The 144,179-nt window shown below is 33.3% G+C and overlaps 1 pseudogene; it reads right to left on the reverse strand.

The window, feature by feature from the left end:
* Nucleotides 1-133,422: 133,422 nt before the first annotated feature.
* LOC111721170 lies at nt 133,423-133,523 on the reverse strand (annotated as a pseudogene).
* Between the last annotated feature and the right edge of the window lie 10,656 nt (nt 133,524-144,179).

A 144,179-nucleotide genomic window follows, 5' to 3' on the forward strand; every position in this document is an offset into this window, starting at 1 on the left:
AAATGAGATTGATTCCATTGGTCTTAGAGAACTGCCTGGATCTTTGAAAAATTAAGTGGCTGTCCCAATATCACACAGCTAGTAGGTATCAGATCTGAACCTTGAAACCATGACATCCCAGCTCTAAGACTGGCTCTCTTTTTTTTTGTAGACCATATTAACTTTCTGGGATTGATATTATAATAATGGAACTTACCATATGCATATCATTTCCATTTTTCATTTTATAATCAGTCTTGGAAATTTAGTATATTGAGAGAAATGATTATTAGTAACCAATAATTTTGAAAGATCCAGAGTTCCCCCTTTTTCTAAAGTTCTCATTTCAAAGCTCAATCTCTGAAGGTTGAATTGACATTCACCTCAATCATCGTACAGACCCCATCCAATTTAAGGAAGGGAATCCCATTTTGCTCAGTTTTAGATGAGGATAAATTATTTGACAAAATTGACCATAGTGGGGACAATCAGAAGTAAAGGGCATAATCAGAGTTACATTTCTCAGCCCCTTCTAGATTGGGTCCACTTCTCATTGTAATTTTCATTCTCTTTCATTACTTGTTAATTAATCAGAGTTGATTGTTAGCTGCAGGAACACTTACTCCTCCAAGGCCATATAAACTGTGAACCCACTGTGAACTGTGAACTGTGAACTTGGGGGTCTTTGCCATGTAAGAGTGTCACTGACCCTTTTGTTAATAAAATGCTAACATTATTAAAAATAATTAATTACCAAGAGCTTGTGCTCTCACACTTTTAAAACATATGCATACATATAATGTGTGTATGTGCAAATGTGTATATGTTTATATAAATGTTTTAATATAACCACCACATTTTTATACAACTCCAGAAGTTATTTTAATCATGAATACTGGGGAGTGGGAGGCAGAGAAAGAGAGAGAGAGAAGCAGAGAGAGAGAGATGAATAAGATACTCTTTAAGAGTCCTTCAGGTAAATAACTATGAAAATACTCATTAAAATTCTAAACTTTTTTCTTCTGATACTTTTTATCCCACAAACTTTTTTATGACACCAAAAAATTGAATTAAGACTTCCTCAGGAAGCTATCCAAACAGTCACTTATTTTGTATGGTCCACAGAAGGTCTGTGGTTTTCCTCTGGATGCTATATATCAGTGCCATTTCCAATTCCTCACCTAAAGATATTGACAGCTTGAATTCTTTCCAACAAAGCTGGTTGAGACTATCTATATATATTTCCATTTTCAAAACTATAGACTTCCATAACTAAAGAAAATAACAAGATGTTGGTCATAAGAAACACATAAGTAGATAATAACTTGATCTTCAGATATCTCCTAGCTCAATATTTCAAGAGTACTTGATTTTTTCCAAGAGAATACTTCGCCCAACTAATTTTTACAAAGTATTGGGCTATCCTCCAGAGTAGTGGTTCTCAAAGTGTGGTGCATGATTCCTGGAGGGTCTCTGAAATCCTTTCAGGAATTCTACAAATTCAAAATTCTATTTATGATAAATATCTATTATGTAACCCATATAAACAAAAACTCTTTGGACATATTCTCAATAATTGTTAATACCGTAAAGATACTGAGAAAAAGAATTTGAGAACCACTGCTCCAGAGTTTCAAAGGCAACAAAATGCATCACCCTGTGTACAACATGATGATAAGCCTCTCAAGTTCAGTTAGACTGGTTTTTGATTACCAGGTAAACTGGTCCATCACAAGGATGGTACTCAATACCTTTCTAACTTGCTAAAACCTGTCAAACTGTGTGTCTTCTCATCACAGCCTTCAAAACTTAAGGGCATGGAGGAATGAAATACTACTTGAAAACATTAGTGATAAAGTGATTTTTTTCTTCTGAAGTTGGTTGAGAAACATACCTGCAATTGAAGACATAATTTAAACTAATTGTGTGGAAGATCATTTTGAATAGATTTTAAAAATATGTAGCTAAGTTTTCTTAGCAAAAGTCTGCTTTATTAAAAAAATTAATATTGAATTATATCATTTTAAAAATTAGTTAGCCTAAAGGAATTAGAGTAGATAATGAAGAAACCAAATTATCACTCTTTGCAGATGATATGAAGGTATACTTAGAGAACCCCAGAGATTCTACTAAAAAGCTATTAGAAATAATCCACACCTTTAGCAAACTTGCAGGATACAAAGTTATCACTTTTCTTATATATCACTAACAAAATCCAACAGTTAGAGATACAAAGAGAAATTCTATTTAAAGTAACTGCTGATAGCTTAAAGGTTTTACAAGGGTCAATGCTGAAAAATTACCCATGGATATATTTTGTAAATAAAAAGCTATAATAAAAAATAAAAATAAAAATTAGTAGCCTCTATTTAAATATATTGCCATCATTTTATTTATTTTTTAAAATATAATTTCTAACATTTTAAAAAAGGTATTCCTCTAAGTAAATAATCTTCTTACATTCTCATAGCTTTTTTTTTTAATTTTTTCATTTTTTTATGAAATCCCTTTCCCACTCATACTGATAATGCAAAAAGAAATCTATGAATTTTGATCTATGGGATTCTGTGAATTTCGATTTGAAAATCTATGAATTCTAACTCATTGAAGGCATGATTGAGCATTGTTCCATATGTTTTACCCTTCATTAAAGTCTCTATTTGTTGTGTAAAAGTGACCTTACCTTTAGAGGGGATATGGAACCTCTGACAGACCATATCATACTACAACAGGCCTGGGGCCAAACTGTGATCTGAAGGTCCAGTCTAGTTAAGTTTCCAAGACTAACAATTAGAATCTTGAATATCAATTAATGTCTTCTTAATGATAACAATCATTAAATATAAATATGGGAATTTGTGGGAAGGTCTGCAGTCTTCACTTAGAAGATTATGAAGTGATGGATCACAATGAAGTATGTTATTGTACACTATCAACCTCTTACTTTTCAATTGTTTCAATACCATTTCATTCATATATTATTTGTATGAAGTCTTTTTATGGCAATGGAAAATAGTTTAGAACACTGCTAGTATTCAATGTTATTTGACTCCATATGATAGAAATGGTGCTATTTGAACTTGTATTCAAATTGTGGAACTACCATTTATTCAATCTGTGACCTTAAGCATGCAAATAATCCTCTACTGGGCTAGATGGCCTCTGAGTTCCTTTTTAGTTCTTAGTCTTATGACTATCCAACTAGTGGGATCAATAAATTGCCACCATTTTTCAACTATATCCATATTCTAATAAAATGTATAAGGGAATGTCATCCAAAGCAAAGAGAATCCCACTAATTTTTATAACCTTATGAATGCATATTTACTTGACTTCTTTAAGAAAAGATTTGAACCATTACATTGAACTCCCAATCCCTATATTTATGCCACCTGCATTTTTGATTTCCTTCACAAGCTAATTGTACAATATTTCAGAGTCTGATTCTTTTTGTACAGCAAAATAACGGTTTGGTCATGTATACTTATTGTGTATCTAATTTATATTTTAATATATTTAACATCTACTGGTCATCCTGCCATCTGGGGAAGGGGGTAGGGGGTAAGAGGTGAAAAATTGGAACAAAAGGTTTGGCAGTTGTTAATGCTGTAAAGTTATCCATGCATATAACCTGTAAATAAAAGGCTATTAAATAAAAAAATAAAATAAAATAAAAAAAGAAAAGATTTGAGACAGTTAAGCACTTCCTCCCTACTGACAATCAAGGAAAAATTTGTGATTAATCTAGAAGTCATCACAAATTTCCAAGATACTAAGTAACTAACATGGACATGGTCATCATAGTTTTATCACACAAAGACATGGCAAACATGAAGGGTCTCAAAATCAATTTCTGTACAGAATGATATTCATTGATTTTCATTTTTTTATAAATAAACAGAATTGTTCCAAAATCATTATAGTGACATCAGCAAATGGAAATGCATTTGAATACTTTGAAGTTGTCAAAAGTCTGATTGCTAAAACCATAAATTCTATTTCTAAAATCACCAAGTTGGAAATTTAAAAATCAAGAAGATTTTGAAAGGCATACATAGATTTAAAAACTATTCTTATCATTTATTTCTGAAAGAGAACATCAATGATCTTAATGATTTCCCAGGAGAACACATGTTTTTGTGGATACAAAAACATTCAGTGTATTTTCCATCTGTGATGTATAATATAATTGTTTGCTAATTTAAACTCATTATTGTCCAAATATAATCACAGAGTGAGACATCATCAGTCTAGATTTTATGAATTATTTAGTCTAGGTTAGTTAGTAAATTTATGGTGTGTACATTCATTAAGAATTATTTTTGTATAGCTAAGAAAATATAGCACCAGGGTATCTATTTAAAAATGAATCCTGGAATTTGATGACAACATAGTCATAAACCACTAAATAAGAATTAGGCTTTATGCCCCTGTATTTTCAAGGCACTGTGAAATCTGTGCCATGATATAAACTCACTCAATACCTGACTGAAGGAAATACACTCAATTACTCCATTACTGTGACATGGAGCCTATTAAAATATATGATCTATATGGGCAAAAAATAATAAGATGTTTGAAGTTCATTATTTCTGATTTAGAATCCAATTCATCAAATAATACTAATTTTTTTAGTGATAATTGTAATGACTATTGAGTATTTCCATTTTATATTTCATGTTTTGGTTCTAGAAAAGTATGAATTGACCTGCATTCAGTGCATTCAAATTTGTTTCCATCAGGAATCATACATATTAGTAGCATTTTGCAAGTCTGATGAACAAATACAAATACTCCATTTCTTGAACAAAGATACTTTCATCTCATAATTTTAAATGAGAAATCTTGAACAAATCAGATTTGTATATAAATGGCAAAGTGTAGTAGAACTACCATGAAATGATGCTACTCTGACCATACTAGATATATGCTTATCTGTATTCAAAATTCAGGGAGAAAGGTGAGGAAGAAAATTGATGAAAATACCAATTAAAGAAATACTCTGAGGACAATGGGCCCCAAACACCAAATGTCCCAAAACAGGACAATGGGGCACCCAAACATTCAGTCTCAATATAAGCAATTGGGAAATTCTACAAATAAATACAATTAAAAATTGTTCAAAAATTCCATATATGAAATTATAAACCAGTTTTGATAGTGTTCTTTGTCTTCCATCTCTCTCTGTTTGGCAAAGATAACTACTATTTCCTGATTAAGATTATTTCTAAGTAGTTTTGATCTCAGTATGGGAATTTACTAATATATGAGTTAAATTTTCTTAGGAAACAAATCTCCTTAGGAGATATCAATCTATTTATATCTATCTCTATATCTCTATCTTGAGAATTGGCACATTAATACTCTCAGAATTATATTACTTTTATTTTCTTTCCTGTCTTTTCTATTTCTCCCTATAGCACATTAGAAAATATTGTATTAGAGAGCAAACACGCTGATTGTACTATCACTGATAGGGGATATAGTTTCTTATATTAATCTTGACAATCCTTTCCACTTCAGTCTTTTTGTTGCCTTCTCCCAAGATTCAACATTGATTTTTTTCTGCGATAATCTGGCTCAATTTGTTTTTTCAGGAATTCTGTATAGCTTATTTTCTTACCACCTTTCTACTGTTTTATGATTTAATATTATATAATTTTCCATGAGGTTCTTTTGGGAAAATTCTACAAATACGAAAAAAAAAAGAATATTTTACATATAAAAAATATAGTCCCCTTTATCTTTTATATTTCTCTACTTAGCAGAAGTATTTAATATTTTCAGAAGGAGATCATTTCTGGGTACTTTTGCTCTCAATATGACAACTAATTAATTTATGAGTTAAATTTGCTTAGGACACATTGACAGCTTGTATCGATGTTTATTCTTTTATTTATTTCCCATTTTCCAGAATCAATTTAAAAGATCAACTTAGAGAATGTTTTTATTTTAAAACTTTAAAGAAGTTTTCCTTCTTTGATTTGGTGTTGATTTTGAATTTTGCTCTAACCAGTCCAATTATACACAGATCTTTGGTTTAGAAATTATTCTTAAGGAGAATTCTGAAGTGTCAGAATAGATTAGAAAAATTTAAGCTCTTCAGATTAACCCAACAAACAAGACAAAATAGTACCAGTGGGAGAACATAGCATGATAAAAATAAGCAAATATTGGGGTAGAACAGCAGTTCTCATGGGACAACTTAAGAAGATCTAAAGAAAAATCTCAGGAAGCAGGTTTGGTCCCTGTGAGAGGCAAACATTCTCTACCTAGATCCCCTGAAACAGCAAGCAAGTAGCTCTGGGGCTAGCTGGGATAGGAAGCAGTCTTGATTGAGCCACAGGACTTTTTACCTCAAGGTATTGTGAGGAGTCAGGCATCTGAGCCTTGGAATATTGAGGGAGCTTCTGATGTTAAGGGACAGTTGGCAAAGCTGTGCTGCTAAGAAGTGGCCCTCAGTGAGAAGAAACCAACATATGCCCTGTTGGGGCAGTGGGGCAGGGACTCCTCTGACTATGGGCTTTTGTTGGAGGATTGAATTCTAGGCCAGATAGGAGAACTAAAAGAATACCCGAGGCAAAAGACGCCATCCCTCACACCCTAGGACTATTGATGATTACATTAACAAGTTGTTAAAAATAAACTATTAAAATAAGCAAGAAAAGAAGAAAGAACCCAAACATAGAAGGTTACTATGGGAATAAAGGAGACTGGGATTTATCTTCAGAGGAAAATATTGAAGCAAAAACAGCCTTACCAACTTCAAAGAGTAATGTCAAATGTTCACCTACCCAAAAAAATTCATAAAAGAAGTTCAAAAGGATTTTAAAAAGTAAATGAAAGAGATAAACCAAGTTTTCAAAAATAATAACCATCCAAGAAAAACAAAATTATGAAAAAAAAATTGTACATTTGAGTCCTTTTCTCTCTTTTATTATTTCTTTGGGATACAGACTCAATAGTGAGACTGGGTCAAAGGGAATATACTGTTTTATAGCTTTTGGGTATAATTAAACCCTATTTTCATTGGGAATGGGTTAAAGAGGGAACAGCATGTGTGTATGTGCATGTGTGTGTGTGTGTGTGTGTGTGTGTGTAAAATCTCAATTCAGAACAAAATAAGAGTATCTGGGGATAGGGTAGGAGAAGAGGATAAGGAAAGGATTTTTATTTTTTTATTATAGCTTTTTATTTACAAGATACATGCATAGGTAATTTTTCATCATTGACCCTTGCAAAATCTTTTGTTCCAACTTTTCCCCTCCTTTCCCACTCCTACCCCAGATGGCAGGTAGATTAATACATATTAAATATGTTAAAATATATGTTAAATACAATATATGTATACATATCCATACAGTTATTTTGCTGTATAAGAAGAATCAGACTTTGAAATAATGTACAATTAACCTGAGAAGGAAATCAAAAATGCAGGTGGACAAAAACAAAAGGATTGGAAATGCTATGTAGTGGTTCACAGTCATTTCCCCGAGTTCTTTCACTGGGTGTAGCTGGTTCTATTCATTATTGAACAAATGGAACTGATTTGGTTCATCTCGTTGCTGAAGATGGTCGTGTCCATCAGAATTGATCATCATATAGTATTGTTGTTGAAGTATATAATGATCTCCTGGTCCTGCTCATTTCACTCAGCATCAGTTCATGTCAGTCTCTTCAGGCCTTTCTGAAATCATCCTGCTGGTCATTTCTTACAGAACAATAATATTCCAGAACATTCATATTCCACAATTTATTCAGCAATTCTCCAATTGATGGGCATCCATTCAATGTCCAGTTTCTTGCCATGACAAAGAGGACTGCCACAAACTTTTGCACACAGAGGTCCTTTTCCCTTAAGGAAAGGATTTTTAGAGGGAACCATACAGAGTAGTGGGAATAGGATGAAGGAAGGCAATATTAAAAAATGTGTAGATTAATCAGAAAGGGATAAAGAGAACATCATATATATTTTGGGGGCTATAAAAGTTTTCAAATTCAGATAGAAACAAGAGGGCAAGAAGAAAGGAAGAGGATAAACAAGGGTTCGTTGAGTGTGAGAGAGTAGGTTAAGTACTTGAAAACAAGGTATCGGGTAGAAGTCAAGAAGAGAAGTCAGTAGGGATAGGAAATAAAAATATACACAAACAAAATAAAGATCTGGAGTAGAATTTATTAGGTTAAAAAAACAGGGATAGTAATAGTGATTTCAGACAATGTTAAAGCTAAAATATATTTCATCAAAAGAGAAAAATGGAAAAACCACACTATATGTCTGCCATATTTTTTATTAAAGCATTTTATTTTTCAAAACACATTCATGGATAATTCTTCAACATTAGCTCTTCCAAAGCCCTGTGTTCAAATTTCCCCTCACCCCCCCCTCACCTAGATGGTAAGTAATCCAATATATGTTAAATATAGGAGAAATATATGCTAAATCCAATATATGCATACATATTTATACAATTATTGTGCCACACAAGGAAAAAAAGAGAAGCAAAATAATATGCAAGCAAACAATAAAAAGAGTAAAAATTCTATGTTATGAACCATACTCAGTTCTCACAATTGTCTCTCTGGGTATAGATAGCTTTCTTCATCACTGAAAAATTGGAACTGGTCTGAATCATCTCATTGTTAAAAAGAGCCACGTCCACCAGAATTGATCGTCGTACAGTCTTCTTGTTGCTGTGTACCAGGATCTCGTGGTTCTGGTCATTTCACTCAGCATCAGTTCACGTAAGTCTCCCCAGGCCTTTCTGAAATCATTCTGCTGGTCATTCCTTATAGAACAATAATATTCTATAACATTTATATACCAAAATTTATTCAGCCATTCTCCAATTGATGGGCATCCATTCATTTTCCAGTTTCTAGCCACTACAAAGAGGGCTGCCACAAACATTCTTGCACATACAGTCCCTTTCCTTTCTTTAGTATCTCTTTGGGATATAAGCCCGGTAGTAAACTGTTGGATCAAAGGGTATGCACAATTTGATAACTTTTTTAGCATAGTTCCAAACTACTCTCCAGAATGTTTGGATCTGTTCACAATTCCACCAACAATGTTATCAGTGTCCCCGTTTTCCCACATCCCCTCCAACATTCGTCATTATCTTTTCCTGTCATCTTAGCCAATCTGATAGGTGTGTAGTGGTAATCTCAGAGTTGTCTTAATTTGCATTTCTCTGATCAACAGTGATTTAAAGCACCTTTTCACACAACTAGAAATAGTTTCGAAAATTATCTGTTATATCTTTTGTATGCCTGCCATATTAGTAAATGTTATACAACTTAAAATAACTAAGAAATACAAGACTGGAATATTGCTGTGGTGTAAGAAATGATGAGTTGGTAGAGTTAGAAAAATATAGAAAGACTTGGACTTAATAAGGTGTTATTGATCTTCAGAGAAACAGAGGATAAACAAGCATTGTACAGTCTTACATAGATGCATATGAATGTACATATGTATATGATTATGGATATCTATGTATCTGTACATGGGTGTATCATGTGTGTATGTATGTATATGTATCTATAAATTTGTACTTAATGGAAGCTTTTTTGGTGGAGGAGGAGAATAAAGAGGGTAGGGGAATAAAGTTAAAAGTGCACAGTAGGGAACAAATAAACTTTAAAAGAGCAAAAAAAAACCCAGCTATGAATACAATGTACAGTATTTATTATATAGATGTTCCTGAAATATAAATTTATGACCATATGTTGAATCCTCTCATGTTACACTGTACTCATGGCAATGTGGTTTTTTTTTTCATTTTGTATTTAAATTTTAAATAAAGTAATTAATGTTTAAAAAGAAATTATAACTACATTTTTCATTTTTTATTGGTTATCATGGCTAAAAATCCATTACCTAATGACTAGAAGGAAAATAATAAGACATTAACTGCCTTTGATGAATTCAATTAATTAGACTCCAACAAATTGAAAACTGCTTTAAAAAAAACTGGAGGATTTGAATGTTGTACAATTGCACTGACATCTTAATGACCATGGAGAATAGAAGAAGTACTGCAGGATGTGAGGGGGATAAAACAAAAATTTTGATTTTGAGGGATAAATACAGTGTAAAACAATAATAAACCATTGAATTTGCCTCTAATTTTAGAAATTTGACATTTGAAAAATCTGGAAAATGAACTTTTGATCATAAAAATACATCCTCTATGATCAAGAATAATGGGTCATGATAGACTCATTCTATTTTCTTTTTTTGCCAGTCTATTAGATCTGAGGAATGATAGAGATGTAGTTTGTATATTAGTGATGAATTTCATAATTTCTCATACTTTTCTTCTAAGATGAACAAATGTTCTCTAAATCAGGGCTTCTTAAACTTTTTTCCCACTTCTCCCTTTTCACCTGAGAAATTTTTATACCACCCAAGGTTTATGGGAATAAATCATAATTTCACTACCCTTACATTCAGTACTACACATGGAATCATGACCCACAGTTTAAGAAGCTTTGATCTAAATTATTATATATTTAGGTTTATTCAAAATTGATTGAACAGTCAGCTCTAAAGTATACTTATTAATGATTTGATAACAACTTGGAAAAAGTTATCTAACAAATTTCTGAATAGTCAGATCTAAAGTGTACTTATTAATGATTTGATAACAACTTTGAAAGAGGTATTTAACAAGTTTCCTGAAGAGATATATGTTTGTCTCTTCAGAGTTTAACATTTTTAGCAATGATTTGGAGAGAGAAATGAATATCTAATTTTAACATTTTATACACATGTGATAGTTAACAAACTGCATGACTGAGTCAGGATCTAAAATATTTTTAACAGGTTAGAATGTTAGTCACATTCAATAAGATGATATTTAATAGGGATAAAAAAATAATACAGAAGAGGCCATGATTGAGAGCACTTTCTAAGCAAAAGATACAGGGATTTATGGGATGGTAATCTCAGTGTGTTATAAATATGATAGAGCTATCAAAAAGAAAAAAAATTAGACTGCATTAAGAAAGGTATAAATTCTTAGATTGACCAGTGATATATTCTTCCCTAGTCATCCCATATCTAGAGGATGGTATTCAGTTCTGCACAATAAATTTTTTTTAATTTTTTTTGCACAATAAATTTTAAAAAGAATATATTAATTAACTGGAACATCAATAGAAGGGTAATTAGGATAATGAGTGGCCTCAAATTCATATTATAATTAATAATAATAAAAAATTTCTACATAATGTTTTAAGGTTTGCAAAGCACCTTACAATTATCTTATTTGATCTAACATTCCTGGGAAAGAAATATTGTTATTGTGGCCTTTTGACAGATGATGAAACTGAAGAAAGGCTAAGTGACTTGCCTAGATTCACATAACTAGTAGGTGGTATGAAGTTCAATTTGACTATAAGTCCTATAAAGACCAGTTGAGAGAACTAGGGATGGCTATTTAACTTGGAGAAGAAAAGATATAGAGGTAAGAGGAATGGATACTTTCTTCTATTATTTGGAGGCTCCTTATGTGAAAGAAAGATAAAACTTTTTCTGCTTGGCCTCAGAGGACAGATTTAAGAACAACATATCACAGTTATGTAGTGAAATTTATTCTTGAAAAAAGGAAAAAAAGATATTCTAATAATTAGACAGCCCAAAGTATAATATGTTATTTTGGAAATTAGGCATTTTCACCCACTGGAGAACTTTGAGCAAAAGTTTGATGATACCTTTTTATGCGTAGTATAGTGGGAATTATTGTCTATGAGGCGAATAAAAAAATCTGAGAGCGAGATTATAATCAATTCATTAATTAAGCAGCAATAATCAATAAACTGATAATCAGTGGTTTCTCTTGGTAATTGAAGAATTATGGATATCATCAAATACTTAAATACCTTTAGAAAACTAGGCAGAAAAGACAGGTGAAAATCGACATTAATTGATGTACAATGAATGAAGAGGCTAAAGGAGTTAAGGTAAGTTAGAAGCTTTCATTCAGCTCCTCCTGCTGAGTATTTAGCTTGAGACTCATCATGTAGATAAAAGCAACCATCTCCATCCAGACTACCTAGATAAAACAATGGGGGTAAGTTTAGGGTTGGAGTTCATCTGGATGAGATTCTTTATAATTTAATCAGAAGTAAGCTCTCTAGGTTGAGTGAGGTCCCACCCAAGAATATTCCTGAAGGTTAGGTCAATCTCATCATCATCTCTGTCCTTCAGAAACTTCAAGGTCTCTGAATGAGAAAATAGAAAGTAGGGAAAAAAAACCCTACTAATAACAAACCTGCTAATATTATTAATAATAAAAAATAATAAATTCTCTCATCCAGATATCTGTTGGACTAAATGAGGTTCTTTCCAACTCTGCTGGTCTATGATGAGTGTGATCTTTGAAAAACTCAGTAGATCAGATCATATTTAATACCACAGCACTTGTTATTGCATTCCAGAGACATTTAGCCCCTTATATGATGCAGCAGGTTATTGGCATTATTGCAGTTTTGGAAGGCCCAAGGTCTGTTATTCTCCTACAGTAATTCTATATCTATTGCATATTAAGAAATTAAACCTACTGTTCTGAACCTGGAAAAACATTCCTGTTTGCTATCAGATTTTATGCTCTATACAAAATTAAATAGTGTTGCTTATTTGGAGATTGAACCTATAGGCATTCATTTAAGAGTTTACTTGACACAAAAAGCTTCATCTAACTTGGCAGGATACTTAGACCTAAATTTCTGAATCTCTTCAATACAGTGGACTTACACATGAATTCATCATCAGTGAAACTGTGGAATGGAAGAGTTATCGGAATCAAGGTTTCTGATGATATTAAATTCATTGGTAAATTTTCTGGAAAAGAGCTAATAAACTCATGTTAATTCAACAGATTTTTAGTTTATTTTACTCCATTAAAATTCAATTAATTATGTTGATAATCAAGAGTCCAATGATAATTTTAGTATTCACAGAAAAAGAAATAAATCTTTGGTTTGCATACTTGTTTCTATCTCTTAGCATATAAATTATTTGTAACCTTTTAGTGAATGAATAATTTGGTATAAATTTTGAACGGGTTACCCTTTGAATGAGTCAAGAAATTAAGGAATTTGATTAAATTCATAAAGATATATCTGTACTTTGATGGTTGTAGATCTGCAATTTTATCAATAAAGGCAACTCTCAGTGAGGAACTCCTATTAATATTTAGTGACATTCCCTTTGTAAGTTTTAGTCTTTAAAGAATTTGCTGGGATACAGAGTTTTAATGATTTGCCAAGGGTAACACAACCTCTATTCCAAGAGGCAGCACTTCAATCCAGGTCTTCCTGTCTCTAAAGATTAATCTCTTTAACCACTATGCCATACTATCTCTCTTCTGTAGTAATTTGAATAATTAGAGAATAAATGTCAAAATAAAATGCCAGCATAACTGAAAGGGATACCTCAAAGTCATTCTGCTTTTAAAATATGACTTAAAAGCTAAAATAACTGGATTTCTCTAACTACAGGTTAAAAAGAATAATGAGAAGCCATCAATTCCTCCCTATTCTATCCAATCCCCCCCACCTCTGAAATTAGTTGAGAATATATCTAAAGTGATCCCAAAAATTCAAAAAAGTTTTCTTCTGACAATTTCACAATCTCACATGGAAATACATTCTATCTTTTAATTTAGCGTATGGAATGAAACTTTTCAATGAGGGTCATGTAAAGGAAAATGAAATTTAGCTTTGTACCTTGATAATTGTGATATTTTGGAGGAAAAAATCTTCAAACAATTATGAAAAAATTACAAAAAAGCAATGCCAAATCAATTTGCTAGAATCTGTAAAATATTTAATAATAAATCTAATATAATACCACAATGTTTATATGTCTCAGGGGATTAAATGTTTTTGAAATGCCTCAACAACGGTAGTGAGTAAGCTACAATATACTTACAATATACAATATACAATACTCTCATCTAATCATACTGCCAAATCTAATCAAATCATTGCCATATTGTAGTTTTAGTTTGGCAAGTTTGGCATCTAATCTAATCAAAACTGCCAAAATTACAAAAACTGAAGCAGTGGCTGTGGTGCTGATGATGGAGGTAGCAATGGTAGTGGTGGAAGTTGGGGTGAAGGGTATGTTATGTTATACATTTTACTTATGTATGCGAAATTTAAGTAACATCACAAAGTTTCTGTGGAATCTTCCCTATTGTTCAATGTCATTGAAAAGATGACATTCTTTGGATAGGTTCAAAAGAACAGTTGCACTTAGAAAAATTACTATGATTATATGTACATTTAATCCAAGATAATACAGATTTATCTATCATGGTTAATTCAGAATGTTATAACCTATGATTCTAAGGGGACCAAAAGAACAATTTTTATCCCCATAAAAGTGAATTAGTGGGGTTAAAAACAACTCTATTCTTTGGCCATAAAATCCATTCCTAACTTAGTAGGCTTTCTCAAAAATGTGTTCATTTTAGGAGTCAAATTGAGTGTATGGCTTGGTACCAACTTTAAATAACTATATTAAAAAAAAAAACCAAAGCATATGACATATTTGACACTGGGTTCAAAGGATCACATAACCCAAATTGGATAACCATATTTCAACTATTTTTCCTGTAAAAATCTTGTAACAAATATTGTGACAATCCTCATTCCACTTTCATGTAGACATCCTGATGAATCCATTCTTTTTTAGTTCATAATTTATTTTACTCCAACCTGTCTTCCATACAGCCTATACTTTACTTATACTAAAATAAATAAAATCAACTTTCCTAACCTCTAATCCTCTATAGGCTGAATTGGCTTTAGGCATGTCACTTTCTCAATAAGTCAATTAACATGTGTATTTATATAACATTTTATTCCAGGAAACAGTATGGAACTATTTGCCATACAAAATCTGCATCTAAAAAATATTCAATTTTAATACCCAAATTTAAGTTTTAGTCAAAGATTTCTTCCATCAGAAACTTTAACATATTTAAACATCAAAAGGTTAGGTATCTTACTGAACATAGCTCCCATACAAATGTACATTTTTCTATTGCTTTGCTTCTGTCTTTTGGGGATCTCCCACCATAAATGCTATAATTTAAACTTTTAAAACTGTGTTTCAGTTGAATGACACTGACATCCTTGTTGTTCCTCAAATAAATCATTCTGTCTTTTGCTCCCTACATTCTCTCTGGCTGTCCCCCTACACTCTTCACATCCCCCAAACCACCTCCACCTAGAAAGCCCTCACTCATCTCCTCCTGCTAGCTTCTCTGAGTTCTTTCAGATCCCAGATGAAATCCCATCTTTTACCAGAAGCTTTTTCCTTCTTTTCTTAACTCTATTACCTTTCCTCTATGCAATTTCATCATAAAATATTTTTTTTTGGCAATCATACATTTGGCATTTGAACAATGTGGCCAGCCCAAGGGAGTTGTGCTCTCTGCAGTAGAGTTGGAATGAAGCTTCCTAAGACAATTCAAATGGAAGCAATTGGGTTTCCTGGCATAGCAGTGGTGTGCTGTTGATTTCACAAGCATGCAATGATGAGGTCAGCTCAATAACTCTGTAGACCTTCAGTTTGATGCTCAGTCTAATACTTCTCCTCTCCTACACTTTCCTTCAGAGCCTCCCAAACCCTGAGCCAGTTCTGGCAATGTATGTGTCAATCTTAAGCACTTAATGGATGTTTGCTGACAGATTGGTTGATTTTTAAAGGTCACGAATAGTTTCCCTAGCTTGCTTCAAGAGTGAACTTCAATCCTCTTGCTGCAGAAAGCCTTTCTCCCTCTCTATGGTTAGTAGATTCCCTATGCTATTAACTTTGCGTTTATCTGTCTGATCTTGTATACACATGGGTTTTTGAAGGTTGTGAAAGTTCCTCCTAAGCAGGAATGACTTGCACATACGAGTGTGCTAAATAAATGCCTATTGATGACTCCCTTATTACCTAATTCATGGATTTTTCTTTGTTTTCATCTTAAATTTGTTTTTTTTTAATATTTGGTATTGGAAACTATCTACTGCCTCTTAAAACTCAATTTTTGTCTTATGGATCATGGATAGTTTTGAATGTCACCTTTATTGGTATACTGCATATTGGGATGATTGTCATCCAACTTCTTTTCCCTTTTGAGTAATAGGAAAATAAGTAGACACCCCAAACTCTATGTACAGAGATAGAGGGCTAAGATTTGAGGAGAAAGGAAGAAGACGGGGGGATAGAGAAAATGGCTGTGAAATATGACAGCAGGGACAACCAAAAGAAAGAAAAAAAGCAGGTGGTTTTGTTTATAATTTGTTTTCTTCCCCTTCCTTCAATCTATTCCCTAGGCCCCAGATTCCTCTTCTTTAAAGGGAGAGGAATAGAACAATTGACCTTCCAGAACCCTTCAAAACATAAATCTATGATTTTAAAATTTTAATTATGAAAATAATTCCCAATTTCAGTTCTGGAGTTCAGAAACAGTCCTTTTTGTGGTCTCTAATCAAACAAAATATCCATGGGTTTAAATTCCCTTGGGTTTTGAAGTTATAAGATTAACTCCAAAGTGGTTGAATTAATTTAGAAAATATTAAACCTTTGAGGCCTTTTCTGATTCTCTTAGTTGTCAGTGCAGTTTTGCTCCTCAAAAATACTCTGTATATACTTATTTAATTACATATTGCTTCTACTATAGAATGGAAATTCCTTGAGGGCAGTAACAGTTTTACTTTGGGTTCTGCATCCTCTACTGCCTATCACATGAGTAGGCACTTAAAGAAATGCTCATTGGGTTTGATTAGATTATTGGACCTTTAATTTCTTTTCTACAAACAGAATGTGTGGTAGCAAACAGTTTCACAATGTTTCCTGGACACAAATGTTGTATAACTATGTATGCTAATTAAAACATTCAGAAAACCATTAACTATTCAAAATGAGTTTCAACGGCTAGTGCCCTCTGAATCTCCCATAGACTTTAGTATCTTTCAATTAATGTCTTCTAAATGTTGTCCTGTTCTAAACTAAAATACAAGCTTCCTGAGGATGCCGTTGTGGAAATCCAAACTTGACATGTAACAAAATGAGCTCATATACTCCCTCCTTTGTCTGCCCATAGTGTCTAGTTGATACCTTTATTATTCAACAGCTGCAATAAATTAAACACTAATATAGAAAAACTTTATATAGCTTTACTATGTTAGAAAAATATATGCCTTTCATTTTACTTATAGCATTTTCAGCTATACTATGACTTGAAACCATCCCCTAAGCTTCCCTTTATAATAAAGAAAAGGCAAAACCCAACTATGATTGAAAGTGTATATAACATTTCATATTCAGTCTCCTAGGGATGAAAGATGAATATTTCTTCATTTCTTCCCCAGGCATAATTTCATCATTACAATTACAAAGCACTTTGTTTATATTATATTTATCCTTATAATTATATTTTTGCACTAGTCTTCTCACTGTTCTCTGCCCTCCAGATCCTTCTTCTTCAAATCCAACCTGCATGTTGTTGCCTGTGTTATTTTTAGTACAAAGCTTCTATGCCTTTGTTCCTGCTGGTCCTTCCATCTGGAATCTGCTCATATTTATTTGTTAATAGCTTATCTATCCTAAAGGACCAGCTTAAATGTCACTAACTTGGTGATGCTTTCCCAGTCCCAGCAGATAGAAGAAATTCTCCTCTCTGCTTTCCTGCTACTGTGTTTGTGCCTATTTACCTCCCTACATACTTGTTCTATTACCTCATCTTGGATTATCGGCATGTGTCCTGTCCAGTCTATTAGAATATAAGCTTTCAGAGCCAAGATCATGGATCTCCTTCAGCAACTAGCATATTGTTTTGCATATAAAGAATGTCAACAGCACCTGTGATTTTATTGCTTTAGAGAATCACCAAATGAAGAAATGCTCTCTGCTAATATCCAAACTGGCATTTTCTCTGCAAGTGCTAGTCCTAGAGAGTTGCCCAGAGGATATAGACTACACAAGTTCAATTAAATGCAACCAACTGTGATTTGATTGTTTTCCAGGATATCACACAGTATAGCATTAGTCCTTTTTGATACACTGCTTGTCTTGACAAATGGGAGACATGGAACTTTTCAGACTGTATTATTTGGATGGTACAGTTTGTTATTCAATCGTCCAAATCTTTATAACCCCATTTTGGGTTTTCTTGGCAAAATTCTAGAGTGTTTTGCCATTTCCTTCTCTAGTGGATTAAGGCAAACCAGAAATAAAATGGCTTATCCAGGCTCACATAGCTATCGTGTCTGAGATAAGATTTAAATTCATCTTTCTGCCTCTAGGCCTAGGACTCTATCCCCTGAACTGTCTAGCTGCCTCTTACATGGTATGATGGAATATCTGACAAATGACCAGAACCTAACAGACACAAATTACCAAGCTCAAGCCTATTTCTTTTTAATATATATATTTATATACTACATTCCTCATCATCCCCTTAAAATGAAGGGATGATATAAGATGGCTCCTAAGGTCCTTTCTCATTCTAGATTTGTTATTTTCTCTGATCAATTATAAGATCTTTGAAAATAGGAATGGCTTCATTTAAGTCTCTAATATCTGAGGCATATTTAATGCTTGACAACTGTTTACTGAGTGATTAATAATAATAACAGTAAAGATATTCTCTCATACCCAACTATCTTACTGTGTGTTTTTATTACTTGAATAATTGTTAATATCAAGCAAAGCCTATTTTACTGAAAAACTGTTATTCTTTATTTGTATTCCATAATAAGATTTAGTTGTTTGTTAATACGTCGCACAGAGTAGCATTAGTTCTTTTTAACACATTGCTGTTTTAACAAATGACAAAAATGTTATTTATCAGACCGTACCCTGGATGGTACAATGGGTTCTGATATGCATTGTTTTCCCAGACATTCTGTCATGGATACTAACTATAAGCTGAGTATAATATCAACTGAACTACCTTTTAACTATAATGTGAGTACTGTATTTTAATGGGCCTTCAATGTTTCTGTCATAGTATTTGCATAAATAAAAGAGAAACATTTCCATTGTAATCTTTGAATGGAGTAACTGGGCTAGCTGACTTCATATTTCCAGGGTTTTTTTGAACCTTAAAAACACAATAAAAATTCTAACTTGTGGCAACCCCAAATAGAAGGTTTTTAATTTACATACCTAACCACTTTCAAAGTTTATAGTAGGATGCCCTGACAAGAAGCCAACAATAGTTTAGACAAATTAAAACCGAACTTTCTGATTTTTCCTCATTCTCTTTTATAGTACTATTAATATCCTAAACTTATTTGCATTTTCCTCATGTTCTTGCCATTATGTTGATATTTAGTATTTCTCAGGAGGCCCTTACACCCCTTAGCAAAACACAGAGGGAAAGGGAACCTTAATGTGCTATGTATTAATATAGTTCTTCATCATCCTGGGAAAAGCAGAGAATACTAAGCAGCTTAACAATGAAAGAGTACTTTACAGAGACCAAAGCTCTGATCCTCTACCTTGCCATTTTTCAGTTTATTTTGACTAACATGAACCTCTGCTAAGAAAACAGAAAAAGCAGGGGAGATATAAGAAAAAGCCAGAAAAACAGCACATGAATAAAGATGGTGATCAAAGATGAAACTAAAATTATGACTAAAGAACTAGTCAATTCAACAATCAGAAATAATTAGTAAGTCAATTCAGTTATTATAAATCAGGAAAACTGCAATTAAGTCAGAATACTCATGAATTCATAAACCAAAACTTTCATTTTGCAACAGCTATGACTTTAAAGTTGCACCCTGAGATTCTGTAAGTTAACTGAGTCAACTTTTGTCTTTTCTTTTAAGGAATGTATATCTTATAGTTGACTAAGGAATATAAAATGATCAGAAACAATGTCACATTTCTACAGAACGGAAAGACTTGCAAAGGCATTTGTCACCATATCCCTGTGAGGTACAAAGTGTATTATCCTTGTTTTAGAAACAAGGAAGTTGAGGTTGAGATGTTAAGTGAGCTTTCTTAAGGCCACAAGCCTGAAAATAAAGCCTGGATTCTAAACCAGGCCTCCTAACACTAAAATCCAGCACTCATTCCATGACAACATATGGATACTCCACATTGAAATAAAGTTTTATGAGTGGAAACATCCTAGAATATTAGATATTTATTTCCTACCAATTTTGTTTTGAACTTTTTAATGTTTATTTGCTACTCTGGAAAGTGAACCAAACCTTTGATTCATTCTTTGAACCTTTTTAGTTCTCCAACATGTCCAAGAGGAGAAAATCTTTTGGCTAGCTTTAATTTCCTCCCCATTCTCAGGGTGACATTTAATTTCAGAACTCCTGACGCAAAAGTAGACTCTACTTTTTTAGGGATCCTTCATTATCTTCTCTTCTTTCCATCTTCTGTCTATATTTTCTTGCAAAATTTAAGTGGATAAGCAAAGACCCTGAACATTAATATTAAATGTTTTAGATAACTCTCTATATTAATCATCAATGGAATTATTTTTCTTTTTGTCTTTGAATTTTAACTCCTGAAAGTTTCTCATCCTTTTTAAGGTGCCTTTTTCTCAAAAATTTTAGTCCTCAGAATCTTTTAAAATCTGCTCTAACCACACAGAGTACAATCAGTTTATACACACACACATATATGCATATATATATATATATATAATATATATATATATATATATATATATATATATATATATATATATATATCTTTCTGTGAAGACCGCATATTTTAAATTCAGGTTAGGGGAAAATCGTCAGTCTTTATTCTCAGTGAAGAAAGATCAGAGGTGGAAGAGAATCGGCGATAGCAATGTGTGCAGCTGAGTCAAGAAGCTAGCTAGACCAGCAGCCACACGACCAGCATCTACAAGCATGGAACCCAGGCCAATCTCTCCCAACTTCTCTTCCTGTCTCTCTCTCTGCCTCCACCCCCCAAAATCGTCATTTCCTATACAACACATCAGGACTTGCCCAGAGAGTGGGCGGGGGCCATTCTTTATCCAATCATGTATATTAATAGAGTATAGTCCAATTGCTATTTAGCCTCACGTGCTTGGGACCTCAGTGCATCAACTCAAACCTCAGCCCATTACATCTTTCATTTTTTATTATAATTTCTAAGGTAGAGCCATCACTTCGCCCCTTGCAAAATTCCCTATCATCAAATTTTCCAGTAATCAGTCCTTTCCTGGTAATAATTCAAATGTAGAATAGAATTGTTTACTCTTGAAATATAAAATTATCACTAATGCAAGATAAGAACTCATCAGCTACTCTTGACAGGCTTGAATGTTGATATTAATGCTCTGATAATAATAAATAATAAAATAATAAACTTTAAGGTTTCCAAAGTAATTAATAAATATTGTCCCATTTGATCTAACAATAACCCTAAGAGCTATTTTTATCTCTATTTCAAAGATGAAGAAACTGAAGTAGATGGAGATTAGATAATTTGTCCAGAATCATGCAAAGATAATAAGTAACTGTGGCTAGATTTGAATTTAGGCTTTTCTAATTCTATTTTTAGAGTCCTGCCCATTTTGCTACCATACTGCCTCTAACATCAAATTCCAGGAGACTCCTAAAACTCTCTTTGCCTGGAAATTATGGCTCTACGGAAGCTTGAAATCTTTCCTAATTCCTCATGTTTCCTCTAAGTACTCATGATCCATTGTATCCACAAATGAGAAAAAAAAAAAAAAACCATAACACCCAATGCTAAGGAGCTGCTCAATGAAGAGTATCTTATCCCTCAATACTTCATGTTTCACATTCTCTGAGAACAAATTTAATTGTTTACTTGAAAGACTTTTCTCTTTATTTTCTTTTCAGGTTAGATTTAAACCCAGAGCTACTTTTTGTCAAGGAAACAATTAAGTAAAGTAGATGAAAAGTTCAAAAAGAAGTTGAATCATAATTGAAGGGCAAGTAGAAATTTAATTGGAAACCAGAGCAGATTAGAGAAGAAATCTGGGCCAGCAGAGAAAGACATTTTAGGGCAAAGTCTATAATGTCAAACTTGAGGTGAATGAAAAAACAGCAGCAAAGTAAAAGACCCATAGGAAGCCAGTTGATGATCAAAAGAAGTGGGGGGAGAGGAGATATAAGAGCTTTATATAGTATGCAATAATATGCTTCAGTTTATAAATCAGGCAAAATTCAGTTCAAATCCCTAGCTAGGGAAGATAGGGGAGAATACACAGTAAAACAATGACAAATGTATTCACTGCTTAGATAAGGAAGAACATTTCTGTTCTTGAGTACATAGGAATAACATGTTTACACTTCCATACTTTTGTTTACACTAATGAGCCATGAACAAAATAGAATTGAAAAATAAATACTTTCCCCCAAAAAAAGATTTTGTTTTCATTTGAACCTCATGGGACATTTTCATCAATTCCTCCATAAAACCTATGGTTTCCACAGGCTTTGCAATTTCAAAACAAAGTTTCTTTTGTTATGAAGCCAACATAAAAACCACATGGAAGAAAGTTCCATGCTTTCTTCCAAAATTCTAACCAGAAGCCTGAGGCTAGAGCAAGTCTGCAACTGATTTTTCACATCTCTGCCCCTGCCTCTGGCTGTTCTCTTACCTCCATGTTTAAAATACCAGTGGGGGAAAGGAACCAATAAGAGAATTATCAACAACAATAACGGCAAAACATGGAAGAGAAGAAATCTCTATCTTCTCTTTTCCTTCTATAAATTTCCCATCACAACTCCTTTTTATTCTCAAGCCTAGAGATCAAGTCATGATCTCTTTGGATTACTGCTAACATTTTGTCAACTTAAAAGAAATCAGGAGTCTTTCTTTTGCTTCTGAAATTGGAACCATGATGATGGCTAGCATTAGTGCCAGGGTGGGAAGGTGAGAAGGGAATGGCAGTCAAAGCCATTTGCACTTGTACTTCTTTCTTTCCCCGGCTGTGACTAAGAGAAACATTAGATAGAAGCCACAAACAAAAATGCTATTCTCGTCTTTTCTCTTCAACTGCTTACCAAACATGCATTTGCTATAAACAATCAACAAAAAATATTTCTGTAATGTGTCTTGTTGCCTACATGGATGAGCAAGGACATAGATAGAACAAGCAACCTGTAGCTATCATTGTCAACAGTGAGTAAATCCAAGAATCCTATCAATGAACTATCATACTTCAGATGTGGAAGGAAAAACTGAGATTAATATTAGACAAAATTTACCTTAACAAGAATCCATTCTACAATATGTAAATAATTAACTCTCCCTACAGATTATTTATTATCTGGTCTTCTTTAAAGAGTTCAGATGAGGGGAAATAATCCCTTAGAACCAAATATTTTTGCTTTTAGATAGCTCAGTTACAAAATTATTTTTTCTTTGCATCAAGATGAAATGTATCCTTCATAACTTCCATTCCTTTATTTAGTTCTTTCAGTTTTACAAAGGGTTCCACACAGATTATCTCATTTGATCCTCAAAAGAACTTTGTGAGATGTGTTATTATTTCCCCCTTTTATATATAAAAATAATTGGAGCTTTAAATAAGTTATATAATTTGTCCATGCTCCCATTGATGCAAGGTTCAAAAGTCCATCTTAAGTTGACCCTGAGTCTAGGTATTATACTTTCTTCATGACCACCATGTGCCAGTCACCCCAAATTCTCAGAGTGCTAAGATCTAAGAAAATGATTTCAGAAGAAGCAGTCTTTCCACTTTTAAACTTTCTTTTCTTTTCAACAGAAACATTCATAGTCCTTTTCATTACAATGAGCACCCTGAGACTTTATTTTTTTAAGATGAATGTTTATTGAATATTCAATCATAAAACACATTATTCACATTCAACAAACTAAATACATCAAAATAAATAAATTTACTATTTTAATTCACAACTAAACTCTACTTGAAAATATAACATTTTAAAAATGGGTCGCAAAATGCCAATTTTTTGAGACATTAGAATAAGTCTGGCCATATCTGGTAGACCTTAAAGTTACCAAGACAATATTTAAAGAATACAAGTAACTACAATTGCTAATGCCTGATTGTCTTGGTGAGAAGACTGAAAAATCAGATGGTTTAATATGGATACTTAAATAAATGAAATCAGGAAGTTAAAAATCAAAAAGAATTCTATAACAACTTTTTAATATTTCACAATAATTTGGTCTGTCTTCAAACTAGGAAGCCCATGTTTTATCTGTTATTCCATTTTTAGATATCATTTAAGATGAGAGAAGTATTTTTTGGGGGGAGGAAAACATCCTAAATTTTTTCATACTGAAAATGAAAAAAAAATGCTATACTATAATGTTCTCCTCTAAAATATAATGTTCTCTGGGAGCAGGTTTCTTGGGGGGCTTTTGGAAGCAGCCAGTAATCACCACAAGTGCAGCCAGGGATTAAAGTCCAAATCCTTTATTGTCTCCTTCACTTGGGGCTCCGCTAGTTTTTCAGGAGGCTTTCTGTAGTCTTGGTTCTGAGAGCTTAAGCTGCCTTCTCTGGCTTGTGAATATAGCAGACTGAATCCTGGCTGAGGCTCTGAGAGCTTCTAGTGGACTTCTGTGTCTGGCCCTGAGAGCTCCTCCTTATTTGTCTCACACTGAGTATACACCAATCATTATATCATTAGGAAACCATTATTTGTTGTAGGATTAATTCAATGCTAAACTAGATTTAATTACTGTCCCCTCAATTCCACTTACTTAGCACCTTGTAAGAATACTAATACTATACAGATTTTCTTTATAAAAAAAAAAATCTAAAATATTCTAAGCATTTCTTTTGCCCGAGAAAATCTACCTATTTGTTGTTTGGTCATGTCTGACTCTTTGTGATCCCCATGGAACATACTGTCTATGGGATTTTCTTGGCAAAGTTACTTTATTGATTAGCCACTGATTGGCCATTTCCTTAATGTATGCACAAATACACATACATTGTTTATGCATATATATGTTTATATAATCTATATACACACATAAAAATGACTACATATAATTATGCATATATGAATTTGTATGTATTTGCATGGGTATACATATACATACACACAAACACATACAGACATATGATATGAAACAAAGGCTTCTAGTTTTATATTTCCTCCTCCTCCTCCTCCATGAAATGTCTTCTGCTTCTTCAAGTTAAAATTCTCTCCTATGAAATTACTTTCTATTATTTAATATAAACCTTATATTAACTTATTTGATTTTAATCTCCCAAAAGAAAGTAAGATACTTGAAGAGAGGTACTGTTTCATATTTGTCCTTATAGCTCCAAAGGCTAGTACACTTCTTTTATATCTGGTAGATTAATAACTGTTCACTGTTCTCATGGTCATACTCAACCATAACAGTTGTGAAAACATGAGCAAAGTAAAACCTGGTCCTCGGACAATAACAAAAATAATTATAATGCATATTTGTAGCATTTTTTGATCTTACAGAATGTATTTAAAAGAAACTATCTCGTTTAATCTTAACCAACAAGCTTGCAAAGTTCCAAGTCAGGATGCAAATATTAGTTTTTCTGCTTGATGAGCAAGAATGGTAAACTCAGAGAGGCTATGATTTGTCCATAGTAAAATTCTGAGCCTAGCTCTTTTGGATAATGTCAATCAACATTACTATAGGGTAGAAAACTTGGGAAAGAAATAGATTTTGCACGAAAAATGCAAAGGAATGAAAATATTCTGTTTTGGTATTTCTGTCACTGTTCCAACAGAATGCCTCTCTCTCCACTTCTCCCAAAAAGAAAACAAAAATAAAATACATAGGCTTTGTAATGCTAATAAAATGACATAGTAAATCTTTTCTCTTACTAGAGTAGAGGGCACAGTCCATAAATGACAAGTCATCAATTGCAATGTCATCCGTGATGACATCCTCAACTGCAGCCTCCACTAAGATCTGAGAAAGCAATCAGAACAAATGGTTGGAGTATGGAAGACATGAACGTTCTATTAAATGTTAAGCCTGAATTGCTACTAAAAGGTTTGCTAGGTTACACATTTCTAAATCAGCCTTAAGACTTTTTTCCTACATATACGGCATACAGTATAAAAATATAAAATGGCCAATCATTATTATATCTCTTTCTCATTCACATTAATCACAGTCAACTCCTATGACATTTGTGGGGCTTGGAAGAGCTACAATTCCACTGAAATTTCAGTAAGATATAAAACGTCTATCAGAAATGGCAGGTTGGGATTAGTTTTGAGATTTACTATAATAATGTTAATCAAGATGAATCATTTTAATACTTATGCAAATATGGTGCATATTTAAAAGGCATTCATTTGAAATCTGATCATATAGCACGTAAGGACCACTAAAGTCAATTTAAGAAATAAAACCCTTTTGCCCTATTACATCTCACCAGTTTTGTCTAACAAAACTAAAGACTTTTTTTCTTCTCAGCTTGATTCTATTTAGTCTATACATTTACTATGTGCCCATCACTAATTTAAGATCTGGGCATATAGGCAAAAATGTATCCTGTCCCTCAAGGAACTTACATTCTTTATTTAATATGAATTTTTCTTGACAATTTCTTTGTTTTGCATAATCTCTGTATGCCATCCCTACCCTTTGCAGAGACATCACAAAGCATTACAAAGCATTTTTAAGAGCTTTAAAAAAAGAAAGAAAGAAAAATATAATATCAGTATAATTGGTGAGCACTCAAAAATATGAAAATATATGTAATGTTTTACAGGCATTGGCCTCTCACCTCTATAAAGGAGTGAGATGGAGATGCTTTTTCATATTTCTTCTTTGGGGCCAAACTTATTCATTGTAATTCTTAAACATTCAATTTCAATTGTTTATAGTGGCTGCTATAATTGTGTAGTGACTGTTTTTTTCTTTTCCTTTTCTGGTACTATTTTACTTACTTTACTTTGTAGCCATTCAGATGAGTCTTTCCATATTTTTCTGTGTTCATCATAATTGATTATATCTTGTAACACAGTAATATATCACATTATTCTATTATCATCTTATCACACTATATTCATTATATTCATGTGCCATAATTGGTTTAACTATTCTTCAAGTGATAGGCACCTATTTCCCCTTCTCCACTTTTTTGCTGCCATGAAAAGAGCTGCTATAAATATTTGAGTGGATAAAGGGATTTTCCTTTTATGAATGACAAAAAATAAATAAATAGCAGAATCTGAGTGAAAGGGTAGAGATATTTTAGTTATCTTATTTTCATAATCCCAACTGGCTTTCCAAAATAGTTATACTTATTCACAGAGAACATACATTCTAATGGAGAAAATAACAGGCAAATAACTAGGCATATACAAGATACACACAGAATAGATAAAAGTAAATCTGAAAGGGGAAAACATTATACCTGGAGAGATCAAGAAAAACCTCAAGGAGATGAGATTTTTATCTAAAATCCAGAGGAACCCAGAAAATTAGGAAGGAGAGGTAAGTTAATAGCATACTAGAGATGGGAGACAATTGGTAAAGATACAGAAAGGGAAGACTGAGCAATGTTTGAAGAACTGCAAGCAATTCAGTATATCTCTAGAATGTATCAAGGGTAAAAGGGTGAAAACTAGGAAAGTAAGAAAGGAACAACACATTCTGAAGTAGATGCCCAACAGGATTTTACATTTGACCTTAAAGGTAACAGGGAGCTAACTACTGCAGCTAGGAGAGCAGAGGATGATATGTTGACATCTGTACTTTCAAAAGGGCAGTTAGGTAGCACAGTGGATGGAGCATAGAATCAGGACCTGAGTTAAAATTTGGCATCAGACACTTATGAACTATGTGATCCTGGGAAAATCAACTAATTCTGCTTCAGTTTCCTCACAAGTAAAATGATTTGGAGAAGAAAATCATTAATTACTCTAGAATCTTTGCCAAGAAAACCTTAAACAGGGTCATGAAAAGTTCTATACAGCATACTTCAAAAACTCATTTGGGCAGTTGAACAGTAGATAAGTAGACTAGAATAAAAAATGGGTAAAGATTTGAAGTAGGGAAATTAGAGAAGAAGTAATAAGGACCTGAATTCGGTTTGTAGTTCTGGATAGAGACAAGAGATATTAGGCTTTTGCTAAATTTGTTAACAATAGTCTTTCATTTCTTTAATATCATACTGGAAAAGAAAGAGACTCCAAGGAATTTGCTTTCTAGAAATCCCTTGAGTGCTACCATTCCCATCAAAATGCCATATTTTCACTTCTTCATCCCATCTTAATAAATAAATATCAACTCAACCTAACCAAGAAGTTAATTAACTAATTGGCCCTAAATCTTCAGCAATGAGGTTATGCCAATAAGTCAATTCAATATGACACATTTTCTAAGCATCTACGCTATGCAATGTACTTTACTGGCTTCTGAGATTTCATTGACAAGCATTTAACCAAATAACCTATAGGAAACTGCATCCTGTTGAGAGGAAAGACCTATAATTTCAATGATTATACGTGTCCATTTTGAAACTGAGGTGAATAACAACTGCACAGTACCTCAGCAGACAACTGCTGAAGTGAGATGAATTTATGGCCCAGTGACTAACCTTTTGGTGATAAATAAATAGACTAATTCTAAAAGAATCTATTTGTCTTCCCTTCCTTATTACTTAATACCCAAAAAAATAATATTTTGGTAACAAAAATATCAGCTGGAACCAATGAAAAATCATGATTTTCTGTGTTTTTAAAAATAATGAGTCATACCTTCACAACATCCTATTTTATGCCTATACATGGCTTGCAGGCAAATCTAGATTCTCAGTGACTATACCAATTGGAAAACAAGACTTTGTAGATTTGACCATTCAAAAAAAAAATCTCTCAATACAGTCCTAGCCACAGACTACTAGTGAGGATAAACTAAAGTATAGGATTAAAAATGGCTATTAGACTAGTCACTTAGTCATGAATTATTTGGTCCTAATAATCTAAGAAAATAATGTTAAATGCAAAATGTCCCTTGGTCTTATGGGACTCTTTTTTGTTTCTTTAGTAATGGTGACAAAGCTGCATAAAAGAAAGAAAGAGTACAAAAAATTATATATTTTGTAGACTAGTGAGTTCCTTATCCAATAGTAAACAAATGAATATATTAGTAAAAAACTGAATTAAATCAACCTTGAATTCTCCTTGAAAATAATAGCAGTAGACAGCAGGGAGTTTCATTAAAAAGGAGAATGCTCCCAGGTCCTCCTAGAAGAAAAAATACATAAGAAGATTGACCCCCTTTCCTTCCTATCACTATTCCATTTGTCAAATATCTAAAGACAGCAAGAAAGATAATTTAACAGCTTATGTGGTAATCTCATATTCAATGTTCATAATTATTATTGCAAAGGGGCAATTAAGAGAACAACTACAATTAATGGGTCAACATTTATTTCAGAGGATGAAGAGAAAGAGAAATTCCACAAAGAATTTCATGAAATCCTCCAAAATAAATCAATACATACCTTGATGTTCAATGACTTTAAAGCAAAAGTGACAAAAGACAAAGACAAGAAAAAATTTAAACCAAGAATCATGATTAAAAGAGGTCAGTCATGTAGGCTGCACATATCATGTAGAAACCACATATCTAAATATTAGGCGCAATTTCTCTCAGGAATGAAAGGTATTGGACTTAGTAAACAATGTTTAAATATATATATATATATATATATATATATATATATATTTTAGTAAATAACAAGATCCAAGTTATTAGGGTAGGAGTCATTCCTGAATCATTTTGTATACAGAAAGAAGACCAACTTCTTAAAGCAAAGATAAAAGTTAACACCAAGTTAAAAGAATAAAAATAATAAGGGACAGTTAGGTGGCACAGTGGATTGAGAACCAGTTCTATACTCCGGACGACCCGAGTTCAGATCTGGCCACAGATACTAACTGTGTGACCCAGGCATGTCATTTAACTCCAATTGCTTCAACAACAGCAATAAAAACAATAAAGATGTGGTATAAAATTAAAAGATGTGCAATCTGTACTTCTGAACAAGGTTATTGATGCTCCAAATTAGAAAATGAAGGAGAAAGGGAGATTAAAACTAAACAAAATAATTTCACATAGAAATTTTGTTATGGGAACAACCTGCTAGTAGCTGCTGGGGATCTAATTCTGACCAACAGAACAGATTGCTTCTTTTAAGGAGATGATAATAACACAAGAAAACTGAGAGGCACTTACATTCTCTGACCTCTCTCCTCTTCCCTCTTATCTCTGATTTATTTCATTCCTAATTTACAAGCAACATCTGTATCAATAAAGGCTGATTTGCAATTCCTTCAAGTGTGTGATGATTCACAGCTGTGGGGCTTTCAGAGAACTGATCTGCCCCATCACATGTAGGCTTGGTCCTTAACAAAATTTAACTAACCTCTATAAATCAAGTACTATCATAAGAAGACCCAAAAGGTTGAAAAATTCCTTCATGAATTAAACTTGACCAGCTTACAACATTGGTTTAGAATATGTTTGTATATAAAAACTTATATAGAATCATATTAGATTTTTATTAATTTAATTTCATAAAGAGAGAGAAAAAATAGCTTTTAGAAATCTTGCAATTTACCCAATGAAACAAAAGCCCTACTCTAATGCAGCCCTCATCACTTCATGCCTGCATGATTGCAATAGCTTATGTGAATTTTCCTATCTCAAAAGGCTCTTTTCTCCAATCCATCTCCCATTTAGCCATTAGTAATTCCTAAAGCTCAAGTCCACTCATGGCACCATCTCAACATGTACTCAGTAAACTTCAGTGGCTCCCTGTAGCCTGTAAATCAAATGCAAAATATTCTTTTTGGCACAAACAGCCCTTCATGAATTTAAATCCCTCCTACTTCTCCAGTTTTCCTACATCTTACTCTCAGATACATACTCTCTAATCAATGACACTGACCTCTTGGATGTTCCACAAACAAGATACTCAATCTTTCAGTTCTGGGCATTTTCTCTGGCTGTCCACCATGCCTTTCTCTCTCAAGCTTCCTTTCAGTTCCAATTAAAATCAAACCTTCAGGAAGCCTCCCAAATCCCCTAAATTCTAGTGTTATCCCTCTGCTAATTATGTCCTCTTTATTCTGTGTATAACTTCCTATATATTGGTTTGCATGCTGTCTCCCCCATTAGGTTGTGTTTAGCTCCTTAAAAGCAGGGCCCATCTTTTGACTGATTTTGTATCCCAAACACTTAACATGGTACCTAGTATATCTAGTATATAGCAAGTGCCTAATAAATATTGATTAAGCAAGAATAAAACTTAATCAGGAAAATCAACAAACAGGGGATAGAAATTGTATACAAAGATTTGGATAACTTCACCATCAAGGGCTGAGAAACTGCCATATTTTAATTCTTTAGGTAAGTACATGAACAAGTGTTTACTTGGGGAAAGTGTTTACTTGGGAAAAGCAGTCATTTAGAATAAGCTTACTCAAAGGAGGTCCCTATTCAAAGGGATGCAAATTTGAGGACACTGGGGGATTAATTTTCAAGGCATCAGAAGATATCAAAGACAAGAAATGTGCAAATAAATGGACCTTATTACCAATCAAAAGTTTATTAGTGGAAAGAAAAGAATATCAATAACTGTCAAGCCATATGGCAACTTTCCATTCTATATAAATATTGTATGAGAACATTCTATGTGTCATAAAGGTCATTCTTTATATGAGCATTAGAAAAGAATAAAGAGGTTTTCATAAGTAATATCCTACTAGAAGCTATATCTTTTTTATCATTCAAATGACTGAAAGGTACAAGATTGAGATGTCCAGTACAACTTAACTATTTTTAAAAGTATCTGATTCAGTTGAGCAAAATAATTCCTCAAAGACTTTTCTTCTTCTCTCTTATGCATGCTAAACTACTCAATATTTTTATAAATAGTACTAAAATGTATTTATTCAACAGTGCTGAGTGAAACAGTATCAAGTAAAACATAAAATAGGGATACATGTCCTTACCAAAGGTGTTTACTACTATCACATGGGAGGTCTAGCATATAGTTCAAATGAAAGAGAACCTCCTCCGAGTTGTGGTCCTTCAAATTCTCCTATGTGCCCATCACAACATACTGATTATAGAAAATAGAACTGTGGCTTTAGAGTTGGCAGGAACCACAGATAGTGTCTACTGCAACTTGAGCATGAGGAAAAGTCCCAGCGAGATTAAGAAACATTCCTGAGGTCACATAGGGAAGTGGAGTCAGAGACAGCATTTGAAACCACATCCTTTGATTGCAGATTCAGTTCTCTTTTCTTGATACCATACATTAAAATGGTCTCCCAAATAAAATCCATTATTATTCAGAAAGATTTACCTAATTATCTGGACAGAAAACAATAAATAGGTGGATAATTCCAGTCATCCAATCTAACATTCAGTAAGACAGATTGCAAACATTTCCTTGAAACAAATAGCTTTTAAATATGAATGTGCTTCTTTTGTTGTGTTTGGCTATCAGCCAGGGAACACTGAAGTCTCTGAAGAACTGAAAACACAAATAATAGATAAGGTCATGAAAAGGCCAAGCATGAGAATTCCTAATAACACATTCTATATTAAGAGGAGAACTGGAATTAAGAACACCAGTTTTTAAAAAATGGATGAGCCGGAAAAATAATTTGATTACACAGCAAGATCCAGCAATAATCAATAAACAACCCATACGCCCCATAATAGTATTCATATAACAAAAAGAAATAAGAAAACTATTTAGCTCATTGGATTGCTCAACTACGTTGAACTTGTGGGAGGTTGTGGACAGTAGTAGCACAAGATAAATAATAATGAATGGTCTGTATGCATTATTATTGGAGGAAATGCCCACATCTATGAGACCACAGAGTCATCGGATTAATGAGCCATAGCCTCAGTGTAAGATCCTAACTGTACCATTTTTATTTGTTGCCAGAATCTCTTAAAAATCTGATTATGTCACTGAAATTGGGGGAAGGATGTTTTCTGATAATCTCATATTTCAAAAATATCACACACACACACACACACACACAAATATTGAGGTTGGGTTCAGGTTTCCTTTTTTTCTGTATTTAATTAGATCTTTTTTAAGAAGTTTGCAGATTCAATAATCAGAACAGTATATCACATACATGGTAATTTTTGGTAATATAGTCAGAGGAAAAGTAAACCAGGAAAAATTATTTGCTTTGAGGGATTCATTCATTCTTCCTGGAATATATTTTCCTAAATATAACTCAGGAAAAATACAAGTGCATATACACAATAAGCACTTCATCCTAGCAACACATCCCCTTAAACTCTTCAACACTTGTCACTAATTATAAAGTCTTCTATAGTCTGGGCCTTTGATTTAATATTCCTTAAGACTCTTTTCTCATAAGGAGATTACTGGATAGGAGAAAAAAGAGAATAAAATGAAATATGCTAATTATACATCTACATCTGCCATCACTGCTCTCCATGCTAATGTCCCCCATTGGGAATTGATTGGCATTAGAAAATGCCCTAGAATCTACTCAACACAAACAAACCTGAAGACTCACTCCCTTATTCTGAACATAAAATCAGCTTTTTAAGGTTCAGCCATAATGATGTGCTCTTTCTCCTCCAACTTATTTCCCTTATAGTATTCTCTATCTGATCTCTACTTGTGATATTCCACTCTCAACACATTCCAGCAAAAACTTCCAAGGGATAGTTCCCAACCAAACCTATATACCAATGATCATTATAAGAAAAGCTTTTGATGGTCTTTTGAGATCTCTAAGTGTTTACTTACCTTATGGCACTATTTGCCATGCTCTAAGATTATCTTAGGTATCATTTAGGTAGTCAGGGGACAGAGCCAAGATGGCAGAGTAGTCAGCTGCTTGAGCTCTCCCAGTTTCTCGTGAAAAACACACGAAACCAAGCCTCTGAACAGAGTCTGACAGAATGAAACCACTCTCCAACTCAAGATAGACTGTAAAAAATTCAAGAAAGATCAATCTCACTGGGATGAAAAGGGTCTGAGCCCAGCTAAGATGCACTCTGGGAAAGCTGGTGAGAGGATCTTAATCACAGAAAATCAGCAACTTAGACCCTCAGTCCTGGCTCAGTAAAAGAGTAAATTAGTAGGGCAGCTTTCAGTTCCAGCTCAGAAAGCAAACTCTGGGAAACCAGTCTGGTTCCTGAAAACAGTAGGCATAGCTACCCCCTACAAACACAAGGGGCCCCTGTGTTTAAAGCCAAGACTCAGAGCTGCACAGGAAGCTTGGAAACAGTACCCCCTTTACCTTAGGAGCAGAGTTCAACCAAAAAAAGGTTTTTTTTAAAAAAAAGAGGAAATGTCAAAAGAAAATGAAAGAAAATGAGCAAAAAATCCAAAAGAACCTTGATCACAAAAAACTATTGTGGTGAAAAGGCAAACCAAAACACAAACTCAGACAAGGGCAAAATGTCCAGCGAAGAAATCTCAAAGAGTGATATGAATTGATCTTAAGACCAAAGAAGATTCTTGGAAATATTCATAAAATACTTTAAAAGTCAAATAAGAGAGATAGAAGAAAAATGAGAAAAGAAATGATGTATGCAGGAGAGAGTTAACAGCTAGGAAAAGGAAGGGAAAAAATTGTCTGAAGAAAACTACTCCTTAAATAGTAGAATTAACCAAAATGAAAAAGAGATACAAAAGCTAACTCAAGAAAAGCACACATTAAAAAGTAGAACAGGGCAAATGGAAGCTAATGACTCTATGAGACAGCATAAATCAGTCAAACAAACTAAAAAGAATGAAGATGTGAAATATTTCATTGGAAAAATAGCTGATCTGGAAAATAGAAAAGATAATTTAAAAATTATTGGCCTACCTGAAGGCCATGACAAAAAAAAAAAAAAAAAAAAAAGCCTGGATAGCATTCTACAAGAGATAATTAAGGAAAACTTTCCCAATATTCTAGAAACAGAGGGGGAAACATTCATTGAGAGAACCCATTGATTACCTCTGGAAAGCGATCCCACAAGGAAAAACCCAAGGAACATTTTTGTGAAATACTAAAACTATAATCTCAAGGAAAAATACTGCAAGCTTTTAGACAAAAACAATTAAAATATCAAAGAGCAAAAATCAGGATCACCCAGGATCTGGCAGCTTCTACAATATAGGATTAGAGGGCCTAGAATACCATATTCCTGAAGGCAAAGAACCTAGGGTTACAACTAAGAATAATTACCCGGAGAGACTTAGCATCATCTTTCAAGGGAAACAATGGATCTTCAATGAAGTAAGAGACTTTCAATCCTTTCTTTTGAAAAAAAAAACAGAATGAAACAGAAATTTTAATCTATAAGCACAGGACTCAAGAGAACCATAGAAAGGTAAACAGGGGGAAATATATATTATTTAAAGGTTAAACCGTTTACATGCCTATATGGGAAAAATGATGTCTGTAACCCTTGAGAACTGTATCTGTCACTGGGCAGACAGAGGGCGGCATCACATGGACTGAGGATATAGTTGTAAATGGACTCTGATGTGATGACATCAAAGAAAAAGACATTAAGGGTGGGGAAAGGTCTGTACTGGAAAAAGAGGAAAAGGGAAGTATAATGGGACAATTGGTTTGCATGAAAAGGTGCAAAAGACAATCCAGGGAAATAAGGGAGGGAGTTAACAAAAGTTTGAAGCTTGATCACATCAGTTTGAGCTCTAAGAGAGAATTAATTATTATTTGGGTATAGAAATTTACTAACCCTATAAAGAAGTAGTAGGAAAAACAGAAAAGAAAATGGATGGACAGGAGAGAAGGGAAGGCAGAAACACTGGGGGGAGGGAAAGGTAAGAGAAGTGGGGAAAGGGGTGATAGAAAATAAGGTAATGAATGGAGTGGGTTAAAAAAAAACACTACTAAGAGAAGGGAGAGGGATGATCAGGAGATAAAGTAGTGGGCAGGGTGGGTAAAAAACATTAATAAAAGAAGGGGGTAGGAGTAATAGGGTATAAGGTAGTGGGTTGGATATATTTAAAAAGCACAACTAAGGACAGGGTGGAAAGCGAGAATTAAAGTATATACAGGGAAGAAAATAGATGGGGGGGAAATACAGAGTTGGTAATCATAACTATAATGTGAATGGGATAAACTTCCATAAAATGGAACCAAATAGCAGAGTAGATTTAAAAAAAAACAGAATCCTACAATATGTTTACAAGAAACACATTTGACATAAAGAGACACATACAGAGTGGAGGCAAAAGACTGGAACAGAATTTATTATGCTTCAGTTAAAGTTAAAAAAAAAAAAAAAAAACAAGGGTAGCAATTCTGATGTCAGAAAAAGTAAAAGGAGATCTCATTAAAAGAGATAAGGAAGAAAAGTACATCTTGATAAGGAGCACCATAAATAATTAAATAGTAGAGCAGGCAAATTCCTAGAGAAAATTTTAAGCCTGTTATGAGAAGAAATAAACAGCAAAGTTATTCTAGTGGGGGACCTCCACTCTCAGAATCAGACAAATCTAATCATAAAACAAACAAGAAAGAAACTAGGGAAGTTAATAGCATCCTAGAAAACCTAGAAATGATAAACTTCTAGAGAAAATTGAATAGGGACAGAAAGGAATACATCTTTTTCTTGTCAGTACATGGCATCTACACAAAAATTGACCATGTATTAAGGCATAAAAATCTCCCCATCAAATGTGAAAAGGCAGAAATAGTAAATGCTACCTTTTTAGACAACAATGAAATAAAAAAAAAATTATGTTCAATAAAGGCCCAGGGAAAGATAGACTAAAAATCAATTTGAAATTAAATAATCTAATTCTAAAGAATCAATGGGTCAAACAACAAATCACAGAAACAATCCATAATTGCATTCAAGAAAATGATAGTAATGAGACAACATACCAAAATCTGTGAGATGCAGACAAAGCTGTTCTTAGGGAAAATTTTATATCTCTAAATAGCAACATGAATAAAATAGAGAAAAAAAAAAAGAGATCGATGAATTAAGCATGCAACTAAAAAACTAGGAAAAAACAAATTAAAAACCCTCAATTAAATGCCAAATTAGAAATTCTGCAATTCCAAAGGAGAGATTAATAAAATAGAAATGAAGAAAACTATTGACTAATAGATAAAACTAAGTTGCTTTTCTGAAAAAAAAAAAAAAAACCTTTAGTTGATTTAATCAGAAAAAGGAAAGAAAAAACCAAATTACCAGCATCAAAAAAAGTGAACTTACCACCAATGAAAAAGAAATTAAAATAACAATTAGGAGTTATTTTACCCAACTATATGGCAGAAAGTCTAACAATCTAACTGAAATGGATGAATATTTACCAAAAAAAAAAAAAGGTATAAATTGCCCAAGTCACAAAATAGGAAATAAATTACTTAAATTATCCCATTTTAGAAAAAGAAATCTAACAAGTCATTAATGAACTCCCTAAGAAAAAATCTCCAAAGTCAGATGGATTCACAAGTGAATTCTACCAAACATTTAAACAACGATTAATTCTAATACTATATAAACTATTTGGAAAAAAATAGGTAAATTCCTTCTATGGTATAAATATGCCACTGATACCTAAACTAGAAAAAGCCAAACCAGAAAAAGAAAATTACAGATCAATCTCCCTAATAAATATTGATGTAAAAATTTTAAATAAAATATTAGCAAAGATTTACAGCAATTTATCAGCAGGATAATATACTATGACCAAGTTGGATTTATAACAGAATGTAGGGCTGCTTCAAGATCAGGAAAACTATTACCATAATCAATCATATCAATAACAAAATCAACAAAAATCATATGATAATCTCAATAGATTCAGAAAAAGCTTTTGTCAAAATACAGTCCTATTAAAAACACTAGAGAGCATAAGGATAAATGAAGTTTTCCTTCAAATTATAAATAGTCTCTATCTAAAAGCTATAGCAAGCATTATTTGAAATGGAGAGAAGCTGGATACAGTCCCAATAAAATTAAGGGTGAAACAAGGATGCACATTATCACCACTATTATTCAACATTGTACTAGAAATGTTGGCTTTGGCAAAAAGAAAAGAAAAATAAATTAACAGGCAATGAAGAAATAAAACTATCACTCTTTGCAGATGATATGATGACATACTCCGAGAATCCTAGACAATCATCCAAAAACATTCTGGAAACAATTCACAGCTTTAGCAAAGCTGCAGGATACAAAATAAAACCACACATATCATCAGCATTATTATACATCATTGATAAAACCCATCAGCAAAAGAAAGAGAAATTCCATTTAAAATTAGGCAAATTAAAATATTTCAGGTTCTACCTGCCAAGACCAACCCAAGCTATATGAACACAATTACAAAACACTTCTCACACAAATAAAGTCAGATCTAAACAATTGGGAAAATATCAATTTTTCACAGGTAGGCGAAGCTAACATAATAAAAATGACAATTCTGTCTTAATTGATCTACATGTTGAATGCCATACCAATCAAAATGCCAAAACATTATTTTATAGAAGTTAAAAAAAAATAACAAAATTCATTTGGAAGAAAAAAAGATCAAGAACATCAAGGGAAAAAAATATAAAGAATGGTGGCTTAGCAGTATCATATCTAAAACTATATTATAAAACAGCAGGCATCAAAACCATTTGATACTGGCTAAGAAACAGAGTGGTAGATCAGTGGAATAGGTTAAATACACATGACATAATAATCAAGACCTAAAGAAAACTAGTATTTGATAAACCCCCAAAGGCTCTATGTGTATACAGGCACAAAATATATGGATATTTAGAAATACTTGGATTATTAATTTTTTCCAGTTTCTATTTAAAAACTTGACAACATTTAGATAGCAACCATAACTTCAGTTGAAATCAACTGTTCAGTTAACCAAAAATTTACAAATTTATTATTTACAAAGTAACAAGTAAAAGACAAAAAAGGCCATCATTCCTATCCTAAGGCACTTAGAATTGAACTGGGATATCATAAACAAATGTGATTGAGATAAAATAACTTGTCAGATAAAGTGCTACAAGAAAATCTGAGTTTAGAGATAACTAAGGAGGGAAAGCTAGTTGGTGTAGTAGATAGAGCACCAGCCTTGAAATCAGGAGGACCTGAGTTCAAATCTGGTCTCAGACATTTAATACTTCCTAGCTATGTGATCCTGGGCAAGTCACTTAACCCCAATTGCCTCAGCAAAGCAAAAAAAGAAAAAGGAAAAAAAAAAAAAAAGAAATAACCTAGGGCTTTGAAATTTCCAGTATATTTTCTACAGAGAAGTTATCTTGAAAAAAGGAACCAATACTTCTAAAACCTTTTGTTTTCCTGAAGTTATTATGTGAATTAGTTTGGGGTTAGAGAAAAAAATTAAAATTTTTTAGTAGAAGTTACAGTTGTGGAGCAGTTAGGCAAAACATTTGACAGAGCACTGCCCTGGCTATAAGGAGGACCTAAATTCAAATCTGGCCTCCGACACTTAACACTTACGAGCTGTGTCTAAGCTAGTCACTTAACCCCAAATGCTTTGCAAAAACATAAAAAGAAACCTACAAAAAAGATTATAGCTGTCATTCAGTTATTTCTGACTCTTTATGCATCCATTTTGGGTTTTCTCCACAAAAATTCTGGAGTAGTGTGCCATCTCCTTCTTTTTCTCATGTTACAGAAGAGAAAACTGAGGCAAATAGGGTTAAGGAACTGGCTCAGTAAGTGTCCAAAACTAGGTTTGAACTCAGGGCTTTCTGACTTCAAGTCCAGAACTCTAGCCACTGGGCTACTCCTAGTAGAAATTAGCATATACTAATCTTAATGAGTAACATATAGCCTAGGAAAGCTTTTTTGTAAATAATAAGTAATTCATGTTGAAATATCCTTTTTTTGGTTGTTGTTTTTAAAGGAAGAATGTGATTTTTCTTTCAGTACATTCAACATGAAATTTTCATTTATGCCATCAGAAAACATTCATACCTCAATAGCTTTGTCACAATTTTTTTTTGCTACTAATGTGTTGGAACGCATTACAAAGTAACTGGATGCCAAAGACTCAAATATGTTAATCTATTTTTCAAGAGTTCAGCTTAAGTTTGAGTTTTCCCTTTAAAAATCACACTTGATATCCTTGAGCAGGCTTTCAATCAACCATCCTTCATATTTTCCTCCACAACTCTTAGGAATATAAACTTCTTTGTCATATACTGGCACCAGTATCATTAATACAGAAGGAAAGAAAATTAAAGTTGTCATATGGAGTGATCCAATATCCTGCTTCTGGCAGGGTCTAAAACGAAGGAGAAATCCCCATCTGTATACTCAGTCAACAATCCTCTACTTTACCATGTAATCAAAATTATTTAGGGAGCCCTTGACAGACCAGCCTAGACTTTGAAATCTGAAAGTTCATACTTAAGAAAGTGAGTATGTACTTGCTTTATTATAAGTGGTATTCATCATCTATGGAAAGGGCATTATTCCCTATCCCCCACACACACACCCCGAAAGCTAGACTTGATGAACCAAAACTTAGAGTTAGTTTGATAAATTTTATTTCTCCAACTTTTGGCTCCTTGCACTATAGCAGCAAAATAAAAAAGCATCACAGAGCTGGCAAAATGACTGTAATAGTGGAACAAACTCAGCCATATACCATTAGAAACATGGTTCATAAAGCCCATTTCTATTCAGTGCAAAGTACTGGGCAGTGGATAAGAAACAATAAAATAGATAGCAGTCACTGGTGGTGAAATAATACAGGGCAATAATAATAGCTGACATTTATATAGGGCTTAAAGGTTTACTAAATGTTTCAAATAATTCATCTCATTTTGGTCCTCACAATAACTCTATAAGGTTATAGGCTTATCAGTATTACAGTTTTACAGGAGAGAAAACTGAGTCTCAAAAGTTGGATTGATAAACCCAAAACTTCTCAGCTAGTAAAAGAAGTGAAAGTTGAGTAAAGATCTTACCTGGGTCTAAGACAGGAAATTTTTTACTATAACATACTGCCAGATATAACTTGGTCCCTTAGCTAGAGACCAAAACAAGACAAAATATCAGAATGATCAACAGAGAGGGGTGTTACTACTTTTTAGTTTATATGTTAGCTGCTTAATATATAGTGTTCTCTCTCAATCTCAGTTTTCTTATCAGTAAAATGGAGATAATTATAGCAACTATCTCACATGTTACAGGGAAGATCTAATAATATATATGGTACAAAACACAACATAAATGGGAGTCTACTATTACCTTTACTGCTATTGCCACCACTGCGGTTACCACCCTCAACCCCATCACTATCCCCACCATTATCACCACTACTGTTACTCAGGACTAACAAGAAAAAGGCAGTAGGAAGCCCTCCTCATATGGAGAGTATGTCACTTTTACATGCCTGCCAAACTGGATGAGGAAAGCCTTAGGATCATAAATCTAGTTAAAATTGCCTCCGTTTCCTTATCTGTAAAATCAGCTGGAGAAGAAAATGGCCAATAACTTCAGTATCTCTGCCATTCCTGACCCCCCCCGCCAAAAAAAAAAAAACAACACCAAATGAGGTTATGAAGAATCAGACCCAATTGAAAAAGACTAACTTCAATCCTGCCAAGTTCACTCTACCTCTGAGACTTATCCTTCTCCCAGAGTCTTCCACTAAGACTTTTGGAATCCCATTTCTGAAGTGAGGACATTTCCCTACACCCTCTGTTATTTCCAATAATGTTTTCCCCACTTCTTCACTTGGACTCAGGCAGGAATTCCCCTAATGATCTCTTTCATGGAATCCCCCGCTGACATGTTTCTTATTCCTGGTTGTCCTTCTACAGATGATTTACAAGAGGATAGGCAAAAGAGGAGTTAGGGCTGGTTATTATCTACAATTCAGAAGTGCCAAACTTGAGGCCCAAACAGCAGATTAAAATGTAATTGGGAAATGTTTAACAAAATGATTAAAAATACAACTCAACATATATAAAGTTAATTTGTGGTTTTCTAAGTAAATCTGCTTCTATTTGAGTTTGACAACACTGACTGTCACTAGAAGAAAACCAATCTGACTGATACATTAAAATATTGAGGAAATCCTGATACAAATATAGCTTCTCCCATGCTTGGGGGACAAAATATGTACACAAATATCTATAATTCAAGGGAGAGCACAATGAGGAGAAAGGAAAAGATCAGGTGAAGTAATATCTCATACCTCTTTTGTGTTTTGTTGTTTGTTGTCATTCAGTTGTCTCAGTCACACCCATTTCTTTATGACCCCATTTGGTGCTATTTTGGTGAAGAAAATAGAATGGTTTGCCATTTCCTTCTCTAGCTCATTTTGCAGATGAGGAAACTGAGGCAAACAGGGGCAAATGACTTGCCCAGAGTCACACAGCTAGTAAATATCTGAGGTCAGATTTGAACTTGGGAAGATGAGTCTTGTTGCAGTAGGATTACAAAACTTGTCCCCCTGCAACCATCCTATTCAGAAGGTAGTAAAAATGTTATTATTTCTATTTCACAGACAAGGAAACTGTGGCTCATTGAGATTAGACAAATTGTCTAAGGACATATAGAGAGTAAACTGTGGTGCCGTATATACAGTACCAGGCTTGTTACTTATTAGCTCAGTGACCCTAGGAAAGTCATTAACTCTGCTTGCCTCCGTTTTCCCATTTGTAAAATGAACTGGAGAAGGAAATGGCAAACCACCCCAGTATCTTTGTCAAGAGAACACTAAACGTGGTCACAAAGAGACAGACATGACTGAAAATGGCTGAACAACAACAAAGGTTTACAAAGAGTATATATATCTCCTCATTTGATCCTCATGACAAACTCTATGCAGCAGGTGCTGTGAATTCCATGAGAAAAATGAGGTGAAGAGATTTGCCCATAGTAATATTTTAAATATCTGAAATACCATTTGATCTTAGATCTTTCTGATTCCAAGGGCAACATTCTCTCCACAGGACTATCTCTCTTAGCTGAGTAAATAAAAGGCAATAATGAGAAAGACAGAAAAAGAGAGAAAAACAGATAAACGGAAACCGAGAGACAAATAGAAATGGAAAGACAGAAATAGAGAGAGAAAGTGTCAAAGAAACAGAATCACAGAGAGAAACAGAGACAGAGAAACAGACAGAGCAGAAAACAAAGACAGAGAAAGAAAATATAAGTGAAGCAAGAGATCAGGAAATATATGGATGCAGGAAGTGGCTCTGAGATATATCATGAAGGAAGCTAGAATGTGAAGAGATAGAGCTGAGGAAGGAATCAGGCTTGCTCCTCATGATTGGACCTTTCACACAGAACTTTCACATTCTGCCATGTATAACACTTTTATCTATCTGTGTTTGTTTGTTTGTTTGTTTGTTTTTATTGCTCTGCTGACTGGTTGTGTTGCCTAAAAGAAAGAAAGTTAACTTCAAAGTCCTGTCTCTGACAAACTGGTCGTGTGTCCCTAGACAAATTACTTAAATTTTCAGTGTTCTGGGCCACTCCCTAGAAAGATCCAGAAAGAAATGCTCTGTCCCAGGCTAGACAGAAAATTATTGGAGAAGAGACCATGACCATGCTTTGCAAAAAGATATCTTTCTATTACTATACTTCCCTTTTTAGAACCCATGTTTAGTTAAGCCTAGATCAATGATTCTTTACCTCTCTGATTCTTCTGTACGCAAGCAAGCGTGGAGTCAGATAATTTGTTTTATTTGTAACCCCATACATTTTCCTATGAAATTTCATTAAGTCCATTTCAAATTTAGCACAGAAACAAATGAGAGCAAGGCTAGAAACCTGTGTCCTGAAATGGTTACTAAATGCCTCTAACTTGGTGGGGCCCTTTGGAGTCTGCCTCCCACGTGCTACCAGTGCTGGGCTCTTTCTCCACCTCCACAATTTTTTTCTCATGAAGCTTTCTAAGACTAGAGGGATAAGGAAAAAGGACAGAGGTTGGGAGAAAAGGGGATGAGGGGTGAGGAGAAAGATTTGGGCCAGTAATCTGGGTAATTTTGAGCCTTGTACTTAGTCCTTCAACTGGAAAGTTTTTGTGCCATGGTATTGAATAGATGTGAAAGAAATCTGGAAAAATATCATCTCTAAGCGTTCAGCCCAGATGAGACTGATTTGATTCCCCTATTTCCAAAGAGAACAGCTGTTCATGAAGCACAAAGGTTATTTCTGGCACATTCTACCCTGCCATTTCTAGATGTGTGTAGAGGGTCAGAGTATAAGATCATTTTGAGAATATTTCGTTGGGTCTCTCTAGAAACTCTTCTAAGTGAATTTTAAAAGGAACAAATGTTGACCAATTTTAAATTAATTTGCTACCTATAATTCTACAAACTTGTATGCTATTATAGAACAACCTCTAGGGAATCATCTACCATGAAGCTCATTTCACATCTCATTTATTATTTGAATGAGGATAAATAGTTACTGATTTCTTCAGTATTAAGAACTTCTGCAGATCCTATTCACTTGAAAGTTAGAAAGCAACATTTAATTGACAAAAGGTCCAACTATAAAAAATTTTTTAAATACTGGAAGAGTAAGAATGGCTGGCTGTTCAATGAAGAAGATGAAGCTTTATTATACAAAGCAGAAAATAGGGTATAAGAAATATATCTTTTTTCATCTATCTCATAAACAACCTCCAAGTGAATAGCTAAATTCTCTGCCCAGAAAAACAGTTTTAGCATTTCTAAATTATGTATCTTATTACAATCAAGAAATAAATTAATTTCAATCGTCAATAAGGCAAAAACTTATAATTATAAAATGAGACTGCAATCAGACTTTAATATTTCACTATGAGATTAATTTAGGTAACAGAGGAGGCATCCCTAAAGTTAACTCAAATTGTCATTTCTAGTCCCTCCTTTTCAGGCCAGTCTTTCCCCCAAAAGCATTAGAAAAGAAAGAAAGGGAAGAAAGGGCAGGAGAAGAAAGGGAAGAAAGGGAAGGAGAAGAAAGGGAAGAAAGAAAAAAAAGAAAGAAAGAAAAAGAAAGAGAAAGAAAGAAAGAAAGAGAGAGAGAAAGAAAGAAAGAAAGAAAGAAAGAAAGAAAGAAAGAAAGAAAGAAAGAAAGAAAGAAAGAAAGAAAGAAAGGAAAGAAAGGAAAGAAGGAAGAGAAGGAGGGAAGAAGAACTGAGAATTAAACCTTGATTTTCAACACTCATCCAAACTATGCTTCTTAACCAGCTATGCCCAGAAAAAGAACTCTGGGAGATGACTAAAAACCATTACATTGAATTCCCAATCCCTATATTTATGCACACCTGCATTTTTGATTTCCTTCACAAGCTAATTGTACAATATTTCAGAGTCTGATTCTTTTTCTACAGCAAAATAACGTTTTGGTCAGGTATACTTACTGTGTATCTAATTTATATTTTAATATATTTAACATCTACTGGTCATCCTGCCATCTAGGGAAGGGGTGGGGGTAAGAGGTGAAAAATTGGAACAAGAGGTTTGGCAATTGTTAATGCTGTAAAGTTACCCATGTATATATCCTGTAAATAAAAGGCTATTAAATAAAAAAAAACCAAACTATGCTTTTTGTCCTAAGACTTTGTCTTATGAGGCTTTGTTTCTATATTATTTTAAACTGGATGTTGCCCCTCAAATTGGGCTCTGTACAGAGAAGGTGAATCTGTTAAAGGTCTCCTCTATACCTTAGTCCCTTTTGTCCTCAGGAAAAATTGGCAGTCTCCCAAACATGAAATGTTGGGGACTTTAGATTCACCATTGCCTATTTATTTGCAATCTGTTCTGTTAACAAGTACTGATACATTTACCTTCATAACATTTTCTTATTATTAAACTTAGAGGTACAAACGCCTATTATGGCATGTTAGTTCTGTTGTGTCTTTAGTTTGTCAACAAAATGTTCTTTCTCTATAACCATTACAACAGGATGCCTGGTCAGCCAGAAGCATCATTATTCTGCAGTGAATACTTGATGCTAATGCTAAGAATCATTTTTTAACACTTGGATCTTGCTTCCCTACCCCCTCAGACTTCCAGTGCCTTCCAATCACCCTGTGTGTTAGAACCAAAAAATCTTTATCTTTCACTCCAAAACTTTTCACTAGCTCCCCTGGCACTCCTTTCCTACCTCCCTTTCTTTCTTTTTATGAGGTTTCCTTTTACTTTTTTCCCAAAATTTGCCTACAATGTTTCCATCACCAAATAAATCCTCATTACATTTGACACATCCATCTGCCAAGCATCATTTTATGCTTGACATACAGCTATTTTTCTAGTGATAATTCAACTGTATGGTGTCCTTTTTTTGGTGTTATTGAGGCAAATGGAGCTAAGTGATTTGCCCATGGTCACACAATCAGAACATGTTAAGTGTCTGAGGTCAAATTTGAACTCAAGTCTTCCTGACTTCAGGGGTGGTGCTCTACTCACTACACCACCTAGCTGCCCCAATTGTATGACGTCTTAAACAGTCATTTCTTACAACATTGGGAGTGAGAGTAGGGAGAATATCATAAAATCATAATCATGGAATTTTTAAGGAATCTTAGAGCATCCTATTCAGAATTCTAATATAGGAGATAAGGGAATTAAGCTCTAGGAAAGTATAATATCTAATATCACTCTGCTAGAAAATGACAAAAAGAAAGAGTTTCTGTGAAATTCCAAAATGATCCCAAAATTCAATTTCAATTAGAGATATTTCAAAGTAGAAGAATGCATGGCAGATTTGGAGCCCAAAGACCTGGATGTGATTTTGACTCTGTCTTTTGCGACCTGGGGGATCTGTTGGAAGTCATTTTCAGTTGACCTTGAGAGAGACTCACAAAGCTAAGAAGAGTCAGGCAGATTTTGAACTCAGATCTTTAGGACTCTAAGATTGGCACTCTATCCACTTTAGGGTTTATCCACTTTATCCACTAGGCCACCTCGCAGTCTTATTGCAACATCGCTCATTTGCAAAGACTTTTTTAGATTTTCAAAGATTTCAAAATAGGCATTTTTGTATTTATCGAATCAATAGGAACATATACTTAGAATTTAAAAGGACTTTAGAGGACATTAATCCCAATTCTCTCATTTTACAGATAAACTGGGACCAAGAGGCACTCAGTACTATTTCCAGAATCACAGAATCATAGAATCAAATATCAGAGATGGGATTCAAAGCCAGATTTTCTAAATCCGAGTCCAGTGTTCTCTCTATTACGCCACACTTAATAGTTATATACCTACAGGCTAAACATTTTTCAGATTTAGGTTAAATACCTAAACCTAAGTAAAATGATTTTTATGAAAAACCATTTTATATGAAACTTACAACAGAAAGTTTGGAGTTTCTCTGTAGAGAAAAAAGATGTACTACACACTTGGTTTTCAGCTGATACCTAATACACCACATATTATTCCCTTCCAATTTATAGAATTCTACAATAGAAGCCTTAAAAAGATTGTGTTTTGTCTTCAGCAAATGTCTAACTCTATGGGTACTAAAAGATGATCCATTATTCTGTTCAACATCATGAAGTAGGTTTTAAATTTGAGACACTTTTACATTTTATTTAAAATATCATTAAGTCTACAGCATAAAGTTATAAACACATGGCATCATTTAAATAATGGACCAAGAACAGTTGGACTAGCATTCTATTTTAGCATAACCATTATGCTTATTATGTCTCTACTTTATCAAAAAGATATTTACATGTTTTCAGAGTGTTGCTTCCTTTGGAAATATACAAAATTAATGTTAGTTGAGAAAATTTTAATCCAGCTACAAAACCCACTAAACAACGGACCTGCATTTGGAATTAATATCAGAGGCATGGACAACTGAAATTCAACTGCTATTGACAAAAAAATGTGGATATTTCCGGCTACAATCCAAAGGAACGACATAACTCTTCCAGCTCCTTCTCTTTTGTTCACGGATGCCAGATACCATATTTGATCTCTGTTGTTCTCTTCAGCTCATTTGATTTGTTATTATGCAAAATTACATTGAAATTAACTACAGTTTTTAAATGATTTTACTAGAGAAACATGAACCAACTGTTTTACAGTATATTTGCATCCTACTTCAATATGTGTATTATAGTAACTACTAAAATTTCTGAACCTATAACCAAAGAAGCTTTTCTGGAAAGAGTTTGGTCTCTTATGTACTACATATTGAATATGTATGACACTCATGAATTGAAGTTCCCATAATACATCTTACTGTGGCCCAATCATAAGGAACAACTGTAATAGTTTATCACTAAACTATTACCCTTAAGTTATACATACTATAAGATTTAACTCTTTCTAATAGTATACTTTTTAAAAGATCTCACTAAATAGCACTCTTAAATCCATATTTCTAAGAGATTAAAGAAAAAGGAAAATGATTTTTATGTACAAAAATGTTTGTAGCAGGTGTTCTTTTGGTTTGCTTTGCTTTGCTTTGCTTTTTCTGTGGTGGAAAAGAATTGGAAAGTGAGAAGATACCTATGAACTAAGGAGTGGCCAATTAAATCGTGATATATAATTCTAATTCAATATTATTGTGCTATGAGAAATGATGAAGGCAATGGTTTCAGGAAAAACCTGGGAAGACATATCAACTGATGCAAGCTGAAGTGAGAACAAGGAGTATATTGTACATAGTAAAAAGCAATATTGTCATAGTGATCAACTATAAAACATTTAGATATAGTAATCAAAATAGTGAAATACAACAATTCTAAAGGACACATGATGAAAAATGCTATCCATCTGAGAGAAAACTGATAAGTTATGGGTACAGATTGAAATATACTTTTTTCATTTCATTTTTCTTGGGGCTTTTTGTAACATGGCTAATATGGAAACATGCTTTATATGGTTTCATATGCATAATTAATATATTGCTGGCCTCTTCCAATGGATTAGGCAGGGACCTGAGAAAGGGAGCAAATTTGGAATTCAAAAAATTTTAATTAATGTTTAAAAATAAATATTTTTAAAATAATGGCACCTGACTTCCATTCTACATCAGTACTATATGAAAGTGAGTAGTCATTTTAAAACTATCAGCAAAATGTTGTCAACTTTCTATAACAAAAATAAATATTCCATATTTCACTACTCAGCAAAGTGTATATAAAGTCAATACACAATGTTCATAAAAAATGAAACTGTCTCTTTATTTTTAACCGCTCCTGCATCTTATATGGGAACTAAGTTTGGAGATACATTTTTTTCTTTTTTTGGTATACAATATTTTATTTTTTCCAATTACATATTAAGGTAGTTTTGAGATTAAAATTTTTCTCTCTCCCTCTCTTTCAACTCTCTTTCCCTACAGCAAGCAATCTGATATATGTTATATATTTACAATCATGTAAACATGGAGATACTTTAACAGCTCTCAGCAAATTTAGTATGAATTCATTTGTGGCATTGGCCTAGTTCCTATTTTGACTTTCTAACTTTGTAACTTACCAGCTAAAAGATCTTTGAATCTGGGTTTCCTCTTTTGTAAAATGAGATAGTTAACCATAATTTTATTGCTTATTACAAACCTAAAAATCCTATTCTCTAAACATATAAGATTTTTTAAATTGGGATTTTATCTCATTCCCATTCACAATGGAGTTCATCTTTTAGGTTTAAGAGCAAGAGCATAGTTCCAAACTGAGAATAAAGAGAATCACTGTAATCTCTACATCTCTACCTTTAGCTTTTGTTGCTGCTTTGCTGAACAGATAGATCACTGGCACAATTCAGCCTTAGGAAAACAGGAAAGTTCTAGTTCTATAACCTTTGCTTAAACTGACACCTACCAAGTTACTTTTGCCTTATTGTTTTGTCTCTGTAGTTCCCAGTCACTGCCCAGGTCCTGGTTCAAGAGACTTTAACAAAGAACAGATTGAAAAATTCCCATTAGACTATCCGTTGGGAACTCTATATTCATTTATATTTGTTTCCCTTCTGTGTGCAGAGGAACATTACTGCTGAGTAAAATAGTAGTTGGTCTTTCAGCCAGGGTCTCAAGTTGAGATGGCCCCTTGGTGAGCTTTGAGGTCTGGTACTCCGCATAGAAAATTGAGGAAATGGATTTTAGCAGTTCACCCAGAGTTGATGAGAACCACAGAATATTGTCGTTTAAAAGGATCTAAAATCCCCTCTTGTCCTTTAACAACAAAGCTACTAAGTGGTTCCCTCTACCCTTTTGCTTGAAACCCTCCTATGACAGAGAGACCTTCCATCTTCTGAAATTGTCCATTCTACTTTTTGACACCTCTAAGTGTTAAATCATTTTTCCTGACATCAAACCTAAATTTATGTCTTTACAACTTCTGCCAACTGTTCCTACTTCTACCTCCAGAGCTAAACAAATCAGCTTAATTCCTCTTCCACAGGACAATCTTTCAAATATTTGAAAGTAGCTCTCATATCTCTCCAGTCTTCTCTTCTCCAGATTAGATATTATGAGGTCTTTGTGAAGTATGGAAAGAAAATTCCCATTTTCAGGAGGATGTACGCATCTCTAGATTGTTTATCTATGTCCTTTCTAGAATGTGATGACCAGAACAAAACTAAACACAAATGTAGTGTGAAGCAGCAAGAGTATCTTTCCTTATTGCTAGAAACTGGAACCTTCAAGTTGTGATCCTCACTGCATTTCAGGAACATAAATGCTATTTTCATCCCATTTTACAACTGAGGAAACTGAGGCAGATAAAATTTAAGTTAAATTCATGGTCTAGTGCTACGTATCTGAGACAAAATTTGAACTCAGCTCTTTAGGATTACAAGTCTAGAACTCTACAACCTAGCTGTCTATATATCTACACAGTGGATTTTTAATGGAGCCCAAATATACATGAATTTTTTGACTTCCATATGATGCTATTAGGTCATATTGAAATTGTTGTTTACTTAAATTCCCTCCCTTTTTTCCCCAGAGTTAGCATTTGTAATACCTTTGTAAGTTTACAAAATCCATTTTAAATATCGTTTATTTTCAACAATGCTGGAAATAGATGTTATTATTGTCCCTATTTTACAGCTGAAGCATACAGAAATTAAATTACTTGCCAAGAACTACCCATAAGTGTCTGAGGCAGGATTTGAATTCAAGCCTTCATAATTCAATGTCCAGTGCTCTTTCCAATGCACTACTTGTCTTAAGTGAGACCAGTCATGCTTCCCCACTCACATATTAATAAAGTCAATTTCTTAAACACACATATAAGTCTTTACATTTATCCTCATTAAATTCAATCTTTTTGGGATTCAACATGATTTTCTAGCCTGTTGAGATGTTTTTGGATTTTCACTCGTTGACTTATAATATTATTTTAAAATAACAATTTCAGAGTGATTTTTTTCTAACCTTACTTATATCTCTACATTATTTGGATCCTCAACTGACTATAGCAGTGACAGTAAATTATTATTTTTCATTACTGACAAACCTAATATAATTCTGTTTCCTGAAGAATTCTTCTCCCTAATTTTTCATATTATCATAAAGAACAATGCTAAATCATGCAGTCATATCTCAGTGTCTCTATGGAATATCCCAATCTCCTGAAATGTCAATAGCAAAAGTTTAAATCAAATGTTGCATAGTCAATATACTATATATGCCAGCTATTTATGCATGATATACAGCACTGGCCTTTAGAGAGGCTTTCTCTGCACATTGCTCCAGTCCAACCATAAAAGTCATTATATATTACTTCTATAACAGGGAAACTTGGGAGGAAAAAATTCTATGGCTTTCCATATGGTTCTCATTAACTGCTCATGTGTGGGAGGTGTGTGGTACATGCTTCCATCTGCCAATGACGGATGTATGTGTTCTAGTGTCCAAATGGTGATATCAAAGGTAAATAAAGGCTCTACATGTTTTAGGCAACCAAGGTTTTGAGTCTTTGGCCTGTTTTTCAGGTCCATTTTTGAACTGCTACATGATTGTTAAGATATAAGGGATATCATTAAATAACATTAACTCAGTGTTATAAATTCCATTGTTCCATTTTTAATTGTTCCTGATGTATTATTTTGGAAAATTTTTAAAAATTATAAACAACTTTTTTAAAGTAAGTAATGGAGGTACTCTATTAATACTGGATATATCATTAATAAGAAAACAAAGGCTTGAATCCTCTGTTGCCAATATTCTTGAGCAATGAACTGACAAGGAGGAAAAACACAAAAAACCAGAGTGGGCAAATGTCATGATGTAGAAAAAGAGAACAGACATTTTTGGGGGGAAAAACATGTATGGTATAATGTCAGCTCTTATAAACCTGGTAAGCACTCAGTTAAGAGAAAATCATAAATCTTATTTATTAGGAAACTGGAAAAATTGTAGATCTTAAAGCATCAATCATTTACTTACAGTTGAAAGGGACCATAGTATAAATTTCTTCTCCGATATAACCAATTAGGTTCTATTTCTTCTTGAACACACCCAATGACAGGAAACTCACTATTTTTAAAAGAGTTTATTCTATTCTTAGTAGATGTTATTTTTCCCTTGTAAAGTCAAAACAGTAATAGTTTTAATAATGACAACAGTATTCATATAGAGCTTTAAGGTTTGCAAAGGACTTTATAAATATCATTTTATTTGCTTCCCACAAAATACCTGAGATGAAGATGCTGTTTTTAATGTCATCTTACAAGTGAGGAAATCAAGGCATACAGAAGTTAAGTGACTTACCCAGTATCATACAACTAGTTATAGTTAAGGCAGGATTTGAACTCATGTGTTACTGATTCTAGCATTCTGTCTATCTGTGTCTACTATACTAGTTCCATAATAGTTCTTTTCCCTGAGGTCAAAATAAATGTTACAACTCTCTTTCTTGTAAAAAAAAAAATATATATATATATATATATATATATATATATATATATATATACATATATATTTAAAGACACCAAATACATCCCAAGACAAATGTTATATTTAAAATGGCAAAGTATTCCTATTTCCTTCTGTGACCAGAGTCAATTCAATTCAATACATATTTATTAAGTGCCTACTATGCCCTAGACACTGTATAATACTAAGCACAAAAAGTCAGGGTTGTTTAGCATGGTATCAAGAAAACAGTACTTACTGTCACTAGATGGTAGGCAAGTGACATTTAAAAGCAGAGAAAGGTTGAGAGTTCTGACCTCTGGGCTGCTGTCCCTAAACTGGCCTACAGATCTGGTTTAAAGAATAGGAGAGAATGCAAAGATCTAGGTAAGAACTCTGAATGGCAGATCAGCGTAGCTTGGAGAGAGAAAAGGTGTCAAGTGTTGCTCCTTGCATCTATTTTAAGATCTAGCCAAACTTTCCTTTGCTTCATAACTCTACAATATATCCTTCATTTTCCAACTTTGCCTTTTCTCCCTCTGTTCCTATGCCAGATATGTCCTCGCTCACTTCCTTGTCAATAATGACTGATTCTAAAACATCGCAGTGTTCTTTATTGTGCACTGTAATGTTCTGGTTTAGCTTTCTGGAGGTCTTGGGACCAGCCTTCGTTTCAGCAGAGTAATCACTAGGAGAATAGCCAGAGATAAAGTCCAAAAGCCTTTATTGTCTCCTTCACAGTCTGTCTCCTTGCCTGGGGCACGGCTAGCTTTCTGGAGGCCCTTCAGACAGGCCTTGGTCTCAGTAGGGGAAGCAGGAGAGCCACCAGGAGGCTGATGAGGATGGAATGTCTCTCTCGTGAAGTCTGAGTCTGAGAGCTTAAGCTCCCGCCTGCAGTCCTCTGTCTTCTCAGAATCTGTCTCTGGCTGAGTTTGCTCCAGTTTAAATACTCTATTACAATTACATCATTATAATATACTGAGTACAAACCAATGATTATATCACTAGGGAACCATTATTTGTTGTAAGATTAAATCAATCATACTCAACTAGAGAACTCACATGCTAAACTAGATAACCATTGTCTTATCAATTCCACTGTGTTAACATCTCATTTAAATCAATCATAATGAGCCTTAAGTATGTTTCTCCAAAGTTCCTGCCCTTTACAATGCACCTGTGTAATGTCCCAATTATTTAAATGCAATAATGTGTAACTTTCTTTTTTTTAATCCCCAACTAGACTATAACTGCAGAAGAAATGTCACATCGACATTTTACAAACTCTAAAGCCTCCAGAACAATTCTCTATATTGAATGAATGCACACATTTGCATCCCCCCAGTCTAGTATGTATGTTTTGGAAAGGCTGAGACAGTGGGCTATGCTCCAAGTGTCCTAAGTCTTTAGCACAGAGAACAGAATGATGACATCTATGTCAGAATATCAAGGAGCATTGTCTCCTGGATAATATATTCTCTCTTCTCTAAAGTTCACCTGTGTAAGATGAGGAGGAGCCATAATCCCTTGAATGTACTAGGCATGAAATTATTTCTAGTTCTTTTGCAATTTAAAATCAAAAGGAAGAAAAACAATAGTCAGGTTAATACTAATAAATAATAATAATAATAATAATAATGCATTTATATTTCATTGTAAGGTTTTTAAAAATGTTTTATATATTCACTTTAGATAAAGTTATGCTACTTCTACTTTAGGAAGAAACATATAGGCTATTTCTTTGTTTTTCTTAAGATTGGCAAAATCTCTTATTACACAATCAAGAAAATTTCCCCCTTAAATCTATACAAAATTTGAGAGGTATAATCATAATCATAATCTCTCTCTTTTTAATTTAATTTTTCTTGATCATTTTTATTTTTGTTAGAGTGGGAGATGTGTTTTCTTTTACAACTTGATTTTTATGAAAATGTTTTGTATAACTTTACATGTGGTTCTTAATTGTGTGTGGGGATAAGGGAGAGAACCTAGAATTCAAAAATCTTAAAAACAAATATAAAAAAAATTGTTTTGAATGTAACTGTGGAAAAATATTAAATATCTAAAAATAATGAATGCATGAAACAACAAATAATAAAACAATAGATAATTTCATTTATTAGAATGATGATAATGAGACAATATACCAAAATTTGTGGGACTCAGCCAAAGCAAGTCTTGAGGGGAAATTTTATATCTCTATATGTTTACTTGAATACAATAGAGAAAGAAAAAAAATCAATGAATTGGGTGTTCAACTAAAAAGAATTGATCTAGGAACAAGGAAGAAATGTCTATTTTCCAGGAGTGGGAGGGTAGCAAGGTCCAAGAGCAACAGCAACACCTAGCCTCACAGCAAGAACCCTGAAGCAAGCTTGGAGCAATCCAGCAGGGAGAACCAGCCCTTCTACAGACCAGCAGGTCCCTAGGCATGTGAACAATCTGTGCAGCACAGTAAGGCTCCACCCCAGCACCTCATCCCTAGCACAAGCCAGCAGCAGGACTTTGACTCCATCACTAACCAGCAGTGATGCTTTACTTCTACCAGTGAAAACTGGCAATTCCTTTTAATTTATAATCTTAATAAGTAAACCAGAGCATTGAATGATTAAAAGACCTTTTTGTAATTACATGAGGCAATTCCTTCTGTTTTCAGGTCCTTCTGTTTTTGAGACCAACCCCAATCACGTTGTCATTTAGGTGGTGGTTGTCAGGAATTCCCAGGTAAAGCAATGCTCCTTACAAATGTCAATCATCACTTTCTATGTACCACAGCTTCAGAGTTGCAAATCTGAAAGATTAAATTATTCATCATAAACTAGGGAAAGTGAATCACAAAGAGGTTAAGTGATTTGACACGGGAATTGAATCCAGGTTTTTCTCCCTCCACTTTATCACCATTTTCAGTCCTTCTTAATGGAGGATAGAGCCATGAACTTCAAAACCTCCACTGAAAGAGGGAACTTAGAGTCAGAACCTTTGATTCTCACCTAGATGCACTACTTTGGGACATCTCTGACTTTTCCATAATACTCCCATATCTCCCCCTTTCTGTATCCAGCCCCTACTTTTGAGCTCCCTTCCTGTGTTATTTGTCCCAATTAGCTCGTAAGCTTCATGAGGACAGGGACTATCTTTTCCCAAAAAAAATTGTATCCACAGTGTTGTATCCACATTACCTGACACAGAGTAAACACTTAATAAATGTTTGTTAACCAATAATTGACTAACTCCAAGTCCAGTGCCCTATCTACTATATCTTCCTATCTCCCGTTTAGGTATTAATTTCAATAGATGTGAATAAAAGCCAATGAATTTTAAAAATATATTAAAATAGAACTTTCTACAAATGGCCACTGTACATGAATGGAACTAAATGAACTTAAATATGAAATTAAGTATGCCAGTTTAACATTGCTATAGAAGAGCAATCAAGAGGACTGCCAAAGTGTGTAGGTTTTGCTACAAAAAAAATTTTATTTTAAAATCAAATATCCAGGTAAGAATCATTAATCATTAATCATCAGTGTTAATCATTAAAGATATCTAGTAATTTTTCACATTTGAGCCAAATGAGTAAAACTTTTAATTTGTCCAAGGTCTAACTGACAATCTAAAGAGATTGATCGGTTCAAGAATTTTAAGGTTTATTCAGAGAACATTGACCTTCCTTCCCATTCAGTTTTGGGATTGATATTGTAGTCTATCATTCCATAGCCAACCTGGTAATTAGCTTCTCTAAACTTAGCTTGACTGGTCATTGAATGACTAATAATTATAGGATTTCTATAGTAACTACTGTGTGCCAGGGGGAAAAGTGCCTTATAGTATCTTAAATGATCCTTAGAATAATCTTGAAAGATAAATGTTATTATTATTCCCATTTTACAGTTGAGAAAACTGAGATAGAAAGAGGTTGCCATTAGCCAAAAGCCAAGCAGCTGGCAAGACATATTTAAACTCTTCCTGACTCTAGTCCCAACATTTTATCCATTGTGCCATCTAGTTGATATCCAAAATATAATTTAGTCAATATTCAAAACTTTCAGGAAGATAAGAATTTGTTCAAGATTTTGTTGCAATCTAATATGAACTTCAGAAATTGAAAGATACTCCAACACATCTGACATTAGGGGAAAAAGTTGCTATTTCATATTCAGCTTAAAAACCTTCTTGATATGGATTATCTTTCTTGTGCTAAAATAAATTTTTTCTTTAACTATTGTTATATATAATATACTATATTAATAATGTAAATTATATGAATATTATGTTTCACTTTGATAACTACTAAAAATCTTTTATTATGATTTTTTAATCTGAGTTCTTATATCATGAAAAGAGTGGTAGAGAGAAGATAAAATTATCAGGTCTAATCATTTCAGAATTCTATTTATTAAAATGAATTATGTTTAGATTATAAGAAAGATATAACTACCAGATGAATGTCTAATTCAGAAATACCAGTGTTGTTGGAAATAGTGAAGGTGCTAATTTTATTTTTATTATATATATATATATATATATATATATATATGTAGTCATATTTCCATAACAAAACATTTCCACATTAACCATGTTGTTAAAAAAAAAAAGCATATGCACACGCACAAACATGTACCCTTCACACATATACATGCACACATACATACACCTCAAGAAAAAGAGAGAAAAAGTATGCTTCATTCTGTATGGAGCTAATTTTAACAGTCATGGGTTAAGAGAGAATAAAGCTGTTACCATTCTTGTCTTCTAGGAACTCAAATCTCTTCACCAGATCTTATTTCTTGCCATCAACACAAACATCCTCTTGAGCTAATCAGTCACCAAAATAGCTATTGCTACATGTAAATAAACCAATCAAGATATATTATGTGCTTATATACAGGGAAGAAAATTCCTATAATCATTTCAACTTTACTTTTGGTTAAGCCAATCAGCAAGCTCTCTCTTCCCAACAACATGATTGACAAAGACATGAAAGCATCTCCATCATTTGGACAAGTCACAAGGATTACACTGACCACCCAGTGTTTCAGTCAGATTGGTCCTCAGAATCACCATGTGGTTACAGTCAGGAAAATAAAAGTAAGTCAAACTCCCATGACAAGAACTACAATGCTCAGAAAATATTCTATTTCTTCAACTGTAATAAACTCTAAGAACAAAGTGAGAAGAGATCCAAAGAATCAAAACATAGCTATCTGTCCTATTATTTTTTATTAAACTCTTGATTGTCACAATAAGTAAAAATTACAATAAAAATTTCTCACAAGAATCTTTTACATTCTGAATTTCTTCACAGAAGCAATGAAAAAATAATTATTCAAAACATTTCTTGTTTTTAAGAATAAAATCTTTCACTATATCTACCAAATCAGTTCCTGAGGAATATTATCTAACATGTGGTTGCTTTTATTACTTTCTTCCTGCTTTAATATGTGATACAAATAGAAGAATTTTAGATCTAAGAATCATAACAGATACTTTAAAAAGAATCCAGTATGTAATACCAAGTGGTTCAACAAAATTTGCCTTCTTAAACAAAAAGACAATGAAATTTTTTATTAAAACTTTTTATTTGCAAAACATATTTTCAACACTGACCCTTGAAAAACATTTTGTTCCAAATTCTCCCCTTCTTCCCCCCACCTCCTTCCCTAGTTGGCAGGTAGTCCAATACATGTTAAATATGTTAAAATATATCTTAAATCCAATATATGTATATATATTTATACAGTTATCTTGCTGCACAAGAAAATCAGATCAAGAAGGAAGAAAAAAAACTGAGGAAGAAAACAAATTGCAAGCACACAACAATAGAGAAAGTGAGAATGCTATGTTGTGGTCCACACTCAATTCCCACAGTCTTCTGTCTGGGTGTCGTAGATGGCTCTCTTCATCACTGAACAAGTAGCACTGGTTTGAATCATCTCATTATTGAAGAGAGCCACATCCATCAGCACTGATCATCATATAGTCTTGTTGTTGCTGTGTATAATGATCTCCTGGTTCTGCTCATAGCATTTAGCATCAGTTCATGTAAGTCTCTCCAGGCCTCTCTGTATTCATCCTGCTGGTCATTTCTTATAGAACAATAATGTTCCATAACATTCATATACTATAACTTATTCAGCCATTTTCCAACTGATGGGCATCAACTCAGTTTCCAGTTTCTTGCCACTACAAAAATAGCTGCCACAAACATTTTTGCACAAGTGGGTCCCTTTCCCTCCTTTAAGATCTCTTTGGAATATAATCCCAGTAGAAACACTGCAAAGGGTATGCACAGTTTTATAACTTTTGAGCATAATTCCAAATTGAAGAGCATGAAATTTAGAATTAGAAGACCAGAGTTCAAACCCTTTCTTTGCCATTCAAGTCACTGACCTTAGCAAATATCTCAAACATACTGAAAGAATTTAAGCTTCCCCATCCACAAAATAAAGGAAGTAAATTAAATAAACTCTAAATTCCTTCTATATTTAAATCCATGAGCCAATGAATACACTCCAGATGTCATAAGATTTCTTTCCAACTTCATGAAGAAGTCATCATATATTTTATGTTATATTGTAGTCACTTATACCTTAAGAAATATTTCCAATAAGGCAAAGGCATAATTTTACTCTTTTTAGACATTTGTTTGGTTAAAGATTAGTTTAAATGTAGATAGATATCTAGTTTATTCCATTTTGAATTGACCTTGATTTCCTGTTATTTTAGAGTCATCACAATTAGAAATAAGCACAATCAGATAAGCAACAAAAGATATCTTGAAATGTTTCCTAAAGGGGAGTACAAAAGAGCTCCATCTAGTCACATGAGAATTGAAGAATATTACTTTTTGTCATTCACATGATGGGAACACAACCATTATTCTATTCTTGAGTCCTCTGAAATGGGACTATCCTCCCCTTTTATGTCACATACTAAAAGAAATTTCAAAAGATCTCTGTAGATAACCAGATTCACTGAAACATATCCTATTATCTCTATGCTTACTGTCCAAAGTTTGACAGGAAAGTCGACAAATTATTGGAGTGCTATGAAGCTTTTTCAATTTGGTTGTACCTCCCAAGTGTTAGATTTTAATGAGATAATCTTTAATAGACAACCCAAAGTCAACTACAACTTGTACTGAGGTGCTGAGAATAGACTTTTAGGAAAAGTATAAGTTATGTAGCTAAAAATATTAATGAATGAAAACACATGGGTTGATCAAAGAATCAGAATTAAAGGTTGTCTTTACAACCAGTATATTTCTGATTCAATTTTAACACATGCAAAAAAAAAAAAAAATGATTGTTAGAACTGCTACTTACAAAAAAAACTTAAATGCAATGGAAAATCATCCTTAAAGCCCTAAAGGCCAGCCCTGGACACCAGCAGAAATTTAAAAAATATTAAGTCTTAGTACTGGGTCCTTTTAGAAACAGAATAAAATTGTTAGAGGGAAAGATAAGGAAGAAAGTTGTTTTGCCATTTTTCTTCTATTTTTGAGCTTCAATAGAGATAGTTTAATGTGAACAAAACTAACTTCATTCATTAATGCAAAAGAAAACAAGGAAATAAGCAAAAGAGGGATTAATCCAAATGTCTCAAAGGTATAATAATAAATTAAATAATAATCTTACACTTAGTATTACAGAGTATTTTATATTATATAAAAGATATAATCAAAGAGAGAAAAAAGCAATTTAAGGAGAGCTTATTGACTAAAAGATTAACATCTTAGTATTTCAAATATGCAAATAGCTCACATAAAACCGGATGGATCTCAGTTCCATCTAGATTGACTAAAACAATATTTGTAGGATGTGTCGTTGTTGCATGCAAGATTTAATGATATAAATATAATGGGAAAACTGGTTTGTAAAAGTTAATGACAGACTTCAAATGTCAAGACAACAGAATAAGGAAAGAACCCTCTGCAGACCTCCCAAATTCCCCTCCAAACATTTAGAAAACTTTCTCAGAATTGATCTAGGAGCAAGGAAGCACTTACAAACTTGTCTCTTTGGAGTGGAACATGAGCAATGCCCAGAAGAACAACAGCAAGTCTCACAGCAGGGAGCCTCCAAAAAGGCTTCAAATGTGGAGCAATCCATGCCCCACTTTCTTTATTTCTTCTTTAAGAATCTGGATTTCCTTTTCTAATTGGTTAAATTTTTTTCCATAAACTTCCCATTTTTCTTGTTTTGTTTTGTTTGTTTGTTTTTAGTTTTTCCTCAATCTCACTCAATTTTTGAAGTCTTTTTTGAGCTCTTCTATAAATTTTTTCTGGGCAGATAATCATTTAACATTACTCTTCAGGGTAGAAGAGGGTTTTTTTTTTATTTTTTTTGTTTTACTTTACTGTCCTCCTCTGAAGGTGAACCCCAGTCTTTCCTATTCCCATAGTAAGTTTTTAGGATTGGGTTCTTTCTTCTTTGCCTGTTCATTATTGTTGTTGTTGTTTTTAATGAGAACTATTAATAAAAGCATCTCTAATCCTGGGATGGGGGGGTTGAAGCCTTTTTCACAAAAGTAAAACTGGGTTGTAGGGGATGTTTTGCCCACAACAAAATGAATAATATGAAGAATGAGTTAAGTCTATTAAACATGACATAAAACAAGTCATTGTGATTCTACATTTCATATGGAAGCAAATTTACTTTAGACTCAATCTCATTGTTTTTATTACAATCTCATTTTTATTACATCATTACTAGTGCTTAATTTAATGTCAATTTTTCATCTTAACCACACAGTGAAGTATCAAAAGGTTATCATGTTGGGATTATTTAGGAACAATATTTCTGAACCTTCAGTGCTAAGATAGGAACAAGTTTTTCAAATTAAACAATGCCATTTATTTATGGAAATATGGAATTAGAAAAGAATTCAGTAATCATTTAGGAATTCTCTCATTTTACAGATCAGGAAAATGAGGCACAGAGAGGAGGTAGGATGTTTTGGTAAAGATCCCACAGATATCTGGTGAAATATAAGTCCAATGTTCTTTCTTCTATACAATATCTCCTCTGACTTCTTATTATACTGCCATTTTATTAAATAATTCTACACAATTAAGACATAGCCAAGATAATGGATTTTTAGTCAATAGTTTTGTTCTAGGAAAGAAATAGAAACTAACAGAATAACCATCAATTTAAGAAACATGAACATATGATGGCATAAAAATGCAATGGAATACTATTGTAGCATAAGAAATGATGATGGGTATGGTTTCAGAGAAACACAAGAAAACTTGTATGAATTGATATAGAGAGAAAAAGTAGGAAGACAATGTATACAATAACAATACTATTATAAAGACAAAGTGTGAAAGAATTAAGAATTCTGATCAATGCAATGACCAACAAACATTCCAGATAATCAATTATAAAGTATGCTATATGACCTCCTGACAAAGAAGTTTTAAAATGAGGAATGAAACATGCATTTGTCGACATATAAAATATGGAAATTTCATCTTGCTTGAAACACATATTTGTTACAAAAGTTTTTGTTTTCTTTTTTTCTTCCATTGCGGGAATGAAGAGAAAATAAATGCTTGTTAGTTTATAAATTTATTGTTTGAAAAAAAAACATTGTCTCTTACTTACAAGTAACTAACCTTCTATTGCCCTCAGATTCCTCCCTTAAGAATGAGAAAGGTGAACAAGACAGACTTTGATGTTTCTTCCAACTTCAAAATCTATGATTTTGCAATTCCATGACAACTACTATAGAAAGTCAAGCAAAGTAAAACTCTCTGGATTTTGAATTCAAAGACATGGGTAAGAATTCTCTCTTTCCACTTGCTAAACTAAATGACATAGGGTACAACATATCAGTTTCCTGCATGAAAAGGTTGGATTAAATTATATCTAAGGTTCTTTTATAACTTTAAGTCCATAGCTCTACATCTCTAAGGTACTTCTTTCATAATGTCTTATGGTTTTCTTTTGAGGAAACTAAGTTATAGAAGAAAAAAAGTATATAAACAATACTATAGCTATCTTGATTAATCAGTAATTAAAATTTTGGCTATGACTTTTTCTCAGTACTTATTAGTCATTGGGTAAATTTTTAATGTATTCAGTCACTTTCTTAAGATAAAAATGCCTTTGCCAAAATATAGAACATTTTGTTCCAAAATATTGTATGCTTTTGTGTACATAAGGGTTAAAGGTATGTTTGGGTGATCTCATCACAGCCAGCTCGACTGTCAACAACTTCAGCCTACAATGCCAATTTCTTTCAAAAGCTTTCTACACCCTTGCTTCTTTTTCATCCAACAAATCATAAAAATATAATGATGATAATATCAGGATTTTCCTGAAAACTAACATAGCTCTTCTCTTTCTTGACTTTTCAAAGAGTACATTGAAGCAAACAAGAAAAAAATCCCCATAGTCTACTTTTTGAAGTATAGGTTTTAGGATTTTTTTCCCCTTTCAAAGTGAAACAAGGTTGACAATATTAATGTGGTTTTTGCTATACTATTCCAAAACAGGAATATCAGTGTGAAAATGAGAAGCATTTTAGTTGTGTCTTTTATGGGACAGGGGAGTCATACATATCAATATCAAAAAGTCAGAGAGAGACAGAATGAGCAAACTAGATCATAAAAACAATTAAACCAATATTGTATATGTTATCTGTGCTCGTATTTTATGTTGGCCTTTGTTTGGGGAGCTTGTAATTGGTACCTGAATAAATGGAACAAAAATTGATTGAATGATGTAACTAGCTCCACCAAGGCAAACCGTTGGAAAGATCTTATATAGTTTTGCATATACAATGCTAAGTTTAATAACCTGGTTTTTATAATTTACTTTAGACCTCAAGAAGATGAGCACATCGAGCCTAAATCTCTCAGCAACTATAAAGGTGATGCTAAAAGATAAACTTTATTTAATCATTTAAAAATATGTAAATGAATGTAGATCTCTGTTACATGGTTACTTAAAATCATCTTTGACCAAAATATTGGATTATATGACTGCATCAATCAAAAAAATCAGTAAACTATGAAGCACCTAATATGTTCTAGATAATTTGTTAAGTACTAGAGATTCAAAGAAAGGTAAAAGACAGTATCTTTCCTCAAGAAGTTCACAATCTAATGGGGTACACATCATTTAGACAAATATAAACAAAATTCACTATATACAGGATCAATAGGAAATAATTTACAAAGAGAAGTAACAGAATTTAAGAGAGGTTGTAGAAAATGAAATTTTGCTTGAGATTGAAAGGGAGCCAGGGTGGTCAGGAGTTGGAACAGAGAAGGAGAGAGAGCATTCCAGAATTGAGGGGCAGCCAGATAGCTGTCTGCGGCCAAGAAATGGAGGGCCTTATTTGGAGAATAGCCAGGTGGTTAGTGGCACTGGATGTATTAGTTTCTGTTGGAGAGAAATTTATAAGAAGATTTGAAAGGTAGGAAGGAACAAGAATATTAAAAAAAAAAAAAAAAAAAAAAAAAAAAAAAAAAAGCTTTGGCTGTCAAACAGTGCATTTTGTATTTGATCCTGGAGACAATAAGGAGTTTCTTGAGGAGGGGGATAACATGACAGATGCTTTGGGAAAATCACTTGAGTGAATGAATAGCAAATGAATTGGGAGGGGAGAGGCTTGAAGCACATAGAATCATCAGCAGGATATTATAAGTCAGATGTGAGATGATGAGGGCCTGTATGTCAGTAGCACATGAGAGAAGGAGGACTAAATGAGAGATGTTGTAAAGGAGAAATCAATAGGCCTTAGCAACAGAATGGTAATGGTTGGAAAGAGACAATGAAAAATCAGTGATGACATCTAGGTTGCAAGCCTGAGAGGCTGGAAGAATGATATTTTTTAGGGAGAAAGTTAATAAAAATATATCCTATTTGGACATATTTGAGTTTAAAGTATCCAGTGGATGTCCAGTTTTAGATGTTGGAGAGGCAAGTGGAGAAGTAAGATTATAGGCAAGCAGAGTTTGAGGCAGCCTAGGTAGTTTGAGAGTCATATACATAAAGATAGTTATTAAATCTATGGGAACTGTTGAGATCACCAAATGATATTTTATAGAGGGAGAAGAGAAAAGGACTGAGAGACTGTGAAGACTGAGTTAGCCCCCTGGATGCCTTAGAATCAGCCAGAGTCAGGATAAGCAAAAGTCCTTGTTCTTTATTCTTGGTCTTTAGGGGTAGAAGTGAAGGGAATGGACACAGGATCTCCACACCTCTCCTCTTCATCTCCTGCCCAAAAGTGACCCTGGCTAGTCTTACTCCACTCCCTAGTCCCTCCTACAATTCTCTGTATACACCAACAGATTGAGCTAGCACAGAATGGTGGAGCAGGTCATTTTCCAAGCATATTCTAATAGAGTATTGTTCAATAAGTAATTAGCCTTAAGTGCTCAGTTGTCCAAGGGCACCTGCTCAGAGTTTCAGCTTTTACAAGAGACAACTGGGGTTAAAAGGAATGATCCTATAGAGGATCCAGCAAAGGAAGATGATAAGGAGCCATAAAATGAGTAATAAGAGAAAAAAGAAAGTGAAGTGCTTAAAAAAACCTAGAGAGAAGCTAATACTGAGAAGGGAGAATAGAATGATCAGTATGAAAACCTACAGAGAGGTCAAGGATAAAAAGGTAAAAAAGCTATTTGGCAAATGAGAAATAATCTTTATGGAACAGGATTTGTCTACCATATTGCATTAGATATGGAAAACAAGTGAATTTTAGATTTAGCACTATTATATGAATCATAAGATGAGAAGCAGAATAGCACAGTTTATGTACGATTAGACAAGGAGTCAGAGCCCTGAGTCCATGCCTTATTTCCACATGTATTGAATGAGTAACCCATATACAAGTCACTTAATCTTTCATTACCTAAAGTAATTCTCCAAAACTGTAAATTGCAGAGAAGTTAGCAATATATATTGGTAAAGAGGGTTTTCTTTGACAGGAATTCTCTATAGTACTGAAATCAGAAACTCAGACCCAAATAAAATAAAATAAGAGAGAGTAGAAAATATACTTTGAGGCATCATAGGGGAAAATAACTCTATTGGCATATCTTGCCTAAAGTCATTAACTCACTTGGTGAATGCTAAATCAAACAACACTGCAGGTGGCACTAAGTTTCATAGGAATAATATTAAAAACCAATCAATCCATAAGAATTTATTATATGCCAGATACCTGCAACATATTACATACTATAGAACTTATAGGATATAAATATAATGAAAGGGAAATCTAACAAATAATTATATAGTGGTATTTTAGGTCTTTTTTCATGGAGCTGGATTATGATATAACAAAAAAAAAAAGTCAGCAAGAAGCAATACTAATCAGAATAAATTTAAGTGGTGTTATGCCTGAAATTCATTTTTCTTCCACTAATATTAAATTCTAAGTCTCATAAGTTTACTCTCTCTCTCTTTCAGTCCCAAAACTAGCACTCTACTTTAGCCCCTCATTACTTTTTGCCTAGATTACTGAAATACTCAACCAATGGCACTTACTTTCTTAAAAAAAAAAAAATAGCTGCTTTTTGACAACTGTACTTCAATAAAATTGTTTCCCTTATAAACCTGTATATCTTATTTTATGCATTTAGCAACTGGAATTTTAAATTTAGCAAAAGAAATTTTAAAATATTAGGCAACTTTTCTGTCTATTCTGCCAAATGAAATAGAACAATTGCCTAATATTTTAAAATTAAATTCAATTGGTTGATCTTAAATAGGTATATACAATACTTGTTCAATATATCTGTGATCTCATAAATTTGAGTACTCACTCTAGACTTGAAGAGTGTGAATCATCCATAGCTTCATCTTTTATGCCCTTGCCCTAGACAATTACTTCACCATACAATAAAGAAGCCCTTATGTAGCTAAGTCTGTCAAATTCCCAAATACAATCCAGCCTGAACTTTCCCATCTATGTAATTCTGAGCCTAGATCACTATCAGTCTGCGGTGTTTGTCCAGCATACAAACACATGCAGAGAAGCAAGCTCAAGGGATTATCTATGTGACTTCATATCTTAGTCTGACCTAAAGGCATTCTTTATCCACTTGACTTTTTCTAGAGGGATTGTTAAGCCAAACCATTGTGTATAGTTATGCATCTTGTTTAAGAGGCAAGAGAGCATTCCAGAGAATGATGTAATGAGCCATTTGCAAACTGGGGTATTTGGAAGAGCTTATCCTCTATAGAATCCTTCGAGTTTCACTGAATGCAAGCTGCCCTTCATGGCAGTTTAGCAAATGTATGCCTCAGCTGCATGCTTGATCTTGATAATCAGGGAGCATTAAATAATATTATCTGCATTAGTGCACCTTTATAAAATCTCATGTATGGGCTTAACATATGCATTAGAGCTTTTGTTGAAATGGCAAATGTTTACGGTGAATCTCAGTGTCAAAGCATCTCAGTTAGAACAGATCCCCTAAGTCATGGTCGAGCTCGTGGCTGAACTAGCAGCTAGATGGCACAGTTGATAGAGCATTGGATCTGAGCCTCCTTTTCCTCAATTCAAACCTGGGCTCAGACACACACTAACTGTATGACACTGGGCAAATCATTTAATTATTCATTGCTGGTTGTTGAATCAAATTGGATATCATTTGTAAAAAGGTCTTAACACAATGCCTGGAACACTTAATAAATGCTTATTCCATTCTCCTTCCATCCCCCAAACTACAAATCCCTCTATAATATATCCAGCAATTATTTGTATATTATAATATTCCTATCTAAACTTCTTAATGACAGGAAGTATGTCTTCTCTCCATTTATCCCCTCTCTTTTCTCTCTTCCCATCACTATCCCCAAATATCTTGCATAAAATGAGGGAGCCGGGCATTCCACGAATGTATAAATTTACTAGATTTCTTCACATTCAATTATCTTTTATTCTTCCTTAAAAGGTTTATGTTAGGCCCTTTAAAGAAAGACACCTACTAAATTAAAAGGTAGACCTATTATTATTGAGTTGACAATATGAAAGTTTCAGGGTAAGGTAGATGAAAATATTTTCCATTATTAATATAATCACAAACGAGGTCATGTCTGGGAAATTATTTAAAAAGGAACTGAAAGAGCTCATTTAAGATTAGCAATGGTATGATAATAGGAAGAACCTTGAATATGGAATCAGAAGACTGAGATTCAGATTCTGGCTATGCTATGTAATAGCTTTGCGATAGTGAATAAACCATAATCTCCTTTAGATTCTTTTACTCATAATTAAAATGGGAATCATCACACCTACCCTTTTTTGTCCTGATAGAGATGCCAGTATGGGTCAAATAGAAAAATGAACACAGAGTTCATTTCAAACTCTTGAAGGAGGAATAAACAAATAGCTCTTTTAATTAGAACTAAATAACAAACTCTATGATAATGTCATGGAGAAGAAATAGATTTAAAAATATATTTTTGAGCAGCTTCAATGAAATTATTAAATCAGGTTCAATGTCATTATCTCAAATTAATTATTGAAGACTAGAGGCATTTAATTAATTCTTGAACAAAATAATCCTAATAGAAACGATGAAGCCCATACAACACTCATAAACTACAAATTATAGATTAATTGTCAACCTGAATCAAAAGAGGGAATTTCTACCCCAGTCAAAACTAGCAGGGTGTTCCTTCAACTAGTGCAATCACAAGTACAGAACTTGCACCTTTCATTCCTCAAAGAAACATTAAACACATTTTTTCTATATTATGTGTCCTGGAAATAATTTGAACAAACCTTGAGGCAATATGTATGTCAGAGGTAAAGAAGAATTTTGAAGAGAGAATACCCTGTCATCTTTATCCATATATTTTTTTCACACTTTCACAGACAGTACTAATGTGGGGTGAGTTAAAAGTATTGGCTGCTTGGCTCTTAGAAATCATCTAAGTGAGATTTTTGCTGAATGTGGAAAAGTTTGACGGTATAAATCAAATTAAAGTGATGATATTTCAAAGAATTACAGAGGACTCTGGTACTTTCTTTTCCTGAGCAAGAGTTACATCAGGCATTGATTTTTCACCAAGATTCAAGGCAGCACTAGGCTTTATTAATATAATCAAGCAGGGCTGGACAATTCAATATTCTATACAATTTCAAAAAATCACTTAGGAGAAAAACACAAAATTGTAGTGAGGCAGATTAAAATGAGTTTAGATCATCAAAGATAAATATACATTTGAAAGAACTTTCCTTGTGTTTTTCTGTATAATAGCAAACTGCTCCATATAACAGAAATAACCCCTTTTTTTCAAGTGTTAAAACCAGATTCCTCATCATTGTCTGGTTATCTTTAAAAAAAAAAACAAAAACAAAAAAAAGTGGCATTCTGAGAGCATCCATAGCAGATATGCTGCATAACAGTATAGTTAAGGGGGAAAGAATAATTCAGAATTGATAATGAAATACTATTTTCACCCTATCTTTTCAATCCAGCAGATACACTGCATCAATTCAATGCAACATTTGTGTATGTGCCGTGTATGCTTATTGATAGATAGCAGAGACATCTCCGAATGGAATATAGCTCTGAGTTTTCTTATTCCATCTTCCAACTTTGGCAAAGAAGTGGAAAGAGTGGGCATAATAAACTATGGTGAAAAAGTTTGCTATAAATGCTAAACCACCTTATTTTCCAAATCAAAAACTGGGGTACAAGGCAAATCAAATTTACTTCACTGCCACTTTTGCTTAAGCTACTAAATTAACATCTTCAGCTAGTGTTTTGTATTTTTTATGTTGGGAAACATCATCCATTAGGCCAATGAAGATCATCACTAGATCCTCAATACCAAATGGATATAAATATCCTAACATACATATGTTCAGTTGACATATAACAACTGAACCAACATGCACCCATTTTCAGAGACAATTGTGATGATTCTCTAACTTACAGTTCTACTTTTTGTCCTACTCAATATTTTGTAAACTATATTAGGTTTACTGCAATTCATATTGGTTTGATTTTTTTTTCAGTTACTATTTGCTAGATATTTGAATTACTGGACTTTTTAAAATATTTGAAATTGCAATTGCCTCCAGAAAATCCAAGACATATAATTGAGAAACATATATGCTGGTATATATGCTGAAAAGTGTGGCATTTTATCAAAAAGTATATAAATGGGGGCAGCTAGAGGGTGCAGTAGATAGAACATTGGCCCTGGAGTCCTGAGGACAAGAGTTTTAAATCTGGCCTCAGACACTTGACACCTCCTCCTACCTGTGTGATCCTGGGCAAATCACTTAACTCTAATTACTCACCAAAAAAAAAAAAAAAAAAAAAAAAGGTGGTGGTAGAGAAAACTGTATAAATGCATTTTAATTTCCTGTCCTTCCCTCTTCCCCCTCCCAGCAAAAGACATACTTATTGGAGGTTCTGCTTTAGCAGAAAGTTCACACAGATTACAATGGTGTAATTTACATTTCTTTCACAACAAATTTGTTGTGTAGAAAAACAGATGAGGCCATCAACAGATATTGTGTACTTACTATGTACCAAACTATATGTTGGCTATACAAAAATAAATATGAAACAATCCCAGTCCTCTATGGGCACACGTTCATAATACAAAACAATCATATTTTTTAAGAATATGAAAGACGGGTATGAAACAATTATAAATATTTTATTTGTAAGTCATCATGTATAGTAATATAGAATGTTTTTTTGGTAATCTTTTAAATTATTGGCACACCATGATTTTATTGCACTGACATTGAAAATACAAAAATGAATTCCATTGTCATTAACATTAAAGCAGCACCAATTTAATAGAGTGTTTCATTAGACAGTATCATGGTGTGATCTGGATGCCATAGGTATTTAAGAACTGGGCTCTCTTTTGGCAAACACGGAATAGATCACAACTGCAAGAACTGTACAAGACTACCTTCCATGCTAAAATTTGGAATTTTTTATTTACAACATTTACATGGATATGAATATGAACAAATAGAATATCAGTCAATATCTGATTTAAGATCCAAGAATTGGTGGAATCTAACTTTGATCTCTTAGTATTCAATTTCTTTTTTTCATTTTGGTATAAGTTTGGTCAGCTTCAAAATAGTAGAGGAGATTAATCTTTCAATATTCTTCAAAAATCACCTCCAAATTTGAACAATTGATAATTAAAATAACATCCTCCTATGGAAAAGAAGAATCTAGAGTTTAAAAAAGGAGAAAATTCATACAATTCAACTCACATTATAACAGTCTAGAAACATTGTTTTAGAGCTATTAGTTACCAGATCATAAAATAGCTGTGGTTTACATTAGGTTCAGCAGAAAGGTGTTACTACAGAGTACACTTCCAGTTTTTTGAGGACACACATCTGTGTACATACTTATCAAGTTTTCTTTAGAGGAGATCCAAGTAGAGAAACAAAATCCATGACTCATGTAGCATTAACAATTTTAGAATTTAGATTCAATTATTTCTTTAGTCCTCATTATTGATACAAATTCATCATAGCAATTATAGTTTGTTATGATATTTAAAACAACTAAAAATAACCAGTTGGAAGCTTTTCAAGAACAGAGGTTTATTTCATATTTTTCTTCTTTTTTAATATTTTAAATTTTCAAGGAGCAAGTATTTTTGTTCATCCTTTTCATCATCGACCATTTTTTAAATTCTTTCAATTATCTCTACCTAGCCCAGCAAAACAAGTTTCTAAATTTGCCCATGTCTGAAAATGCCTATCTTTCAGCTTTTTAAGTTCATTTCTTCTCTATTGGGAGGTGAATGGTATGTTTCACCTTCATTAATTTGGACATGGAGTTTATCATTTTCTTGACCAGAATTCTAATGTATATTAGAGTTGTTTTTCTTTATAGTTCATTTTATAAATTATTCTACCTTTCCTCACTTTACTTTGCATCAGTTTATAAAATTCATCCAAGTTTCCTCTAAAATTTTCCATTTCTTATAGCACAATAAAATTCCATTATATTCACATGCCACAGTCCAGTTAACCTTTTCACAATAAGAGGTCATCTCTCAGTTTTCATTTTTTGGCTATCATGAGAAGATAAATGATGCCATAAATATTTTTAACTTATATGTCCTTTCTCATTTTCTTTGATTTCCTTGGAATGCTTAGTGTCTGGCATATTATAGGTACTTAATAAATATTTGCTGAGTAACCAATCATTTTTCAAGCATCTGTTTTGCTATATTTGGAGATTGCCATCTATATTTACATTTAACATAATGCATGAATCTGGCAGAAGACAATAGATTCAAGATGCAAAATCAGACATATTTTAGGCATGATCAAAACAACAATTTGTTTTTCTTGATGATGCAAATTTACTACAAGATTATCCCTCTTAATCCCATAGAATACAGAAGATGAGAGAGAAAATAATATTTGGCTAACTAAAAATAAAATACAATTATAATAAAGTACTCCTGAAATTATAAGGATTCTTAACCATTGGGCTCCTTTTGCTGTCTGGTAAAGCTTCTCTCTTCCTTTTCAGAATAATATTGTAAGTGCTTAAGTAAAATTCAGAAGAAGAAACTAATTATATTCAAATATCCTATGTTACCTCATGTTTAATTAGATTTCTAGTAATAGAATAATGTAAATAATGACTAATTTTATATAAAGTTTCAAGTTTCCAAAAAAAATTCCACATAAATTATTTCATTTGAACTTCATATTAACCATGTGAGATGTTCCCTTTTAACAGATGAAGTAACTGAGAATCAGAGTTTAAATGATTTGTTCCTTAACATACAACTAATAAACATTCAAGATAGGATTTGAACGCACATCTTCCTGCTTTCAACACCAAACATATAGATACTAAACTTTGCTGCTTGGTCCACATTTCTTCATGGAAGATAATTAATGTATCCTATATTATAAGACCACCTCTTCTTTAGATGTTGCTTTTTAAAAACCGACTTCTTTAATAGATTAAATGCAAAAGGATTTGGATCATTAATATAAATATGAACATAAAATTATTTATAAACAGAATATATAAAATGGCATGGGAAGTAGAGTTTGTCTAAAAACTAAGATGACCCATCTTCATATTTTGCTTTTACATAAATTGTGTGACCCTAAGTCAGAGTCACAACTTCCAGTACTCTAAACAAATCTCTAAGACTCTTTCAGGGGTGTCAACATATATTGGAAAAGGGAATTTTGTCATCTGAGAGTTTCCATTATCATTAAAATCACAGGTCTAGTCAGTAGCTCTAGTCTTATAAAATATCCAAGATGGGTTTCCTTATATGTTTAGTTCTCTTTCAATGGCAGATCCAAGAGGGACTGGTACAAATGTCACTGCTTATTTATATGTGAATTCTTCCATATCCCTCAGGGTAGTGTCACTGTACTGCAGCTTGCTGTACTCGATTGATTTTCCCGAGGAAATTTCATGCAGGTGGCACAGAACATCAAGTATCATACCTGGCTGCTATCCAACAGACCCACTGGGGGAAAGAGTTAGCAGGGAGTTAGCAGGGAAACACATTTGTTTTTTGTGTTTTTGCTCTTGTTTTTAGAAAATTAAGAAAGCCACATTTCTTACAATGACTAAAAGAGATTTCAAGATAGGACTGAAGAGTATTCTGAAGGAAAATGAACTATGTTAGAGGGAGGTTAAAATAGAAGCCAGAGAAACAATAGAAATACCTTTAATTCTGGGGAAAGAATCTCTTCAGTTCCTCAAGTAAAACTACCTCTATCATCACTCTTTGTCTTGAATCCTCAAATTTTCATATTTACAAACTAGACTAAACTTGTGACCTGGAGGAGAGGCAGTCTGGCACAGTGGGAAGAGTTTGAACCCTGGAGGCAAATGATTTCATACTATCTGAGAATTGTGTAACCTCCCTGGGATTATAAATAGAATAAAGAAGTTGAACTAAATTATAGTTTAGGTTCCTTCCAGCTTTAGATTTATGATCTGATAAGGGGAAAGAGGCCTGAATTCTGTACTTCTGAGGAATCCCACACCCCATAAAATTTGTGGTTTAGGGGCAAAAGCATGATGCCCAACATATAAATATAATCATATATATAATTATATTTATTGTAATAAATATAAATGTATATAATATATCCAGGTTCACCTTTCTAAAATTCATTACAAAAGGGGACAATAATAGTTTAGAATCATGGGAGTTCAGAGTTGGAAGGGACCTTGGAGACCATCTATTCCAACCTAACCAAGAATATATTCCATACAAATAAATGGTAAATAAAATATTTCTTAGGTGAGCGAAGATGACTACAGAGGATCCCCTTATACAGAGTTCCTATATCATATTCAACAGAATTTCATGATGAGTATATAGTGTTTCTGACACATGTAAATGTAATGCATTAGGAGAGTCAGCAATCCTTAAAAAAAAAAAAGTGAATTTTCTACACAGTCGATGTCATTGTCAAATCTGCAGCATAGGGAGAGAAAAAAAAAAGAATAACAAATAAACTGAGTCAGAAATAAAGAGAAAACATTCTGCAATTTATACATTGAAGGAAGTAAAAAATTGTGGAAATAATTTATCCCTCAATTAGTTGGCAGTATAATGAAGCCAGAGTAATTTACTGCAAAATGAAAAGAATCTACCAGGTTTTTTTGCACATATACTATAATAGAAGTATCAGAGTATCAAAGTATGGACTTTGGGGTTAAACCATTTAGTTAAATTCTCACTAAATGAAAGTGGTTCTATGGGTCTCTGTCACAGTATGCCTGGCATATGGTATAAAGGATCATAGACTGATAAGTTATAGAATAGATATGCTACAGTGACTGTAGAACTAGTTATACTCTCCTCCTGTCCCCAGAAACTTTGGTTTTTAACTGTAGGGAAGCAACCTTATGGATTTTGGGGGGAGGGGAGTAATTGCTTTGAGATATTTCCCTTTTATCTATGAGCCTATATCAAATTATATGGTTATGTAATAAACAATGTTGAGTATCACAATGAGAAATGAATATGTACAATTTTAAAATCTTTATACAGCTAGTCATCATATCCAAAATTCCTAACACAATGGGATGGAAGAACTCAGGTGTTATCAAATAAAAAAGGCCATCTCTGACTCTGATGGTTCCAAACTGAAACAGGGCTTCTTGTTCATTCCTTGGAAATGCTTTAGACTCTAGGCAATTGGTTTCTCTGCTAGCCCATAAGCAACCCTGTGAGGTCTCATACCTTCCAAGCTGCTGCTTTTTTTTGTCACTGCCCACAAAAATGTTGATAAATAAAATCAAAGAGTTGCAACACCAAAATAGACTTAAAGTACAATTTACTTACACTCAACATTTTCAAACCAAATAACATGTCATTTTGACCAATGATATATAGTTTATCTTCCAATATTTTACAAATGTTTGCAAGCACCTTGACACTGGCATAACATAGTAAAATTTCACTTCTCATGTTACACTAACTCATGGGCCATCACCACAGAGCTATCTGTACATTAAACTTACTCCAACGGAATCTCTAGGAAATCATATACAAGCAATATCTATAGATATTAAAGATTAATATGTTTAATATATTATATAAAACATACTTAAGTGCATTATCTCAACTCAGGTTAACTATTGAAGATATAATTTATATTCTCAGAAAATTACTCAGAGCAAATTAAATGACTTGCCCAGGGTAAAAAAGCTATGCTTAATCAGAGAGAGGGCTTATGTGATCCTAAAGTGGTTCATTATCCTTTATGCCAGCTTACTCCCTAAATTTCATCTTATCTCATCTCATACTGCATGATTATATCATATAATATCTGATGTGTAGGTAGGTGTAACAGTGGATTAAATCCTAATCTGAATCTGATTCTGAGAAAGTAGAGCACTGAATTAGATAACTTTTAAAGGCCATTTATACCTTAATTCTATGGTCCTATAAATCTATAATTATCATATGTCACATTTAATATCATAATTGTTATTTACCACTTAATCTAAGACTGTAATCCATAACTATTGATGAGAAATAAAACGTTGGCCAGAATGGTTAAAAGCATAAACTTCACAAAAATGTAAAATTCAAAGAAATTTTTTCAGTTAAAAGAATCATGTTTGAATAAAACAGGCAAGAGGGTTATTTCAGTGTTTCATAAGAAAATCTATTAGATCAATGTTAAAGTAAGAAAATTTTTTCATATTTTTATCTTGAATTCAAGGAAGAACAGATGCAGTGATGGGAGGGAAAATTAGTGGATTAGGAGAATAGAAACATTGTTTTCCAATCATACCTTAATGACAATAGAGAGGTGAGGGAGAATATCTTCTTACCTCCAGAGTTCTAATGTTCTTCAGCTATAAAATTGGAGTATCTATGTTATATTCAAGGTCTGTAACAGCTTGAAGATTTTCTATTTCTTATCCCAAATCAGAAATAATTTGAAATCTTTCAGGACTGTTATTATTCCAACAGAATTCCTGCTGAAAGCCTCCACCTAACCAACAACTATTTTCAATGTCATTCACCTTTAGGAAATCTTTTTATTCATTATTAATAGGAAATGAAAAAGGAGAAGTCAATTAAATGTGTTTTGGAACACATTTAATTAAGTGATAAAAGTTTGTTACAATAATTTTGGAACACATTTAATTAAGTGACAAAAGTTTGTTACAATAATTTGGATCAAATTTCTGACCTCAACTTGATTAATTCAAGAAGTGACAACTTTTCATTCAATTCAATTGTTGATTTCCTTAAACCATACCAGAAAAAACTGAATCAAGGCAATATTGAGATTATTCCATTTCCATCTGCCATCTTGATTTCCAAATGCCTGCCACAGCATATGTCCCTTTGTGTTATTACAAATTCTTTGATAAATCACCCGCCTATAAACATACATCCATTAGTGGCATTAAGAATAAGAATGAGCAACACAGTTCTGTTTTGGAAGAATTATGGTTCTAAAGACAATTTTTTAACTATGCCCAAAGTATTATCTTTCACTGGTCCTGTGTTAGGTGTTGAAGTCTAGCTCTGGTTTCTTGTCCAATAAAAATTATTCTCTTTATCTTGTTCTCTATTTCAGAGCCCATTTTCAAAAATAACAATAGAGTTCAGGTGTTGCAGTAGACAAATAAAAGATACTTGCATGTACAAAGATGCAATAAATCCCAGAAAAATCTTGTTTGGTGCTCCCCCTACTTCCAATCAAGTTAAACCTTTACTATCAAAATCAGAGTAAAGTGACTTAAAACTAAATCAAAAGTAACTACAACTGTTTAGAGTATATCAAAGACAATTATGCTTTTTTGTCTGAGGACAAAATCTGGTGAAATTCACAGCTTCCGTTGATTATTTCAATATTAACACAATTTATTCCATATTTTGTTAGAATGTATCCATACTTTATGAAACCCAAAATCTATACTTGAAAATTTTTCAAAGAGTAAAGTTTTAAGCTTCTGTTATTCATTAATTTTAATTTCTATCATATCAAATGCTCCTAATATTAACTTTTTTCTTTATGTAAAATATTTCCATCCCTTTCTCTACATTTCCTTTGCTATCAACCTGGCCCAATGATTCACACCTGGTTTGCTGCAAAAATCTTTCAACTGATCACCCAAACTCAAGATTCCTTCTAACTCTGTATTCATAGTATTGCCAAATTAACTTCTAATAGTTTCCTAATTTCTCAGTTATTAAATATAGATTCTTTGCTTAGCTTTTAAGAGAAACTATAAGATCATTCCAATTCATCTAATAATCCAGTTAGCTAACTTTTCAAGCATGAAAGTCTTCTTCCCCCAATAAGATTGCAAACTCCATAAGATTATAAAGTAAGAGTAGGAAAAGGGATTATGGGATTATCCATTTCTACACACACACACACACACACACACACACAATCAAGTATCTCTACACACATCAGGAAATTTTATTATACCTTTAGAAGGTATGTAATTTCATTTTGAAGAATAGTTGCAGAGAAAGTTCTGACCTACATTGGGAGAAAGGATTTCCTTATATCTCCCCATACTAATGAAATCATAGATCTACTCAATTTCTTTATGCACAGTTCCAGTATTTTATTAGAGGGTCACATTATATATGGTGATTCTTTGGACTTTTTTTGGAGGGAAGAGGAGGACATAGAGGAGGAGGCTTGGATGCAATAAAAGAAAAATGAAGAGAATAAAAGAGGGTGTCGATTTGTTTTAGCTTCATTACCATAGGTTAATATTTTAGGAATTTCACACCAATTCTCTTTAACTATCCATCTCTGCAACTGCACTTGGAGCCCAAGGTGAAGAATTACTAAAATGCAATAAACAAAATTGCCTCTGAATACATGCAGTTGAGCAAGCCCAAATCATCTGACTCACAGAAAATGCTGTGCCTCCACTCGGGCCTAACGAAGGTAACCAAGTGAGTAAATGTCAAATGAGGGATAAACTTCCATCTGATATTTCTTCACTTGTGAATAATCAAACCCAGCTGTGACTTGGACTGGGAGACCTGCAGTGTAATTCCCCACATGTCATTTTTTAATGATAGAGGAGACTGTCAGGTGTTGGAGCTTATAAAATTTATTTTATTTTTAACTGGGGATAAGGATGAGATTTTTTGTAATATCTGACTGAACAATGCCTATATGGTAGACTTTCATTTTCTAAGTCAATGTCAGGGAAAGGGGGTATCTATTTCCACCCTAAAGGGAACAAAGCAAGTACATATAAGTACATACATTTCCAGGAAATGTTGCTCTACCTTTTGCAGGTATATAAGATTTTATTCTTCTTTGAAAGATTGTCCTTACTTTCATGAGTTCTTCAGACATTACAATGAGGATAAAAGGCAGATTAGGAAGGATTGATGGATTCCTACCTAACTGATCATAATAAGGATCATGTGGGATTATTTATTCCTATTCAGCAACTAATCTGAAAACTTTTTTTAAAAAGTCTGGCTTGCCTGCCTATACTGTATGAAACTATGACCTGCCAGACTTCCTATCAAGATCATCCACTGATAATCATAGAACATACCTTTAAATGTTAGGTGAATTCAGTGTCTTCCCCAAAGTTTTCTTCTTTATGCCTCAGTCCAGTATTTATTATAGGAATTCTCAAAGGAGATACCAGTAAAGTACAAACTCTGAGATCCAATCAGTAAATTAACAAGCATTTTATACAGGGTATTCAGAAGTCAGTACAGTGTTAAACTATTAAAGCTTAGTTAGCTAAGCCTTTTGCAACATCCTACTATGTAAGGCACTCTGCCAGATGCTGAAGACAAAAGACAAAGACAAAAATCAAACAGCTCCCTTCTTCAAGGTATTTCCTTTCAATGGCTGAGACAACATATACACATTTATGTATATGCAAAAAAATAGTTTGGGGGAAAGTGCTCTAGCAGAGGATCATGAAAGATCACACATAGGTGACACCTGAGCTAAGAAAAAGGTGAAGAGGGAGTATGTTACAGGTATGGAGGATTATCAGTGCAAAGATTAGAGATTGGAAATAGGGTATTATATTTAAGGAACTACAAGAAGGCCAGTCTGAAAAGATCAAAAGTGGAATGAAGGAGGATATGCATAATAAAATTCTAAATTCCTAGTAAACTGGGAAGATCTTCTTGTCACACTTGTTTGAAACATCACCTAGTTAATTTGGGAGATGCTCATCTTCAGAGTGCTGACAACCAGCTAGTTATGAGTTCAAGTTTTCTTGGTAAATAACTTGAATCTGACCTGACTGAGCTTCTGGAGTTGGTGCATTAGGGATTCTTCTGAGCTATAATTTTCAAATGGCAAGGCCTGAGAACAAACAGTGAATAGATCTTGATTACCTTAGAAATCAAGTCTCAGGTCATCCACCTAGGATAAATATGGCACAGTCAATTGAAAGAGAAGAAACAGATTAAAAGAGAGGGTGGAAACACTTACTGAGATTAGCTTCATCAGTATTATCACCATAATTATCCACCAAGTCACATAGTAGAAGATGATCTATCTAAGACTTAGTCTTTTATTACAAAAATGATAGGGGCCTTCACAGTGGGAAGGAGAAGGATATAGTTATTAAATTTGAAATCATCAATTGAAATCACACCATAAGCTCCAAGACTTATTTTTTCCCATGACAAATGGAAGGGCTGAGTGAGGCATCAATGCTAAATGAGTGCATAGGATCATTGGTTTCCCTATACTAGACAGTATAACACTGTCTAGAGAGCAGTAGAGTAATTCCTCCCCTGTAACTATGGCTGCATTTCTGCTGCTCTCACTGACTGACCATAGTCATAAAACATGGAAAAGAGTAGAAAAGAGAAAAATGCAATGGTTTCTGAAACATTTAAACAATTCTGAGTGACACTGGTTTCTTTTGGATCAGTTCATCATTAATATAACAAATGTCACTTTTCTTCATTTCCTGAGACATCATTTTGTACAACATATGGCTATTTGCTTCTCTGTCACTGCTCAGTCTCTCATGTTTTCAGGATGCTGTATTTCCATTCTAAGGAAGTCAATATATAATGTAGGAATCATGTGATTAAACTATAATCTACAGTTAGGTAGAAAAATTCTCATTTTTGGAAATGAACACAATAAATCCTGACCACACAAAACCTTAATTGTATGAATTTAATGCAATATCTTTCTTAAAAGTTTCAAGAGAGGAAAACAAGAATGTTTAATAAATGCAAGAGCATGCCTCCAACTTATATTCTATAAATGACTGCAAAAAATGAAATTCCAAGTCTTCTCTTTTTTCCTGAAAAGAGAAAAACTGAAACATTATAATTTCTTCCAGTTAAAATGTTCATGCATTTAATTATTTATCATCACTAGTGTCCAGCATCAAAATTAAGAAGACACTTTTCTAGTTAATAATAAGCTACTGACTGCACTTAGCACAGTACCTAGCACATGTAGGTATTTAATAAATGTTTATTAATTGTTTATTGGCTCCTATTAACTTTGAAAAATAGAAAAAGATAAAAGAAAAGATATTGGCTATGGTAATTGTCATTTCTCAGATACATAGCCAGTATAAAGCAATCATCACAGTAAGGAAGCCAAAAAAGCACAGAAATTTCTTCAGCCAATAAAGTTTATGCCCTTGCCCAGAAAAGAGGTATGGCCAAAGTCAGTACTCATTTAGAATGCAACCTCATTTGTGAAACATGATAAAGATTATCAGCATTACAGTCTCATCATACAATGGGAAGAAAAGGAGCATGCATCAATGTTGCTGTGATAAGCAACTAACTCCAATCTTCTTAAGAGCATTTACAGATGAAACTAAAGCTATAAAGGAGGAGAACAAATAGATGGGAAATAAAGCATGTTTGCCAGCAATATTATAACAATTTATTCTTATCTTCTCAGACAGTAAAATCACTACATTTGAACTCCAATACTTTAATAATATATATGTTATATTGGAAAATGGAAATGTGAATTGCAAAAAAACAGTCAGGAAAACCTGGGCCTGACCAAATATTTGCAACAGAAATATATCTTGGAATAGGCATAATTTTAAAGGCATCTTGGGAAGGAATTTTCAACATATTTCAAAGAATAAAGGATTCCAGGAAAATTAAAAACATTGTAGATGTCATTAATCACTAAAAAAAAAATATCACTATCAACTTATATGCCAGTCTACTCCTCTATGTAAGATCTTTATTAGAAAGATACATGCATATACTAAAAATGTAAGAAGGAAACCTTACTCAGTTTCCTTGTAGGAGATTATAGAAGGAAAAACATTGTTCTTCTTTGAAGAATAGAATTTCCCACTACTCCAGTGAAAGCCCACTCCCAAATTACAGAAGAAATGCTTTATAGCAGACCACATCTTGAGAATCACAGTAAAATTTTAAAATGTAGAGAATACAGATTTTGATGTGTTTTTTGTTGATGTACTAGATATAATAACAGACATTTAATAGATATTGACTGATTACTGAGGGAAACATATGATTTGGTAGAGCAAATTAAAAATTATCTAGAATTCTACTAGTTTGAAAGTGCTTTGTTTAAAACCAAACTGCAAGTTTCTTTGATAGATACAATCATAGAGGTTAATCAAAGACATTAGCTGCCACAGAATTCATTTTTATACAATATCCATAAAAAATATGATTCCAGAAAGTAAAGCTCTTCAGAAGCTTCTGTTGTGAATTGTAACATGTTAATTGCATCAAGCTCTTCTCCATTAGAGGAGATTGTCGATTATATCCTTGAAAATCAGAAGAGATGGCCCAATTAATCCACATACAAAAATCAAATGAAAAATACATATTTCCAGATTATGATCTACAGCTCTATGAAAACTCCACTGAGATAATTGTTCAGTTGCTTTTCCTGGCTCTAGTTGACAACATAGGGCTTTTATGGGCCGTTTATGACCATGTGGTGATGTAGCATTGAATAGACTTAGCATTTCACCACTTTATAGCAAATGCTGAATGACCTCTAAGTCTTCTTCTGCCCTGTAACAGTGTAAGGATTTGGGGTGCTGTGTGAATTGAAATAAGAAACAGCTACCAGTTCGGTCTCTTGGGTCTCTTCTTTAGATGACATTAAGTAACAATGAGATTTCCAATAATCACTAGGTAAGGTTGGCTTGATATGCCAATAAAGATCACATAACAGTCTCTCAATATATATTGCAATAGCTACTGAACTAATTAATTAAATGTTAGGTTGTTGAATCCTGTTTTGAGTTGTTTTGCTAATACCCACTAAGACTCTTTTATGTTTAGGATTTCTTTTTTTTCGGAAATAAACTATCTGTACCATCCACAGCTTTTAGAACATGGTTGGATTTGCCCTTTCTGGTAGATTGTATAGAACATCAGTAGATATACTGTGCCTGGTCCCAATCTAACTCACGAAGGTTTAGTGAAACTACTTCTATTCAGGAGCAACTGGTAACATGTAATGATGATATGGTATAGGAAATTTAATTAGTCCATCCTTTCTCCATTGTTAGAACTTTAATCCACCCCTCCTGTTCCCATAATCTTACACAAAGGTAGGATGAATCTTGTGAGCATATCTAAAAAACATATTCTACCTCTTCTGGTTTCATTATATGCCTAGTAAAATAGATATGATTGTGAGTTTGTTCTTGAGTAGACCCCTCCTAGACTCCTCACAAGCTCCTCCCTAATTTCTTCCTAGGTCCCTTGGCCCTGGGCCCTTAATTCATTCTTCCCCTCTTCCCTCTTACTTTAAAAGTCTATAACATTAAAATATTTTGCTTAATCATATATAATTTAGCTTGCCTAATCATATTTGATTGAGCCCAGAGTCATTTCACAATAATAAATGGCATCCTTTGTAGCTGTGGTAAATGTCTTTGATGTGAATTTTTCCACATTTTGAACCACTCTTCTACTTCATACCTATGTATTCCACAATATGATTTATCTGAAGGTTCTTCAGTGATAAAGAGTCTAATGGTTGACTGAGGAGACAGAATTGACAATTCATGAGTTTCTGAGATAGAATTGCATCCACATATAAAAATGGTTTTCAATTCTCTATGATTCCTTTTCTTTCTAGGTATGAAATAAGGCAGTAACACTTTTCCCATCCAGTGCTTTCCACTGATTTGGGGGTGGATTCTCTAACTTTGTACATCTCACATTTCTTTTGAGCTATTTCAATTCTATTTTGCTCATAGAGCATAGCATACTTTCTCAAGAGAGCATGCAATGCTCTGTAGTTGTGTGCAAGTAATTTCCATCCCATACAATCAGTTCTAAAGTTCTTGAGAGACTTTGAAAGTATCCTCATGTTTCTTTTTCTAACTATCACATGAGTACTCCCCCTGTATGATTTCTCCATATAGTAATCTATTTGGCAAGAATATGTTTGTCATTGCACAAACCCATCAGAGTCGCTCTCTCTGGAGTAGTGTTGGAATGTTTGATGGTTTAGTTTGACAAAGGATCTCAGTGTCTGGTGTCTCATTTTGCCAGATGATCTTCATAATCTTCATAAAAGAATTCAAATGGAAGTGATTCAGTTTCCTGAGATGGCGCTGATATACTGTCCAGATTGCACAAACAATAAGGTCAGCCCAACTGTTTCGAAGACCTTCCTTCAAAGCCTTCCAAATACTAGACTAGCTCTGGCAATGTGTATCAACCTCATTGTCAATGTGGACATTCTTGGAAAGTAAACTATCAAGGTAAGTGAACTCACCCATATCATTCAAAATTTCTCCATTTGCTATGACCTATGGTTCCACATAAGGATGATCTGGTGCTGGCTGATAGAGTATCGGTTTTCTTGGTGTTAATTGTAACAACAAAATTAACACAAGCAGCAGAGAATTGATCCATACTTTGTTGTATTTTAGCTTCAGAGATTGCATTGAGGGCATAATCATCTCAAATAAAAAATCATGCTCACCAATGCTCCCTCCACTTTGGTTGTGGCTTGTATCCTTTTCAAGTTAAAGAAATTACCCTCAGTGCAGTAGCTAACCTTGATCCACATTCATCATCACTGAAGCTGCTTGAAAATATAACTGAAAACATCATGCTAAAAGGCATGGGAGCAAGCACACAGTTTTATTTTAGTACTTTGGTGACTGGGAAAATGTGGGAGATAATGATCCATTGGCCAGAACCTGGACAAATCTGCTGGTGCAAAACTGACATACAATACTAAAGAATTTTTTCTGGCCAAGCAAGTTTTGACATAATTTCCCATAAACCCTTATGACTAACAGCATCAGAGGCCTCAGTCAGATCTACAAATGTTGTGTATAGACCTCTGTTCTGCTCCTGGAATTTTTCCTGGAGTTGTCAGGTAGCAGACACCATATTGACCGTTTCTTGGTCCATTCTGAAGCCACCCTGGCTCTCAGATTGATGACCATCTTCTAAGTAAAGTATCATCTTATTAATGAGGAATCTGGCAAGAATCTTCACTCAGAGAGAGACATCCCCATTCCCCATGATTGTCACAGGACAATATATTCCCTTTATCTTTGTAGAGATGGACAATGAATGCATTCTTCAACTCTGGAGGGTGGGGTCATAAACTGCCTGGGAAAATATCAACTTTTGTATGAACAGTGCACATCCTCCCTAGTAAATCTCAGCTGTAATAGAATCAACAATAGGTACTTTGCCACGTGAAAAGAATCTAATGCCATTGCAAACCTCTTCTTTGGTTGGAACTTCAGCTAGGGAAGGATTAACCTCAACCAGAGGTTAAACAGTCAGTGGTTTCAGCATTTACTGATGACAGTCTGTTGAATACACTTTGGAAGTATTCAACCCATCTCTTTAGATCATTTCCTTGTCAATAGTCAACGTGGCTTCAACAGCACTGAAGTGAGATGGACCCTGAGTCTTTGGCCCATAAATAACTTTGAGGACTTCATAAAAGCACTTTGGATTGTTACTCTCAAGCCTAGAACTGAATTTCATCTGCTTTCATACTGAGCCAAGAATCTTTCATCTCTCTAAGCTTCACTTGTACTTTACTTTTATTGGAAGTAAATCCTGCCTTCTTAAAGAAGGATGAACCCCGGCTGATATATCCTGTGGAGTTCTTGTTTTTTATTTAGCTACTTCTGAATTTGCCCATCATTTGCCCAAACCAGTCTTGATGGTTGCAAGTGTTCTGACCCAGATGAGTGAATTCTATACACCAAATCTCTGAATGCTGCCCACTTCTTTTCTGCTCCACTGTTGCCAACTGTGTGTCAGCTCAACTTGCCCTCCAAGTTAGCAACCACCTTCTGTTAGTGTGATAGAATCTAATGGCAAAAAAAGGATTTAAAACAGAGTTGAAAACAATGCCTTCAGGATGACAGCTTCTTCAATGATATAACTCCCTGAAACAGAAATAAATGCTGGTGATAAACTATAGAATTGCACTGATCATTGAATCCAATAGAGAGTTGAGCCTAAAGGACACTTTATTATTTTTACATTATATTATTATAACTTGAATTATAAATAAAAGGACTTTGGGTGCCAGTTATCCCTGGCAAAAGAAATCCTAAAACTCTATTTCTTTCATGCGTCATTTAGAAGTATACTAAACAACCATTGTACTTTAAATTTATACATACTCTCTGCAAGGATCCTGTATAGGCAATGTGAAAATTTTTTCTTATATGGGATGAGATGGAGAAGTTTTTATAGTTACTGTTTTAATATATATTCTCAGTAACATATTTTCTAAAAGCTAATTTTACCTGCTGAATGATATTAGGAAGCACAATAATAATATTAGAAAACCATTACCCATCATGGTTGCCTCTAAAAGTTCTAAAGGAATAGTAGTCAATTTTCCTCCGGACTATGACCTGTCAGTATGAGTAAGTTAACAGTGAGCCCACAAAGGAAAATAGATCTGATTCATATTACATAATATGTTCCAAAATCCAATGCATTTTTAAACTAATAGAGATAGATGCTTAACATTGTGATCACTAAAATTTACAAATCATGTGTTACAAAGGATGTGAAAAGATGTTGGGCATCAACAAGGTTGAAGCATATTAACAATAAAGAGCATAAGAAGTGTAAAATATGCCATCAAGGACATGTCTAATTAGAAAAGAAAATAACCAAACTTTCAGCAAGAACAAGAGATAACAAAGGGACATTCTGAATATTCTGCTGATATGCACAAAATAATAAAAGATTCAAAGTAAAAGCAGTATGTTGTAGAGGTCATCTGTGAGGACTTAGACAAGAATATAGTGAATAATTGGACAGGATAAGAAGTCTGGGATAAATTATGGTTTACAAACACTGGAAAAAATTAGTGAGACCATTTATTTATCAAAGTCCATTTAAGTGGGTATCTAATAACTATATAGAAATTGTCAAGTAAATTGAAAAGATTTATCCAAAACTTGGATGTAATATTGTTGGTCAAATATGTGCTTTATTCATACATACAAGAAATTAATGAATAATAGGCCTGATAAAGAGAATTCCAAAATTTGCTTTATCATGTTCTTTGGGCAGGCTGTATTTCAGAATACTTCCTACATAAGACTATACTCAAGGGCATCATTCTCATTTTTTTAGAAACTCCAAAAGCCCTATTTAAAAACTCCAAATTACTTCAATAAAGTATATTTCTTCAAAAATGACCTAAATCCAAAATTCTATCCAAGGTTATTCACCACAAGCACATATTTGTGCAAAAATGTTCATGTTTTAAAAAATATTTTTTAAAGAAAGCCAAAATGTCAAAATCTATTAAATATCATTTTACTACTCAACTTCTTATTGGATAGAAAATTTAAGAGACCACTAAAGAATAGAGTCATTAATTGCTTCAAAATAAATAGGCAGTACACCACTACAAAGTCCAGTTTTATTTTTAGGCAAAGCAAAAGAAAGATGTTTCATCAATTTATTGTAGTACTAGTTATCAAAAACACAAATGCAGCCTGGTTCTGGCTGGTTGAACCTCAGATTCTAGAGTGTACCAACCTGTAAAATACTCCCTTTGGTTTTCAGAATGAACATAGAGTGTCCTGTTGAGGGGAAAAAATGATCATCTCTTGGATTTAAAAAAAAAAAAACTCAGCTATTGCAGTAAAGATTGTGGCCTCTCTAATTCTATGCCTGCCCAACAAAAAGGTGCTATTTTTTTTCATCCAATACCTTTTAAATATTTAATGGTTCACAGAATCTCTCAAGATTGGAAGGTAATTCATAGGCTATGGTAGTCTGATACATTTTTTTTAATGTTGCTATATGCTGTCCAGCAAATGGAAATCCAACCTCAGCTTCTAGATTTCCAGTCAGGAGAAAGCCCACTCCCTGAGAAAGTCATTCAGTCCTGCTATGGGACAGTGCTAATGTAGAAAGGTTTCCCTGATACTAAGTCAAGCTTTGCCTTTCCTGCCTCTGATTCTACATTCTGGAGTTACACATAACAAACCATTTTCAGTTTCTTGAATGCAGTTATCATGTGTCTTCATATTCTCTTCTTTGACATAAATATCTTTCTTTTCTTTAATTCTTTTGTGATATCAATTCTAGGGTTCCACACTCTTCCAGTTACCCTCCAGTAGATTTCAATTTAGTCTTGTCTCGAGCTTTGCCTACAAAATGCTAAATCAAGTGCTAAATGCAATCAGTTCAGTAAAAATAATTTTTCCAACTTATTTTTTGGATAATGAGGAAAACATTCAACACACATGTACAAAATCCTTTTGGATAACTTTTACCCTTTCTTTGCGTTGTTGTAATTGCTGTAGTATAGTAAACCTGTTTTTCCTTAGCCTCAAGATGAAGAAACTGCAAGACTTTGTAACACCCATGTCCTCTTTTTGCTTCTAACCTTGATGTTTATTATAAGTAGAATCTTGATCTGGCTTGTTGCTGAAAGTCTGTGGAAAGGGTCTGGTCCCCACAGTGCACTAAAACCAACCATAGCTGTTAATTTCAAAGTCACATGTGAGAAATGAAAAACAAATATATTTCATCCTGTGTTTCTCTCTGAACAAATTGGTCAAGTTTTCAGTATATGTGATTGACTTCTATAGCTCTTTTTCCATTTGGAAATGAATATTATCTTAAACATTAACAAATATCTTCTACTTTAAAATCAAATGAATATTTGTAAAGCAATCAAAATAACAATTAGCACAGTGACAAACACATTTTAGGGGATACATAATTGTCTATTCTCTTCTCTTTTTTCTCCCAGAATCAATCTTTGATCCAAAATGATGAAGAAAGACTTGCTCTTACTGTCCAGGGTATTTAGACACAAGAAATGGGATAATATCTGATACTATTCTATTATTATGTGAGATGTCAGCCTGAATTGACATCAAATGATTTCTCCTTAAGAAGTAATTTTTATAGCACTTTACATTTTGGAAGCATTTTACATTTATTAACCTATGAGAGCCTCTTGACAACACTATCAGGCAGGTAGTACATGTATCATTTCAAAATTTGTAAAACAGAGCTAAGAAAGTTAAATCTAAGAATCAGCAGAGAGATAATTTCATCAAGGGGAAGCCATAAGATAAGCAAGTGAAATAGTCAAAAGATAAAAGAAAAAGGCCCCAGGACACAGACCTAGGGAATATCCATGGTCTTAACCTGCATGAAGACACAACAAAGGGAGCAGTGAGAAAGAAGATACAGGAAAGAAAACCAGATGAAACCCAGACAGATGAGAACCAGATGAAAACCAGAAAGAAGAGAATATCAAGAAGATAAAGACTTAGAGTATCAAAGACTCAGAGAAGTCTACAAGAAGGATGAGGAAGGAAAATAATTAGATTTTACAATTAAAAGATCACTGGAAACTTTGTAAAGAACAATTTTCGGTTGAGTAATGAGATCACAGGCCAGAAGGGTTAAGAAGAGAGTGAGAAGAAAGGAAATACACTGACCATAGACAATCGTCTCAAGAAGTGTAGCCATAAAGGGTTGGAGATATATAACATATGGGATAATAACTAACATGATAAACTTTATCAAATGAGACTTTTTTGAGGAAGGGAAAACATGGCGGTTTGTAGGCAGCAGGGAAACAGCTAATAGAAATAGACAAATGGAAATGGAAATGAGAGAAGGGAAAACCATAGAAGACTGGATGGAAGATAAGATTTACACACAAAGAGCACTTTTCTCTGTCAAGGAGCAGGACCACCTTTTTATATGAGATGAGTTATTGTGGCCAAAGAACATAGTTGCAAATGGTATCTGACTGAAGTGAAATGAGGAAAAAATGGAGGAGGTGGTCTCTGACAATGGAATCAACTTTTCCATTGAAATATGAGGCAAGATCCTCAGTTGAGGTAAAGGTTGAGGACAGGAGAGTTTTGAAGAAGGATGAAAAAATTTGAAAAAGTTGATATGATGATTGAGACAATGAGTCAATTAAGAAGATATAAAAAGATTGCCTTCTGGAAGTGAGGTCCCAATTGAGGTTATGTAACATAAATTTATAGTAGAACCAATAAGAATAATTTTTGTGATTTTGTTCAGTCTACTTGAGCAGCTTGTAAGAGTGATATCATTAGTACCTTGTAAGTGTAATATCATTATTTCAGAAGGTCAGTATACCACATTTATTTGTATACATTATCAGATTGACTTAGCAAGCCCCCTAAATGCAGTTTAGCACAACAGCCATAGTAAATATCCACTTAATGAATCAGTCAGTCAGTCCAATCAATTAATGACCATTGGTCATAGGTCTTTGGTGCCTGATACATAGCAGCTATTTAAAAAACACTTGCTAATTGATGGCATAATACTATGGATGTAGGGAAACAATGCTGAATAAACTGACAGTTATTTAAAAAATACTTGTTAACTGATGGCATAGCACTATGGATGTAGAAAGATTGGACTGAAGACATATCCTTGAAAGCTTTTTGAAGCAACCATTCATCTCAGTAAATTTATCGTGGCTTTCTATAAATAGTATGGGGACAGAGATAGGGATCAAGATGATATAAAAGCTATAATATAGTCAGTTCATCAAAAGACATTTTGTATAGAGCTGAATGATCATTGAACTTACATCCAAAAGGTCTGCCATTTCATAGCCATATGATTATAGGTAAATTACAGTGAACCTTTCTCAGCCATAGTTTCTAATCCACAAAATAGGAATCGTAAAATTTCCACTTCTTACCTCATGGAGTTGTGAACCAAGTCCTCTCTAAACATAAGTGATACAGAAATGTGAACTTTTATGGCAATCTTTACATTAAGATTGAAAGAAATCTCCAAAGTAGTAGTCCATGCATTTCTGATTTTCTCCTTTTGTTTTCTTTCTTCTTTCAATTCTCAATCTTGGTAATGTTTTTAAATCATAAAATATCTAGCATATGGCTTAGGTATTGAATTTATGATTCTATTCCTAAAGTAACTGAGTTGTCATCAAATCTTAATATTTATTGTTCATCAAAGAGTAACTGCTAACTAAGCACACTTCCTAATTTCTATAAGGTGCATACAGGAAAAATATACATACATACAAATATATATTTTTGTAAGATATATATATCTGTATGTGATAATTAATAAGATATCTAAGCAAAGAATGTAAGTGAAAGGCTTAAAAAAAGTTGTAAACAATATATGGAAGTCATTAGTATTGAAGATGTTAAAAGAAATATACCTCCATGTAATCTCCAAAATGTTTAGATCAAATTTTAGATAATGAAAGCATGTCCATGAAGTAGAAAGTAAACTAAAATATTTATAACATCCATGGTAAAGAAATCATGTAAGAAATGTAGGAGTTATTGAGAAATAATATAGGATCTCTTCACACTGTCAAGAAAAAACAACTTATACTTTAAGGGATTTGGGGAAAAAAACATGCCAGAAACGGTGATTGATTTACCATGGGGAGAAAATTAAAGAAATTCTAAAACAGATGGTTTTATCAAGAAGAAAAAAAATATTCTCTAAAAACAGAATTTCCACTAAATGGGGATGTGTTGAATTTTGTGTAGTTGATATTAAATTTTATAAGAAGGAAAATGTGGTTATGCTTGCATTTTGATTATAGAATAAGGGATTCACTTAGCTGTGCCTAGCACTTACATCTAAACATCTAGAATGTGGACACAATGTATTCAGCTGATCTTCTATAAAAGTTTACCCTTTTCAGATAATTACTTTGTGCTTAATTCAAAATCAAGGACTGGAAAATATGCCAACCATAAGGAAGATTAATTCCACAATGTTGAATTTTCATCTTATTGTTTTTATGATATTTTATATTGGAAAAAGACGTTATAATCAATTTGTTCATTTTCTTCAAGACAGTACTCAACCATAATATTGTTGTCATCTTGACAAACTAATTTTGATTGAGTACTTTGGGCATAACAGTGTGAGTGCTTATTGTACACAGTTTGTATAACATGGTGGAAACATTTCCTTAATTTTAAGGAACTTATATTGTAACAGAGGAAAGCAAATAATATAGCAAAATCCTAAATTTAGCACACATTTATGTAAATTGTCAACAATACAATTTTTTTGTTTTGTTTTGTTTTACATTTAACTGCTAAATCTACTGGCTTACTTCCTTAATTTTGCTTTGTTAGACTTGTAATTTCCTCAATATGAACACTTCCTTCAATTGTGGAGTTCATAGTCCATTTGTTATTTTCCATGTCTCCCATAAATACTCTGTCAGGAGCCCACTCAGCATTCTGGTGTCTTTCTTCTACATTTCTTAACTTTGTTAAAGTACCCATAGAATACATGAATTTTCCATGAGTTGACCCCTTGTCTTCTCCATGTTATATCCTCATCTATTCTGGTTACACATTATTTCTCCACTATCAGTTATAATATTTCTCCTGAGCAATTTTACATTGGTAATATTCTTTTTTACTGAGATATTTCAAAGGGCTCCTTTTCTTTTTTCTTTTTTAATTTTAATAGCCTTTTATTTACAGGTTATGTGTATGGGTAACTTTACAGCATTGACAATTGACAAACCTCTTGTTCCAATTTTTCCCCTCCTTCCTCCCACCTCCTCCCCCAGATGGCAGGATGACCAGTAGATGTTAAATATATTAAAATATAAATTAGATACACAATAAGCATACATGACCAAACCGTTATTTTGCTGTACAAAAAGAATCAGACTCTGAAATATTGTACAATTAGCCTTGAAGGAAATAAAAAATGCAGGCAGGCAAAAGTATAGGGATTGGGAATTCAATGTAATGGTTTTTAGTCATCTCCCAGAGTTCTTTTGCTGGGCGTAGCTGGTTCAGTTCATTACTGCTCCATTGGAACTGATTTGGTTCATCTCATTGCTGAGGATGGCCAGGTCCATCAGAACTGGTTATCATATAGTATTGTTGTTGAAGTATATAATGATCTCCTGGCCCTGCTCATTTCATTCAGCATCAGTTCATATAGGTTTCTCGAGGCCTTTCTGAAATCTTCCTGCTGTTCATTTCTTATTGAACAATAATATTCCATAACATTCATATACCACAATTTATTCAACCATTCTCCAATTGATGGGCATCCACTCAGTTTCCAGTCTTTGCCACAAACATTTCTGTACATACAGGTCCCTTTCCCTTCTTTATGATCTCTTTGGGATATAAACCCAGTAGTAACACTGCTGGATCAAAGGGTATGCACTGTTTGATAACTTTTGAGGCATAGTTCCAAATTGCTCTCCAGAATGGTTGGATGTATTCACAACTCCACCAACAATGTATCAGTGTCCCTGTTTTTCCCGATCCCCTTCAACATTCTGTATTATCTTTCCGTCATTCTAGCCAGTCTGACAGGTGTGTAGTGGTATCTCAGAGTTGTCTTAATTTGCATTTCTCTGATTAATAATGACTTGGAGCATCTTTTCATATGGCTAGAAATAGTTTCAATTTCTTTGTCTGAGAATTGCCTGTTCATATCCTTTGACCATTTATCAATTGGAGAATGGCTTGATTTATTATAAAGTAGAGTCAATTTCTCATATATTTTGGAAATGAGGCCTTTATCAGAACCTTTGACTGTAAAAATATTTTCCCAGTTTATTGCTTCCCTTCTAATCTTGTCTGCATTAGTTTTGTTTGTACAAAAACTTATCAGTTTGGTATAATCAAAATTTTCTATTTTGTGATCAGTAATGGTCTCTAGTTCTTCTTTGGTCATAAATTCCTTCCTCTTCCACAGATCTGAGAGGTAAACTACCCTGTGTTCCTCTAATTTATTTATAATCTCATTCTTTATGCCTAGGTCATGAACCCATTGGTGTTAAGTGTGGGTCAATGCCTAGTTTCTGCCATATAAGTTTCCAATTTTCCCAGCGATTTTTGTCAATCAGTAAGTTCTTATCCCAAAAGCTGGGGTCTTTGGGTTTGTCAAACACTAGGTTGCTATAGTTATTGACTGTTTTATGCCTTGAACCTAACCATTCCACTGATCAACTAATCTATTCCGTAGCCAATACCAAATGGTTTTGGTAACTGCTGCTCTATAATATACACTGGTAATATTCTGAAGACTACTCATAGCCATCTTACATTTGGAAAGTTGTTCAGTGCTTTTCCCAGAAGCAAAGCACACTCTTATTTCCTTTTTAACAATAATCCTTGCCTGATGATATTAGTTCTGAATATGAGTATCACAGCCTTGAAATACTTCAAATTTCAAAATATCTGATTTATTAAATGGACCCATATAGAAATAGGCTCTAAGCTACCAATTGCAGAGCAAATACCTTTCCACATCCTCACTGAGAGTTACCAGAGAGTAATAACTACAACAACAATGATAAATATAAAATAAATTAAGTGACATTGGCCAATATGAATTTGTGGAAAGATTTTATAGGCTAAAGTTCCAGCCCTGATAAAAGGAAGGAAGGAGAATGGGGAAGAAGAAAGAAGAGAAAGAAGAGATGGGGCCAAACATTTTCCAGACCTCAGGCAACTTAGATCAACCAGAAAGATTTATTTCATTGGGGTGAGAGTAAAGCATATTCCATCACAAGATATGCATGTACAAACTGTTTCCAGGTGAGCTAACAGCAGATCTTGGAGGTTACTTAATCTACTATAGCAGAATCTAGAGCTTTCAGTCCACAGATAGTTAGGGGGTTAGACAACTATCAGCAGATTACAGAGGAACTTTTTTGACACAGGGTGCAGGACTCTGCCCATATGCAATTCTAGATCACAGTCTCAGGTTAAAGAGGAGTATTAGCACATTAGAGCATGCAACTACCAAGGAAGGGTCACAGTTCCAGAACAGAAAAGAGTGCTTACAATTGCTACAAAACAGAGCATGGGCAGGGAGTGAAACTACCTCCTCTCTTTAGATCTCATCACCTTGGAAGGATCAAAAATTTATTAGGCCCCACTACTAGTTCTAAAAACAGAAATGTGAAAATAACAGGGCTCCCTCTATCCTTGAAACAGAGCCCAACTTTAACATATAAAGTTAAAAGTCAAGAAATAAGCTGGAAAATGAGCAGACAACAGACAAAAGGGAACCTTTCCAAAAAAAAAAAAAAGAAACCCTGTATGTGGTGACAGGGAAGATTAAAAACACGAACTCAGAAGAAGATAATTAAATAAGTTACACTCAAAGCCTCAAAAGAAAGTATAAACTTCTCTCAAGCCTTGGAAGTACTCAAAAATTCAAAATTTAAAAAAGAGAGACAGGAGAAAATTGGGGGAATAAATAAGATTAATGAAAGAAAATCATGAAAAAAGAACCAACAACTTTGTAAAGGAGGAACAAAAAATACTGAAGAAAATAGCACTTTTTAAAAAAATAAAGCAGGCTAGATGGTAAAAGAAAGATACAAATACACTGAAGAGAAAAATTCCTTAAAATGAAAAACTGGATAAATGGAAAGAAGATATACAAAAATTCATTGAAGCAAACTCCTTAAAAAGCAAAATTGGCCAAATGGGAAAAGATTAACAAAAGTTCACCACAAGTGGGAGGACTGATAGAATGAAAGATGGCATTGAAAATTTAAAGAAAAAAAAAAGAATTGGATATACAACTAAGAAAAACTAGAACAAGAATAAATTAAAAATACCTAATTAGATACCAAATTGGAAATTTTGAAAATAAAAGGAGGGATTAATAAAATTGAAAGTAAAAAAAATTAAACTAACAAAAAAAAATAGCAGCTGATATTATGAAAAAAAAGATAAATTATTAATTTGATTTGAAAAAGAAGAAAACCAAATTCCCACTATCAAAAATTAAAAGGGTATGTTTACCACCAATGAAGATGAAATTAAAACAATTGTTAGCGACTATTTTTCCCAATTATATGCCAAAAAATCTTGCAATTTAGTTAAAATTAGTAACTATTGATTAAAACATAATATTATATATATTATATATTACATATATAAGTTTACTAAAAGAAATATAATATAAATATATAACATATAAATATTTATAACAAATTAATAGAAGAGGAAATAAAAATATTTAAACCTATCTTAGAAAAAAATTAATTGAACAAGTTATCAATGGGCCTTCTAAGAAAAAAGTTACCAGAACCAGATAAATTTATGAATTTATGAATTCTACAAAACATTTAATTCTGATTCTGTATACTAATTCTAATACTGTAGAGGTAAAAAAGAGTTCTATCAAATTTCTTTATGATACAAATATGGGATTGATACCTAAACCAGAAAGAGCAAAAATAGAGGGGAAAAATAGACTAATTTAATTTCCTATATATATCTTATACTATGACAAGATAGGATTTATACCAGGAATGTAGGATGGATTCAATATTAGAAAAACTAACAGAATAATTGACCATATCAATAATAAATCCAACAGAAATAATACAATTCTCTCAATAGATGCAGAAAAGGTACTAATAAAATGTAACACATTCCTAGTTTAAAAAAAAAAAACCCTAAAAGTATAGGAATAAACGGAGCTTTCCTTAAAGGGATAAACAGTATCTATCTAAAACCAAGAAATTACTTTCTCAAGGAGGATAAAGGGAGAGATCTTTAAAGTGGAAAAAATAAAGCAGTCACCAAAAGAAATCGTCTGTTCTCATGGCACATATCTGTAATCTCAATTACTGGGAAAACAGAGACTAATGCTAATGAATGGAATGAGCTTGGGAATTCTGAGCTGTAGTGATATTAGTCCACTGGCTTTTCTCACGAAGTTTTGCATTAATATGATGAGTACTAGGAGGCAGCAGGAGGTAGGCAATAGATTGCCTATAGAGGGAACAATTATCCCAGGAAATTAATAAAGCAAGTAAAAGCCACCATGAAGTTCTTTCAAAGTGAGCAAGATAGGGAGACTAAGGTGGGGGTAGTGAGTAGTGGAAGGAATGTCATCTACCTTTCATCCTATGAGCTGTGTCTCATATTCTCATATGAATGAGCAGCACCAAATTAAGAAATATTTTTATGTTATCATTTCCTTATGAGATTGTAAATGGGATATTGTCATCATTTAATCAAAGGCCCTGACAGTTGTATAACCCCTCTCTCTGTCTTTACATAGGTTAATTGGCTACTATTTGTGAAGTTTCTCTTCGGATATTTCTTAAAGCAGAAGAATTTTAAATATGTCCATGATATTCCTTTCAGGAGATTAGTGATTAAATGAAAATTGCTTGCAAGATTATTTCAAAGACAATTTAGAAAAGAATACAGAACATTGATCATGATTTTTAAAGATCTAAGTAGTAAGTTGAATGAGGATGGAGGAGTGGAGGAGTATAATAAAACGATATAAACCCAAGGACCCAATAATGCATTACTTTGGAAATGTTCAAAAATTGTCTTTTTCAAGGTTTTCTTTTTCAATCGAACGATTTTTCTCAAGAGTATTAATACCTCAAAAGAAAATGGGCTTATTGCCTTTTAAAGTTTCTTTTTGTAATTACCAAAATGTATAGAGTGGGGGGGGAATTCACTGAAGTCTAGTCCCTTTGAAAGGACAAATCAAGCATTATAAAATCCCCATTTTTAATGTAAAACCATAGTTAAATTTGGAGGAAAAAAAATGTTTTAACTTCTATAGGCTCATATCATCTCTACAAGAAATTTACATTCCAAGACTTTTCTTTTTATTTCCCCCTCCCAGATCTGCAACCATACTTAAAAAGATGAGCTAAAAAGTTCTAAAGTCACTTAAAGTAACAAAGGAATCAGTGCTAAGGGAAGCCTGTAAACAGTGTGACCCTTTCTCATCCCTGAGCTGTTGATCCAAGCTAGAACAATTCACAAAAGCATACCGATTGGGTTCACTATTGATTTGTGTTACATCATCTCAATTGGATCTCTTCACTGCAGCACCTCCCTAATCACTTTACTCTTCAGCTGATGACAGTGATTATTCTTTTTTTAATCCATCCTTGTCTTCTGCTACTCTTTTATCTTGGCTCATACTTCATAGGAGAAAAAAAATTGAGACCATTCACTGAGATGAGCTACCTCTTTTCCCTTTCTCCTCCTCTCACAGCCCTCAGATGCATTCCTGTACTATCATCTTCACTCCATCTCCCAAGGAAAAGTGGTCATTCTTTTTTCCAAACCAAACCCAGAGGATATCCTTGATCTCATCCCTTCCTGTTTTCTCCATCAGATCATTTCAATTTACTCTCTAATCTTCAATCTCTCCCAACATATAAACTCCTTCTCTGCTACAAACAAGTCCATATCTTCCCATCCTTAAAGGATAAAAAAAAAATCTTATGTGATGCTATCATTCTCATATCATATCATTTCCTTCTTTGCTAAATTCTTTGAAAAGGTAATCTGCACTAACTCTTCAATTTCTTTGCTCTCATTTAATTATAAACCTTCTGAAATCTGGTTTCTGACTTCTACATTCAACTGAAACCATTCTGGCCCAAATCACCAATATTCTCTCAATTGCCAAATTTGATGACCTTTTCTTAATCCTCATTCTTGTCAATCTATCTGCAGGTACCAATAATTGTCCTCTTCTGGATGATCTGATCTCTTTCAGTTTTCCTCTTGATTCTTTAGTTATTTTGCGGATTTTCATCTACAAAATATTTACAGAATACCTAGATAACTAGGTAGTAGAGGTGGTAGTATTATAATTGTAGTAGTAGTAGCAGCAGCAGCAGCAGCAGCAGCAGCAGCAGCAGTTACATTTATATACATTTTAGTTCTGGTGGCAAAGTTATAGAAGTCAAATTGAGAGAAGTTTCTAGTAAAACTTGATGAAGAATTCAATTTTTTTGTTGTTTTGTCTTCCTTCCATACTCTTCACGTACATTTGATCTCAGATATATAAAATATTAAAATTTATGGAGCTTGTCTAGTTACTTGTGAGCTTTCTCCCAAAATATATCACATAGAGTACAAAAAAAGAAAGAAAGAAAATAAATCAAAGATATTCAAGATTATTAGGCAAAAGTAAGTAAAGTGAGAGTAAAAAAATAAAAAAAGGATGGAAATGATAGCTGAACTAGATCAATTATTCACAGAAGACAGAAAACAATTAGAGCCCATCTGGATAAACAGTGAGTAAAATAATCCTCTGGATAATTTTTTCCCCAAAGCAAAAATTTTCTAGGAAAAATTCAAGGCATTCCTAATGTAAAATTAAGGATTAACCCAAACCTCTTCATTTTATTACCTACCCACTCTACTATAAAAACTTAAATCAGAGATACTATATACATTTTGGAGAGGAGCTAGTATATTATTGTGTTTAAAGCAACGGAACTAAAGTGAAGCCTTTGTCCCAGAAAGAAGGCACATAAGCAGAAACACATGAATGAATCTGATCCAAAGTGGTAGGCAGGGCTGTTTCTACTTCTTCGATGTTCATTCTTGATATTTCTTGCTACCTTTTTTTTATGGTTGGTCTCTGAGCAGTCTCAGTTTGAAATTTCCCTCTGTATTGGATTCAATTCTCTATCAAATTTTATAATAATAGAAAAAGAAGCTATTGCCTTCTTTAAGATCCCTTTGGGATATAAGCCCAGTAGAAAAGTTGGATCAAAAGGTATGCACAGTTTAATAACTTTTTGAGCATAGTTCCAAATTGCTCTCCAGAATGGCTGAATCCATTCACAATTCCATTCCAACAATGTTTTACTGTAATGTTCCCTTTGGTTCCTAGAGGTCTCTGGGTTCTTGGGAGCAGCCTTCGTTTCAGTTCAGTAATCACCACAGGTACAGCCAAGTGTTAAAGTCCAAATCCTTTATTGTCTCCTTCAAAGTCTTGTCTCCTTTCCTGGAACCCAGTTAACTTTCTTAGAAGCCTATCTCTCTCCTTGGTTCCGAGAGCTTGAGCTCCTGCCTCCTTCTCTGCCCTCTGAATCTCCCCAAATCAATCCTGGCTGAGGCTCCTAGCTTATATGCTCCACACCGAGTACACACTAATCATTATATCACTAGGAAACCATTATTTGTTGTAGGATTAAATCAGTGCTAAACTATATTTAACCATTGTCTCAATTCCACTTAGTACCTTGTAAGCATTCTTTGTTTCGGGGTCAGAATTCTGACCCATAACATATTAGTATCCCAGTTTTCCTACATCCCCTCCAACATGTGTCATTATCTTTTCTTGTCATCTTAGCCAATCTAAGAGGTGACAAACACTTATTTGAAACAAATTGTTGATTTTCTGATGAATGGAAGAGAAATCACAAATCTCTTTCTTCCATTTTTTTTCTTTTTCTTCTCTATCCTTTCTCACTCTCTTTCTGCTCAGTTTCATGTCCAGGCTCTTTTTGGGCACACATAGTATTGTATGAGAATCTATCAGATTTGATCATTTCTTCTTTGGACTGTTTTTTGCATAGTTCATTTTAAGTCTCCTTACTTGAGTAACATTACATTTTTATTTTGAGAGGTTCTTTTTTCTTTTTTTACCAAAACTTTATGTATGCTCAAGTCCTAAAGATTCCCAGATCTCTGACTTTTAAGAAGAGATTGTTTAACATATGCTACCAAAGTAACAGTTGAAGAATCCATCTCAACATCTTGTTTCTCAATCTCAATACATGAAGATTTGCTCTTTTTCCCTAGACATGTATGTGTTGTTGGTGATATATATCATCAACTATACTATGTCTCATGTCCAAGTTATTGTTGAACACCATTGGTGGTATTCTATGATCTACTTATGTTCATCATGCATCATGAAAAATTACTTATTTTTTAAAAGATACTGCATTTATGCTAGTAGAAGATTCCAATTAAAGAAAGAGAAAAGATAAATCCTTACATTTTTCTAGGTTATTTTACTCCTTTCCTTATCTTCCTCAGTTTGAAAAAAGAACTATCCAAAGAAAAGACTAATCCAACCAACAGTTTTTGTCTAATCAAATTACCAGTTACTTGCCAACATTATTACAGTTCCCCCCCACACCCAGGTGATCAATAATTAACATGAATGAATGAGAATTAATGAAGTTTCTCTTCAGTGGTTAGCTGACATCACTGAAATGATAATCTTTCACTAATAACACCTTATTACAACTTTCCATAATTATATAACACTTGAGTAGTTTCAGGACTAGAATTCTGCATCTAGATCTTTAATTTGAGGACAGAAAATTAAGATGAAGGATTAAAAAAATGATTTAACTTTTGTCAGCTGGAAATGATTTATTTACTTAACTATGCTTTTGAGAGAACTTTTAATCTAGTCTGTAATGAGGAGGAAGAGGAAATGAGATAGGGGAAAAAGGAAAATGCCCAGAATCTGAACATATCACTACAAAGGTTTTATGAAATACAATTTATGATTATACTGATCAATGCCTTATAAGAATGTCTCAATCTGTTAAACTTAATGCTTAAAACTGACAGACTTATAATAAAAGTTTGTTTTTAAATATGTGTCTTTCAACAAATATTAAATAAATAGGACTAATCATTAGACCGACACATACAAAGTACAAAAAGAAGATAGAGAAAAGTGACTCTCAGGAATTAATATTTTTCTTTTAATGCAGTTAAATCATGAAAGATAATAAGAATTTCCCATGTAGATTTAACTTAATATTAAGGTAGAGTGATAAATGATAAAAACCAAAGATATAATTTATTTTAAAGTACTAAAACTATTATTAAAAAATCACTTAGGATAAATATTAATACTTAACACATTACCCTAGGCCCTTCTCTCTTATAGAAAATAAATATATTTATATTTCTGTAATTGGATAATATACCTATTTAGGAAAAAAGCATACATATTCACACATTCATTTAAACAAAAAACATCCTAAATCTTATTTTTTCTGTGATATTCCATGCTTCTCAAATGTCTTTATAGAATTATGGCATCAGGCAAAAATTTATCACATATATAACAAATGAAATAACAAGTTCCTACTTCAAATTATAAATAAGTTTGGAATCCTTCAGTTAAAATAAGTAACTGTAAATTCTAGGCTGGAGCTCAAAAACATAAAGTTGGAGCTCGGATTATAAAAAATATGATATACTATACTTTTTTTAGTTACTTATGGGCTTTCTCATATCTGTCATATGTAGTTGAAAAACAAGAATATTAAAAGATTAATTAGGCAACTGGAAGTCTAATGATAGCAAAAAAAATTATGAAAATAATAGCTAAAGTAGACCAATTATGCATAGCGGAAGGAGTTATAGATTTGTGGACATTGAAGGATGAAGATATCCAATTATTGGCTGTTAATTGTCCTTCATTCTAAAAGAGGAACATGATGTCAGGAAGGAGATGTCATGAATTGTAAGTTAATTGGATTTAAATGAAGGAAAGCTATACAATGTCAACAGAATCAAATTTTCCCTTGGAGCTTTCTGGATCCAGAGGTAAGAAATAGATCAGAACAACTGGAGATGACCACAGGTAGAATGGGAGGTCTTTTTGAGCTAAGGTCTTTCCCAGTCTCATTTTGTCTGAGGTAATGCCTATTCAGGGATTTAATCTAAAAATGAGGCAAAGAATGGCCTCTTTTACCTAGCCAATAAATAAATAAATAAAATCTAGAAGGGGAACACTCTCAGGGTTTCTGGCCAAAATAAAAATAATTGCTATTTACACTCATTCTGAGCCAGTAAAATAAAAAAATCAAAAAAGAAAACAAAACAAGTGATGATCGGGCTGGCAACCCACTCTTGGCTAATCAGTGAAAGCCAGAGTGATTTGACTTTAATGCATGGTTCATTAAAGAATAAAGTCTAGCTCCCAAGATCAAAAATGTCTTGCTAGGTGTCAGTGATCAAAATTTATATTCCTTTGGCAAAACACCCATAGTTAAGGGTATAATTTCTTACTTTATCAGAGATAGAAGAGGAAGGAAAGAAGGAAGGGAGGAAAGAAATGAGGGACGGAGATAGGGAAAGGACGGAGGGAATAAGGAAATGAAAATGAATTCAGAGGCAGCTAGGTGTCACAGTGGATAGGGCACTAACCCTGGAGTCATCTGAGTTCAAATCCTCAGACATTTACTAGCTGTATGATCCTGGGCAAGTAACAACCCCAATTGCTTTCAAAAGAGAGAGAGAGGAGATATCAAATAAATACCAAAGAACAACACTGAATATTACCCAAGATTGGCAGCACTAAGAAAAGAGAAGAGTTTGTAATAAAGTATTCAAAAAAAAAAGTCTTACAACCAAGAATAAATTATTTGATTAAAACTGATAATAATCCTTTAAGGAGAAAACTATTCGATGAACTAAAGAACTTTGAAGGATTACTTATCTGCAAAGAAACTCTGAATCATTAGAACCATAATCCCTGCACTTAGCACAGTGCCTGGCACATTATAACAAGTGCTTAATAAATGTTTACTCAATTGAATTGATTTTTACTTTTCATTTTGATTATGAATTTAACTTTCAATAAACATAAGTATTAATATTTATCCTAAGTGATTTTTAATAATAGTTTTAGTACTTTAAAATAAATTATATCTTTGGTTTTTATCATTTATCACTCTACCTTAATATTAAGTTAAATCTACATGGGAAATTCTTATTATCTTTCATGATTTAACTGCATTAAAAGAAAAATTTTTGGCAATTATTCATACTTTTGTAAATGGTTGAATATTGGGGGTAGATGAGTGATCTCCCTGATGAGTATATTTCTCCCCCAAAAAGCTGATAAGAAAGAACCAAAAAAAGTATCAGCTTTTTGGGGAGAAAGTATGAATTACTGATTTAAAATCTTTATTGCCCAGAAGAGGGGAATTCTTATGTTCAAAAATATAAACTTGAAAATAATTGCCAAAGTTTTAAAATAAATGTTACAATATCATAATAATCTTTTGACTAGTTTATTTATCATATACTACAGTTTATTGCAGCTAAAACAGAGGAAACTGTATAGAACTTAATTGTGGGGCTGTAGCACTGGATCTGAATTAAAATGATTTGAATTCAAATCCTGCCTCAGATACTTGTTAGATATTTGACCTTAGACAAATGTCTTAGCCTGCCTATCTCAGTATCCTCATCTGTAAAATGTGGATGATTTATTACCACATCTACCTCTCAACATTGTTTTGAGGATGAAAGGAGATATTCTCAAAAGTGCTTTGCAAACTTCAAAGCACTATGCAAATGCCAGTAGCTATTGTGATTATTAATTATAAATAATACAAAGTAAGCTCTGTTCATCAAAATGATGGCAAGCATCCTGGATGCATCCAGGACAATCATTTAATATATATCTGTAATGGATCATTGTCCTTAGATCTTTGCTCATCTTCACTTGGCACACATAGTACCTGCATTATTAATCACTACCAATTGCTTTAGGTTGCTTCATATAGATAGGCTAAGACTACACTTTGCTTAGTGGGAGCTTGACTTCTTATCATCTTCATTAACCACTCAGTGAAATGATAGGCTCTTAGCATTAAGGTAGAAAGTAAAAATGCATATAAATATTTGCAGGGTGAGTAGTCAACTCTGGTTTCAAATATCACAATGGGCTTTATCCGTTCTGTTGGGGCGAGCTTGTAAAATCACACACTTTGCTAGAGGAAATAAGCTTGCATCTCCACATGGCACACACTCAACTTCACAAGTGCCACATTAAAAGGTCTCTTCCTCTTCAGAAAATAAATATAATGTACAATTGCCATCAGAACATTTTTTTTAAATCTATGCTTATAGTAAAGAAGGCTGAATTTGGAAAGAACTCATAGTCTGAATTGGATTAATCAGGTTGAATTTCATTTATTAAATTAGATCCTGACTATGATCAATACAATGGCATATAGAGCTTTTCCTAGGGAAGCCCAGTATAATGAACAGGACCCGGGGTAGGACACAGAAAGACCTGGATTCAATCCTACTCTAGACATTGTAACAATAGATAAGCCATTTCCTTTTTTACATTATTTTCATCCTCTATAAAATGAGGTGGTTGAATTTGATGTCCTTTTAAGTTTCTCTCTACCTCTATGATATTCTGATCCTGTGACCATGGTTTTAGGGAAATAAAGAGTAAAATACCATCCCAAGAGGTGTACGATGTTTTTTTTCAGCAACCTTCATCCCTATGTCTCAATTCAAAGGTCTCTTTCACGTACTTAATGTCTCAGAGTCACCTTCTTTGAGAAATAGACCATCCTTTCTCCTGTGTGTGTGTGTTTGTATGTGTATGTATGTGTGTATTTCTATATATAATATATATTTCTATTTATATAATATATACCCATATTATATGTACATACCTGCAAGCAGATAGGCCTCTGAATAACAATGTCCCCTCCTCTGCCATCTAATTTTTCCAATTTTCTAAGATTCCTAGTTAAAGTTTGAATTGGAGATGAACTAAATTAAATCGGTATAAGTTGAAATAAAGTCTAGGATTTTACTAAGAAAAGTCATTCATCACACATGAACATACATAATGAGCAATATGACAACTAGTTCTGGTGGACTGTCATTTGTGGCCAGAAATTAAGACATTAAATAGTTCTCAGAATGAATTTCTCTCTCTAAACTTATGATCCACTACAGCAGAAAGACATATAGGCCCTGACTAACCCCACAAAAGCAGCTACAGAAAAATTAAGAACTCAAAAATTATGGGCCTTAGAAGGGGAGAGATTCTGAGGCTGAGAACAATGAATTGTCAATTCAGTAAATCAGGGAACCACTTGTCTCCTAACTATGGAGACAAGTGAGGACTAAGTTGGAAAAAGTAATCAATAGAGTAGATAAGGGTCAAGAAACTGAGATCACAATGAAGGTGAAGGGAAGGATTAGTATTAGAATCTTTATACAACTTGAGAAACAGAAGACTGCAAATGGCAAGTAGAAAAGCTAAGTCCAGTAAACAAAACAAAACAATATCAATATCTCTGATTCATTTTGTCCTTATTATATCAATATGGTTTTCAATTCTCTATTTACAAAATAATCAAACATATAAATGCAGTTCCAACTGTCTTAGGTCTAGAAGTTTATCACTTTAACATAAATTCCCTTTTTTTTCCCACTATTTAGATGAATTTAAACATCACAAGGGGAAAAATCAACAACTATTTGAACCCCTTTCAACCCCTACTTTAAAATTTGAATTTCATTATACACTCATTTGCAATAATATACTATGACATGTTTTTCCTCAAAAGAATTATGTTATTATTTGATCAATAAAAGATCGAAATCAGTATAATAATAATATATGTAATCATGTGATTTTAATGCATTTTTTCTTTACTATCAAATAGGCCTGAATGATGGTAGTAACAGGAATACAATTTTTGCTTTTGCTTTTATTGTTTGTACTTGAATCTGATTTGAGAAAAATGTTACAATCTCTAGTTAATATATTGATGCCATTTATGAACAAGAGTAGCATTTTTGGGGGGGAAATGGTGGCTAATAAAAAAGCGATAATGGGAAAGAAACAAAATTTATCCTTCAAATGCATTTCTAGAAAATTTTCAGTATGGGAAGTAAAAGCCATTTGTATCTGCTCCCTTTTTGAAATTCTGGAAATGCTTTTGGGAAGCAAAGAAACTAAACCCCACATTTAGAAGGCCAAAAATGCTTTGACAGCAACTAGGTCACCTTCATAACTTAGATAACCTTGTTTCAAATAAAAAATGGCAACATTCATCACATCTGAAGGGATGGTTTCCCATTGGAACCATTAAGAGTGATATGCATTGTAAATGAGCTACTTCTGGTAATCAACTGTGGTGGTTTACAACTCAATTTAATTGAGGCATGAATTAATTTGTAATGGGTCTGCTGAAGGCACTGATGTATTTCCCTACAGGAATATGTAAATACATACGTACATATGTACATATATATTTATTTATAGATATACATACATAAATACACTTAGAAAGATATATAACACAAACACTAACTCCACAGTCAGTCATTAATAAAATTCATATTCCAAAACAACCTTAAGTCATATGTTTAAGTGCAATTAAATCTAACATTCTTATCAGTTACTGATATGATTTTTCAACATTTTATGTATGTATATGTATATATTTTTTTCATAACTTCTGATAACAGTTTTTCTATACTCTCACACAATTGAGAACAGAGAGCCTATTCTAAAACCAGGAAGATCTGCATACAAGAGCCATTTCTTATACTGCATGTATGACCCTGGGAATGTCACAAATTCTCAGTTTTGTGAACAATTCATTAAATTTTAAGTTGCAACAAAGATGCTGACCTACATTGGAAGAAGGAGATTTGGGGAAGAAGGCAGAAAAGGTTAGAAATACCAAGTTCTCCAGATTGCCCTCATAAAAAAAAAAAAGGACAAAGTCGATTTCAGATGAATATAGAGCAGTAAAAATAAACAAGAGTTGTGCAAATAGTGGTCCTCCTAAGAGGAGGATCTCCTAAGAATTGGAGAAACTCCAAAGAAAGATACCAAGACAGAGGTTTGACTCCTAAAATATAAATACATTCAGGCTAGTTCCTTTGAAATATCAAATGGCAAGCTCTGGGGCTGGCTTGGTGGAGAGGTAGCCTCAGCCCTGATTGCAGGAATTTTCACCTCCCAAACAATATATGGAGTCAGGTGTCTGAGTGAGGGAAGATTGAGGGAACTTCTGCTAACCCCAGCTGGGCTGCCAAGACACAGCCCTGGGTAAGAAGTAACAAGAACATGCCCCAGTGAATGCAGAAGCAGTGGGGCAGTGATGCTGCTGACTATGGGTACTTCACAGGCACTTACAGAACTTCAGAGTTCTTGGTTGGAGTTCCAGGCCAGAAGGGAGAACTGAAGGAGTATATCAGGTGAAAGGAGTCATCCCCCATGCCTCAGGACTAGACATGATTACACCAACAATGTTATCAGTTTTTAAAAAATGAACAATCAAAGGAAAATAAGCCAACCACAGAATATTACTATGGAAATATGGAAGACTGAAGTTTTTTTGAGAGAAGGATATTGAAGCTAAAAAAATCTATCTTACCCCAAAATTAAGTGGTTACCTGCCCCAAAAGAATTCATAACTGAACTCTCATATATATATCACACATATAAAAATCAAATGAGAGGGAGTAAAGGGACAAATGAAAAATATGAACAATCCAAGAGAAACAAGATTATGAAAAGAAAGTTAACCAATTAGAAAACACATCCAGAATTTTAAGGTAGAAAAAGACTCTTTGAAAACTATAACTGGGTAAGAGAAAGCCAGTAAAGCTATGAGACCAAGAAATAATAAAACAAAATATAAAAATGAAATAGAAGAGAATTTGAGACATTTCATTTAAAAAATTGATCTGGAGAGCAGATCAAGAAGAGAAAATATAAGAATAATCAGACTACCTGAAAGAACATTTTTAAAAAATCTTGATACAATAATTAAAGAAATAATCAAAGACAATTGTCCTGAAGTGTTAGAATAAGTAGGAAAAGTAGAAACAGAAAAAAAATCCGCCAATCACCATCTGAAAGAAATCTTATGAGAAAAATCTACAGGAACATCATAGCCAAATTCTGAAATCCCACATCAAGAAGAAAATGTTATGAGCATCAAGAAAAAAAAATTAAAACATAGCACAGCCACTATTAGAATTACTCAAGACCTAGCAGTGGCTACATTAAAATACTATGGATCTTGAATCTTGAAACATTATCAGAGAAAAAAATAATCAGGATTACAGTCACAAATGTCATACCCAACAATTATATTTATCTATAGCAAAGTTAAGAATAATCTTGAATGGGGAGGGGAGAAGAGATTTTTATTGCAAAAGGACCTGAACTTTTTTTTTAATTCATTCAAGTTTATTTTTCCCTTAATTACAGTATTTTTTTAATGTTTCAAAATTTTATTTTATTTTATTTTATTTTATTTTATTTTTATTTAATAGCCTTTTATTTACACGATATATGCATGGGTAACTTTACAGCATTAACAATTGCCAAACCTCTTGTTCCAATTTTTCACCTCTTACCCCCCCACCCCCTCCCCTAGATGGCAGGATGACCAGTAGATGTTAAATATATTAAAATATAAATTAGATACACAATAATTATACATGACCAAAACGTTATTTTGCTGTACAAAAAGAATCAGACTCTGAAATATTGTACAATTAGCTTGTGAAGGAAATCAAAAATGCAGGTGTGCATAAATATAGGGATTGGGAATTCAATGTAATGGTTTTTAGTCATCTCCCAGAGTTCTTTTTCTGGGCATAGCTGGTTCAGTTCATTACTGCTCCATTAGAAATGATTTGGTTGATCTCGTTGCTGAGGATGGCCTGGTCCATCAGAACTGGTCATCATATAGTATTGTTGTTGAAGTATATAATGATCTCCTGGTCCTGCTCATTTCACTCAGCATCAGTTCGTGTAAGTCTCTCCAGGCCTTTCTGAAATTATCCTGTTGGTCATTTCTTATAGAACAGTAATATTCCATAATATTCATATACCACAATTTATTCAGCCATTCTCCAACTGATGGACATCCATTCAGTTTCCAGTTTTTAGCCACTACAAAAAGGGCTGCCACAAAAGGACCTGAACTTAATAGAAAATTTGACAAATAAGATCAAAGAGAAATATAAGGTAAACATCAAAGATTAATTATAAGAGAGTCAGTAAGGAAAAACTGTATTTTATATATGGAAATGTAAATGATATGTTTTTTTTTAAGATGACCTTTAGTAATTGGATATTTTGAAAGAAAGATTGGGATAGAGCTGAGTATGATCTGATACTAAAAAGTAAAACCATATAAGAAAAAGTAAAAAGAGTAATTGTTCTACGAATGAGGGGAAAGAGGAAGAACTCACACATTCATACAGACACACAAACGTGTGTGTGTGTGTGTGTGTATGTGAAAGTCTGTGTGTGTGTGTAAAGCGAGGTGGGTATAAAACTCTCCAAAATTTATGAAGAAATAAGAGTGGGAGGTAAGGGGGAGTTTTAGAAGGGTGTGTAAATTAATAGGAATAGGATAAAGAGGGAGTGAAAAGGTGGGCCTAGAAGATAAGGGAAGTATTCTTGCAGGGGTTTAGTTTAATAACAAGGCAAGACAGAAGGTTGCAATAAAGCAGAGGAATCAGCAGGGACAGCTAACAAGATACATACAAACATAATAATAATGATCAGGATTATAATTTATTTGATAAAAAGCATGGATAGTAATCATTGATCTCAGATAAGGTTATAGCTAAAATATATTTAATCAAAAGAGAAAATAGGAAAACTAAACTGTATGTCTCTCATACTAATCAATTTTGTTTTAGGCTATTTAAAATAACTAAATAACATAAGATTGGAATATTGCTGTGTTATAGGAAATGATGAGTTAGTGGAGTTAGAATAACATGGAAAGACTTGGATTTACGTAGGTTGATATTATCTATCTTCAGAGAACCACAGGACAAACGAGTATAGTATAGCTTTATGTATATGTATATGAATGTGATTATGGATATCTATGTATATGTATATATGTGTACATATGCATATAAAATATATCTATACTTAATTGTGGCCTTTTGGAGTGAATGGAGGGAATGGGGGGAATGTGGGGAAAGGGGAAAGAAGGGGGAAAAGAATAAAATAAAAAGTACACAACAGACAACAAAAGAAAACCCATGAGAAAGTCAAGAAAAGATGGAAAGCTCTATTAAAGGGCTTTCTTGAAATGGAGATTTATTGTTTCCTCTTTTTGAATCCTCTCATGTTCTGCTGTGCATATAGTAATGATTTTTTTTCTATTTTGCATTTAACTTTTAAATAAATAAATCATTTTTTTTAAGGAGGAAGAGGATGTTTCCTCACCTGAGAGTTCCCCAGACCAAAGAAATCACAGGTATAATACTACCTTCTGTTAAAAAAAATAAATAAAACAAATTAGTTATAACAAAAAAAAAATTAGAAGTAACCTCAGATGCATTTCTGGAGAAGAACGAACATAAAATAGCCAGGCTATGGCACAGTCGGAAAATTAATTTTGGACATCTTTACCTCTGATACAATATATCAAACCCTTAGGTCAATGCACTGAAATCTGCATCAATTGCCGAAAAAAAAACAAATTGATTGGACACAAGTATTGCATTTCATTTTACAAAGATCTGGCCTAAATAATTCCTTATTTGTACCTAAATAACTGCTAGAAAGCTATGTTTTTGACAATGAAATACAAATTGTTGGTAAATCAAGGACAAGGTTTCTGGGTGATTGACCTGAAAGTAATTTTTTTTTCCCATTCAGTATAAGGAAATTCACAAGGTATAGCAGAGAAAGGTAAAGCAGTGAAAACTATGACTACTGATGAGTAATTAATATTTTTTAAGCTTTTTATTTTTCAAAGCATATGCATGGATAATTCTTCAACATTAACCCTTGCAAAACTTTATGTTCCAATTTTCCCCCCGTTCTCCATCCCCTCCACTGGGTGGCGAGTAGTCCAGTATGTGTTAAACATGATAGAAATATATGTTAAATCCAATATATGCATACATATTTATACATAGATAATTAATCCTTAAAAGAGCTTAAGCCAGAGACACTTTCCAAGCTTCAAAGGGAACAAAAGTAAATTAACAGAACAGGAACTAGAACTCTCTTCCAGGAATGGAACAGGTCTCCACTCATCCTGGAAATAACTATTTAGGTAGCATGCTTCCTTCGATGATAACTGCTCCTACCAAGTGATTCCCATCAGACCACTTGAATATGAACATTTTATGATGCTCCAGTTGCTCAACTTTACCAATCCCAACGTTCAAAGATCTTAAAAAGGGGAAGAAACTCAAACCTAAATTGACCTCAAAGACACAGTGGTATTGATAGGATGTGGTCAGCAAAGCTGAGATTAGGTGAAGTGGATCCTCATGGCCTTTATTCAAGTTATTTTTAAGGAATTCCTGATTCTTTTTACTTCACACCCGGCTTTCTTGTGGCCAACAAACTATATCAGCCAAAATGTCAGTTCTTCAGATTCATTTGGCATTTTCTGCTCATAATTTAACATTTCAATAAAGTCTTTGCTAAATGTCTTTTGTTTTTATTCAGACATACCATATCTTTGCTTTTGAGGATGGAAAGAACACATCCTATCCAGTGGACTGATGAAGCCAGATTGTGATGGAGGGCAATGTGATCCTCTTGGAACTCCTTAAAGGTCTTGATAATCTTTTTTTGAAAACCATTTTTGTATCCAAATGTATACCCTTATTACTTAGGTTTTGTGACTGTGCTTTTTAACAAAGACAATTTTTGCAAATTATCATCAATTCTTATTATCAAAGGAGAACTTCATCATATTGTAGTTTACTTATAGGAAACCTTATTTTCAAATTTTTAAAGTTTGCTGCAAATAAGCAATTATTCCACTCATTTCATTCTTTCCTTTGTCAACATCTCAAACTCATTTTGTTACTATTTTCATGGAGCTTTCAGGTACATTATGCAAAGCCAAAAGCAATCATTTTCCCTGCTCTAGGGGAGGCTTGAAAGGGTAACAGCTCTATTCAGATTGGTGTTCTGCATCAATATAAGGGGAACATTGTTTTGTTCTCAGAATGAAAGCCAAGACTAATTGGAACATTGGAGAAATTCTTGGCTCTCTTCAATTGGGTCTTTACAATGTGGCAACATTACCTTCCTGAAGAAAATTGCCAAAAAAGTCCAGATACTTATATTTCAATGTCAGCCATCTAAAACCAAATAAAAAACATGTAGAGCTTATCCACATCTTTATTCTCCTACATTAATACAGATAATATTGTTAACCACTTACTTAATTGTGGGACATATCTTTAAATAAAGGAAAAGAAATTTTTAAAAAGTCTGTATCTTCCTTTCATACCTCCTTCCCTATTTGGGGAGATAAACTTAGGTAGGAGTAATAGACAGAAAGATGTAGAGCACCAGCCTCAAAGAACAGCTGGGTTCTGGTCCTGCTTTTGCCACACATAGACTGCATGACCCTAGGCAAAGCTCTTAATCTCCCTGAAATTCATGGAACTTTATGACAAAAAGTAGCTGAGTAGTCCCTTAGATGCATTGGTGTTTCAGCTTCTCTCTCTAGAATCTATTTCAATAAAATTACTTGTCTGTCTCTCAAAAAAAAGTATCTTTTAAAGGCCTAGAAGTTAGAGATCAATTTTCACCATAAGGCATAAGAAAATAAGCAGATAGAGTGCTAGACCTGGAATCAGGAAGCCTCATCTTCCTGATTTCAAATCTGGCTTCAAGAAGCTTCCTAGCTAATGCCACCCTGGGTAAATCACTTAACCTCTTTGCTTCAGTTTCCTCACCTGTAAAATGAGCTGGAGAAGGAAATGGGAAACCATTCTAGTATCTTTGCCAAGAACCCCACCCCACCCAAAAAAAAACCCGTGAAGAGTTGGACATGATTGAACAACAACACAATCTTCAAGTTTAATCCATTGAACCTAACAAAATTATTGAATTCAAGCCGAAGGCAGTCCTTCTGATAAGAAATTAATCAACTGATTAATCAACACATTTTCCAAAGATACCTCAACAAAAGGCAAAAATTACTTCAGAAAGTAATTTCAGAATTTAAAAAACAAATCAGTCTTAGATCTAGATTCCCAAATAAGTATTATATTTACATATATATGTATATACATACATATAAACTCCTGTTTATTATTTTACATTTTAAGTAGATATCATGTTTACTTCATTTTTCATCTTTGGAAAAATGAACATTGATTTTCCAAAGAAATTCTCAACAGGCTAAGTTACCCTTTGGTTCTCTCATAGTTATTTAGATAGATTGCTTTTGAGAGGAAGAAATGGAATGGTAAGAGAGAACAGAAATAAGATAAAATAGGTAGAAAAAGAGACTATGAGTACTATAAGTAAGAAGGCAAGAAAATAGGAACAGAATGATCTCTTTGTAACTAAATAAAGAAACCACTAGATTAGAATGAATATTGTAGAAGTACTGCTTTACAAAATAAATTTTAATGAATGCCCAGAATCATATCGTCAACAACCAAGGAACTTCAGAAAGAATACATTTTCTTGCCCTATAAATCTTAATTTGCACTAGATTTTCAGATGATGGCAAGAAATTAATATTGATTATAATTATTGACTCTAATAAATGCTTAATACCTGGCATCAGTCATTATTGTAGAAAATTAAACACAAATGTCAAATTTATTATTTTATATGCCATCAATTATTCATAATAGTAAATCTGCAAGAAACTTAGATCAATATGGAATTAGTGTGAGACTTCAAAGAAGCAATACAATATTCATAAAGCATTTGGAAATATTGAGGATTATAGATGGTCAATCAAGAAATATTTGAGTGCCTGCTATATGTCAGGAAAGGATATATAGAATAACCAATGCTTTCAAGAGCTTACAATCTACCTGTATGGTATAGTCTCATTAGTAAAGTTGGGGACATAAGTTTCAGAAAGAGAATTCATGGAATCACTAATTTTAAACTAGAGAGAAGACTTGAGAAGACATATAGGCCAACCTCTTCACCCAATGATGAGAAAAGTGAAATATCAACTGATTTGCTGAAGACAGACAAATACTAAGCAAGTGAAACAGCAATTGAAACTAAGTCCTCTGGTTCCAAATATGGTTCCACTGCTCCATCTATATATTACATTATTACATTTTTACAAAGGACATTGTCCTATCAATATCTCCTTTTTGTTGTTAAATCTTGCAAACAGATTTTCCTGAAACCATGACTTCAGTTACTGAGCTTTAAAACTCCCACCTTATGATCATGCTAACCTAATTATGATGTTACGATATAATTGTAATAATGTATGTAATACATTGTAATAATGTAATAATGTAATATTTATGTAATAATATTATATCTAGCCAGTCCCAGCCCCTACCCATATTTCTACATTTTCCAGATCCCTCTTATCCTCTGAAATGATAACAAAATGAACAACATTATTGTTTGTGGGCAAGGTACCTCAATTATTATTATTTGTTATATATTTATTATATCATGTTATTTTAATTATATTATTTTATTTATATTATATATATAAAACATTATGTAAAGATCTGTTATATCTTTATTACTCCACTCACCAATCTTACAATTTCCTAAACTAAAACATTATTCTATAGTTCTATATGTGTGTCATTTCCCACCCTATTAAAATGAAAACTTTATGAAGGTAGAATTGTATCTCTTCCATATTTTTATTCTCCCAATGTTTAACATAGTGCCAAATACATCATAAGCACCTGATAAATGACCTTTCATTCATTCTTTCTCTCTCGGATTTCTTTACATATAGCAAATGAGAAATCCGAGCAAATCAGAATTTGTAACTAGATTAGAAAATATTACTAATTATCTTAGAGCTATTTATAAAAATAAAATAATAAAAATGCTTATAAATATGACAAAAGTTGAAAACTTTCTTAACTCTATAATTGCTGGAATGGAGAGGAAAAAATTCAAAGATTAACCCAGTATTCTTTCTTCCATAATAAATTGAAGAAATCTAAAGTTCAACCTCTTAGTTTCTAAACATGAGGAATGATATGCTATTGCAAATCATCAGTATCACTTTTAAATAACCAATATTCAAGGATAGCCCATTAAAGACCAATTAGTGCTTCAGTCCTTTAAAATTTCCAGGCTGATTGAGGTTGACCTTAAAGTCTTTCTTCATAATAGTCTGCTATGATTAGGCACTGAGTATTTTGATATAATAGCATCTCTTGGACATTAGAGGTCAGAAAAATTGAGTCCAAAAGGACATACAACTTTGTAGCATCCTGGTATTAAAATGTAGATATTTAGGAATCTCAAAATAGGATAAATTCCTAGAATGTGCAACAGCTCTACGATGCCTTGCAACCAAGAGCATAAGGAATTTATTTCTCTCTTAAACTTAAAGGTGAAGCCACAATCTAGACTTGAGAAATCCTAAAGGCAGTTAGAGTGGACTGAAAATTCCAAATTAATCAATTCTCAGATTAGAGAACTCAGTAAACCAAACCAAATCCAAGATCTTTGAAGAATTAAGAATAGCTTTACACTTGAGATCAGATTTTCAGGACAAAAACTGATTTAGCTTCTGTTAGAAAATTAACCACAATTCTGGAATTGTCTCTTTAAGAACTTCCAAAAAGACAGAGAACCATTGACTTAACAGAATTTTTCTTATATGATTAATCAGGTTCAGTTAAGTAACACTCTGGTGCCACAGCATGGTATAGGAATGATCCAAGATTCTCAAATGGTAAACAAGCAGATGGAAAGTTCTACCAGATCCTACCCACAGCCAAAAAGGTCTTGAGTAGACCCTGTATGTTTCTTGAAGCAGCTAGCCATGTAGTGGTTAGGTCTCAGAGTTAGAAAGATCTTTTTTCACCTAGTAACTGAGTGACTCTGATAAGTCAGACTTAGAACTTAGATCAATTTCCCCATTCAAAACCCAATGATACTTTTTGCAGAAAATACAAAGCTTTTTAAAAATATTCTTCTCCCTCATACTCCACATGATTTTTCCTCAGTCTCTTACATATTGTATCCCTTCATACTAATATTTTCAGAATATACACTGTTTCATTCTTTTCTTAACACACTAGCCTACCATAGTGTCTAGTATATGACAGAGGTTTAAAAAACCTTCACTAAATAATTGTTCAATCCTCCCATCAGAATCCATGAAGTTAGGGTTTGGTTTTATTTTCCTTTTTATAAATGCAGATCATTAATTTGTCATAAATCTTTATTTAATAGAATATTGATCATCTGTAGTAAAACTATTTCATCAATCTATGATTTTCTTGAAAAGGATTCTTTATTCACTGAGGCGGATTACAGCCCTCTTTATTAGTGGACACTCTCCTCTCTTGGAATTACCATAATCAAAAGATCCATCATCTTAATTTGTTGAGTCTTTTGTGGTTTACCTAGATTAGTCCTAAACAAGAATTACATAGTCCCCTATTTAATCCCTATCTTTCATACTTGGTAGGACTGATAAAGCTTTTGCTCCATTAACATAATCTCTGATTATTTAATTATCAGATTAATATAATTAACATCAATTCAAGCTCATAACATGAGGCATTAAAGGAAGACTGGATTTATATTTTGCCATTCCTGACTGCAGTCTCTCTTTTCTTCAAATCATCCTTCACACTATTTCCAGTTAAAACTTCCCAATTTACAATTATGTCACTCTCTTTTCAAAAATCTTCAACAGCTCCTTAATGATGCCCTATACTTTAATGTGACACATTGGTAGTTCCTGTATAATAAAGTACCAAATATATGGATGGATGGATGGATGGATGGAAAAACAAATGCATGTAATGGGGATAAATACTATAATAAATTCCATTGACTCAACTATAATTGGCAATGAACATACATGACAACATCAAATAAACTACTTTGATGAGACTTTTTTTCTATTTATCTGAAAAAGCAGATATTGAATAAACACAGATATTTGCTCATGTCCACTGAGATTTGCAGAGTTCTCACAGGTCAGCTTGCTTTTTCAACTCACCATTTTAGGGATGTCCTTGTAAAGAAACTGAGAGCTGTGAATTCTAAGACAAATGATATCAAAAACTGTGTCTGTTGAAAATAATTTAAGGTATGAAAAGGCCATCTTTACATGCATCAGTCATATTTTACATAGTTGCAATTACACAAAATAATTTGTATAACTTCAGTGTTCTCAGTTAAATCTTCCTCATGGAATGTGCATCACTCAAAACAAGATGGATAGAGAAGCTTTCATTCAATCATCAAGCAACCATTTTGTGCAAGGTGGCTTAGGAGATGTAAACATGAGAAAGATACAGTTCCTATTTGAGGCCCTGGGATGCTTACAATCTATTTGGATAGGTAAAAGGCACACAAATAACTATAAAACATGGTAGGTTATGATATCTAAGAAGGCTACACCAAGGTGTATCACATAACATATAAGGATAGATTATCTGAGAGTTCAATGTATCATAGATTTGGAATTCAAAGGGACCTTATTAAATGTAATTTAATCCAAACCCTCAATTTTACAAATGAGGAAAGTGAGATTTTGGGAGATAAGATGATTTGTCCAAGGTCAAATAATTAGTAACTCACAAATGAAGATTTTTTTTAAAAACCAGGTCCTTTTGTTCCAAATCCAGCATTTTTTATACTATCAAACTGCCTCCCCAGCAATGAAGGAAAAATAAATTATTTTCAATTTGAACAGTAGTCAAAACCTTACTGAAGAAATATTATTTGGGCCAAGCATAGTAGGACACATTCATAAGACCTGCTACTATAGAAGCTGAGTCTGATGGATCTCTTGAGCTTGGAAATTATGAACAGCAGGCCAATCAAGTATGCAAACTAAGTGTGGTGCTAATATGGTGAGCCTCTGGGAAGTGTAGGTGGGGAGCCACTAGAGTTACTTGGGAACAGCCTTCTAATCCAAATTAGAAACAGCAGGTCAAAGCTCTTCTGCTGATCAGTAATAGCATCTGGTCTGTGAATATATACTGAATTTCAAGACTTGATAAGCTGGGAAAAGGAGAAGGACAAGGATGAGGAAGAACATAAAGAAGAAAAGGAAAAGGAGGAAAAAAGAGTAGGGAGAAATGAAGAGTGAGGAGATAAAAAAATGGATCTTAGAGCATGGGTAAAACTGAAATAGGCAGAGATGTTGACAGGATATATGCTAGACATAGGAAATTGTGAACAGTGATAGAAAATTAATTACAGAAAATGAACATAGGCCAGAGTAGGATGAAACATAGAATATATATTGAATACCACAGGAAAAAAGACTAGAGAACTGGGTTGCCTTGAGTTTTACTTTATTTGGTAGTTAAATAATGAAAGAGAGAAACAGACAGAGAAATAGAGAGGGAGGGAGGGAAGAAGGAAGAGACAGAGATATAGACACAGAGAGACAGACAGAAAGAGAGAGAATAAGCTCTCTGTCTTGGAGAATGCCTTTACTGAAGAAGTAGGAAGAGAAAGAAAAGCCAATGAAAGACAAAAAGAAAAGACAGGAGAATAGGAGGAAAAGTAGATAAGTTCAAGATCACAGAAGTAAGGGGTATAAAAAATAAAGAGCTTAGCTAGCAATATCAAATATTGCAGTGGAGGTGAATAAGAACCGAGAAATCCCATTTGTTTCTTTTCCAGAACACAAACACCAGAGTGGGAGAGAGCATACTAGAAGTACATAGACTCTTTAGGGTATTACCAGGAAAATCTACAAGATTTGCAGTATTATGTTGCTCCTGTGAAGCTAGCCCAGAATTCTTCCCTTGAAGCCTGTCAAATAGATTCCTAAGTATGACTTTAAAGAAATAGATAAGACTGTTTACTAGACAGCTAGAACTGGAGATCTATTTACTTCTCTGAAGCAAAGTTTGGAAATGAGCAAGCTATTCCCATTGCAATTGCTACTCAGTAATTGAAAAGATTGTATTTGTAACCCTACCCTTAAGATTATTTAAAGAATGAAGCTTTGATACATGCAGGAAAGTTTTAACATATCTGCACAAAAAAAGACCAATAAAAACAGATCAGGTAACTGAGGTAGCCAAGTAAGAGGACCTCCTCTATCAGTCCACTTTGAGAAAATGATATCCAAAAATTGTCACAAAAAACACAAGATGCATAATGACAGGGTGTCCTATCTTGTCAATTTTGAAATTAAAAACATTACACAAAAATCACACCAATAAGTATACAAGAAACGTAGACACATTTGCAAGTTAAGTAATATATTTGTAAGGTTGTATTATTTATATTTACATATTTATATATTTAATATATATTATATTTATTATATATATTTATTTATATATTTAATATATAATATATTATATAACATATAATATATATTTTATATATATATATTAAATATAAATATATTTATATTTATGAAGTTGTCCAATCTTAGCTGCACTAAGATTTTTGGCACAGCCTGAATCTTTATATCCATTTGTGTGAAATTTTTTTGGTCAAATTTCACTTTCTCTGATTTACTTATCATAGAACTTGAAGGTATATATGATACTATGTTCTTTAACCCTTATATAATTGTAGCCCTAGGAAGTATGCAGGAACTTAGGTTAGCCAGAGAGCATATGGTATACTAGAAAAAATGATGGATTTGGAGTCAGAGAATCTGGCTATGAATTCACTGTGACTTTGCACAAATTACTTAGCCTTTCTGGTCTTCTGTTTCCCCATCTGTAAAATGAAGAGTTAGACGTGACAATATAAGATCCCATTAAACTCTAAATCAAGGGTTCTAGGGCATTAATTAATAGTAGATAGAGCACTCTTTCTGGAATCAGAAAGATTCTCCATTCAAATCCTATCTCTGATGCTCATTATTTATGTGACCTTGCACAGGTTCCTTACACTCGCTAGAACTCAAGTTTTTCTTATCTCAAAATTTTTAAAACTGGACACAAGGGTATCCAAGGTCTCTTCCACCCCCAATTCTATGATATAATGATATGATAGCACACATTCAAAACCCACCTAAAATTGTTGATCCTTACAAGTACCCAAAAACATTATATCCCACCTCTAAGAATGCACAGTCTCTCACTCTACTTCCTTGTACATCTTCCTAATCCTATCCTAATATGAGAGACTATATTCTCATCATCTACTCATATCCTATTATCATAGTAACAGCCTTTTTAAGAGTAAGAAAACACACAACCCTCAGATTGGCCAAAATGACAGAAAAAGATAATGATAAATATCGTGGGAAAACTGGAACACTAATGCATCGTTGGTGGAGTTGTGAAATGAACCAACCATTCTGGAGAGCAATCTGGAACTAGGCACAAAGGGCTATAAAACTGTGGATAGCCATTGATCCAGCAGTGCCATTACTGGGTCATTATCCTAAGGAAACCACAAAGGAGGAAAAAGGACCCACATGTGCAAAAATGTTTTTCTCAGCTCTTTTTATGGTAGCAAAGAATTGGAAAAGAAGTGGATGCCCATCGATTGGGAAATGGTTGAACAAGTTGTGGTGCATGAAAGTAATGGAATATTATTGTTCTATAAAAATGATGAACAGACTGATTATAGAAAGACTTGGAAAGATTTACATGAACTGATGCTGAGTGAAACAAGCAGAACCAGGAAAACATTGTACGCATTAACAGCAAGAGTGTGCAATGATCAACCAAGAAAGTCTTGATTCTTCTCAGTGGTTCAGTGATCTGAAGCAATCCCAATAGACTTTGGACAGAAAATGTGATCTGCATCTAGAAAAAGAACTAAGGAGACTGAATGTAAATCAATACATGCCATTGTTCATTTCTTTTTTCTATTTTTTTTTATCTCTCCCATGGTTTTCCCTTTTGCTCTGACTTTTCTCTCCCAACATGATTCAGAAAGTAATGTGTATTAAAAATACACTTATTACAACAAAAATAGAATAAGAAGACATTCCCAGATATTTGAATCTCTTGCCCTTCTTAACCTCCATACTTTCTTACCAACGTCTTTAATACAAAGAACAGTTAACAATGGTATCACCATCTTCAAGGTTATTAATTGACTCTATAATGAAGCAAAAGTTACAGGCAAGTCAGTGGAGCAGAAGGCATTAGCTAATATGATATAGGCCACCCCACTGTGATCATACAGATCTAGGTTTCAATCTGGAAGACAACTTGGATGTCATCTTGTTCAAACTTTTCATTTTACTGATGAGAAAATTGAGGGCAAGAGGGGTTAACTGACTTTCCCAGAGTCACTTCTTATTTGTCACCTATGGTCTTCCTATGTCTTTATAGCTGAACATACTGTGCTAACAAAATTTCAACAAATTTGTAAAAATGGCTGTTTTATTCTCCCACAAAGAGATTACCACCAAAATTTAAAGTTGGAAGAGAACACAGAAGCAAAAAAAAGAAAGACAATCAGGAATAGAACTCTATTCTAAAAGCACAGAGGGGATCCATTTCAGGTGCCCTGAGTTTTCATACTTTCCCCACTGTTTCCTTCATCCTTAAGCATCTATCCCTTTATTTTTGCTGCTTTGTTCTTTTCTAGGTCCCCTGTTAATAACCCTGCAGGAAACTAGTTCAGAGTAAATGAAAGTTGCCAGTCTCAAACTTGCTCCCTTTTCTTAATGTTTCAGCTCAGGAGATAATATTAATTCAGCTTCAAATATCATTTTAAGTTTCACAGAGTGCCTTCTTCATTCCAATCCTGAGGGGTAGATAGGCAAATAGTGTTATTGCCATGAAATACCCACAAGGGAATTAAAACCTAGGGATGATAAGTGATTCATCAAGGACTAATAATGTGTGACCAAAGTCAAAGTATGAAACCAGATCTCTCCTAGTCCAGAAGCCTTTCAAGTACTTCATCTTCTATTAGAGTTTTATTCTCAGTTTTCACATTAGCTGAGTCTTTGCTACCAAAGAAACATATGCCCTCGGTCTCTTAGAATGACCTAGCTTTACATATTTTCATGAAAGTTTCAACCTTCATATTTGTGAAAAACTCAGAATCAAAATGCTTGTACTTTAATTAAAATATTGTGGAAAGATTTAATTAGTATTCCCCAATGGCAATTAAATTTTAGCTTCCTACTGTAAATTACAACATGTCCTGAGCTTGTTAATATGCAATAGCTAGCACTATAAAATGAGTTGTACAGGAGAAGTGCAAGCCCCACCTGGATTCTAGACTGTCAAGCTGTCATTCACTACATAACCATCACCAGGTTACTTTAATCATGTATTAGAAGAAAGTACCAAAGGGATCTAGTCTAAATTTGCAAAAGTTTTAGAATTTTTCTTTAATTTGCCATTTTCACAGGATTTGCATAAAGATTTGAAAGGAGTTATTTTTTTTTCTTATTGCAAGGTCAATAATATTTTTTAAATGAAGCAACAAGCAATATAAGTTATTTGATTCTACTATGATATCATATAGGCCACTTTAATGTAAAATGCTCTATTTTTAAATAAAAATGTATATATATATATATATATATATATATATATATATATATATACACACACACATACACACACACACACATTTCAGATTCAGATTAGAACTCATTAGAACTCATAGCTTTCTTTTAGATTCAGCTTGGAATCAAGCTTTCTTTCAAATTCAACTTGGAATATGTAGCTTTCTTTCAGATTCATCTTAAGCCTTTTTTATCTACTCCCACAGCTCATGACATATATATATATGTATACATGTGTGTCATATATACATGTATGTGTATACATAGACACATATACATACACACACATATATCTATGTGTGTGTGTGTGTGTGTATATGGTTTACCCTTCCTAAATCACAAGTTGCTTTTAAGCAGGTACTATTTAAACATTTAATATTTGTGTGACTTTGGCCAAGTCAATTAACTTCTCTGGACATCATTATATTCAAAAGTAAAGTGAAGGAAAGGTGTCAGAGGATTTTGAAACTCCTTTCTAGATCTAAATCTATGAAATTTTGATATTGAGTTTTGGTTACTTCTAAATCTGCACAGTACTTTACATAGTAAATATTCAACAAATGCAAATTGAATGACTAAATGAATGAATGAAAAAATCTGAGCTCAAGTGATGCTATAGTGTAAATTCAATTGAAAGATAGTCTTTCCAGCTTATTTGTAACCTTGGAAAAATTCATCCTAAACAAAGTTACCAGGATAACTTTTCTCAATTGCTATATTATAAATTTCTAAATTATAAATTATATATATTTGAGGGGAATTATAATAATCAGAAAAAAGTTACCCTGGTAACTTTGTTTAGAATAAATTTTAACTATACCTTTCAAGGTTTCAAAGTTTGTCAGTATTCTTTTATTTCAAAAATGTTCTCTCCAACCAATTTCTTGCCCATACTTTCTGCTCTAATAAGATTATACATTTTAAAAAGGTGTTATCGACTGTATGGGACATGACCTACCTTTTGGGAAGTCTCCCCCCATCCCCCTGTCATAGCAATTTTTGCCACCATCCAAAACCATATTCAAGTGAGACTGTTTCATTAAATTATGTTATCTAAATAAGACAAAGAAGGGAGAGCTATAACATCTCTGCCTTGTACCTCTATCTTCTCCTTTCCCCTCCCTTTATTCTCTATGTATTTTCTGTATCTAGTCTAAATGAATGCAGCAAAGATTTATTTATTCAGCATCTACTCTGCACTATTCATTTCAAAATTAATTATCTATTATATGCAAGATACCATGTTAGGTACTGAGTATCTAGGTGTACTGACAGTACATATACTCCTTTAACAGGTAAAAATAACTGATTCTTTAAAAGAGAAAACTGCAAGATGACAGTTTCTCCCTGACTTTCTTCCTCCTTCCTCCTCCAGATGAGATCACTCTTTTCCCCTCTAGCTAGGAGCAGTCTCCTTGTGCTCCAAGGTTTAAATCTCCTCATAATAGGGAAGAGTCTAAGATCTCTCCCTCCTGAGGTCTTATGTCTTAAAGTGTCAGATCTTGTCTCTGCCTCTTTCAAGTGAATTTTTCTTTTCTTATCCTACAAATGTTTTTGTGATGCTTATCTTGCATGTAAAAACTTTCAGTTCAAAGTTTCCATGGTGGGTAGGGGTAGAGATAAGCATTTATATAACTCCTATTATATGTCAGGTGCTAGGTTAATAGTTGTTTTTTTTTTTTTGCAAATGTGAGGTCATCAGTAGGAAATATGTCTTTCACATGTGCGAATTATGACCCATCTGTCTTTCTTTACTCTGTTAATTATTATCCATATTTTCCCGCAATTCCTCTATAGACATTTCACTGACATGCTAAAAGGTCTTCTCTTAATTCATATGTTGGAGAATATTACTGGAGTATTTGGACTGTCCATTTAATATCCTTTACATTACCCACATAACCAGTTGATTTTTTTCTTCTCATCCTAAATTTTCTCATTGATGACCTTTAAGCTATACTTTGAATATATGTTTCAGAAGAAAGAGTTTTGGAATCTCTAGATTCAGAGAAACTAGATTCAAATCTCACATTCTGTCACTTATTACTGTATGACCTTGGACAAAATACTTAGCATCTCTGGCCCTTAGGTTCTTCAACTAAAAGATGAAGAAATTATACTACATGACTTCCCCCAACATTTTTAAATCTATGATCCTATGAAACTGTAACTCATAAGCCATGACCTACTTTGCCTGTTATGAAGAGGTAATGCCCTTTGGGTCTTCTATAAGTTTTAACCTCAGAAGTCATGATGTTCCAAGATTTGCAAACATGCCACAAGGTCAGAAGAATTTTTGTATTGAAAGTAAAACAATTATTGAATCACATATCTACTTACTCATCACTATAAAATCTTTATAATAATGAAATATACAAAGAGAAAAGAGGTCTGCAGAAGAGATCATAATTTTACCATCACACAATTGGATTAAAGATGAAGAAAATAAATGCAAGATGTTCTCTTATTTATTGTTTAGGAATCACCAAAAAAGAACTTTATTTAGTAGAGAAAAATGCAGCCTCAATTCCTTTTTCCTAACAAGAAGTATATCCTGCACGTGTTAAGATCAGGTATGATTCCTTACCAAATGATGCTTTGAAGACAATTCTATCCAATGGTTCTCTTATTATTAATGGAGAAAAAGGTGTAAGCCAAGAAAGTCTATACTCAACAAAGATATCCGCTAATGACATGGAAAATTTATTGCAAAAATTCCAAATGGAAGAAAAATTCCCTATATATGATAAAGTATTCCAGATGTTCCAATTTGTGAATGATATATTGATTGGATCAAGATCCAAAACAAATCAGCCTGGTCAATAAGATCTATGATAATTCAAAGCAAATCTGTCTAATAATTCATAAAATGAAAAGTAAATATTATAGTATGCTATAAAGTTAAATGGTTAGTCAATTGGGTTAATATATCATATATAGTATATATATATATATATGTATATATACACACATACATACATATACACACATGGAAGAATCACTGCAGAGTGAAGAGTTGAACCCTAAATAGATGGAAAAGAACAGGCTAGATTGCAATTGGGAAATGGCATAGTGTTTTGAATGATACCATGCTGCCTCCTCAGTGTGATAAATTATCATTTCGATTCCAATATTACATATAGTAATATAAATTTGCGTGTATATGTGTATTTATATCTAAATCTATTGATCCATCTTTAAAGTTCGCAAAAACAATCAAGTATTGAGTAAAGTATTTTTAAGCAACTACAATATGCCAGACACTTTTTATATATTGTCTCTTTACCAACTCATAACAATCCTCTTAGTGCTTACTTATATGTCTATTGAATTGAACTGAAAGATTTCAAGCTTTTTCAGAGGAAGAAATATGCCTAATCCTAGGACAACCTATAAAAACCAAATTATAATGATGATAAATTTAAAATAATTCTAGATTATCTAGATAAGTAGCAATATCAATATCTAGAATTAAAGATTTAAAAGGTCAAATCTGACTTATGTGACAGGTGGTGGTGGTGGTGATGGTGGTGATGGGAGGAGGAAGAGGAGGAGGAGGAAGAAGAGGAGTAATAGTAGTAGTAGTAGTGGGTAGTAATAGCATTAATAAAAAATAACATTTATATAGTGTTTAATATGCCAGACACTATGCTAAAAACACTTTACAATTACTATCATACATCCATATTTTATAGATGAAAAAGTTGAGGTTAAGCAGCTTGCTCAAGATCACACAACTAAGTGTCTGAGACCAGATTTGAATTCAAGTTTTCTTGACTACAGGCTAACCATTCTATTCCTCTGCACCACCTAGCTGCCCCAGTAGAGACTACTGTATGCATGATACAGCAATATTTATAGCAAAACAATACCTATATTTAATTAATGATTTGTTAACATTCTAATTGGTATCTATTTTGGTCCTATTCAAACAGGGACTAGTTAAATGTGTTTGTTCATTGATATGAAAGACAGAAGTAGATTATGGGCTAACAACTACATAAAAAGACTGCAGATTACTCCCTTTTCCCATCCAGGACTACCTCAGCTGAACACTGTACCTGGAAAGTTGGCAGATAATAAGCAAGCCTCCTTTAACTTAGAAAAGCTGAACAGAAAGGGGGGTTGATTATTACCATTGCTTAGATTGTCCCATTTGAAATTGTTTTCACATAGGTCAAAGAGGTATCAGTTGTCCTAAAATCAATGGAATTAAGTGTCACCAAAGATACAAAAGACCTCTTTTTTTTCACTTAAGTAACATTTATCAGAACTTTATGAATTAAATGAATTCACTGAAATAAGGTTGTTTTTAAGATTTTGTGTTATATACACTAGAGTGCTCCACTTGACTCTCTGACATCATCACCACTAGACTTTCCATGAGTTTTCAAGTACACACAGTTTGCATTATATTTATTATATGAGCTTACACTAACATTGCAAATCAGTGTGCATGTCTGTGTCTGTGTCATACTGGGATCAATGAAATCTTTTAAAAGATTCTGCAGACTAATAGTTTCAGTCTACTTCTTCCCCAGAATTTATGTTAAAAATGGTATAGTCAGTTAAAAGCTCAGTAGAGAAATACAGAAGCTCTGAAACCCACAAATCCAACCAGAAGAACCCTCAAATAACTATTAAGTTCTGATAAAAAAAAAAATAAAGCAGTCTTGGCATCAGGGAAAAAAAAAAACATAGGTCAATTCTACAGTGGCTCAGTCAAATGATATACTATACCCATTGGCTCCAACCAGTAGGGGCAGATGTATTGCTATGAAATAGTCTCTATTGATGGAGTTAATTAATACACATGAGAATTTTCTTGGCCCCTTCTATTAAAAACACAGCCTATTCCTTCAACCCAAACCAGTGTTTGAATTCAATTTACCCTCACACAACCACATAGCCTCCAATTAACCAAAATGGAAAACAACAAACTCAAGTTGTTTTAAATGAGAAAGCAAGACCTGTAAACCTTCTTTCACTAACTTGTAAAGTAGGGTAGGAGGGAAAAAAGTGACATTTGAAAAGTGCTTCTAATTATTTCCATGCTTCATCAAAAGTATATAGGCTGACCATTTAAAACATCCCACTTCACTTATCAGTTTTAAAGAATGTTTCCCCATTATCTTTCAGATAAAATGAGCTTATTTCTATGACCAATTCACTAAAAAGAAATCAATCAAAATGCCACTAATAAAGGCAGCTTGCTCTCATTCCCCAAGAATTTTTAATACAACGTTATATTGCTGTCAGACCCTTGACCTTTGAATGTGTTGCCAAGAATTTCAAGTGGTTTGTTAATTTTTAAAAATGTAGACTTATTATCATATTTTAGAGGGGAAAACCTGAAACTTTAATTGTTTTAAACTTTTTTAATTGTTTCTGCTCATTCCAGAATATTCTCATTTTCAAAAGATGTTGAATGTCTCCTTTTACTCTTAAAGCAAAAATAGCCAATTAAATTGATGTGTACAAGTCAGAAAAATGCAGGAGGCTTTATATTATCTCTGAGACCACATATTTTAGTTTGTGGATGATGCCAGGATTCCCTAGAATCACTAGAGCTTGGATGTTATATTCTTCTTCAACTTTCAAAGAAAAAATTTGCTAGCTCCAGGGTCACAAAAACAAAGCAAACTAACAAACAAAAAAGAAAAACAGGGGAAGTAAGTAACCATTGGGAAAACCAGTCATGTTTGGAATGCCAGAAAGTCTGCAAGTCATTATCCGGAAATGGTGTAGCTAAGTGGTCTAAAGGATAGAGCACCCAGCCTGGAGTTAAGACTTGAGTTCACACTTAATCTCAGATATTTACTAGCTGCATGACCATGGGCAAGTCAATTAATCTTGTTTGCCTCTGTTTCCTCCTCTGCAAAATTAGCTGGAGAAAGAAATGACATTTAACAATCCAGTATCTTTGCTAAGAAATCCCCAAATGGGATCACAAAGAGTCAGACATGACAAAACAACTGAACAACAAAATTTGGAACCTTAAAGTCTTCATTTCATCTTTTTCTATCCAATTATTTGTTATTTTGACTTATTTTGCTTCTATTGTTAAACTCTCCATCTTTCTTAATTATGCTTGTGATTTTAGCTTTCATTAGTTCCCTTCCCTCAGCATTTCTTACCCAGTTCCTCTATTCTCTTCTTGCTCCGATTCGGCTCCTTGCTCATCATCCCCTGCTTTGCCTTCCTTCCTTACCATTCCTGGTATGACTCCTTGTGTTATTATCAGACAATTATTCTATATTCAACCAATATCTTCTTTTAAAAAAAAAAGGATTTTTAAGTAGTATCACTCTGTATCTTACTGGATAAATTTAAAGGGGGTGGGGAAACAGTCATTAAAATTTATACAAATAAGTAAAGTCTGCCATAGTCATTTTGAAAAAAAATAGTTTATCATTCCTATGATATTACACATTGTAAATAGTATCCATGGCTATTCAATTATGCTTTTAATCGTCACAATCCATTTAAATATGGCAAACAGAATACTAAAATCGGGCTACCTTTTTTAAATTCTAAGAATAATTTGCACATTTTATTAATAATCCATGAGCTTAAATCTCATGCCCAAATTTTTTAATCATCCCCATATTCCATAGGTGAGAGTTCTGACTGTTTTCCTGGCTGTTACACTGATAAAACAAAAATGGGAATGGCCCAAAGTTATAATCCTAAATGAAAAATAAACCTACTTTTCGTGGCTCATCAGTGGTGACTCCTTCTAACTGAATGAAATCAACTTCCCTTTCTTTCTAACCACTTACAAGAAAGATCAGAAAACACATTAATTCTTCTATATGTTCCTCCTCTAAGATCTTATCCAGACAGTAATTATTCTCAGAATATTGATAGATCTGGGAGATAAAGATGTGGCAATTATAGCTTTCCATTCTGATAAAGAGAATGATCCATCACATCAGCATTTCCAAAAATGTAGAAAGTAAATTGTTGTGCGGTAGTGGAGTAAGACTATTCCATTATATACCAGCCAAAAATATTGACAGTGATAAGACAAACTAATCGTACTTATACACCAAGCTATATCTTGTCATCCCTCTGCTTAAAGCCTTCCATTGTCATTCTCTGTTGACTCTTTTTTCTCCATTGACTCTTGAGAAAAATTCAGACTCTAGTGCTTGGAATTCAAGGTTCTCTGTAATGTGGCCCCACTTTTCCATCTTAAACTCATTCTTCTGACTACATATCACTCACTTCAAAGTGGATTCTCTTCTATGTTCTCTTCTATCCTGGCTCATTCTGTTTGCTATTATTGAAATGCCTTCCTTCAGCTACATACTTGGTGAATTTCCTACTCATTCTTTTGTTTTGCTTTATTTCATTTTACTATTGCTTTCTTTCTATGTGTCAGTCACTTGTCCACATCTGATATACGCTACAATCAGGCTTCTGCACCTACCAATTCACCGAAATACCTCTCTCCCAAAAATCAGATGCCTGTTCTCTTAAAAAAAAAAAAAAAAAAAAGTATTTCCTGATTCCAGACCTATACAGTAAGTTTCCCCAGGACAGCATGGAGAGGATAGCCACTAGAATGCACACAAAGAGTCTTGAGTTGCATGGACCTGTCATATTTCCCCTTAAAGAGCCTATGGATCTTTTCATAAAAAATAAAGACCAAAAACATCAAAAAGAAAGAAGGCATCAGAATATTGACTTAAGCCATAGGCATCATCACTCTTTTTAATGACTGGCTAAAAAAGAGTCCCAAAACTCAACTCATATTTTTCAGCCTCATGATTTCAGCTGCTTCTGAACTATCACTACATATAATTCTTTCTCTCATTTGCTTTCAACTCCTTTTCTGCTTTCTTATTGATTTAATATTTGACTAGAGATTATTGTATGAAGGATATGGTTTCTCAAAGTGGCAATGGTCTTAATTAATCTAGTGTTATACCATCATGGTTGCATCAAAGACTACTATCAGCTGTACATAGCTGCCACTCTGGTAAACATAATAAAAATAATATTATTTCTTTTATTAATAATAATAACTAATATTTATATAACACTTTACATTTGCAAAGTACTTAGCATTTGCTAACTGATTATCCAAGACATATAATCTTTTTGACAAGAATGAATAATAAAATCAATTTATCTAACTTGCATCTAGGTAATACATCTTGGGTCAGGTATATAAGACTTTAGTTCAAATTCAGCCTCAGATACTAACTAGCTTATAATTTTTAATCCAAGACAAAGTAACCATTGCCTCATTTTCTTTCTCTGTAAAATGGGTATGATAATAATAGCACCTATTGCATAGGGCTGTGGTATACTATCAAAGTAGTCACTAAAGTGCTTAATACAGTGCCTGACATCAAGTAGGTGATTAATAAATCTTCCTCTTTCCTCTTTTCCCTGCTTTTCTGCCTACTGTATCTCCCACAATTTAGTCAATTTTATCCATTGAAGTCCTGCCCCTACTCCTTCAATACATATAACATAACTCTTATCTACACACCAACATCACTAAGATCTGGAATAGTATAGTAAAAATAACTCTAAACTATCTTACACCTACCAGATTGGCTAATATGACAGAAAAAGAAGGAAGGGAGGAAAGGAGGAAGGGAGGAAGAAAGGAAGGAAGAAAGGAAGGGAGGAAGAAAGGGAGGAAAAAAGGAAGAGAGGAAGGAAGGAAGGACTCTGTGGATAATTAAGTTCTGCTCCAAATTCTTCCCCTAACTAGCTATGCAATTTCTGCAAATTTCCCTTCATCTCATAATGCTTAACATCCTTAAGTTTTCTGGTTCCAATACTATTAAACAAAATAGGACAGTATAAAATGTCTTACTCTGTTTATGCAGATTTTCTCTCAGTCTTCCTTGCCATTCAATCAATTATATAGCAAAATAATTACAAAGACCCAATTAATTTTATTTTTAAGGAAAAAAAAATTCTCCTTCATTCACCATTTCAATCGAATTCCATTCAGGGTTAGCTGTTCCCAATACATGGTGATACAAGAGCCCATTAATTTTTATAACTTTGGCCTTATTTTAAATTCTTACAGGACAGAACTTCTGCAATTTGTACAGTATCCCAAGTAGACAAGCTTTACAAATGACAAAAGGCTTATTAACCATCTCATTTTGTATTTTATAGTTCATTGACAACAATGAACAAATGTGCATTAAGTCCCAAAATGATTAGCTCCAGGCTGCCAGAGGGCCTAATCCTCCTACTTCCTGGTTATTCCAAGTAAAAATGCCTTATTTCTACCAGAGACCAACGGTGGTAATGGTGCTGTAGCTTTTAAATGAGGGCCTCCATCTTGAGTACTAATTATTTACAGAATATGTATATTGATGGTATAGGCTGCTCATATATGAACCGTAGACAAAATTATCCTAAAACCATGCACTTAGAAAACTAGCTTCAAAAAGATGCTCATATTCCCTCAAAATCCTTACTTAAAAAAAAAAAAACAAAAACAGCTCTATTGGCTTGAATGCTGCTTGCTATAGAGGGAAATGACCTAATTATCTATTTAAAGTTTTCTTTGGATCAAAGGATATTATTTTGCTTATCATTCTGTCCCTCTACCACTTTTTATAATGAATTGTATATAATGTTTAAAAAGGACAATTATTAACAGCATGTTCTGATTAGGATGACTGACCAGGAAAGTTAATTACCAAAGGCCCCTGGGTAGGTTCATTTTTTACTGGAATTTATAGAACAAAACATCATATATCACCATATATTAATGTAGAATATGTATTAACATATGGTGATATAGAATATGGGATATATTAACATATGGAATATATATATAAGCATATGGTGATAGGTGATGTGTATGTTACATACATATAAATATGTATATGTTTAGACAAATTTAAATCAAAGGGCATTTATTAAATTAATTCCAGTCCTCAAATATTTTCTCAGATGGCCAATAAAACCCCTGTTACTTTCCCCTTGAAGAGTAAATAGTGCAGCACTATCCAATTAACCTTATCCCAACTTTAAATGGGTCTAATCTTTCATCTTTCTAGTAGAAACAAAGGGCAGCAGGCAGATATCTTCTCCAGATGCATTTAGAAAAGTGTAGAAAGATCATAGGACCATGGTTTTAGAACTAGATTACAAAGCCATTTTGTAAATCCCTTTCTATAAACAAGAAAAATGAGGTGGAGGGACTTGACCATAAAATTGCAAAGTGGGATTGGAAGCCAGATTCTCTGATCCCAGGAATTCCACTAAGTGGAGCCTTAATGCATATAGTGGCAAGCCTGGAGTCAAAAGCCTTCTTATCCTGAGTTCAAATGTAACCTCAGACATTACAAATAGAGGGACCCTGGTCAAGATACTTGTCCTTGTTTGCTTCAGTTTAACTCATCTTAAATGAGGTGGATAAGGAAATGGCAACAATATCTTTTACACCAGAGTCAGGTCCTTATCTCTTATTATAGAATATATCTCTCCCTTATGGGTATGTTATTCAGTGGGATTCCCTCCCATCAGTAAACTGAGCTTTTCTCCTTTTCTTTGCTGTTGTTCTAATTCCTTCCTTTGCTGCCTTTCCCATTTTGCAGTAATTCTTTCTGAAATACTCCAAAGATTTTTTCTTTGTTGTGTGTCTCTAATTTGATCAGGGTATATCACACATCCATCAAAAAAAAAAGTGGAATATCTAATTTATGTGTCATCCTTGCTTAGTAGATCAGCTCACCTTCTTTGTATCATTCCAGATTTAGTACATGCTGCTACATCAAGCACATAAGAATATTTTTAATGCCAGTGTATAAGCCCTGCATTTTGGCTCAAACTGGCAATAAATATATTAGCCATTATTAAGCACCAATTGAAATTTAGTGTCCTAATGGAATGGAAACAATATTGCATTTGGAATGGGAGATCATAGGTCTGAATCTCAGCTCTTCCACTTATGATTTCTGCAACCATAGGCAATTCATTTTCCTTCTCCGGGGCTGTTTCTCCATCTTTAAATTGAGAATCCTAGACAAGATGAATTTTCAGAACTGTTCTAATTCTAAATCTCTGATCCTATGACCTATTTCATCAGAACATAGTGGATGAAAAATCTTTCAAAAGTCAATTCTTACTGTTTCTCAGGGATCCTCAGTCAAGGAGGTCTAAACATTTATTTCTACCTACCCTTCATGATTTGCTAACAATTTTGGAAGGTGAGATTAATAAGCCCATTTAAGTGGTACCCTGGATCACTGATATCTAGGATATCTCAAGATGCTTTGACACTCATTGTTTATTAATGAAAGAAATGAGGACTAAAGGAAAGGAAGGAAGGAGAGAAGGAGTGAGGAAAATGGAGGGAAGAAGTAAGGAAAGGAGGATGGGCAAGAGGAGGAAAAAGAAGGAAGAAAAACAGAAAAGGAAGAAAGAGGGAGGGAGAAAAGATGTATTTATTTGTTATCTACTATAAGCCAGACATTTTGGTAAGCACTTTACAATTATGACATTTGATCTTCACAGCAATTCTGAGAGGCAAGTGTTTTATTATCATCTCTATTTTATAACTGAGGAAACTGAGGTAAACAGAATTTAAGAGACTTGTCAGGGTCACACAATTAGTCTGAGACTAGGTCTTCCTGACTCCAGTCCCTTCTCCATCTAGCTGTCTCTATTTACAATAAAATTAATAATAATAATAATAATAATATTTATACCCAAGTCATGAAACAATTTAAACAATAAGCTAAATGGCCTTGGGTTGTTTAAAAATAAATTTACCAATGAGTTAAAACAGGAGAGGTTAAATAAATTGAAGTAGAAAAGAAGGGCATTAGATATCATCTATCCTAGCCACTGCGATAAGAAATAAAAAGGTCAAGAGGAAAGCATCCTGGAATAGGAGAACTGGGGGAAATACCATTTCACATTGGATTTTGAAAGTAATCTGCTTTGCAACCTCTATTGATGATCAATTGATCTCTAGTAGTGCCTGAATGAATCCTTTCAACCTCTAGAGTCTGGGCAATGAGGTGGAAAGTGACAACTATTGATTTCTTGATGCTTTTCTGATTTTTATCACCCTGTGTCAAGTTAAGTGATGACAAGGAGAAAGAGAGTAAAAGTTACTGATCACAGCTAAATTAAATGTCCCCAAAACATGGAGGATTGGACTTAAGTGAGAGAGCTCAGAAGTTTGTAGAACCTGGGAATTGGATGAGAAATTGTATCTGGTTAGAGGTGATTATTAGTTTACCCACTTTGAATGAGTCTCTGCTTCCTGGGATCCTGGCTTCCTTTAATATTCAGCTCAACCTTTCCCCTCTATCAGAGGCCTTTCCTGACCTTCCCAGTTGCTAGTTTCTCCCTCTATCTGTGCCCTTAATGTTGCCTCCACTTAGTATCAGGAATTCTTTTCTCTAATATTAAATCCTCTCAAATGTTCAATTTATTTGATATTCACTTATGACATAAATTATATTTGCATTCATTCCTCAGTAAACACTCAAATAACCAGACATTCTTTCTTTAAATTTCATTTTTTGAATAATATTATTTGGATATGAATCGAGTCTAATTATTTATTTTAAAAAATAAAAGAGTTTTCATCTGGAACCCCTAAAGAATATTGTTCACCAACAACTGGTGATGTAAATAGACTTTGAAATCAAAATTAAATTAAGTGTCTAAGCTCACTGTTATGTATTCAACTTTCCCTTATGAAATCCCCATGAGAGCTCTATTTTTTAAACATCTTCACAAAGTTCTGAATAGTATGAACCAATGAAATAAGCTCCCTTTCTCCTGGGGCCTGCCAGCTTGACATTGTTGTCTGTGCTAGTGGGGATGAAAGCTTAATTAAAGATCTAATCTGAACTTTGGCAAAATAACTGTCTTGAAATTCTGACTATAGCAGATGCACTGAAGGCAAAAGTAAAAGAGGATAACATCTTATATCATCTCCAACCTTAACATGCTTTAGCTGCTGTCAGGGTTAGCATCACTGAATAGAGAAAAAATTACAAGGAAGCTTCTTCTGCAAAACAACAACAGAGGCTTGAACCTGCCCTCTGATAAACACACACTGTTGTACTATTTGGCAAGTCGGCCATTGTGACTGAACTCTTAAGAGCATGTTCTGAACGACATTTTCATAGATATGTGTCAATGCAATTACACAGAAGTAAAGGGAATTCAGAGCTAAATGTCAAATTATATTTGATATGCAGTGCTATAGACTGAATCACCCAACTTGTGGTGAGAACCAGCAACATCCATAGCTGTATTAGAGAATGATAGATCAAAATTTAAAGTAGTTTTTCAAATCTCAAAGCCTAGAAAAGTAATTTAACTAGGAAATAGAAGTAAAAGTGTAGTGGCAGGGAAAAAAGAATTTCAAGGTTTATATCTAACAATAACAGAGACTGAAATGAGACTAGTCAATTTCATTTTTTGAATCTCAGATTAATAATAATAACCAATCAATAGGTATTAATTAAATTCTGATTAGATGCCAACCAACTTTGTTAATTATTGGTGATAAAAAGACAAAGAAAAAACTGACCCTATTCTCAAGAAGCTTATATTCTAAAACAGAGTCCATTAAACAGTCTGTTAGGAAACACAGAGTTTGTAGTTGGAGAGAATGGAGTTCAAATACTCTTTACTTTAGATGATAGAAAGGATTCTGGACAAATCACTTCACTTCACTCTGCTCTAGTTTTACTATATGCAAAATGAGGGGTTTTGACCAAATGGCCTCAATGGTCTGATCCTATATATGTAATAAGTAACTGTGTAATATATGTAATTATGTATAATCCATGGGAATACATTCAAGTATTCTTAATCATCTTCATCCATTCTTTCATTATAAATCTAACAGATTTGGGTTTTTTTCATTTTATTTTTTTATAGTTATATAATTATCTGTGGTTATGTACAGGACCCAGAATAATCCTTTCTAACTTTAAGATTCCATGAAATGCTAAACAGGGACATCTACAAATTATAAATTTTATGATATTTCCAAAGAATCCCTACTTGGATAGTTTAAAACTACAGAAATAATTAGACATTAAACCTTTATAAGAATTGAATCAAAAAAGAGAAATCCCCAAAGCAGGCAAGGTACCTCCTCAATTTGACCCCTTAAAATTTCTACTTATCTTTCAAAGCAAAACAGAGATAACATCTCCAATCTATACTAAGTTTTTGTAATGGCCCTAGTTGGTACTACTTCAAGAAAATATTACTTCACATGAATTTGACGTTTACTAATCTGCATATTTGCTATAACATTCAATAGAATTCAGGTTCCTTGAAGATGAAAACTATTTTATTTTTATCCTTGAATAGGGACTAAAGGAAAATAAAGGTAGAGAGTTTCCTAATACAGCTCCTTATACGAATGAAATTATTTCCTATTTTTAAATATACTGAAGCAACTAGTACTGTATTTTACACATCACACACACACACATAAGATAGATAGATATAGATATGACAGATATACAGCATGTATCTATGAGGGAGTGAGCCTCTGTGTACATGTGTGTATATACACATGTGTACTTAGTAAACATTAAACTAGATTGAAGTGCTAGAAGAATTCTACCATCATCAGCCTTCCCCAAAATTATTGATCAGATTTTCCCCTTTCCTTTATTTTTTTCCTCTTCTCTTTTCTTTGTATACCCCTTCATTTTCTTTATTTCTTCTTTTTTACTCACATGTGCTGAAAAGTCTTCAAATGACAGTCTGTCACATTTTACTATGGACCAGACACTGTGCTAAATATAGGGGATACAAAGAAAAGTAAAACCATGGCCCTTAAGGAATGACATTCTAATAGGAGATTCAACACATAAACCACTCTGCACATGCAAAATAAGTTGGAGGTGATCTAAAATGGAAGGCAATGGAAGATAGGTTATCCCCAATTTCATTTGGGACCAAAGAGTTTAAGTTCCAATTTCTACATCTTTTTCACCTTTAAAAAAGGCAAATCATATCTTTTCTCTGATCCTCACAAGTTAAATTTGTACCCTGGTCCCAAGTTTCAAGAACTTAACGTTATTTTAACAAATTGCTTAAAATACAGAACAAAAATTGGATCTGGTAATAATAAGAAAATTATCATTAAATAAGTACGATCATATTTTATCATAGGATACTTTTAGAATAAATCCTACACAGGCTGCCATTGAGTGGTCTAAAAGCAACAATATGATCGTTGTAAGGATTTGACACATAATATAGGTTTGCAAACTGCAAGTATTTCAGTAAAATAGAATAGTTGACTTATGTCCCTTACCCAAGTTTTCAGTAGCTCCCTTTTGATACTGGACAAAATTCAAAACCCTGCGTCTTAGAATTTAAAGCCTTTCACACTATGATATTAGCCTACATTTCCAGATTAACTTCACATCAATTCCTTTGATATATTCTATTTTCCAGCCAGTTAAAATTCCCCAAACCTCCCAAGTGTTTATTTGTTCCCATTTCACTTTGTCTGTTCTTCCTATATATTATTAAATGCCTACTTATTTGCATCTTGTCTTTTCCCATTAGAATGTGAGTTCATGACAGGGCAGGAACTCTTTCTGCCTTTCTCTGAATCTACAGGGCTTATCACAGTGCATAGCACATAACAAGTCCTTAATAAAAACTTCTTAATTGTTAAAACCCTTGCTGGTTAAATCTCCAGTCTCCATGATTTTTCATAGGTGGTCTGACATTCCTGGAATTCAGTCCTTCCTCAGCTCAACCTATAGAAATTTTTAAGGTTTAAGGAAAATGCATGATCTATAGGAAGTTTTTCCTGCCCCCCCAACTGCCAGTAATCTATTTTTTAAAATTATATTTTATTTGTTAAACTCTAATAATATTGTATTCCTCCATTTAAATGTAAATTCCTTAAGATAGAAACTATTTTGAGTATGATTTTTGTGTCCCTCATACTTAGCTCACTGCCTAGTAGTACTGAAAAAACTTTTCATTAAATGAATAGTTGAATACCATTTTGTATATATGGTTTTCTTTGCAACTTCTACTCTTTGATATTCTACTTTAAAAATCATCAAAGAAACATAATTCACTACAATGTTAAGTACAAACAAATACTTTTGGAGATCATGAACCATAAGCTCAAAAAACTCACAATTTTGTGTCATTGTTTTTTTTAAAGTGAACAAGATCTTGGAATGTTTAACCAATCATTTCTTTTATTTGGCATTTCATCAGCTTCTTTTAAGGCACTAAGTAGAACATTTTAGAGGGATATGGAAAAAATTACAGAATTGGTAAAAATAAGCACATTTAAAAGAGAGTTAATTTCTTCAAAAAAGAAGAAAGATGAAAAGTAACTTAATTATATCCCAATACTTGAACAGTTGCTAAATGGATAGGGCTAAAATATTACTATTTTTCCAGTGAAGATTAAACTATCTTTGTTTTTATATGGGTAGAGTAGCTTTTGGAAGGACAAAAAAAATTTCACTTCTCACTTATTCAATTATATATATATGAAAATTACATAGAGTCTATGCATATATATGTTTATTGGTTGCCATAGAAATCAGTTAAGGAAGTCAGAGGAATTAAGATGTAGTTTAAATAGCTCTTTTGATTAAATATTTGAATACATATAGGATTTGTAATTTTCACAAATATAGAGAGGCAGAGATTTTTTTGAACTCTGAACTCCAAGTCCAAGTCCAAGATTCCATGATGATTTTGCACGCCTGTGATAAAAAATATTCAGTAAAATTCATACTAAACTTTCAATTAACCATAAGAAAAAAAAAGTAATTCCTACCAAATTCACTATTTATTGGATGTAAGATCTATATGAGACAAAACAAATTCTTTGCAAGGCAACATTTCCAATATTTTCCAGGGTCATTCCTTTGTCCATAACGGTTTCCAATAAAAAAAAATCAGGCTGAAAGTTACATATAGTGCAATTTGCTAGACCCCAGGAGGAAAAAACTAAACTAAATATAGATGAACATTAAGTAAAATGTTACATGGCATTGAACAGATGAGGAATTATGCCAATTAGAAATATACTGTTTTCTGACCATTCTGACCATTGAGTCATAATTAGTTTTCCCTATATTCATCAAAACATGTATGCAAAGCTTTATAATTTCCTAAATTTTTCCATTCAGTAGTCTAACATACAACATTCCAATTGGCAGGCCCACTTTTTAATTCAATGACACTTGATAAAATTTCACTGTTTTTTCAGAGAGTACCTAATTTGCTTGTAAAATATAAACCATTTGAGTACTGTGGGGGGAGGGATTTCTAAAAGAAACACAAATTTAATTCCAAGTAGGGAAAATTACATTGGCAGATGGTCATCTTCTCCATCCACTTTTCTTAATTATTTTTACATCTTAAAATGGAAGGTGGGTAAGAAAGGACCATTGAGAGGAAGACTATCAGGAAATGACCAAGACACAAAATATTAAAAAGCATGAATAACACGGCAGAGGAAGTGAAGGACAGGGAAAACTAAAAAAGAAAGAAAAAATATGGGAAAGAAAGGGAGGAGTGGCAGAAGAGAAAGAACAAAGGAATTTGATACTTTTCTCTATCCCAACTACACTCTAGTCAGTTTTATGTCATCAATGCATCTAAAAGCTTGTGAAAGCTTTATCTAACTTTAGATTTGTTGATAACTTTATTTGTGACCGTGGAATTACATTAAGAAATTTGTCTTGCATAATGTCCTCATCTGTAAAAGAGGAATGGCATTATCAACCTATTTACAATGATTGTGGTGAGGATGAGTTAATAAAATATACTATGAAACTATATGCAAATATTCTATCAGCATTCAGGGTTGTTTTATGCTACTCTTTGGGGGGTACCCAAAGATACAACTAGCTCCCAATAAGTGATAGCATGCAAATGAAGGGTCTGAAGTTCAGAAAGACTCTATTACCACTAAATTGAACCTAAAATGAATTTTGCATCAAAAACAATATCACATTCCTCATTTATACTCCAGCGCAATGCAATAGCTAACTAGATCTTGGTCATTATAGAATTTTCACATTTATCTAAATAGGAATGGCTGGGCTTTTGATCTGAGAGCTCATTAGTTACATGTCAACTGTTAGCACATTAAAGTGGAATATGCAAACGACAATAGTGCTAAAGCTATCTGTATGCTAATTAAATATTTGGACCTCTAGGTGCTACAATGCTTACTTAGGCAGTCATCTGATAAGACAACATGAAAATGCCCAAATGGTATATTTTGATTCCCTTAACTCATGCTCAAATATATTTTTTCTCCACTAAACAAATTTCCAAGAATGAGTGTTTTGGCTGTACCATATTAATAAGGACAGCTCTGCAAAGGACAAGACTTGGTCCTGAAATGTCTACACTATATAATTTGATAGCATCGTTAAATAGCACTGTCCCATTTCCCAAAACATTTCTTTTGTCATCATTCCATACTAAGAGGAGTTGACAAAATGTTGATACCAAAAATGTTTATGTTGCAAAACCTTTTCTGAACAAAGATTGGCATGGTACAGTTGTGGATATTGAGAATTTTCAGGCCTTGGGCATGGATCACCTAGAAAGCTGCTTAAAACTCTGTAACTAGCCCTTTGGAAGATGTCCTAAGACATCATCCCTCCATGAAGATCTTATTCCCTGTCAATAACCCAGCAGGAAAAAAGTTTTGATTCTGTAGTCATTTGCAAATTAGAAAAACGTTTAGAACCTCAATTGGCATGCTGGCCTGAAAAACATTCTTTTCAAATATAATTTCTCTTTGAAATCAGAGCTAACAACTTGACTCAGTGCATTCTCTTCTGCCTCTTCCTAGTACAACCACCCCTCTGGGGGAAAAAAACTTTCCCCATGGGAGCAGTTCTATGTCCAAGGAAATCTCGTCACTGTTGCTAGCTCCCACCTAGCACTGCCTCATCCCCCAGTTGTAAGTAATGAATGGCCAATGGTAGAAAGAGAGAGGATTCAAGTAGATGCATGTAGACAAAAGCACTGAAAATTACCTTTCTTGATAATGTGGTATAGTAGAGATTACTAGATGTGAAAACCAAAGACCTAAGTTCAAATTAGCTGGTCAACTTTAAGAAGCTTCCTAAATAGCTTAGGAAAGTCATTTAATATCCCTGAGACTGTTTCCTCCCATGTAAAATGAGACAGTTAGACTATATGACATCTATGGGTCTATATCTATGATCCTCATTATTCTATAGAGATAACATGTATATGTGTATAACTTTATACATACATATATATATATATATATGTATTTACACATACGTATATAAAAGCTAGAACCAAAATCAAACCTCTATTTTATTATAAATGTAATTTAGATTAAGGGTAGAAAAAGTCTCTCATTATTTACATATTACGTTATATATATATTATATAAGTCAATCATTTTACTTCTCCACAAAAAGTAAACATTACTGTCCTTGTGAAAGTTAATGTTCGAAATCTTTCAGTATGCAATGATCTGAAAACAAGTTGCCATGGTGCAATTAATTGTCTGTCCAACAGTCTGCTTTCCCCATGACAATTTGAAGATTCATAAATTTTAGACTTTAGATGAGTTTAAATATTCCAAAAGATGGCTAGGCTATAAATTATAAGTCAAGCTCAATCAGTTGAGTTAAGTGTCTCCCATTAATTCCCATCCCCTATATAATTCAGGAAGTTAAGGTAGAGTGATCAAAGTTTGATCAACTTTGAAGAAAGTCTTGAGAATCAAATAGATTCTGGCAACTAAGTTGTTCAATCTCCTAGGACAGTTTTGGGTGCTATGACATTAATAAAACCTGAACAATATTCTATTCCTGTCCAAAGAGGATAATGCCTTCATTATCAACTCCCTTTGAATATTTCATTTGAGTGTTTGTGATAATGGGTAACACTCCCCTATTCATAATCAGGGTATGGGCCATGACACCACTGATGATTGGAGAAAATATGTACTGTAAGTTCATCAGTATGATAAGCAATAATCTTGATACAATAATCTTCCCCCCATATAATGGACCAGTTTTGTATGTGCAGAGCAAAGAATCTTCATTTTTTACAGATTAGGTAAATATTCTCCAATGTTACATATTCAAATATTTCTGAAGCTTCTGGTTCAGCACTGAAGAATTTCTGTATGACATAAGAAAAACAGACAAGCCTAATCAACACAAAAATGTATTGCTAATAGTTCAGTTTTGATAAATAATATTAATTGAACACCTTTCAGGGGCTCATGGTATGGCAAACCAAGATATAAGGAATATCATTTTCCTTAAGAAGCCTACATCTTCATAAAAAGGGAAAGGACCCACATTTGCAAAAATGTTTGTAGCAATCCTTTTTGTAGTGGCAAGGAACTGAAAACTGAGTGGATGCCCATCAGTTGGGGAATGACTAAATAAATTATGGTATATATGTATGTTATGGAATATTATTATACTATAAGAAATGATCAACAGAATGATTTCAGAAAGGCCTGGAGAGACTTACATGAGTTAACAGTAAGTGAAGGAAGTATCAGGAGAACACTGTACATAGCAACAAGATTATATGATGATTAACTCTAATGGACATGGCTCTTTTCATCAATGAGGTGATTCAGTCCAGTTCTAATACATTTATGATGGAGAGAACCATCTGCATACAGAAAGAGGACTGTGGGGATCGAATGTGAATCTCAACATAGTTTTTTCACCTTTTTGTTAGTTTGTTTGCCTTTTTTCTTTCTCATTTTTTTTCCTTTTTGATCTGATTTTTCTTATGCAGCATGATATATGTGGAAATAAGTTCAGAAGGGAAAAAAAGCTTACATCTTAATATGAAAAGTTTGACGTATACAGGGAATTTTTTCAAGACAAGGTACTCAAAGATAATGTACAATAAAATTTATGTTAGCTTTATATTTCTGTCACTCTTTATACTTTATATCATAGAAATGTCAACTATATGGCCTACAATACTCCTGGCCCACACCAGATTAAAATTAATTGGGAAATATTTAACAAAATAAAGAATAATAGAGAAAAAAGATAATAGAGGTAGAAGAGTTAAGGGACTTTACTAAATAAAGTCTTGTGATCAGATTGCATCAGATCCAGAACTCTTCTCGACTCAAAAGTATTGTTCCAAGTACCAAACTCAGACTCACATGCAAGATTTTACAATTAATTAAAATGCCAGAGACATTTATTTCTATATTACAGCAAGGCCCTGAGAATCAAAAGATTTAAGTTCTAATTCCAGGTCTATGAGTAACTAGCTGTGTGGTATTGGTCATGTCCTCTTCTCCCAAACATATCCCTCAATTTCCATTTCTCTGGTCGGAGGAACCTGAATTGGATACTTTTTATAGTCTCCTTCAGTCCTAAAATTTCATGAAATGCATATTTACTCTATTATT

The sequence above is a fragment of the Sarcophilus harrisii genome, chromosome 5 (assembly GCF_902635505.1).
Source record: "Sarcophilus harrisii chromosome 5, mSarHar1.11, whole genome shotgun sequence".
Classification (NCBI taxonomy): Eukaryota; Metazoa; Chordata; class Mammalia; order Dasyuromorphia; family Dasyuridae; genus Sarcophilus; species Sarcophilus harrisii.